This window comes from Cyrtonyx montezumae, unplaced genomic scaffold (assembly GCF_038088225.1).
Source record: "Cyrtonyx montezumae isolate F1298 unplaced genomic scaffold, pur_monq_1.0 scaffold_8, whole genome shotgun sequence".
In the NCBI taxonomy this organism is placed as follows: Eukaryota; Metazoa; Chordata; class Aves; order Galliformes; family Odontophoridae; genus Cyrtonyx; species Cyrtonyx montezumae.
This window is the reverse complement of record NW_027072089.1, coordinates 97,333,496-97,477,674: the sequence shown is the minus strand read 5'-3', so window position 1 is coordinate 97,477,674 and position 144,179 is coordinate 97,333,496. Positions and strand designations below refer to the sequence as shown.

The 144,179-nt window shown below is 39.3% G+C and overlaps 2 protein-coding genes across 2 annotated transcripts; one reads left to right on the top strand and one right to left on the bottom strand.

Annotated features, from left to right (window-relative positions):
* The first annotated feature begins 8,064 nt into the window (after positions 1–8,064).
* Positions 8,065–53,978, top strand: DPY19L1 (dpy-19 like C-mannosyltransferase 1). Its single transcript, XM_065751831.1, has 23 exons — positions 8,065–8,326; positions 8,892–8,960; positions 13,153–13,177; positions 14,507–14,594; positions 15,213–15,350; positions 19,473–19,593; positions 21,054–21,147; positions 27,430–27,487; positions 31,273–31,364; positions 33,330–33,429; positions 34,723–34,800; positions 36,924–37,010; positions 38,486–38,545; positions 39,754–39,834; positions 40,611–40,712; positions 41,440–41,511; positions 42,006–42,052; positions 43,664–43,688; positions 45,456–45,575; positions 50,450–50,624; positions 51,444–51,543; positions 51,975–52,100; positions 53,112–53,978. The coding sequence occupies exons 1-23, from the start codon at positions 8,065–8,067 to the stop codon at positions 53,266–53,268; spliced, it is 2,277 nt and encodes a 758-aa protein (XP_065607903.1). The 3' UTR covers positions 53,269–53,978.
* A 28,947-nt stretch (positions 53,979–82,925) lies between these two features.
* On the bottom strand, positions 82,926–143,284 carry NPSR1 (neuropeptide S receptor 1). Its single transcript, XM_065753574.1, has 10 exons — positions 143,138–143,284; positions 129,634–129,766; positions 101,232–101,335; positions 100,787–100,880; positions 97,691–97,693; positions 94,805–95,006; positions 86,842–86,918; positions 85,322–85,411; positions 83,143–83,323; positions 82,926–83,019 (listed from the first exon to the last, which is right to left on the bottom strand). The coding sequence occupies exons 1-10, from the start codon at positions 143,282–143,284 to the stop codon at positions 82,926–82,928; spliced, it is 1,125 nt and encodes a 374-aa protein (XP_065609646.1).
* Between the last annotated feature and the right edge of the window lie 895 nt (positions 143,285–144,179).

Sequence of the window (144,179 nt, the reverse complement as noted above, 5' to 3'; positions counted from 1 at the left end):
GGAAGGAAGGAAGGGAAAAAAGGAAGGAAGGGAAGGAAGGAAGGAAGGGAAGGAAGGGAAGGAAGGGAAGGAAGGAAGGAAGGAAGGAAGGAAGGAAGGAAGGAAGGAAGGAAGGAAGGAAGGAAGGGTGAAGGAAGGGTGGAAGGAAGGGTGGAAGGAAGGGTGGAAGGAAGGGTGGAAGGAAGGGTGGAAGGGTGGAAGGGTGGAAGGGTGGAAGGGTGGAAGGGTGGAAGGAAGGAAGGAAGGAAGGAAGGAAGGAAGGAAGGAAGGAAGGAAGGAAGGAGGAAGGAAGGAAGGAAGGAAGGAAGGAAGGAAGGAGGAAGGAAGGAAGGAAGGAAGGAAGGAAGGAAGGAAGGAAGGAAGGAAGGAAGGAAGGAAGGAAGGAAGGAAGGAAGGAAGGAAGGAAGGAAGGAAGGAAAGGAAGGAAGGAAGGAAAGGAAGGGAAGGAAGGGAAGGAAAGGAAGGAAAGGAAGGGAAGGAAGGGAAGGAAGGTAGGGCGGAAGGAAGGGCGGAAGGGCGGAAGGAAGGGCGGAAGGGCGGAAGGAAGGGCGGAAGGAAGGGCGGAAGGAAGGGCGGAAGGAAGGGCGGAAGGGCGGAGGAAGGGCGGAAGGAAGGGCGGAAGGGCGGAAGGAAGGAAGGAAGGAAGGAAGGGCGGAAGGAAGGGCGGAGGAAGGCGGAAGGAAGGGCGGAAGGAAGGAAGGGCGGAAGGAAGGGCGGAAGGAAGGAAGGAAATAGGAAGGAAGGAAGGAAGGGTGGAAGGAAGGAAGGAAGGGTGGAAGGAAGGGTGGAAGGAAGGAAGGGTGGAAGGAAGGAAGGGTGGAAGGAAGGAAGGAAGGGTGGAAGGAAGGAAGGAAGGGTGGAAGGAAGGAAGGAAGGGTGGAAGGAAGGAAGGGTGGAAGGAAGGAAGGGTGGAAGGAAGGAAGGAAGGAAGGAAGGAAGGAAGGAAGGAAGGAAGGAAGGAAGGAAGGAAGGAAGGAAGGGTGGAAGGGCAAAAGGAAGGGCGGAAGGGTGGAAGGAAGGGCGGAAGGAAGGGCAGAAGGGCGGAAGGGCGGAAGGAAGAAGGGCGGAAGGAAGGAAGGAAGGAAGGAAGGAAGGAAGGAAGGAAGGAAGGAAGGAAGGAAGGAAGGAAGGAAGGAAGGAAGGAAGGAAGGAAGGAAGGAAGAAGGAAGGAAGGAAGGAAGGAAGGAAGGAAGGAAGGAAGGAAGGAAGGAAGGAAGGAAGGAAGGAAGGAAGGAAGGAAGGAAGGAAGGAAGGAAGGAAGGAAGGAAGGAAGGAAGGAAGGAAGGAAGGAAGGAAGAAGGAAGGAAGGAAGGGAAGGAAGGAAAGGAAGGAAAGGAAGGAAGGAAGGAAGGAAAGGAAGGAAAGGAAGGAAGGAAGGTAGGGCGGAAGGAAGGGCGGAAGGGCGGAAGGAAGGGCGGAAGGAAGGCCGGAAGGAAGGGCGGAAGGAAGGGCGGAAGGGCGGAAGGGCGGAAGGGCGGAAGGGCGGAAGGAAGGGCGGAAGGAAGGAAGGATGGAAGGAAGGAAGGAAGGAAGGAAGGAAGGAAGAAGGAAGGAAGGAAGGAAGGAAGGAAGGAAGGAAGGAAGGAAGGAAGGAAGGAAGGAAGGAAGGAAGGAAGGAAGGAAGGAAGGAAGGAAGGAAGGAAGGAAGGAAGGAAGGAAGGAAGGAAGGAAGGAAGGAAGGAAGGAAGGAAGGAAGGAGGAAGGAAGGAAGGAAGGAAGGGCAAAAGGAAGGGCGGAAGGGTGGAAGGAAGGGCGGAAGGAAGGGCAGAAGGGCGGAAGGAAGGAAGGAAGGAAGGAAGGAAGGAAGGAAGGAAGGAAGGAAGGAAGGAAGGAAGGAAGGAAGGAAGGAAGGAAGGAAGGAAGGAAGGAAGGAAGGAAGGAAGGAAGGAAGGAAGGAAGGAAGGAAGGAAGGAAGGAAGGAAGGAAGGAAGGAAGGAAGGAAGGAAGGAAGGAAGGAAGGAAGGAAGGAAGGAAGGAAGGAAGGAAGGAAGGAAGGAAGGAAGGAAGGAAGGAAGGAAGGAAGGAAGAAGGAAGGAAGGAAGAAAAAGAAAGAAAGGAAGGAAGAAAAAGAAAGAAAGAAAAAGAAAGAAGAAAGAAAGAGAGAAAGAAAGAAAGAAAGAGAGAAAGAAAGAAAGAGAGTAAGAAAGAAGAGAGAAAGAGAGAAAGAAAGAGAGAAAGAGAGAAAGAGAGAAAGAAGAGAGAAAGAGAGAGAGAAAGAAAGAGAGAGAAAGAAAGAGAGAGAAAGAAAGAGAGAGAGGAAGAAAGAGAGAGAGGAAGAAAGAGAGAGAGGAAGAAAGAAAGAAAGAAAGAGAGAAAGAAAGAAAGAGTGAAAGAAAGAAAGAAAGAAAGAAAGAAAGAAAGAAAGAAAGAAAGAAAGAAAGAAAGAAAGAAAGAAAGAGAAAGAAGAAAGAAAGAAAGAAAGAAAGAAAGAAAGAAAGAAAGAAAGAAGAAAGAAAGAAAGAAAGAAAGAAAGAAAGAAAGAAAGAAAGAAAGAAAGAAAGAAAGAAAGAAAGAAAGAAAGAAAGAAAGAAAGAAAGAGAGAGAGAAAGAAAGAGAGAAGAAAAAAAGAAGCACAATGGCTGGTAAATCAGGTTAGGGTCACCTGGATCCAGCACTTCTGCTTTAATAGTGAATTCTATGGTCCTCAAATAACTTGCTCTATAATTTTCTCCAGCAAATAGATCGTAATGAGATGCAGTTGCTGTGGCTATGAATTGCTTCCTCTATGCCAAGTTAGCATGACTACTTACTGTGGCCAAATGCCATGCAGTGAGAACGTGGAGTGTACAGAAAGGGTTCTTCATTTGGAAAGCCGTAAGGAGATTAAGTCATGCAGAGGAGTTAAAAGTCTTCAGAATGGTTAAGTATTACAGACACATTCCAGGTCCTGGTTGGGAGGAGATGATCAAACTCTGTGTCATATGAAGGGGTGCTGGCAAGTCTCCCAACTTGGCTGTTTGGCAGAGCAAGTGCAAGGCTGTGCTGCTGTGATCGTTGTGTCTGCAGCAAGAAAGGAAGGGTAATTGGAGAGGTTCCCACTGCAGCTCAAATCTTCTTCCTGACATTCATAGTGTTACTTGTTCTTTTTTCTTTAATTAGTTGCAGAGGGGATCTTGGTTTTTGTTTATTATTATTATTATTGTTATAATTATTATTGTTTTAATTTCCCAAAAGCTACAAGGAAGCATTTAAGGTTGCATGAAAATAGTACTGGAAACCAAAAGCTGAAAAATCAGAAAAAGCCAAGCTGAGAATAACTGAATCACTAATGTTCTTCAGTGTTTTTCTGGCAGCAGGCAATTTAAGACTCACAATCATATCCGTAGAAACGAAGGAGGTGAATTTGGTGTTGAAGAAAGAAGGACCTTCAAGACTTCTCATTCTAAAAATGTGATTTCTGTTTCAGTGAGGCAAGCTGAGTAAATTGTTCTCACTTGTTTATAGTAGAAATGAGCTTTTGCTTGTATAAGAAGTTAGCCATAAAGTCATAGATGCTCCAGTTAAAAGCAGAACTGCAACTGTAAAGGTTAGAGAAGACAGTTAACAGAGATGAGTAAGCAGGGATCAGATTGCTAACTCATCAGGAGCCCATTTTTCTCTCTTCAGGGTACATGCAACACATGCTTAAGGCAGTTAGGCAGTTAAGAGAGGTATTTGTGTTCTGTAGAAAGAGAATTGGCCCCACATGTTGTTAAAGAGACCAAGGTACATGCTATGGCTGGTTTGCTACTGTGTTCTAGTCTTGTGTGTTCTTTTTTATAAATATATATATATTTCCCCTGATGGATTCCTCATGCACAAACCCTGAAGGCAGTCCTGCTTCTTTACCCTTGGGAGACTACCACCCTTTGATCTGGTTTTCACAAGAAGAGGTCTCAGTGATTTCTGTTCTCAGTGCTTTCCTTAAGTAGGAATTTGTCTATTCTGTGACTGAAGCTTAAGGCTTAGTAGCTGTCAGACATGGTCATATGCTTTAGAACTCAAAATGCTGTAACTGCCTGGATATTTATTTACCTGAGGCTTTGAGCTCCACATTGCTGTAGCTATGTCACCCTTGGTTCTCAAAATAGCCTGTTTAATGCTAGGTTGAGTATTTCTAACCAGGCAGCAGCCATACATTTGGTGGCTGAAGGACATACTTCACACATTACACTGTCACTGCATGCTAACCTCGGATTAAATAAAACGAGTGAAGGGAGGCTGAAGTGCCCTAACTTGCTACATTGCAGTCCTGCTATTACTAAGTATGATGCTGAATGTGTGAAAGTGTGGGGGCTTAATGAAAACTCCATAGAAGCAAAGCCTGTAGCTGGCAATGGCAGATTAACCTTGCCACAAAATCTGCACAATATGCTCTCACTGAAACAAAGAAGAGCAATACAAGAAACATTGCTATGAATATAAAAAAGAACTGTCAACTGGTGCTCTCATTCCTATCACCTTGGGAGGGAGAAAGAGTTAGCACTGACAGTAAACTGTAAAGTGAAGGTCTCACTTGAGACAAGAGGGAAAGCAAGATAACTGGTGGTGAGAAACAGTACAGAAGATGAGAGGGCATGGAGGAAAAGGAGGTACGGTATGGATTGTTTGGTGATAAAGGTGTGCACATTCAGCATCCTAAGGAATTAATACTGCCAGACAATATGTAGGAACTGCCAAGGCAGTGCTTTTTATTCGAGGACTAACTCTAAGTTATCTTTATTGGGAGTGCATCCAAAACATGATCCAACTTAACATCCTGAGGTTGCTGAAAAGTGTGATTTTGAAATCAGAAAGGTCAGTGCAGTGATCATTCATGGAAAGGTCAGGTAAACAAGAAAAGCTTAGCAGAAATACAAATGTGGTCCAGTATGTGCTTTGTTCTGGGATAGCAGAAACCGTGGAATGACATCTTGCAGATTTGGCTGTTCCTAGGCAAAAGACGTCAGGATAAGTTGATTAAGACAATGTCTTTCTCATGGCCAAGTACCGCCAAGAGTTAAGAGGAATCAGATTTACTTGGAGCTATCATTTTTCCACCTTTCTTGTTCTAAATAACATGTGCTAGCTTATCAGGATCACTCATATTTCTGTGATCTGCAGGATTAGGAATGATCTCCTTCATATGAAAAACGGTGCTAGAAATAAACAGTCCTCCTAGAAAATTATACAACTCTTGCAATGATATAAACCCAGTGTTTGTTTCATGTTACTGCTGTCTTTAAAAGCTTGAAGAAAGTGTCATTTTATTTTGAGAGGTGTACTGCAGCTCTTTTGAGGTAATGCAGAAGGTTTTGTTTTGCAATTCATAGTTGCTAGAAATGGACACCTCTACATTTAAGGAAGTAATGTTCTTTCTTGAGTTCTTATGATAACTTCGTAAATTGAGTTGTTTAGTTTAGTAGTAAGTGCCTTTGTAATCATGTTCTGTGGGTGGTATCTTTTGCTATAAATTGCCTGAAGAGTTTTAATAGCAGAAAACAGCCTGAAGGTAATCGATTTGCTGCAGGCTGGAGCAGGCCCAGTTAATCTTAATAGTCTTGCCATCCACAGCAATCATGTGAACCTTAACAATCTCAACCCTTCATGTTACTAAGAGCTCCTTGACTATATTGATTTTGGCAAAATTAAAAATAGGTTTCAGCAGATCATATCATATTAGTCTTTTTCTGTGCCAGTTAAATACAGAAATCCTCAACTATCTGAAGACTGTACATTTCAACCACTCAGCCAGCTCATCTGGTGACTAAATTTACGACAAAGCTGCATGACAGAAATCAGACATGAGCAGATTGTAGAACTCTTTTAGCCACTTCAAAAGGAGCTGGGAAAATAGTATGCAGTTTTCAAATGTTCACATAGTGCTCTTTTTACACTTTTATTTACATTTAGTATATAATGAGCAAAGATAAATGTTTACTGTAATCTGTACAGTAATCTGTTACAGAATGATAGAAGCATAGGCTATCCTTCTGAGTTGAAGGGACCCATGAGGATTACTGGGTCCACCTCCTGCTCCACACAGGACCACCCAAAATTCCAACCCTGCGTCTGAGAGTGTTGTCCAAGTGCTTCATGAACTCCTAACACCCAGCCTGACCTGTTTTTAAATTATCCCCACCCCCCCCCCCCAAATAAAAAAAAACACACACAAAAAAACCCTGTGAGTAAAACAATGATTTTTCCTAAGAAATGCACAGTCGTGAGTATCTATAGACACAGATGCCCTTTGTCAGTCCCACAGACACAGTTTTGGCTTTGCTTCTGTTTGTTTAGGTTTATTTATCTTACTCCAATGGTATCATCTTGCATCTTCACATCATTACATCATTCTTAGTACCACAAAGACCATGAGGGCCATTTTTCTCATATATCCACTACATTTGTAGCCAAATCTGGACCAAAATGACCTTCCTGTGCTAACAATCTGACTACATATTGATTAAATATGGTTCATGTTGTTATCTTAGTATGACATTTTGTGGTATAAGGCTGACACCTTGCATTTCACTAGACAGTATTTATAAGAAATAATTAGGAAAAGGACATGATCAGATAAAATTGAAGTTGTGTACATTTAGAATTTTCTTATGTCAGATGAATAGGGTGGAAATTCCAGGAAAAACAAAGAGAACAATTGGGTGGAAAGAAAATGCTGAGAAAGTTCAAACATCCTAACAATTCAGGAGCAAAGGCATGCACGTGAATACAGGGAAACAAATATGAAAAGGGACAAAGAAAATTGTGAGGAGGGAAATAAAGAGACTGTGAAGGAAGAAGTAGTAGGGTGAAAAAATAATGGGATTGAAAAGAGTGAGGGGACCCAACAGGAGAGGCTGCCGTAATGGAGGAATATACTTTGCTCTGTTTAAACAACAGTGTCAAAAAGCGCTAATTAAATTAGGATATCACTGTTGGATGAGTCACTCCGACCACTGTTGTGTGCTGAGCAGAAAAGCATAGGTAGGAGGAAAGGCAGCTTTGCTGTATATTCATTACCCTGAAGGAAATAGCAGTTCCGGTTGCTAGAATGGGAGCTGCATTAACTGCGGCTGTGATTTTCAGAGGAAAACTGCTTCAGAACATCATGAGGAAATCTTTTTCGGGCTGCCAGCCCCCATTAATGGCCGTTGCAGGCTTGCAACAGTTTTGTTTCTGAATAAAGACGTGATTGCCAGCCTTAAATTAGATCTCAAGTGCAGAGCAGCGCTGGATTCTCTGCATATTACTTCAGATCAGCGCCTCTCAATGCTTTTTTAACCTTTGAACCCAGAGCCATGTTCTGGTGGGAGCTAATGCTGCTTGGGGCCTTTCTTTGCTGGAGGGAGCCCTGCAGAGTTGCTCCGCTTGTGAGGAAGGAAACTGGGCTGTTGTCAGCTATCCAGCACGTGGCAGCGCAAAACCACTTTCAAAACTACGGATGGAGGGGAAGGAGGAGGTGCTGTGATACACAGCCAAGTCACCCTTCACCAGTTAAAAAGACAGCGATTTGAGAGTGGGGAGCGTTGCAGAGGGATCCCTCATTTTTATTTTATTTTTTTGTAGGGGGGTGGGAGGAGTATGCGAATTCGCTGAGGCGATGCCCACAAAAGCAAAACAGTTCAGCCGCGGGCAAGAAACAGGCAACTGGGAGAACCGCCGGAAGGCGGAACACCGAGACAACTAGGAAGCGGTAGCTCGCCCGCAGCAGGCGGCCCAACCGCGGCCAGCCCTTCAGGGCGAGGCGAGCGGGAAGCTCCGCACACCCGCCCCTTCCGACAGCAGTCTGCCCGAGGGCTGTACCGGCCGCGGGCAGGGCGGCGCGTGCGTGCGCGCGGGGCGGGGCGCGCGGAGTCGTTACCGCCCGCCATGGAGCGCCGCCCCCGCCCCCATGCGGCCAGCCGGGCGGAGCGGGAGCGGGAGCGGCGCGGCGGAGGAGCGGCCGGCCGCCCCCTCAGCCCGGAACGCGGAGCCCGCCGGCTGCGGCCCCGCCCCGCGGCCTCCAGGCCCTGCCCGGGGGTGGGAGAAGCTCCCGGCGGAGCGCCGCCCCCCTCGCCTCCCCTCTCCTCCGGCGCGGCTCCCGGCCCCGGCAGGGACTATGCGGAGATGGCCGTCCCGACCCGAGGCGGGAACAAAGAGTCGCCGCCGCTCAAGCCCGGGCAGCGGTCGCCGCGTTCCAGCCCCGGGAGCGGCCGCGGGGGCCCGGTGCGCTCCCCCGGCAGGCCGGTCCCCGGCGGGGCCCGCGCCGTGCGGCGGGCGGGCGGCGGGCGGCGGGGCGGTAGGGCGGGGCCGTCGGGCGGCGGGATGCGGGATGAGCCGGGCCCGGGGCCCCTCCGTCTGCTGCGCGCCTGCGGAGAGCGGCTGCGAGGTGAGGCGGGGCGGCGGGCCCTCCCGGAACGCTGCACGCTACCCCCGCCGGGGATCAGCCCTGGGGCCGGGGGCTCCGGCAGCCCCGCGCCTGTTCCCGCGGGCAGAGCCACGAGGGCTTCGGAGGGAATGGGGGCGAGGGGAGGGGAGGACCGCTCTGGGCTTCCGCGTGTGTAACTCCGTACGGCGGTCCCGCTGATCGCGCTGACGGGATGTGCCGACCGCGTCCGCGTTGCGTGCCTCTCTCTGTAGCGCTGGGTTGGAAGGATGGAGGGTGCAGTAAAAGTCTGACTTGTTTGAGCAAATCTGTCCGTCGCGCGGGTATGCCCAACTCCCCTTTTCACCAGTTATTCTGTGAAAGTTGCCTTAGGAATTGAAAACCCGGGTAGTCTCTCTGTGACGGTAACTCTTTGATGTACGCGCAGCCGCTCGCTCAGTGTATGAAATTCTTGCGGCAGTTCTGAAGTCTGGTCGAGATTGTTTGCGGCACGCTAGCTGCAAAGTTTGAGCAGATTCGCAGAGGCTGTTCTCGAGCGATGCTTAAAATACTTGGTTTCTTTTGACAGTATTTGTTGATGACAGAATGGACGCCATTGTAAGAGCTGACAGCAAGATATGGCTCACTTTCATTCTGGGTAAGTAGGAGCAGTAAGCTGGGGAGATGTGTTCCCTTTCTTTCTTCTTCTGCGGCTCTAGGTTGTATCAGAATATATTTAGAAGTGTGACTTAAAAGAATAACCTGGCTTACCATGAAAAAGGATCAGGAAAAAGCTTCCTTCATTTTTATTTTTTAAGTTGTTACAGCAGTTGATGTGATGTCAAGACATTTGCTCAAAAATAATTGGTCACAAGATATTTATAGGTCTCTCCTATGCAGTCATTAATTACAAGTTAAAAAAAAATAAAAACTGTTGATAGGTAATTAGTCAAACCAGCTTGTTTTGCAAGGATTATGGCTGGAAGAACCTAAAGCTGGCAGGGGATGTAAAGTCAAATGTTATATCTGGGAATATTTGGGAGTAAATGGCAAAATGGCTAATGGCCAAAATGTTGAAAAAAGCATCTAAAGTGCTTGCAAAATTATATTAAAAAGTGCATTCCTAATGTCAGCAAATGCTATTAATTGCTTATTTAACAGATGTGCAGTTATCTGTTCTCTAAAAGGTGTATTAAAAGACTGTTAAGGAATTCCAATGATGCTGGCAGTATTGATGACACTGCCAGTGGTCTTTGTTGCCAGAGGGAGTTTCTTCAGTTTGATGAATTACCTTGCAAAGTAATGGCAGAAAAGCAACACTTAGCGTACAAACTAATTGATGAATAAACTGTTCCTGAATTGCTTTGCTTGCTTCTGTTTATTCAGCATTTCCTAGATTAGCAGTTACTTATATGACACAGAAGCATTTAACAGATGGTCAGAAGTTGAGGAATGCTTTGATTGAAATTTGAGACTGGATTAGGTAGACAGCCTTATGATTTCTGGAGTTTGAACTTGGCTGTAAAACTCAGGTAGCCAGCTGAATGCTTCAGGGAGCTATTTGTTAATAGCTCCTTTTAATAAACTGGTAGTAGTGAATGAATTGTTAGTAGCAGTATGATATTTGCAGTCGTAAACACTGTAAATATACTAAGTAAGTATTTGAATATTTGTTGCTTTTTTTGTTTGACTTTAAGGTTCAGGTTTCGTGAAGAGAGGCTTCTGCAATTGGAGCTTGTGTTATAGTGTTATTTTTTTTCCTCTTAAGATTAACTCTGATGTAGATGCCATATTTAATTTGTCAGATTTTCAGGAATGTTCTTCTACAATGCTTTTGCCATACTTTTTTACTGGCTGTTGAATTGAGGCCTAATTCAGATTGCGTGGAATCTCAGAGTGGAACATCCTGAGGTGCAGAAGCAGTCCGTGCTTACATGTTTCTCATTGTTACCTGTTGTCTTGTATTCCTACCAAGTCCCTTTGGAAATCTGGAAAGCATTCATCTGTTTCACGTGTGTTTCATATCCTTTTGTATTACGGTGTCGTAGCATTTGTTGTTGTAAATGGATGTGTATATCCCAGCTTTTGAAGAGTGGCTTCTGAATACAGTATTTAGCCTGCAAACTGGGTTACATCTCTTATGTCATTCATATTGCTGTTCTTAGAACAGAAAACACAGGATACAGATAAACACAGAAGAGTGAACTATCAGATTTTACATAGCCGCAGTCTGTGAAAATCCAAACCTGTGCTTTGCATTTTACGGTTCTTGCAGATGCCGTTTTCTCTCCCTGTGTAACTTCAGGTGCACTGTAGTTTTATATGTCTTCATAATGTTTGGACTCTAGTTTCCCTTCCCTTCCTGGACATAAGCAGGATCAAAGGATGGTATTTTTAAGAGAGTTGATCTGTGTGCTTGCCATCAGAAATTAGCTGGTACATCTGGATGCCGTCTGTTGACAGGTGTATATTTGGACTGGTAATGCAAGTCTATGAATTATGTGTATTGTCTATTGAAATCTAAGTAACTACTTGAATTGCTGAGTGATTATAAAAGGTTTTCTTCTAATATTTACAAGAGAGTGATATTGGAAAGTTCCATAAAAATATTTGAGATTCTTAGAAAATAACTGTGAGTGAATGCATTTACACTTACTGGATTGATTTTTAAATAAAACATTTACAGGAGGGAAGAATAAGATTTGAGTTTGCTGTTTTCTCTGTGAAATAAGTGGATGTTTGTGTTTGAAATACCATTTACGCATTAATAAATAATTTATTTATAACCTGAAAATACTGTATATTTGGCATATTTGGAACTGTGTGAATTCTGAGGTCATGAACAGTACCAGCAGCTAATGTGCATCTATTGTACTCCTACTGCATATACTTAATTAACATGTAAGCTGTTTCAAAATTTATTTTTTTTTAAATTTATAGTTGTGTGAGAGTACATGTAAACTTATTTTGGCATCTGATTTTATTGGGGATCTTAAAAATGTTGCTGAGAAATAAAATAATGCTTTACTCTTCTGTCTGCAAATGTGATTCCTTGTAATAAGTAAAAGGAAGGGACTCTTCTGTTTATCTCTGCATAATAGTCTCAAAACATGCTTGTTTATCAAGTATGGTTTGCTGTGTTGCTCATATAGCTAGCTTGCTTACCTGTGATGCCATGTGTCTTCTGCCTTTCTGAAAAAGATAGCTTAGAACTTCTCCATGAGAACTAATGTAGATATTCTTAGTATAAAAAGTAACAGCTGCTAAAAGTTTACTAAGAGATTGTATTCCACTTATTGAGAACTGTACTGAGAAATCCTTTAGTTTTTGTTTTCCTAGGAAGTATATGTAAAAAAATAAGAATCTAAAAGTAAGCTTATGCTGTTCATTTTTTTAATGGATATGCAGACCTCTGAGAATACAACTTCAGTGACTAAAGTGGAGTTGAAACACTCTTTAAGGAAGTTTAGAAGTGATATTGTGTAACCTTAGCCAGTATGTGAAAATATGTAGCTTGAGGTAAATGTTTTCTTCTATGATTGTATAGCCAGGTAGTTAAAAATATTTTTTCCCCTTAACTTCAATTTTCAGTTCGTGAACATAACCTGTTGCATTGTCACATGCAGTGACAATAACAATTGCTGCCACTGATGGCAGCAGCAACAATTCCAGGCACTGCATTAGAGGAACAAGTTTCTTGGAAATGTATGCTGGGGCATGAAGTGTGTATTCAGTCTGCTCCTCTTTCCATATCAGTTTTGGTGTTTGCAGATGACTTTCTTTCCTGTTCCTCCTTCTTGCCAGAAACAAACCATAGCACATGTGTAGCATGCAGTCTGAACAAGTGTGCCTTCAGCAGCTCTCTAACTGTACTCTCTGTGAGCGTGGAGGTACTTTGTTGTAAGGTTCCCCTTTGTACGAGTGACCTGAGCTGTGCCTAGCCCTCTTGCCTGCTGTTGCAGGAGTGTGGAGATCAGCACCCTGGAGAGGGGCGCAGGATCAGCACCTCTCGTACCCTCTGCTCCACACAACACATGTAAACGGCAGAACCTTTTGCTAGCCACAGAGATGGCCTTGGGCTGAAGGCCTCCAGTGAACCTGACTTTTCTATGGCAGAGAGGCACTGCATACCTAGAGAGCAACTAAGGCACTTCAATCTAAGAGTGCCAGAGTACCACTTTCTTAATGTCTGTTGTTTATCCCTTGCTTGTCCTGGGTTTTCTTCTGCTGTGAGCTTTGGATACAGTGGGAATACTGCTCATGCAAAGTGGAGTGGTTTCTGATCTCTTTGGATCTTGCAATGCTCAGAACGCCTGACATGTTTGGTGTTTACCCACCACTTCATAACGATCTGTTGTTTCCATTGTTCCTCCAGATTACCTCCCTTGTTCTGCAGCTAAGTGACAACAATGCAGATAGTCTCAAAATGGTCAAATGGAATGCTATTACAGGCAGTCTGCCATTTTCAGCAGTTACAGCCTCAATTAGGCTTGTTTTGACATCTTAAAAATGTTCTAAGTATGTCATTGTATAACTTACCTATGCTTATAATTCACTTACGTTTCTTCACAGCTAAGATGAGTATATTAGATTCTGATGGCTCACCTTGAGTGTTGCGCAGTACAGGTGGGAGCTCTGCGTATTGCTGAATGTCATCAGCATAATTTCAGATTTTCAAAGAGCTGCCCATAAAAAATAATTCAGAAGTTCCTATTCTGCTGCTGCTGCTCTGAGGGCTGAGTACCTTCTGAGCGCCTCTGAAGTAGTACTGTAATTACCTTAAAGAACGTGATTTAACGTTCTGTGATTTAAATATTTGAGTAACTTGACACCTTTTGTTTCCTTTACAGCTGCTTTTGCAGGAGTCCTACATTGGTAAGATTATATTTACTGTTTGAGAGTAATGTGATACTTCAGAGTGTCATTTTGACTTATATTTAGACAAGCTATTTGGATAATTTATATTTAGATCTTTCCTCTCAAAACCAAGTTGTCACCTCTAAGATGAATAATTCTGTTTTTATGAAACTGATTTGAAAGGTTTCTTAAGCTTGTTCAGCTAAGCTTGAGCTTAAGCGGGTTTGTGAAGCCTGCTTTCCTGCTGTTAAATGATTAGGCTCATAGAATTACCTGAGTTGGAAGAGATTGACAGGAATCATAGCTTAGCTATGCAAATTCAGCAACTGCATTTTCTGTAGCAGACCTTTTTAATCTGAGTGGGTTTTGAAGGTCCAGGTAAATCCTTTCAACTTCTTCCTCCATTCTGCTTGTTTATATTGTGCTTTAATTTTTTAGCCTTGTGTTTTATTTTCTTTGACCTTTGTCAAGCCAGTGGTTTCTTTGTATGCAGAGAAATAGATTTTGAACTAATTTTTGTCCATGTAATTACTGTATTTCAGGTTCCATCCTAAGCCTCACCTTCTTCTTCTTTTTTTTTTTTAATATATATTTTAGACCTTAAACAGAATGACTTCTACAGTGATTTTCATCCAGCTGCATTTGCAGAGATAAAAAATAACAATATCTGCCACTATGTTTCTGTTTCCTAGCTCAAGAAGAGCTATTGATTTTTAGCAGCCTGTTTCTTGATAATTCCAATTCTAAAGGAGGATTGTGTGCATTGCTTTGCCTCTTTTTTTTTTTGTAACAATCCTTTCCAATGAGAAAGCTTCACTTGGACAAATTTTGTTTCCAGTTATTTGCATTTCTTCTATTTTTTAAATTTAATTTCATAGTTTCATCCTTACTGAAATAATATTGCTAATTTCTATATACAATCACAGATCTGAATAAAAAAAAATAGAAAAAATAGAAAAAATGAATGCTGCTTACATGTGCTTCATAGCAGTTTCACCAGGTTTTAGTCTGTACTTCTTTTTATTTGTCAGATACTTGAATTTTATTTACTAATATGTATTCTTGCCAATTTGAATAGCGTTGCATTTTTTATCTTTAAATGTCTACACTGATGTTGAAATGTATTTGAGTATTGTAACTAATTCCATAATAGCATTTGATGAATTGTCTATGGTTTCATATTTTTTTCCAGTTAAAGTTACCTGAATAGAGGGAGTATGTTGATATGATGTCTGAGTAAAATAGCAGTTTATAAGCAGACTTCAGGTTTGCAATAAATGTCTTCTTTGGTATGTATCACTTAATGCGGTTTCTAAAACTCTTCTTTTCCTTGTTTGTTTTTAACAGGTGGCACATAACAACTCTATTTGAAAATGACCGTCATTTTTCTCACCTGTCAACACTAGAAAGAGAAATGGCTTTTCGCACAGAAATGGTTAGATTATCTTTTAATAAAGATTAACTCACTGGAAAGCTTCTGTTCATAATCTGGTGACCGTGGGTTTTACAGCATTTCTTAATACATTCTGGATAACTAAAATATTTTTTTGTCTTGCAGTTAACACACATTACGTTTTCACATTTCTCTCAGCTGATCATTGTGAATTTTTCTCTTCACAGTTTGCTTAAAATATGATTTAAAAATATGATTCTAGGGAATCTAAAGTACAGAACTGCAAATGTCTTGTAGAATAGCTTTGATTATGTTCTTCCTATACTGCCTTCTTTAAAAGTCATTTTTAATTAATGTTTGCATATGTGTATTCCTTTTGGCAGCTTTTATTTATTTTGAGAACTATGAAATATTATGCTAGTGTATAGTTACCTAAACAAAGGAGAGATTCTGATATGTCACGAAACAAAATGAAAGGAAGCTTGTGTTGTTTCAGTAATGTTACTAGAAAGGATTTGGAAAATTGGGAAGTCTTCTTGAATCATTTTGTCCTGCTTCTTATAGTACAAAATTCCTTTTAAAACTGAAGTTTATATATGGTGATTTCTGAAGCAGAAGTGACCTCTCTAATCATAAATAATCATTCTGCTCCCCTTGTAGGGTCTTTATTATTCCTATTTCAAGATCATTATTGAAGCACCATCGTTTTGGAATGGACTATGTGCAATTATGAATGACAGACTAACTGAATATCCTTTAGTGATTAACACCTTACAAAGGTTCAATCTTTACCCAGAGGTAAGCTGTGTTTCAAAAATAAGATTTGAGAAATCTTGGTTTCTTTAGACTTGATTGTAAATTTGTAAGAAATGTTACCATGGAAAGTGCAGTTGTAAAGACACATTGGATAATGAAGTGTAGCTTGAATACCGTATTTCTGTTCCAAATTTAAAATGTGAAAGTTACTTTGTATGCTGTGGTCAATTTCCATTTATTTATTATTCTCAGACTTCGTGTACAGCAAATCAAACATGAATAATCTGAGCACCTGAGTATGTCATGCCCTACAGTTGCAATCCAGTTCTATGCTTCCAGCGTATTTTTCTTCTTAGCTCTACTAACTTTGTTCACTTCAGAAAATAGGGTATATGAAGTAAAACTGGTATGTGACAATGTCGGCATGGGTAAAGATACTGGAGATTATTTTGTCTTGCATTTCGTGTAGGACTATGAGCTTATGGTTAATCACAGTTTACTGTGACCTTAAATCCAAGAATGGTAATAATTTATTTTGTTGTGGAAGAAATTCCTCTTTAGAAGACGAACTGTGGTTCTTTTGTATGTGCTTCTTACCTGACTACATCAAGTTCTTGGTCTGTTTTTTTTTTTTGTTTGTTTTGTTTGGTTTGGTTTTGACTCTAAAAAGATGTCAGTAACTACAGAAGTGTTTGATTTTCTTCTCTTATGATCTTGTCTTTGTGTCTCGAACATTTTTCAAAGGGGAAACTCCTTTGTTTAATCTTCATTCGTGTAATTCTTTGTGTCAGGAACAACTTGTTTCTTGGAGAACCAGGGACTAGTAGTGGCTGTGATTGCCTGGTTACTGGCATTTATACTCATTCTGCTCTGTGAGAGCAGTGTTGCTTCCAGGAAATATATAAGAGTTCCTGACTAACATGTATTTATACAGCTGTCATTTAGCAGTTTCTTTTGCTTTTTATTTCCTTGCTTGGGAAGAAGTAAATGCTATCGACTAATGATTTTGGTATACTCTGATTGTCTTGTGGTTGGTTGGTTTGTTTTTTACTCCAGAGAGATTGCAATTCAGTTCTAGAAATGCAGTATTATGAATGTGTGCTGTATTTGAATAATATATTCTCTTTAGCTGAGAAAGATTTATTGACTTCAGCTACAATCTGACGTGGAAAAAAAACAAAGGTCTGATAAGTGAACTTACTCTTAACAGAATTCTCAGTATCGCCATGAAATATGGTATGCTGGATGCTGAAAGCAAAACAAGAGTAATGAAATACGATGGCTGACATTCTGTTAAAGCATTAAGTAGATTGCTGTGCAAAATATATAGGCTTGTCTGTTCATTTAGAGTTTTCTAGGGTCTTACTGCCTCCTTGAATTCGGTGATACATTGTGAATTCATTCATCTTTTCTGTGCCTGTGTGGAAAGCAGACAATGGTCTCCTCAGCTCCTTTTAGTCACTTAGTACTTGATATCTGGCTTCTGCATAAATATTTAATCATATCATAGAATCATAGAATGGTTAGATGGGATCTGTAAGCTCATCTAGTTCCAACCTTCCTGCTATAGGCAAGGACACCTCCCTCCAGACCAGTCTGTTCGAAGCTCCATTCAGCCTGGCCTTGAATGCATCCAGGGAGGAGGCATCCACAGCCTCTATGGGCAACCTGTTCCAGCATTTCCCAACCCATTTCTTATCTTTGTTTCTTGACTTTTCTTGTTTCTACATAACTGCATCTATACAGTTATGGATGGGAGCAGCTTGACATTTAAAGCCCATTCTCCAGATCTATCTAGTTTGACTTGTGATAGGTGGTAGGAAGGTGCTTGTGATTTTGTCTGTTGACAGTGAATTTTTTCCTCCTGACAGCCAGTATTCAGTTACGTTTCCTGTTTCATTTCCTGTTTAATTTGTAGGAGCTTTCTAGCTTTTCCAGTGCAATAGCTAGCATTAAGACTGAATTTTAATACTAGTAAAGGTTCTTCCAGTAGCTGTATAGTGAAAGATGAAAAGTGACAGAGAGATAATGTGTTTATTTCATGCTAATAGCTAGTTTGCTGTCTGGCTGTTTGGGACAGGACAGGAAGTATTTCTGTGTGTGGCGGTAATTATGAAAATTGGAGTTGGAAAAAACAAGTATTTCAAAGACCCACGTAGTTTGGGGTTAAGTGCTTGATCAAAGGGAACTGGTAAAAGGGATTGACTTCTCTATATGGTCTTTAATGGCAAAGGACTGGTCCATAGAAGCTCTCCTGGGTTTAGCAGGCAGTCTTTTATTTTCCAAGTTTTGCATTTACTGGCTTATCCAGTATAATACACTAGAAATTCTAAAAATGCCATTGTGTTCTAATTGACCTAGCAATTTTGTGCTACTGGCTTGCTTCCATTTTCATGCTCGTGTTTTAACTGTTTCATGTGAAGTAGCTTCTGGCAAAAATGTTTCTTCGTATGAAGCAATTAAAAGTCTTGGGGGTGGGGAGGCTGGGGTTGGGGAGTATTCATGTGTGATAACATCTGCTGCTGACATAAGCACTTGTGACATAAAAAGATTAAGCTGTAATTTTTTTTAAATTTTTTTATTTTTTGCAAGATTTGTTCAGCAAGAATACCTTATTTGCTTAGTGTAAAGTCAGCTTTGGGGCTGGTGATGCAAGTATGCTGGACAGATGTCTCTAGGCATTTATTTGCATTCTGTTGGCAGTGTACACTATCGCTTAGGTGTTAAGAAAAATGATTTGGAGTTGGTTCTCAGTCCTATTATTGGAGAATATATGGAGAAGGGATGAGTGTCTCATTTGTGTATGCACAATAAGCAGTGCCAGGACGTAAATGTACAGGAAGTCCCCAGGAATTCAGGATAGTGTACTTTGCTGTACACAGTGTTGAGACAAGGAAAATGGGTCTAGACAAAAAGGTGTAGGCATATTTTGAACGTACGAGGTTTACATTATGGGAATGTGAAGAGAGTAGGTAAAAACACTGAAAGGCCTGGGTCCTCCAGTAAATAAAGGATGCAGAACTGTTAGGTTGAGTCCAGAGGATGTCCCAGAAGATGATCAAAGAGCTGGAGCACCTCTCCTATGAAGAAAGGTTGGGAAGCTGGGCTTATTTAGCTTGGAAAAGAGAAGGATCCTAGGAGACCTTAGTGAAGCTTTCCAGCAGGAAAAGTGCTTACAAGCAGGAGGGGAATTGACATTTTACACAGTGCAGTCTGACATGGAAGTGCATGTGAAGCAAAGATGTGGAATTGAATTCCAACATGTGGAAAAAATGGACCCACTGACATTCATTGTTGCTTGATGAACATTAATGGAGACCAAACAGCAATGTGTGTAGAGTGGGCTTGCACAGCATACAGGTTCTTGTTCGTCATTGGTGAAAATGCGTAGCTAATGGTGGTGACTGTGCTGAAAAAGTGTTTTGTAGCTGAAAATTTGCTCTATCAATTAGTGTTATTGTGCTCTTTCAATCTGTTTTAGTTTCCATGGAAACAAGTAGGAGGCATTACTTTCAAAATGATGTACATGTATTTATTACCTATTGATAGCAGACTATAGCAGTGAGAACTGAAAGCAAAATAAAAACAACTGCCTTTCCTGCATCCACCTGCTGTTGGTTCAGCCCTGGCCAGTGGCAGGTCACTTTCACAGCTGACTGGACCTGGCTGTGGTCTGGTGTGGAGCAGCTACTCGACTGTGCTCACAGAGACCATCCTTGCAGCCTCCTGCTACCAAAACCTTGCCCCATAAGCCCAGTGCACACGCTGTCAGGGATCCAGGCATTATTCCCTGTATTTTCTTCTTGCCCTTCTTAAGGATGTAGCATATCAGTCTTATTAGATGCACAGGGAAAGAATAGGTGGAATCATACTCTGTGTGTGAGTTTTCTTTGACACAAGACTGGGACCAATAATTCTCCAGTGGTGAAATATCTTTTCAGTCTAGGGACCTTTGCATTATAACTTTCAGAGCAGCTTGACTGGAATGGCAACATTATTCATTTGTGAACTCTGTAAGTCTGTTATATCTGACAGAGTATCTTGGTAATTTTAACCAATGACTTTGCTGTGAGATGAGTCACAGTTTTTTTGTGTGTAAAATACTAGTGTTTTCTGTGTCTGGTGTTGAGTTTTCAGAAACTTCTAATCTTGTTTTCCACCTAGGTGGTCCTTGCCAGCTGGTACCGCATGTATACTGCTGTTATGGATTTCCTTGGTGTATCAACAAAGACGTGTTGGACTGTAAACAGAGGAAAAGATCTTACTCCTGTTGAAAGTTGTGAGGGTGAGCTGCATTTTGTTTTACTTTCTGCCTACAAGCATTTTGTTGTCGCTTCTAAGAACACCAGCAAATAGAAGGTGGGCTTTGCTTGTTAAATAGTTGCCCCTATCTAGGCTGAACTCCTATAGTGCACTTTAAATGTGCATAGCTGTAGTCTGAGCCTGCGTTACATTGTGCTATAAGATCTTTGTACAACTGGAGGCTCCCTAGATGCATTAAATTTCTTTAGCTACTCTAGAATCTGCAATTTATTCTAAGAAGAAAACTCACCCTCTGTATTTTCTTCCATAATTAGAATGTGAGGAGTAGAGGGGGAGGGGAAAAAGGTAACCACTAGGCTCCCTTTTGCACAATATTTTGTGTTGTTACCTAATATTCAGTGTAAGAATTTCAACCTTATATCTTGGATTTGATGCCAAAACTGTCACTTTCTAGCTTGCTTAAAAATTCTTTTTTGAACATTTAAATTATTGTCTTATAAACTACGCATTATGCAATGGGAGTACTTTGCTGATAAAAACAGATGAGACATTCTACAGTCAGTTTGTAAAGTTTCATTTTACCATTTCAAATGTCTTTTTGTGGTCACACGTATTTTTTTCTTTGCACAGAGCTATGCAAACTTTCTTCAGAGCTTGAATGATTTACTTACGTGTTTATTTGTTGTTTATTGCTTGTGAGAAAATTAAATTATCATTCCCAGTGTTTTTAAAACACAACAACAAAAACACAAAAAGCCACCAACAGACAACCAAATCCCAGCGCTATTGAGGCTAACCAAGTTTGGTGGGCATATCATCATCTTTTTCTTTGAGAACTATCGTGCTGTATTTTCAGCGATGTTGAATAAACATTTCTGTGTACCAGACTGAAGTTTTACGAGCTTCTCTGTAGTGAACAAAGCTTTTTAAGCTCTAATGGAGTAATGATCAGAACCAGGAGAGTTTAAAGAACTAATAAGAAAGAGAAGAAGAATAGTCATGTGAACAGAGAAGTGTTTGTGAATGAGTAAACTGAAAGATGTGCATTATTAGAACATCTCTTGGCAACTAATGAAAGAAAAAAAGCTAAGAGCATTGTGTGTGATACATTTAAAGATACTTTTATGCCTGAAGTGAGAGTGTAGGGAATGCAAACTAGATCTAAAAGCCTTTATAAAAAGTTAAAATATCTGTAGAGAATGTTGCTATGGTCATTCTTATCCCTACTATGCATTTCTTTTTTTTTTTTTTTGTAGGTAGTGCTTCCCTCCTGCCCAAATACTATGCCTCTTTTTTCCTTTCTAAATTTATCTTTTCATTCAGTCTTCCCTGTAATCTTGGTGACACTTTTTTTCTTATTTTTGTTTGGACCCTTTCTGTAAATATGTTAAGTTAGCATATGCAGCATTCTTTATTACAATGATTGTGTTTTGTTCTAAATGCGACATGACCATTCATGTATATTTGCTGTTTGTTTATTAGGGTGGGGAGACCCTGCTTCCTTTTATGTTGCTGTGATTTTTCTTTTGAATGGACTAATGATGTCACTGTTCTTCCTATATGGCACATACCTCAGGTAAGGCAGTTGAGACTGAGTTATTTAATTGATAACACCATTTTGTTTTAATAGTAAAACAAACAAACAAAAAAAAGATGCTACATTATTTTGAGGATTTGTTTGTTGGTACAGTAATAGTGTTTCTATTGCAATATATGTTATCACTAAAAGTTACAAGGACAAAGAAGATTGTTTATTAAAATCTCATATCTCAATCTCATACTGATGTTACAAAATCTTATAGGAGATTTCAGTGAAGTGGTATCATGTTGATACCACTGGATTGTGGATAAAACTAAATACTACAGAGTTTTTAAATAGATTTTTATATCATTTGATCTTAAAGTTATCAGGGTAACTCGTACTTTAAAAAAAGAAATTGAATGACACTGCAGTTTCAACCAAGACTGAAGTTTTTACAATGCTTTCTTCCATTAATACGGAATTTCGTTCAGTTTTAACATAATGAAAGGTGTAAAATATTTTGGAAGATAATGCATTATTTTGCAGGCATGCTTCCATTTTTCAATGAATTTCTGTTTTCAGTAGATGTCCTTAAATTTCAGGAAATGTAAAGTACTTTCATATATAAAACAGGCTCCATGTTCAGCAGAAAAATAGAAGCAGAAATATTTGTACCTCTATTTTCATTTGCCAATTTTGCAAAAATGCAAAAAACTGCTATGTTTTTCTCTTAAGAGATGTAATTGCTTTTCCTCTTTCCCTGGCTTCACTGCCTTGTGTTCTCTTGCTCTCACTGAAGCATGTGATGATAAAGAAGAGCACAGGGTGGGAGCTGAATGTGACAGTGGAAAGAGGAAGTTGCCTAGTGTAACTGTCAGGCATTTCTGGGGTAAAGCACATATGTTTATGTTCCCTAATGTGGAAAATAAATCTCATTTTTTGAGGAAGTAGTTAAACTGTGTATATTATTAACTTGTCATGTTTCTTTAAAGAAATATGTATGTAAAGCCTTGTTACATACATTAGTGTATTGTAAAGTCTGTAATATCTTAATTTCTCAATATTTTCCTTAGATAACTATTGAGTATCCTAAGCAGTTCAATTGTAAATATTAGTGATCTGCAATTTAGGTAGCCAAGATGACTAGAATATGAATTGGAGTACTTTCAACTTATAAGTCACTATCTAGCCAGGATTATGAAAAATAGCAAGTGATGCAGTTTCCTGAAGGTAGGATTTTGACTTTATTCCTTCTCAAGACATTTATAGTTGGATACCAGTTGGATGCCTGCTTAGATATTGCATGTGTTCAAAGGTTCCTCCAAGCCAAGGGTTGCCAGAATCCATAGTCTTCAGGGTGTGAAAAAGAAAGGAATTGAATCTGGAGCAATGCCATTCTACTATGGTAAAATAGGTCATCTTATGAATTAGTGTAGATCTCTCCCCTAAAGTGGATTTTTAATTTTTTTTTTTTTTGTGACTTCTGGAAGGCTTTCTCATAGTGCCTGGCCCACTCTGCAGTGGGAAGCCAATTCTCTATTATTGTCTGACTGGCCTTATATGATGGAGTGAAGACATTGATGAACAGAGCAAGGGCAGCTGATGTCATCTATATGGACTTGTGGAAGGCCTTTGACATGGTCCTGTACTATACTACATCCTTACCTCCAGACTGGAGTGATATGAGTTGGAAGGGTGGATTATTCAGTGGAAAAGGAATTGGTTGGAAGGTTGCAGACAGGGAGGTTGTTGTCAGTGGCTCTGTGTCCAGCTGGAGGCAGGTGATGAGTGGTATCCTACCCGGCATCTGTCTTGGGACTGGTACTCATTTTTATCAGTAACATAGATGATGAGATCAAGTGCACCCTCGGCAAGTTTGTGGATGACAATAGGCTGAGTGATGCAGTTAAGGTGTCAGAAGGAAGGGATATAAGAGATGTTCAGATTTGGGCACCTCCACACAGAAGGAATACTGAAGTGCTGTAGCAAGTCCAAAGAAGGGCAACAAGACTGGTGAAGAGCTTAGAGAATATTCCCTATGAGGAGCCACTGAAGGAACTGGGGCTATTTAGTCTGGGACAGAGGAGGCTGAGGGGAGACATTATTGCTTGCTTCAAGTACCTGAAAGGTAATGATAGTGAGAGTGGTGTTCGTCTCTTTTCACTGGTGACAGAACAAGGGAAAATGGCCTCAAGCTGTGGCAGGGGAGGTTTAGATTGGGTATTAGGAAAAACTTCTTTACAGAAAGAGTTGTTAAGCGCTGGTACAGGCTCCCTAGGGTGCTGGTTGAATCACCGTCCCTGAATGTATTTAAAAACCATCTGGATATTGTGCTCAGGGACATGATTTAGTAGTGGTGGGTTGTTAGAGTTAAGGTAGTATGGCCATGTTGAGGTTGGGCTGATGATCTTGAAAAGTCTTTTCCAACCTGAGCAATTCTATGATTCTGTGATGCCATCCAGAGGGACCTGGACAAACAGGAAAGGTGGGCCCATGTAAACCTAGTGAGGTTCAGTACCTTGCACTTGAGTCAGGGCAATTCCAGACACATATACAGACTGGGAGAAGAACTCCATGAGAGAAGTCCTCTGGAGAAGGATTTAAGGGTCCCAGTGGATGAAAGATTTAACATGAGCCAGCAGTGCGTGCTTGCTGCTTGGAAGGCCAACTGTATTCTGGGCTGCATCTAAAGAGTAGTGGCCAGCAGGGTGAGGGAGGTGATTGTCCCTCTCTACTCTGCCTTTGTGACACTCCACATGGAATTCTGTGCCCAAATCTGGGGCCCTCAACACAGAGAAGATGTGTAGGTTTTGGAACAGATCCAGAGGAGGGCCATGAAAATAATCAGAGGGCTGGAGCACCTCTCCTGTGAAGGCAGGCTGAGGGAGCTGGGCTTGTTCAACTTGAAGAAGAGAAGGTTCCTGGAAGACCTCACTATGACCTTCCAGGAATTTTAAACATGAGGGAAATAATTTTTTTTACATGAGTATATGGTGATAGTACAAGAGGGAATGGTTTTAAACTGAAGGAGGGGAGATTTAGATTAGGTGTTGGGTGAAATTTTTCACTCAGAGGAGGGTGGTGAGATGCAGAAACAGGCTGCCTAACAAGTTGTGGATATCCTGTCTCTAGAAGTGTTCAAGATTGGATGGGGTTCTGGGCTACCTGATCTAGGAGTTGGCAACATTGCCCATGGCACAGGGGATTTGAACTATATGTTTTTTGAGGTGCCTTCCAACCCAAGCTATTCTATGATTTCTGAATTTGTTAGCAACAGTCATCTCAAGCTTATATATTTTTGTAGCTATTTTTTTTCCCCATTTGTTCATGAAATGTATTATCTTCTTATTCCAGCCTTGATTTGCCTTTAGTCTACTTGTAACTGGTGATGGAAGATGATAGCATAGTGGAAGATTGCTTTCTTATCATTATTTTCTAGACTAGCTTGTGTTCTCACATCTATGCATGCTGTACTCCATTGTTCAAGGATTTCAGCTAGCAGAAATGTAGTTGCTTTTGTAGGAATATTTTTTTGTTTTAGGACTGTTTTTGGTGTTTAACTCCCTTAGCCAGTTTTTCCCCCAAGCTTAGAAGATGACCAGACACAGAATGTCTCAGTCCTAACACTCATGCTGTGGATGGCCAAGTTTAAGAAGGGAAGCCTTTAGAAGTAGCTGATGAGCTAGGTTAGCTGTAGTGTGAAACTGCAACTGCTGGTTAGTCAAAGTCACTTCATAATCCAGCTTGTAATTCAGGAGCATTCTCTTTAAGACAGTTGAAGAAATAGGCTGAAAACTTGTTCTAAGATTGTTGGGTTTTTTTGTTTTGTTTTTTTAATGGACAAATGAATGGTGTTTATATGATAAGCAGTTAATTCAATTGTAATACTCTCCCCCATTCCTTCTGCTCTTGTAGTTGAAGGACAGAATGTGTAAAATGATTGTGAAATGCTGCCTCTCAAGGAGCTACCAATAAATTATATGTATCTCCCTCTGAAAGAACTTTTTTGGTATTCTATTTCTCCCATGTTCATAAACAAGGTATTAGTGCAATTCCCTAATGACTTTATTTAAGCTTCAGCTAATGGGTATCTGGAAATCAAAGTTCTTTCAGTATTCCAAAACCAATTTGACTAGACAAAGAATTAACTGCTCAGGTCATGTGCAGAAAACAGAATAATCTAAAGTTATTAAATAATTAGTAGTTTTTAAACATGGGTGGATATAGCATTCAGTGAAGGGGCCTTGGTGAAATCTATTTTGTACTACAACAATCTTAGTGTGGTATGAGAATTTCAATGGGAAGAGCTATCATTTATATCTTTTTATATTGGCAGTAGGAAGGGTTAACTCTTTCATTATAGCGTTGCACTGTTATCAATCTTACTCTGTACAAAAAGTAACTCTGTGAAATAGGCAGCGTTTACTTTTTTTTTTTCTGGAAAAGATGCAAGGTGCATTTACCTATTCTGTGCTGCAGGTTATCTGATCTCATGTGGTAGAATAAGAGCCTGATAGCTCTAAAGCATTCATAATACAATAATGACCTTCTACTCTAGACTTCATGTGTGTCCAATCCACAGGCCTGCCTCATAAACTTTTAATGTTATTACGTGATTTTTAGCAATATTTTTTTCATATGTTTATTGAACATAGCTTGAACACAGACTGTATATATGACAGTGGAATACTGTTGTGGGGAGGAGTGAAGAGCAGCTATATGTATTTGATTAGTGTTACTGCTGTTAAGACAAGTAATAATTGTGTAGATGAACACATGGTAATTAGCTAATCCAGGCAAGCTAAAGGTGAGTTTACAGAACATCCATGATGTACTAACATTAATTCACTTTTTCTCAGCATACATAAATTCAACAAATTGTATATTTAATGACTGCTTTGTTTGGCATGAAAGTGATGTAAGCTGAATATTCTATGATAAAATCTAAAACAGGTGAAAGTGAAATTCAAAATGTTAGTATATATTAAAAAAAAAATGTTACTAATCAGAACATATATTTTATATGTGCTACTCCACTCAGTGTGGCCAAGGCAAGCTAAAAGGTTGGACACCCATGCTTTGATGTTATATCACGATATTAATCTCTGTGGAAAACTTGAAGGTTTTATTTTAGCAAACCTTTAGTTTTTCTTCTAAAACTAAAATTTATTTATTTAAATATTAGCCGTATTCATCTGATCATTGGTCTTAAGTGTTGTTGCTTTTGGTATTTGTAGAATTAAAGGTTAAGTTTTACGTGCAAGAGTGCACGTTTCCTGGAGATTGTTTTAGTACTCAGCTGGTATCTTTAATCCCACAACTCAATGATTCTTTTTGATCTGTGTATTAGTGATGGGTGAAGGATCTGAGAGGATGTAAGGATTTTGTTGGTTTTTTTTTTCTTAATCTTGAACTGCTGGCTGATATTTTTGTTGAGTGGCAAAAATAGTACTTTCCTTCCAATTCAGAGTAGAAGTGCAGGGTTTTTTTTTCATAAAAAAGGTTGCTTGGTTTTTATCACAGAACATTGGTAATAGGGTTTTATCTGTTTGATTGGATTTGTTATGTATTGCTACTTTCAAGTGAGAAAAACTAAGTACTATATTGGGTTTTAGTGCTGACTCCGTGATGCTCGTTATTCAACATGTAAACCTGATTTATTTAGAAAACTATAAAACATCTTTAAGTGCTTAAAAAGCTTCTACACATCAGTGTTACTGTACTTCGCGTAAGAATTTGGCTGTATCTTACACTGACCATTTTGTATTAATTCATTTTATGTATGTTTGTGACCACGCTTATCCTAGCAAGATCTCAAGTTCGGACCAATATTTGCAAGGATGTCCTGTGAGTGATTGTGTGTGCAAGTTCCAGAGTTTTCTGATCGATATCTTAGGGAAGAAATATTTCATCTATACTGCTTGGGATTGGAAATTAAATAAAAATTGCTCTGCACTTCTCAGAACCAAATTCTACATAGAGCAGATTAAGCACCAGAATACAAAGGCTGTAATTGGTAGGGCTCATTTTTATTACTGATGTAATGATCTAAACCAATGCTTGTGACAGGGCAGAATAGCAACTTCACAAATAATTTACACTAAAATTTGTCCTTTGCAGAAAAGAGTTGATGTATGAAGAGCTGTCTGCTCTGGAGTAAACACTAGCTGTCTAGCTAGTCTTTTAATATCTTTTGTGCAATGTAGCTTACTTTTCTGTGTTACCCAAAAGATTTTTGCTTTCCTCAGTTAGCTAAAAGTAAACGCTCCACATTTTTGAAGGAGCATCAGCTGTTAAGGAGTTCTCTTGTATTTATACTTCATGTTCTTTTTACAGTGGGAGCCGTCTAGGAGGCCTCATTACTGTGATGTGTTACTTTTTCAACCATGGAGAGGTAGGTCTGCCACCTTATTTTTCTTCTCTGTTTTTCAAGAGCAAGATTGATCTCATTTCCTTAAAGACAATTATGTTGCTGATCTAAAGGAGAGTGAATGTAAAAGGCTAATAGTAATGAGACATTACTGAATGTAAAATAGGTTACAGCTTGCATAATATATAGCTCTGTAATGTGTCACTTTAGATTTAAAAATGGAATAAAGTTTAGAAAGGAAGCACGAAGTGATTCTGAGATTCAAATCTTAGCAGCACAAGTCCAAGTTTCAGAACATCGTAATCTTTCTTCCCTGATCCAGTTGTAACTGAACTTAGATGTATCTTGTGTATAAGCCTCAGAAACAGTGGAATTATGTATTTTATCTGAAATTCATGAAGATACAAAGTACAAATAAACCCTTGAACTACTGCCATTCTTTTTAATGATAATTTGGAATTAATATTCTATCCTTTACTAGAAAATGCTCACAAGAGTATACATTGCTTTGCCACAATATGGTACAGTCTGCTCTGCTGTCCCACAGGAGACCTTGTTAGAGGGCTCATGTCTCTCTTTAGATGACAGAAAACACACATAAATCTTTTGTAATTATGTGTACTAATTTTAATGGTAATTGGCATGCAACTTTGCATTTATTTTAAATTTTTAATCACCTGTTTTACCCTATGAATTTAACATATTTGTGCAATATCTGAACAATGTGGAAATAATCAACTGGTGCTGATTCTGGTAATATCTTTGATAAAACAATATTTTAAAAATGTCTTTAAGGTTCTGGGAATCAAAGTAGAAGGGACATGATGGTATAAACATGCTGTAAGGTTTCATAAATTGTCTGTGTTTTTTGTCCTTTAGTAGTAAAGAATCTTTTTCTCATTTTTAGCATGAATCTATTAATAGCCATGTTCAGTCATTTTGTTTGTATGTCAAAGTTGTTCTCTCCTTGACATAGTTTCTTCTTCCATAATGATTATGTCGAAAACTATGTACTCAAAACAATTTTATCTCCTGATTAACCTTCATGTAAGGTATCAGAATAGTCCAACCCTTTCATTTTCCTCTCTTCAGATAGGAAGTCACAAGAGTTTTGGGGCCCATCTTGTTTAATATCTTTATTGATGACCTAGACGAGGAAATTGAGTGTACCCTCAGTAAGTTTGCAGATGACACAAAGCTGGGAGGATGTGTCAAACTGCCTGAGGGTAGGGAGGCCCTTCAGAGGGATTTGGATAGGCTGAACAGCTGGGCTGAGCAAAATGGGATGAGGTTCAATAAGACCAAGTGCCGGGTCCTGCACTTTGGCCACAATAACCCCATGCAATGCTATAGGCTTGGGGCAGAATGGCTTGAAGAATGTAGAGAGGAAAAGGACCTGGGGGTGTTGGTTGATGCTCGGCTCAACATGAGCCGGCAGTGTGCCCAGGTGGCTAAGAAGGCCAACAGCATCCTGGCCTGTATTAGAAATAGTGTAGCCAGCAGGAGCAGGGAGGTGATCATTCCCCTGTACTCAGCTCTGGTACGGCCGCACCTCGAGTACTGTGTTCAGTTTTGGGCCCCTCACTACAAGAAGGACATTGAGGCCCTGGAGCGTGTTCAGAGAAGGGCAACAAAACTGGTGAGGGGCCTGGAGCACAAGTCTTATGAGGAGCGGCTGAGGGAGCTGGGATTGTTTAGTCTGGAGAAGAGGAGGCTCAGAGGAGACCTTATTGCACTCTACCACTTCCTGAAGGGGGGTTGTGGCGAGGAGGGGGTAGGCCTCTTCTCCCTGATAAGTAATGACAGGACGAGAGGGAATGGCCACAAGTTGCGCCAGGGAAGATTTAGATTAGACCTCAGGAAGCATTTCTTTTCTGAAAGAGTGGTCAGGCACTGGAATGGCCTGCCTAGGGAGGTGGTTGAGGCACCATCCCTAGCGCTGTTCAAGAAGCGTTTAGATGAGGTGCTAAAGGACTTAATTTAGTAGTTGGGTAGAGATAGTGATAGGAGGATGGTTGGACTAGATGATCTTATAGGTCCTTTCCAACCTTATGAACTTATGAACTTATAAGGCTTCCTCTGCACCTCTTCTAGCTGACCTTTCTTGCAGTTTGTGAGCAGAACTCTTTTCAGCGGTCCTTTCAGGAGCATATATTAACATCCATCAAAGTATTCTTCCTTTTTCTGGGGGGAAGGGGAATTAAGCTTATGCTAATTCTCATTTGACTTTGCATATTTCTGCTTTTTGTTATACAGTCAGCTTTGTTTTGCATGCAACAGAAGATACGTAGAGGGACTTAGGCGTTTTCTGCATTGAAATTGCTCTATTTACTTCAGATTATATCTTGCTAGCTGATTGCAACAATGGAAAATTGTATTTCAGGCTATGGGAGAGCCTCCCTATCTCCTGTACATTGTGTTTATATGTTTCCTGGACACAGGTTCAGTGCTACCTGTCCTACACTGATAAATCACTATCTAAGGGAAATGGAATTAGACAAAGGAGAGTGGGTAATACTGTTGTGTAAGCTACGTTTGTGTAAGAAAACTACAGAAGTCTGTCAAAGCATGCTTATTAATTTTGCAAAGATTTTACTCGCTAAGTAGGATAAACACAATTCTCTCTGTTGCAACAGTAAATAAATACAATTTGAAGATATATATTGTTCAAACTATTTCTGGGTGAAAGCCTTCTATGTGCTCGCTATAGTGTTGTAATCAAAGATTTCTCTTACCTTTACTTTTAATTCCAAGATGTACAAGTGATTGTATTTCCTTTGTCTAGACTTAGAGTTGTTTTTTTTTTCCTTTTTTTTTTTTTTCTTTTACGACTGATTCCATTTACAGTATGATTTCCTGCTGGTAAACTGTGAGCTGCTTATGCATCTGAAAGAACACTGTAAAACTGAAATAAACTGAAGGATATTATTTAATCATATAAGAATATAAATTCAAAATGGAGTAAGAGTATAAAGCAATGTTCTTAACTGTGAAGTTACAGTTTATTTATTTTTTATGACCAGTGCCACGTGCATGTGTTTTCTGAATAGCTGAGTATAATGGCTCAGAATATCAGTGAGGAAGCTGAACTGTTTGCCACAAACTCAAAGAAATTAATGAAAAAGATATCCAGTTGATTTAAGTGTATTCTCTTTGACTTCAGTAGGCTAAAGTGTGAAGGAAGTTATTTAGAATAGCTCTGTAAGCTTTTGTTTGGTTTTACTAGACTATTCTGGACAGCAGATTTATAAAATTTTCTATCTTGATGCTGCTAGAAATGTAAAATGTTTGTAACCTAAGTAACTAGTGTGATGAAGAGTATGTTGTTTTTTCCTCCCCCCACTCTTATTGTCCCCCACATGTGGCAAGTGACAGCCTGTCCCTGCCTGTGGGAATGGTGTCGGTTACCTGTATGATTTGTTAAGTTTAACAGAAGCAGAAACGAGCAGAGGCTCTCCTGGCTTCTATCTTTCACACTTAATTTTGGAAAAGCATTAATCTGTCTTAAAGTTAAACAATGCATCATAGACCTCGGGTCTGAAAGCTGCATCCTTTCTCCTCTTTTGTGCTTCCTGTTTTGTTGGTTTTCTTTTCGTGGGGTGTTTTTTTGTTTGTTTGTTTTGTTTTTATTTGGTTTGTTTATTACGCTGTTAGTTTTTTGTTTTGTTTTTTGGCTTGTAAATAAAAGCTTGTGTGGTTTAGGTCTTGCTTTACTGAAGAATTTCTGCATTTCATTATGAAATACAGATGCACTGCTTTATGAAAATGCAGCACCAAACATTATCAGCTAACCCAGTTCTTATTTTTAGTGCACTCGTGTCATGTGGACTCCCCCTCTTCGTGAAAGTTTCTCATATCCATTCCTTGTGCTTCAGATGTTGCTTTTGACCTATATTCTCAGGTACCTCTCAATTTATTCTTAGCTTCTTACAGTGAGTTGAAAAATTGAATGTGTGAGGAAACATATTTAAATGCATTTATTTAGGTATCGTTATGCTGTAGGAATATCATTAACATAGAAACTTTCCTGTGGCTGTTGCGTTGCAGATGCTGCAGTGGTAGACCTGTAGCCATGTTACCATTTGTTAAAAGGAAAATTTTTCAACTTGAAGAGATGGTTAAAATAAATATCAGAATTACTATGTTGGCAAATACATGTCTGAAGTAAAAGAAAAAAAAATTTTTTTGGTTGATGTCACTTCTATCCCATGAAAAGCAAGCTGATACTCCATGAATTGGTTTTGTCCCTCTCGGAGAGTGGTATGTTGATTGCATTCAGAATAAGCTTATGCTATGAAACAGCAAGATACAGTAGCACCCATAAGCTATTATGTTCTTGCAATTCTTGTGTTTATTAGTTCAGCCTTCTAGCAATCTAGCAGTAATAATGTGGGGATGCTCCTGAGCTCATTAGCCCTGCTTTTCTGTGGTTGTTTCTGGCCTGCAATGTGTCTGCCTTTGGTTTGAAAAATCAGCATGGTTGTTAATACTAAGGGTTTTCCACTGGATTCTGTTGCATCACATTTGCAATGTATTTGTGTTTTAGCTGAATTTTATATATGTAACCCCAGATCTTTATTTGATCATACTGACTTGTAGATATTGATGATTAAACTAAAAATATATCACTCTCATCTGTTGCTAACGTGTTTTTTAGGTAAGGAAAAAGATAGATACTATTTAAAAAAATATAATGATGAATAAGTTGTAGAGTAATTGCTAGATTCTTTGTTTAAGGCTAAATAATCAGATGGAACAAAAAACCAACAAAATTAAATTAGGGTGATCCTGGTGTGTATGTTCTGTATCTATAACTGTGACAGTTCTGATTAGTTAGATGTGCTACTGCTTCAGTTGAAGAAGTATTGAAGCTTGTGTGCCTACCAGCAACCAACAAAGAAGTAAAATATTTAGTCTAGCCATTTCAAAAGGATGATACAACATTTTAAGTCAGAAGTTTCAGATTTTCAGTTAGAGATCCTACTTCAAGGACCAGTTCTATCTATGCTGGTCTTTTGACATAATGTAGGAACTATCTTTGAAACAGAATCTAGAACTTAAATTCTCCATTATTTGCCTTGCTTCTGTGATATGTTAGATTTGTGCTCAGCATGACTTCAAGGCTTTCTAGGAGAAACTGAAGAAAATTTTATAGAATTTGCTGACTACTGTAATCTATTGGGTTTGGGTTCTTTTCAGAAGAATGTTTATGATCTCCTAATCGCTTGGAGACCACTTTATGAATTTTGAATCATGACATGTTTCTGATGTGATCTCAAAGCTAGGATTAAGCAAAAAAAAAAAAAAAAAAAAACAACAAACAAACCTTTTCTAGCAGGAGATGGAAAATAGGCTATTTTCAGTCTAAGGTGAGTTTCTTGTATTTGTCGTTGCCCTGAAATCCTCTGCCAGATTCAGTGGCAAAAAGTTGCAGAGTGGAAATATGGAAGAAATGAGAGAGAACAAATTAAATAGAAGAATGAAATCACTGTCAGATACAGACTTTTATGAGAATAATTGTGATTCTGGCTGAAATAAAAAATACTTGTGACCTGACTGTAGTTGCTACAAAGTGGTGGGCTACTCCGAGTGATACAGGTTGGCTTACTGCATTATGTACTGCCAGGAAAAGATATGCTTGGAATAGAGTGATGGAATTGTTAAGAAACTTTAGAACTATTGTTTTTGTGAAGTTATGGAAAAATGATACTAATTTCACTTCAGGAATGTTACTTTTCATAGATATTGCTAGCTAACTTCCAAGGTAACTTTTGTTTTCATTCCATTCTCTGTTGGACTTTTCAATAACATGCAAATATCTGTGTAATTTAACTTACTGATACCTATTCTGTCTCTTTTTCCCAAGGATTCCGAATATTAATAAAGGAAGCTTGATTGCACTGTGTGTTTCTAATATCTTTTTCATGCTTCCCTGGCAGTTTGCTCAGTTTGTTCTTCTAACTCAGGTAAGACCATATTCACCTCTGCATGACCTTTTTGTTTACATCAAGCAAATTGGCTATTTTATATAGACAGCCACTGAGTTCACAATTATCCTGATGCTTTCATTTCAGACAGACTTTACTTTTGCTGTCAGGAAAGATTCACCCCATTTATCATACCAGGTTATTTCTACTCTTAAATTTAAAGTTGTTTCATTTAAAACACCCAGTCTTCTTTTTTTTTACCAGGACTAAACAAATTCCTTTTGCCTTCAAAGCAATTGTCAGCCTAGAATTGCTATGTTAGAACAAGTGCAGAACATAAGAAAACTTTGTATACTGAAATACAAAAAGAGAAAAGCTGTTAATCTTGCATTGCTTTGGGCTCTTCAGATTTTTTAGATAGAGCAAAATTTGCATGGCATCAGATATTTGGCATGATTTTGCATGGTTTCCTGTTTAATTATAACAAACCTAACAGTAGTGGAATAATTTTGCTGTATGAGAGCTCACACAATTGAGGTAACTTGAGCTAGTGCTGAAATGCAATAAATGCTAATGTGAGCGATAGCATACTGTTGTGCAGCACAGTTTCTTAATGTTTAAATTGACTGTAGAGTCACCTATTGATTAAAATCTGTCCGTGTCTCTATACTTTTTCACTTAACTGTCGCACTTGGTAGAGGTGTTGATTGATTTGAGTTAGTATTTTTGATCAATCAGTATATTCTGAGTATGCAGATTTTCCAACTGCTGATGATGAAGCCACTGAACTATCTAAAATATTATAAGAAATGCATTGTTGTACCCAGTTTTAGATACTGGTCTTGAAATTTGAAATTATAGTTTCAATTCATAATTTCATCAATTTTCCTTATGTTTTTAGCAAGCTACAAAGTCAGTGAATCTCATTTCTGTCAGTAGCAAATTGTGAATGTTCTCATGTTTTGCTGAAAATGTGGGGTTAGATAATGTTAATTAATGCTTATGTTTGTGTTTTTTTTAAATCTCTTTTCTAATGGGTGAAAAATGATGTGTTCAGTGCTGCATTGTGATGACTTAGATGTTTGTAAAGCTGAGTACTTACTACTTAAATGCTCAAGCATGTTTGATAACTGTTATTAAGAGCAGCAGAATTCGTGTTTCTTGAAAGAAACAGTTATAAAATGTTGACGTATTTATTTAGCAAAAAAATAGCAATAAAAGTTTGTGTGTGATTGTTTGAATATCTTTATGTATGAATGTGTACCTGCTAGCAACTTAACTGCTGCAGATTGTTTTAGCTAATTTTTTTTTTTTTTTTGCTTTTGATTCTAGATAGCTTCATTATTTGCTGTGTGTATTATGGGTTATATTGACTCCTGCAAATTACAGAAGATACTCTCTGTTCATATGGTAATTTTTTTTCCCAAACTTAAGTCCTGTCAAACTGTTTAAAGCTTCAAAAGACACTGTGTATGAAGTGTTTTCCTTAGTTCTAAGATGACTGAAAAGATGCAGGAGTGGAATAGAATAGTTAGTTGGAAGGGACCGTCAGAGGTCATCATGCCCAGCAGCCTGACCATTTAAAGGTTAATAAAAAGCTAAAGCACATTAACGAGCAGTTTCTAAATGCATCTTGAACACTGGCAGGCCCAGGGCATCAACCACCTGTTCTCCAGAGTTTGACCGTTCTTGTAGTAAAGAAATTATTCTTAAAAGTCCCTCTGGCTCTGTTGTTGGCTTTGTGCCATTCCCACCACAGAATCCTTGCACAGGAGGAGAGCTCGGCACCTCTCTCTGCTTCCCCTCTTCAGGGAGTTGAAGAGAGAATTGAGGTTGCCTCTCAGCCTCCTCTTCTCCAGGCTGGACAGGCCAACCCAAGTGTCCTCAGTTTCTCTCAGGACATCCCTTCCAGCCCTGTCATCAGCTGTGGTGCATCCTCTGGTATCTTTCAAGGACCTTAATGTCCTTATTATACTTTGGAGCCCAGGGCTGTATGCAGTATTCAAGCTGAGGCTGCACCAACACTTATTATAAGAGGAGAATTGCATTTTCTGACCAACTGGTTATGCTGTCTATAATATGCTCGAAATGCAGTTTGCCTTCTTGGCCACCAGGTACACTGCTGGCTGCTGCTGAGCCTGCTGGCACCAGTACCCCCAGGTCCCTCGCTGCACTGGCCACTTACGTCCCATCTGTACTTGTGAGGCGAAGCATTCCATCTCAAATGAGGAACCCAGCATTTTCTTTTGATGCACTTTGTGCTGTTGAAGGTTGCCCAATGTGCCAGTGTATTCAGATCCCTTTGCAAGGCCTCTCTTCCCTCAAGAGAGGAAACAGGAATGGATAGAGAGGCCTGGATTTAAATATTTTATCTAATTGTGTATATCACAGTGATAGAAATGTCAGTCTGCTTGATGCATTGGAATTTCAGAATTCCAAAAAAATTTTCAACCTAAAAGGTTTATAAAATATTTTCTGTTTCTGCTTATTCCATGAACTCTAAGAAATATGACTGGTAAATGAAAAGCAGTAATAAGTTCTCTACAGCTCAATTCCGATTAAACCTGGTACACTAAGTGCTTGCATGTTTCTAGTCATCCTTAAAAGGAACAAAGAAGCATCTTGCCTTAGTAATTTTTTTGAGCAGAAATGGGGTGAAATATCTGTGCCTTTGGCTTACATCAGTAAATGTATAATATTGGTGACAAATTGCCATAAAAAGCCTAAATTCAGGTAGATAAATATTTGTGTTATATTATAGAGAAAGCTTAAGGAGGCTGGGTAAACTGCTAGTCTTTCTTCATGGAGTTTATGATTCCACCTCTCCACCCCCTTAGTTTTTGTGGAAAATTCAAGTCTAACTGTGAAAAAATAAATGCAAAAGGCTACCTATTTTATTAAGAACTATGCTATTATTTCTTATTCGTGTGCATAGAAAGAAAAGGCAGAAATTGCTTGTTACTGTGGCTTTCTAAGTCTGCAAATTAATGCAGCTTGCTTTCTCTTAATAAGAAAGCACTGTAGGAGGTCAGCATAGTGCATAAAAGTTATATTTCAGCCTTGGCTTTCAACACGCTGTAGCTGTGCATATGATAAAATTTCATTGAATTTGATGATGATTATAGTTTAAACATATGCTTCTCAGTTTGGAAGAAAGAAAGCAACAAACTGGTTTATCCAGGACTCTGATAGAAAACAGGATAGTGAGAGATTCCTTTTTTTCTATTTATTGCATTATGTTAGGAATAACTTCAAAAATATAACTGATGTATCATGTAGGATGAGTTTGTCCTGTGATCAATATTTTTATCTATATGTGCTTTTAAATATAAATTATTATAATACTCTATACTTTTCTGTCTGTCACAGTTAAGTCATTATAATCAATGTTTTCAGAACAACTCTAAGCTGGTTATCAAACTTGCAGTTGTTGGATGGGATGTGTCTTTAAATATCAAGTTGTTTGATGCAAGGTAATTTCTATATAAAGCAATTATTTTCTATTTTAAATGTAATTGTTTTTATTCTTTCAGGTATCTCTTGTAGTGTGTTTTATTCTGATGTTTGGTAATTCAATGTTATTGACATCATATTACGCTGCATCTTTAGTAGTTATCTGGGTAAGTTAAGGACAACAAAGCATAAGACATGAGAATGTAATGCTGTACTGTTTTGTAAGCGTTGTTGTAAAATGTGAAACTATTGCATTACAAGATAGTAGAGAAATTTTTCAGGTGTCAAACAGATTTTAATAATATTTGTTGAATAAATAAATATTAACTAAAAAACTGCACTTTTTTAACACCAAAACCTCTTCATAAGGGAGATTGAGTTAGGACCCAGCTCTCTTCCTTATTTAGGTCAGGTTAAATTTCACAGAATATGTACTCTGGTTAACACAGTCATAATATTTGACCAAAATAATTTCAAAAAGAAAACGTGACCCAGAAGGAGTTTTGTTTTAAATGCTCTTCTGTCAGTTATGAAACTGCAAATACAGTACAAATGACTGTAATGTATATAACTGTGGCTTTAAGACTATTTGAAACTGCTGAGCCATGCCACCAAGTGTGAAATTATTCAGTGAAGGCTCATTGTGTTGATTCACTACTTTCATTTAGACTTGAAAAAGAAAAAAGAAACAACAACAACAAAAAATGCCCCTGACCTTTTTTAGTTTTGGTATGGTTTTTTTCTAAGGGAATTATGTACATAGGATAAAGGAGGTAAGACTGAATGAAACTTTCTGCTTTAGTGTGCTATGGAAAATCTCAATTTCTCAATCTTTTTGCTTCTCCTGGAATTTTGTAGCTCAGTGTTTGCCATTTAGTGGCAATTTCTCAGCTGTTCTAAGATGAAGCTACCTTCACTGTTGCTAGTTACTGTAATAAAATTTGGTTGTTGGAAACTTGTTCTAGTTGCTTGTAACAAATTTTGTAATTATATCCTGACAACAGTTACATTGAGTTTCTTGTCTACTTTCTGCCTAGGAAAAAAAAAAATGTTTATTGTTTGTCTGTTACTTTACTGCATGTAGTGGTCTCAATCTATGCTGCATATTGGTTGGATTTCTAAAAGCACTTAAGTAATTATATTTTTCTTAATTACATTGTTCATCAAGTCAGCTTAAACTGAGTTTTCTGTGTATTGTAAAATGAGAAACAGTGGGAAATAGGAACTACCAGTAATATTTTCCTGCTTATATTGTTGTCTTGTTTGAAAATTGTCTATTATTCTGACAGTAATTTGTTCACTCCTTCAGAAATCTCTTTACCATTGGCTTTGATTTAAGGAAACTTAGAACTGTGTAATACAGAATTTTAGTTAATGAAAGACTACTGTTCTTTTTACTAATGATGTATAAACTAGAGTAAAAGTTTTTATTTTGGTAAGTTTTGCCATTGCAGAGTGAAATCACAGTACTGTGTATTCATTCGTATTTCAGATTGTGTTGATTCTGTGGTCTGGTGTGTAGTTTTGTTTGTTTTGAATAAATAGCTGCATGTTAAAATAGACAGTAAAAAAAAATCAGGATACTGGAACATTTTGTTATTGCTGTATCTTAACTGGAGATACACTTTCATTTTACTCTTAGGGAATTCTTGAATTGAGCCCACGAATCTTTAAAAGGATCAGAAGTCAAGTATGTCTGTGGGTAAGAATTCCATACATTTTGAATTTCAGAAGAACTGTGCCTCATTATTTTCTTTTAGTGAAATTGAGTTTAGTTGCTAGCAGCTGAAAATCAAGAAATACAGATAAACTACTCTTTTTAAAGTAAGTTGTCCCTACTTCCAGAAATTGATTTTAAATTTCTTAAGAAAGAAAAGATGTGTACATTTATTTCACAAAATTGAAGCAACCTTCAAATGGCACATATAATTTTATATGCACATATAATTTTATGCTACCAACTTAAATCTGCAGTACCTAAGATCTAACATCAAGTGGTATATACATAATCACAGGAAAAAAGTATGGCCTTCTCCAAAATGTAACTCAATGAAATTGTTTTAGAAAGAATATGGTGATAACTATCAATAAATAATTAATGAAAAAATGAGATTTTAAAATTAGTTAGAATTCTGCATCTTGAAAGGCTGAGGCATATTTGGTAAAGCTAGTGAGTAGGATATTATTGTTACATTTTATTTTGTGCCCTTTATGTTAGCAATGCTAAGTTTATGAGAGAGAATTGTTATACTATGGAAGTAAAGGAGGAGGAAAAAAGACAACAACAATAAAACAAACAAAAAGCCCAAACAGAAGCAGTCAGGAAAAGATTAGGTACCTCACTGTTATTTATGTTCATGTGCAGCACTTAAACGTGATGATTGAATGCAACCGATGGTCACACAAATTCCTTGGTTACATTAGATTAAAGATCAGCTTGTATCTATTATACTGTCTCTGAAAACATCAGCTGTTTATCCCTGTCAGATACAAGATGCTGAGCCATATTTTCCTACTCACTTGAGACCATCTTAAAAGGATCTAAATGAAACTAAATGTCCTAGAATTTCTTTTTTTCTGTTACAGACATAAACATGATATAAAAATAGTGATTGTATATAATTCTTCTATATTTCTTTGAAGGTTTCTCTTGAGATTTATCTTGAAGAGGTACTATAAGGCAATTTCCTTCAAAGGACTGGATTAGCAGAGTACTAAAACCTGATAATAACAGAGAGGCTGTAGTAGGATATAAAAACAAAATTCTGATGTTCTCAAATCTGTGAAGTGTAATTGGTTAGAAAAAAATTGTACACTTGGTGATAACTTAGGAGAGTTTTTAACTAGTCAATAAATTTAATAAGCTTTCTTAAAGAGAAAGGCTTATTTAATTCTGAATGTCTTTTTAAGGTCCTTGAAGGATGTGCCTGGTTAGTTGGGACAGTCACCTTGAAATACCTAACTTCTTTAGCATTTGGAGTAGCTGATGATGTGAGTCTTTTTTCTCTTATCTGAGTATCTGATTGTGTCTTTCAAAAATGTACTGTTTTGATACTTACATTTAGTGTCCTAATGATACATTCTCTGACATTCTAAGATTTTTTTTTGCCTAAATGGAATAGGAATTGTATATTTAATCTTTTATTCATTATGAATGATGACTTTGAGGTGTTACGCCTTGTGGTGAAAAGACAGATGTCTTTATTGTTGAGTTCATAAGTACTATGTGTTTGTTTTTAAATATGACTTTATTGAGATCTGTTTATTTCAGTTATTTTCTATCTACATCTTTGTTTTATTTGCTCTATTTCTTAGTTCATTTTCCTATAAAACTAATGCTTAAGACAGTTCTGAAATGCTTTTAACGAGGACTCCTAATTGCACTTAAGTTCTATTATAAAATTCTGCTGTTTAAATCCTATCAGTGCTGATGCTGCATACTTAGGAGCTATCCACCTCTTGACCCTACATCTATCTAGAAACACGAGTATGTAAACTATACTCTTGTTGAACCTAGCTGCAGTGGTATCACCCTTTTTTTTCCACTTTTTGCTTTCTATTTTCTCCAATCTGTTACATTCAAATATATTATTTAATCGACTCAAGTGCATTCATAGAAATATTGTAAATGATTTAAACTTTTTTTTAAGTAAACTTATTTCTCATATACATTTAAATTACTCGGTTGCAGAAAACAGTCCTTTTTTTTTTTTTTTTTTTTTTTTTTTGCTTACTGCAGTTTCTTTTTCCCCTGTTTTTCCTACCAGGCTCATATAGGTAATATATTGAAAGCAAAATTTACTGGCTACAAGGATTTTGATACATTAATGTATACCTGTGCTGCAGAGTTTGACTTCATGGAAAAAGAGGTAATCTGATCAAATTAGATGATTATGGAGAAGGAAACTTATTTGTTTATTTCAATTCATAACTTAAAATGTCTGTGAGCCGTGACTCATTATAACTTTTCTTTTTCACGTTCCAAGTGGTCACTCATCAAGTCAGAGACATTTAATGAACTTCAGCTAAATTAAAATTGTTTTAGTTCTTTAACTGGAATAAAAATAAGAGTGTTGATTTCATGTCTAAGAAAAATTCTTCCTTTACTGAAAGAAGTATTTGTTCACAGATAAGTGAAAGGTCATGGTTCTGCAAATTTAAAATTTTTTGTGACTGAGAAAAAATGTTGAAAGCTACAAAGGGGTGGTGGATTTAGATTATGGATGAATGTCAAAGCTTCTTAATGTTCTGCTAGTAGTCTTTTCTAGTTCACCAGTGTCTTGATATGCACTCAGAACATTTATAGGTTATTCAGAGTATTCAAATTCTTTTGAGATACAACCTGCTTCTAGTCTTTGAGTAGCTTGACAAAGAAAGGGAAATAATAATTGATTGACTTTTGTATTAGGGCCTTTAGTGGGATTTCTGGGTGGAGTCGAAATTTGAGTTTCTTTAAGCTTGCTTTATTCTTGTTGTATGTTTAAATTTATGTTTCAAGGAAGAACTTTTTATATTATATCATATTTTCTTTAAAATGACAATCAGTGCAACCCTAGATGAATAGAAGGCAACTAATTCAGTTTATTTTCATTGTAGACTCCAGTACGATACATAAAGACTCTACTGCTACCAGTTGTTCTGGTGGTTCTTGTGGTAATCATCAAAAGAGTAAGTGGTTGACTTATAGAATCACATTTGCTTTGAATATAGTTTTTCATTAGTTTAAGGGATCACTCTGTTTTGACATAATAAAACAGAATTTGTCAAAAATATTTGAATGCTATTCAGAATTTCCTTTACATAGTTATTTATCAAAGTTCAGTCCTGAGTCAATGAATTGATGTTAAACATGGAAAAAAAAATTCTGTCACTTATAGATGAGGACTATAACTAAAGTTTACAATTGTTTTGGTAAATTTGATTAAGTATTGTTTGTGTGAAAGTAATTTACAGTTTACACAAGAACAGATGGGATAACTGCTGGCTGCCTGGCTAATTAAATGTCCTCAAAAATAATTTTTAGTTGAAGCATTGTAAGTTTTATTGTAGTATTGTCTGAAAATGAGATTACTAAGGTGTAATTTAATTTAGTAAATGTTGGAAATGCTTTCTAATGCTTTGGAAAATTTATTCATATTTTTGTTGGCTTTTGTTTTCTTCAGGCAGTTAAATATCTTAGGTGGACCTTTTCTCAGGCAGGACATGAAAGGTAAATATTGTGTACTTTTTCAATATAAAGCTGACCTGTCTGCTGGAAGTTTGTCTGATTTGATATATGCTAAGTAACTTAAAATTTTATGTTATCTGTCAAAAAGGACAAACATAGATTAGGTATTGCTCACTAACTGAATGGCTTGGATGTAGTATTTCTGATATTTTTACAGAATATCTAAGTTTAACTGCTGATCTTAGTTTTAGACATCCTAGTCTTTTCTACTTGCAAATATTCTATTTTGTACCAGCTCCTAAGCCAGTATTTACTTGTAGGAGAAAAGTTAATAGGCGTATAAATAGTAAATGCAAGCTGTTTCCTCCCCCTTGTTGTTATTTTTTTTCCAGGTTGTAAAGATATGTAAACTTCATTTTTAGGAAGGGATCCCAGCTGTATTAACTATATCTTCTGAATATCTGTATTACAAACTCTGTCTGTTACAGGCATTTGGCATCACTTGCACAAAAAGTGAATTTAGACAATGGAATATTGCCATTTCCCTAGCTGATGTATCTTCTTATTTGCTCTTCTCTTTCTATTAATTAATTAATTACTCAATCATTTCAGTCATCTCTGCTTTCCAGAGTCTTGATGGCTTTTATCAAAATTTCAACAGATTTCACCATTTTGTCTTCACAGATAAAAAGCAGTATATGTACTTTTCTCTGTATTCACATTTGGTTTTGACTTCTTCAGAAAGAAATAAGTAATCTTTATAGTACCTGAAAAAATGAGAATCTGACTTTTTTGACATCATTGCTTTACCTCTTTTACTAAGGTTTCATACTCCAAATAAGCTTTTCTAAATACAAAGTAATTCATAAATGTATTGAAAAAATAGCAATAAAATTGATTTTCAGATTTCCATATAGACATAGGATGGAGGATAGATAATGATTTGCAGTACATTTCAAAGCTTGTTATAAAGACAAAAGCCACGTACGTCATTCTGAAAGAATTTCCATAGACATTACAGCAAAGAGCACAATAATACTATTTGATAGAGCAAATTCTCTGCTACAGACCCCTATTTTTTTCAGAATAGTCACCACCACTAGCTACATTTTCACCAGAGATAAACAAGAGCCTGCATACCATACTAATAAAAATCTGCACCAGTGGAAGTGACCCACTGTCGCTGCTGCCGCTGCTGAAACATGCTACCCACCCCTCACTTAGCTCACATCCACTGTTCTGTCTCCGTAAACATTCAGCAACCATCAGTGAATGTCAGTGAGTGCAACTGTTCCTGGATGGAGGAATTGAGTGATGCACCTTTGTTTCATTTGCATTTCCATGTCAGATACATTTGATCAGAATGACCCTCTGCTGCAATCTGTCACACAGCAACAAGATATAATGGAATATTGGTGGGAAAGTTCAACCTCTACTGCCATACCACCAACATCCATCTCTGATGTCGTGGGCCAACAAAATAAAATAGGAGGCACTTCTTTCATAGCAGCCCTTGTAAATCTGTGCAGGAGCTGATACATGTTTACTAAATTAATTTGTTTAAAACCACTATAGATACCTATAAACTAAAAATGATTTCTGTATGATATAAACACATGATTTTTCTTTCTTTCTTTTTTTTTTAATATTCAGAGAGGAACGTTTTATCCAGGGTGAGGTAAGTTTGTTTTTTCCTACATAATTTTATTCATAAGTTAATATGAATACGCAACCAGTTACAAGCTGTATTCCAGTACTGATGCTGATGTATGGTTTAAGCTAGTTGTTTGTATCTTTTGTTTTGTTGTCTTAGCTTTTGTCCAGTAAGTCACCAAAAATAACTCTGAAATGTTGAACAAAAATATATCAAGAATGGGGCAACAGTGCAAGATATGGGGTCTTATGCTAGTTCAAAGTGGACAGGCATTGAAATTGTGCTGGGCATTCCACTTTCCCTATGTAGTCTGAGTAGCAGAATAGGTTCTATGCTATGATCCTTTGACTGATTAATATTTCCCCTTTTAAAATTATTTTTTTTAAGATACCTAGTAGAAAAAAAGTTTAGCCGTGGTACTTAATAAAATTACCAAAAGATTGCAGTTGAATGTCAGCATTCTAATGGATTTCTTTATTTTCAGTTAAGTCAGCAAGTACAGTGCAAAACTTTTAACAGCAGTTTACTGTGGTTTGTGCTGAGGGAATTGCATGCCATTCAAATACTATAATTAAATTAAAGCACTGATTGTAAAAATGCTTGTATGTATGCATTTTCCTCAATTGTGTTTTCTGAAGCAATTCCACAGGTAACGTAGAGTTAGTGCTGAGTGACACCTCTGCTTTTTAACTTTGAGAATACTAAAGTGAGTTGCCTGTAGTAGTATGAGTAGCAAAGATTGTATTTGCCTCCTCCTTTTCTTATTCAATTATTTTAGGCCTTAGAACAAAGTAGTAGCAGGGTCTCTTCACTTCTGTAAATAGACTACGTAAGAAATTTTACCTCTTTTTGCTTGATTATGTTGTGGTTTAACCCAGCAGGCTGCATAACAGCATGCAGCCTTTCTGCCACTCCCCACCTCCTAGTGGGATGAGAGAGAAAACAGGTGAGAAGAAGGATAGAACTCAGGTTGAGATAAAAGCTGCTTGATAAGACAGAAAAGGGAGAGAGAAATAATAGTAATGATTTTATATAAAAATATATTTCTTTATATATGTATCTGTTTCACAAAACTAATGATACACAAAGCAATTGTTTGCCACCTGTCGACCAATGCCCAGCCAATCCTCGAGCAGCAGCTGCCTCACTGGCCAACTTCCCTCAGCTTTACAGTTTTTTTGCATTATGTCATATGGTATGGAACATCCCTTTGGCCAGTTCAGGTCAGCTGTCCTGTTTCTGTCCCCCCAACTCCTTGTGCCTTCTCTTCCTCTGCTCCTAGCTGGCAGGACAGTACAAGAAGCTGAGAAACTGAGATGTCCTTGGCTCCATGCAGCACTGCTCAGCAACAACTAAAACATTGTGTTATCAACGTTTTTTTTTTCTCCTAAAGCAAAAACATAGCATCATGCCAGATACTATGAAGAAAATCACTTCTGTCCAAGCTGAAACCAGGATGCTAGGTTTCAGAATCTTCTGCATAGCCAGCCATTTCTACAATTCCTCTTATTTCTAATGTTTCTCTTTCCTACTACGTACCTCTACATGCTATACACACTTCAGAAAAATGTCCTCTTCACTGTCTGAATGTGAAGATTGTTACTTTCACCTTAACTCTTTTCCAGATAAACTTGTCATTTAAGCTATACTGAAGGTGAAGTTCTTGGTTTGAGACAAACCAGAAGTATGTAAATGCTTCTCTGTGGAGTTTATATATAACTATGTATACTATATGCATTTATATATATATATATATATATATATATATATATATAATTTTATTTTTTGCAGGTGATATACCATGCATTGCAGCTATTGGCATACGGTGTCCTAGCAATTCTAATCATGAGACTAAAATTATTTTTGACACCACATCTATGTGTTATGGCTTCTTTGGTGTGTTCAAAACAGGTAAGATCTTTATGCAGTCCTGTAGCTATCTCAGTACTTATGCTAGTACCTAAATATTTGTTCTAAAAGAAATTTCTATGAGTAATTGCTGATTCTGAGTATCACAGGTATACTAAATTGCCTGTCTGTCTGGAAATATGGTTACAGATGTTCTGTTCTCTCTCTCTCTTTCCAAGTAAATTTAAAGTCTTATTTTATACAACTTATCCAATTGCATTATTATACAAATTGCATTGTATTGAGCATGAACACAGAGAGGTACACTGATTTTATTCAAGCAGTGTTTTAATTAGTTTACACTATACTTCCATGACCCTTTTGAGCTCACAGCTTTGTGTGTATTAATGGTAAAAATGGAGTTTTACATGGTCTTGCATCTTGAAAACATTTTAGCCTTAAAAAATGTCATGTGCCTAACTCAGGTGTAACTTCGCTAGCCTAAAATACCTATGTCACAAAATGTTATTAGGCTTTTTTTAAGATACAAATTATTTAGAATTGGCTTTCAGTATTTCATCATCAGTGTTTTTGAGATGTGAGTTTGATTGAATCTTTATCTAAATATTTTCCTTAAAAGTTTTGCATTTGCAGCAACAGTTAAGTGATTCTTTGGGAAGCAATTGGGAAGTGGTTGAGCCCCAGATCTCATGGCTAATGATGTGAATTTTGACTGGAGCCCAGTGACTGGTGTTATACCTTAGTGTCAGTATTTGGTCTAGTCCTCTTCAACATCTTTATTAAATGTATGGATAATAAGACAGAATTTGCTGATGTTACAAAACTGGAAGGAGTGGCTGGTGTACCAGAGCTGCCATCTGAAGAGACCTCAACAGGCTGAAAGGATGGGCTGATGGGATGGGATGCAGCTTAACACAAGGTAGTGCAAACACTTGTACCTAAGAGAGAACCCCAGGCACCGGGGAGCTGACCAGCTGAGAAGCAGCTTGGCAGAAAAGGACTTGGGATTCTGGTAGATGCCAAGTTGAGCATGAGCCAGCAATGTGTCCTTGCTGCAAAGAAAGCTAGTGGTATCCTGGGCGGTATTAAGAAGAGCATTGCCAGCAGGTCAAGGGAAGTAATCTCCTGTACTTAGCATTCCTGAGGCCACAGAGGGCTGTTAAGATAATAAAGGAACTAGAATATCCATCTTCAAGGCAGGTCTGAGAGAGTTGGGACTGTTTAGCCTGGAGAAAGGAAGGCTGCAGGGAGAATCTTATCAGTAAGTACATGCATGTGTGTGTATATGGAGGGGTGCAGAGAGGTTGAAGCTGCTCTTTTCAGTGGTGCCCAGTGACATTACTGGAGGCAGTGGGCACAAACAGAAACACAGGAAGCTCATAACAGATACGCTTTTTCACTTGAAGGGTTGGAGTTACTCAGAAGTAGCCTAGATGTAGTCATCAGCAACGTGCTTTAGGTGGTCTTGATTATGCAGCTAGCTTGGATAGATAATCCTCAGAGGTCCCTTCCAACCTCAGTCATTTTCTTCTATGGACGTGTTATTCACGTCGTACAGTGAATCCCACATGAGAGAGTGAAAAGTGATGACTAATACTGAGCTGCACTTAATAAGAGGAGAGCAGATTAGGGAGATGAGAACTGTGGACGCTGAGAAATATTATGGATAAAATACAGATGAAAGGAATGGAGAAAAGTGTTTGACAGGGTGGGGAGACTAGCAGTGGCTGAGGAAGACAGTTATTATGCTAATAAGAAACTTGAAGCTGCTTTTTACAAGTCAGAAAAACAAAAAAGGAAAAATGTGTGTCACTTTCTTCTGAAGTGATTTCTAGATAACATCTACTATATAAATTAATTCAGTCCAAAATTAATTTGTTCTTAATTATTATAGCTTTATCTGTGTTTTCCTAGAAGAAAATTGATGGGCTCTTCTGCCTTGTTATTACTGAAAACTCTTACTCTGAAATTTCTAATCTGTGAAGTTTATTTGGTTTCAGTTCTCACTATTTAAGAGTCTGAGTAATTTGTGACCTACTGTATCAGGGGAGTTGGACTGGGATGATCTCCAAATGTCCCTTCGACCCCTACAATTGCATGATTCTGTAATGGCAGTACAGTAATTCATCCTGGATTGTAGATTTTTGTTTAGTGCTGTAATAAAGGTCATCATGCCAGTTAAGGAAATCTGCTGCTAGTAATCATTATATTTTGGGTCTTATGGGATGCCTTGCATCATCACCATGTAAATTTTGGAAGGACTCATTCAGAGTATTTCATCACAATTTTGTTTTCAAATTGTTTCAGTTATCTAGGATTTAGATTGTGCCATTGTCTTAAATCTAGTCTTTTAGCAGAAAGGGTAGTGTTTAAAAGCAGAGATGGGAGAGAACAAGAGTGCAAGGTGAGATATTCTACTTCCAACTGCAGTTTGGCCCTTAGTTGTTCTGATGTTGATTCCTACACCTGTACAGTGACACTAATATTCTCAGAAACCCAACAATCCAAGTGTTTCAGGACGCCATCCCTTTGGAACAGATAGGTCATGTCCAGTGATTTTGTTTTGTTTTTTTTCTTCTTTTCATCATCCTGAACTCATAGTTAGCTTGATAAAAAATAAGCGTTGAATTCTAGGAAAGGTAACTGCTGCAATTTATTCATAAGGAGGAAAGTAAATGACAGTCTACTGTTATGACAGGCCTGTGATCCTGACCCTGTCTTGAGCCTTAGAAGTCCATAACCATGTTCAGGAGTGCCCCCACTTTAGGTGAATAAGTTAACTAAAAATACCTCCACTGTATTGCTGTCTGTGAAGTTTGTTTTGCCTCTTCAGCATGTTCCCTACAGTTATGCTGATTGGTACCTGTAAAAGACAAACTAGATTCTTTCTGGTCTGTCTGATGTGCAGCTTCTTTAATGGGGAGCTGCTGGTAATCTTCCAGGTAATAATGTCTGTTCTAAGGATGAGAGAGAAACACAGACATCCTGGTTCCATGGGACTTTTGGGAATAAAGAAAAAGTCATTAGGAAAATACTAAATGGTTTTAATTGATTTTTTTTAACTTTTTTTCTCCCTGCCCTACTGGACATTGAGTATTAATAGTTTTTTGAGGTTGAAAAATCTGATTGTTTGTGCATTATTGTTTCAGAAGAATTACTGCAATAGAGGGAGATGAACAGGGGAAGATAGGACTTGTGACCAAATGATTAATGCCTGACATTTGTCATTGTATAAAGTTTTGATGAACAACAGTTGGTCTTTTCAGGTGCAAAAAATGTAAATTAAGCGAAGTTGATTTATCTCATTGTAATTGAGGTCAGCACTATTCTTCCCTTTAAAACACCATAAGAACATGGAAGTTTACCTGCAGAGATACATTAGTATCTCTTTGAGGCTAGAGATGCAATTAATTAACAAGATGTCTTTGAACATGTGCACAGTTAGCATGTAAAAACAAGCAAGAAATACTGGAAATAGTCTGTAAATGCAAGGAATTTTTTGTTTTATTCTTTCAGGCCATTGCATGAGCCTGTGTATTCTCCAGTATCTCAGTGTTGTGGCTTGTGGCACCTGATTGGCAATAAAAATGTTACTTTTACATGAATTTCCTCTCCTGTTCAGGGGAATTCTTTTATCAAAAGGGAAATTCTGAAAGCAAAGAAAAATTGTTGGAGAGGCTTGAAGACTTAACGTGTTTGTTTGGCACAAATAAAGAAAGAAAATGGCATCGTTATAAAAGAAACAGCACATGAGGAACAGCATCCTGTTTAAAAAAAATGCTGCTTGTAAATTGCATATATATCCAACCTTTCTGGGCTCTTTGTGCAAACAAAACAATTGTATGTTCAGATACTTCTAGCATTACTGAGTGTTTTACAAGAGCGTGGTAGGAATGCCATTTTCTTTGATTTGAAAAGCCATTCAGCATTGAATAAGATAGAACTTATCTTATTCTTGAGCTGAGATTTTTGAAACTGTTGGTGAAAGAGGATTTTTACTCATGTAGGATGACATATAAATTAATTCATTTTGCTTCATCCATCCAGACCTACACTACAGTGAGTTTTTTGGTATATTGTTTCCCTGGATAGTGCTTATCTTGCTGGAGTGCTTAGCAAGTATTTGAGGATGAGAGTAGTATACAGTACATTTTTGGAGAGGTGGCTTGGGAGATCAAAATCTAAACTAATTTGGTACTAATTTATAACAAAAGTAACTTATGAATTCCTTGGTATAGTCTAGTAATAAGCTTACTGTGAAACTTTATCATTTCATATTTTAGTAACAAAATGTGGGTAGAGGTACACAGAATGAAATATGTTTGTTTACTGAATGTTTGATGTTTTTGAAATCTGAAGTCTAAGAGTAGCTAAAAATAGCTTATATTTTCATGTCTGATTTAAGGTTTAGTTCAGATATGAATGAGTTGAAGTGTTCTTGCTCAAAATAAGCTTGAACATAAAGAATTTGGTACTACTGAACTACAATTTTACTTGTTTATGAGTATTTACTTAAGCCCTACAGTAAACAATCTGTAGGGAGGAATGCAAGGGCTAGACTTCTCAATTCAAGAAAGGAAAGAATGGGATAGAAGTTAACATTTGCTTGATGAACCCAAATTATGCTATTTTAGTTAAATTTGTCAGAAGTTTGTAACACTGGTTTTGCTTATAGATGCAAGTAGGAGATAGAATATTGTATGAATACAGTTAGCATTATTGAATTCTTCTTGCAGAATTTGGCATTTTGACTAGAGTTCAATAAACGTAAATACTCCTTGTGAAGTTTCACTGAAGTGTAGTGGAGAAGCAAAGCAATAGAAGATTAAGTTCTTTATAGATAAATAAAAGTGAGTTGTGTTACGTACATTATTGCTGAATTGTTCTCAATAAAATAATACATTCTTGTATTTCAGTTGTTTGGATGGCTCTTCTGTAAAATCCAGCCCAAAACCTTGGTGTTTGCTATTTTAGCACTAATGGCAATAGAAGGGTCAGCAAATCTTCAGACTCAGTGGAACATCATGGGGGAATTCAGCAATTTGCCACAGGAGGAACTTCTAGAGTGGATACAAGTCAATACTAGACAGGGTAAGCTATTTAATAATGTATGTTGTTTGCCACTTACTGTGAGATGTAGCCACAGAACTTAGTATGAATGTCAGCAGAGATATTGCTACTGCCCTTGGTTTTGCCCTGGGACAATCCAGAACCAGTGGCTTAGTCATATATGCTTTTCCTATAGAAGTTGTCTCAAATAGAGGAAAAAAGAAAACCCACAGAAAACTAGTTTTGTTAGACTCCAGCCTACTGATCTGGAGGTGCTAGCCATTGGTCTCGTGCTTCTACAAGAAAACTGTTTTTGCAAAGTCCAATTAAAGGAGGTTTTTGCTTACATGACTCTGGTTCTGTATGTGGGTCCTTGCTCGTTATTTTGCTAGAGGATAATTCAAAGTGTCTGTGTTGTGGTTGCTTCTGTTCTTTTATGAAAGAGAATAGAAGTGTCAGAAAACTATCTGGAAACAAAAAAATATAAAAGCAAGAAAACAACAATCCAAAGAAGTCTAACATTTTATTGCTCATTTAACAATGGAGTGAGAAGTGACAAAAAAAAAAAAGTCCAATATTCTCATAATTAATACATTCTACTACTAATCCGGGAAAATAAAATATATTACAACTCTGATTAGATGTTTAATTATCTTAAATACTTATATTGACATCAAGGTTTTAAAATTATAAAGAAAAAATGATTTTGTGCATATGCTGTAGGTGCTGTATAAGGTCTTTTAAAGGAGTACTCTTCTTTATGCTTTTCTATAGGATTGCTATTTTAGTAATTTGAAGAATAGTTCTCTGCTTTTACTGCTTGAATCTTGATTCAAACATGCTTTTCACTCTGTTTTACAGATGCAGTTTTTGCTGGAGCAATGCCTACAATGGCAAGTGTTAAACTGTCTGCACTTCGTCCTGTTGTAAACCATCCTCATTATGAAGATGCAGGATTACGGTAAATAATTAAGTTGAGGATCTTTTTTTTTCTTTAATTTTCCCTTTATTCTCTTAATGTCAGTAAGATGCAGTAGGAGTGGCATCATGTTACATAGTAAATTTTGTTTGTGTCTTTTTATCTTTCTTTTAATATCACATTGCATAAGCATCGCCCTTGACATTTTTACATTTTTTGCATTTGCTATTCAGAGTAACCACAGATTTGTTGCAAGGTTGTTTCCTGGTACAGTAAAATAAGAGGGCTCTATATATAGTTTTTAGAATCATTGCATTTTAGAAGAAATCACTGGATCAAAGCAAATTTCTTTTAATTAAGTGGGTTTTTTTAGCCTCATTGTAAAATATAAAGCGTTCCCGTGTAAAGTAATTTAGAAGGTATGTTTTCTTACTATATTGTTTGCTAAATTTTATGATATCCTCTTTTTGAAGGGCCAGAACTAAAATAGTGTATTCCATGTACAGTCGAAAACCTGCAAAAGAAGTGAAAAGAGAATTAATAAAATTAGGAGTGAATTACTACATTCTAGAAGAGTCGTTGTGCGTAAGCAGAAAGAAGTGAGTAATCTCTGCGTTTCTCACAGGAATTATACATCATCCAAATATGAGATTTGGATCAGGTAGTAGATTTGAAATGTTAATCTATGCATTATTAGAAATGTGTATAATACATTTTTCTCCAGCTTCTTCAGCTACTAAGAAGTATGATCAACTTTAGTAACTTCGTGGTCTTCCTGTATACCTGAAAAGCTGTTTTATGCATTTTTAAACTTCACAGTAAATTACAGCAGTTCACAAGGGAAATAAGTAATCATTCTGTGATGGCAAGAACAGATGCAAATGTATAATAAAAGCCCAGAATGATTACAAGGTGCAGAGCAGAAGACGGTTTGAGAACCAACGTCTCGACTGTTAGCAGTCACTGAAAATTTTGTCCTGTTTGGACTATAAGAAAAAGCTATGCTATTTTTCTTAATTTCTCTTTTTGAGCCTCTAAGACATAATTTAGATAACTTGAATTTCTTTGCTTTTAGAATAAACAAAATGAATATTTTATTTCTATGGTATTATCTTTGCCAAGGTTAGGAAACTTACAGCAATATTAACATGGAAAGATAACTCTACAAAGAATTTACTTTGGTTGTGTGCCTTAATAAAAAAGTAAGGATGTAATACTATTTTTAAGGTGCTTTTCCTAAAGATTTCTATTTAGTGAACTTTCTTTAGATATGTCAGGAATGTGAGAATCACCCTCCATTTTGTAGGAAGTTTCAAGGGGTCTCTGGTAATACATAGAACATAGTGGGAGTTCTTTCATCGTTTGTGCTGCTCCCTCTGAATTCATTGTTATTACGTAACTGCAAAAGCAACCAAATTTAATAAAATATGAGTATATTTATTGACTTTGTAATCTTAGAAGAATTTCTAGTGTAAACATGAACTTCAAATAGAAGGCACAAGCAAATATTCAAAGAAAGGTTTGTCAAATTGAAGTCAGGAAGTTTAAACGCTTCCCCCCCCCCCAGTGGCATTTCTTCATTTCTCTTTTCATGTTTAAATATTTTCTAGGCCTGGTTGCAGTATGCCTGAAATTTGGGATGTGGAAGATCCTGCTAATAGAGGCCGAACTCCTTTATGTACCCTGATGAGCAAGGATTCCAGGCCACATTTCATCACAGTATTTGAAAATAGCAATTACCGAGTCTTGAAGATTCCAAATGAGTAATATTTCAATGCAATGAAGCATCAGTGTTTCAATTTTTTAAAACTAGTTACTATTAAGAATTCTGAATAAGAAATACATTTTTACTAGACTTAAAATGGAAAAGTGTGTATTTTATTTTTTACCATTTTAAGTGAATTCTGATTATAGAAATATCTTAAACCTTGCAGTTTGGATTTCTATTTCAGGGTCAATCCCTTGAGATTTGCTATGCAAATGATTATATGTTTGCACATCTTATTTAACACTGATCCAAAAGGAGTTAAAAGTAGCTATTGAAAGTACCTTCATTCTCAAAACCAATGATATTGTGAAATGGGACTGTCAGAGTGTCTTAGCAAAGCAAGTTTTCTTAAAGCTTTGGTGCTAGCAGCTTAAGACAAAGGAATGGTGCTATAGCATCTGGCATCACATTTCTCATGTTCCTTTTGCTACCATTGCCCTTCTGGACGAGGTGGTACTTACTAGAAATTCTCTTAAAAGTCGCATAATTTCACTAGTCATGTCTGAGAGAAGTTATTTTTTTCTTTGAGAGAACAACACTGGTCATTTTGGATTACTTAATACATGTTTTAAGCTTGCTTTTGGAATGGAAAAGTTTGTAGGTGGACTTGAAACTTTATTCTTTATTTGCATGTTTCTGGAACCTTATTGATTATTAAAATGAAGACTAATAAGGGTAATATTTGCAGCAAGCAATAGTTTAGCTTTCTGGTGTACTCAGAATAAGCTGGCATAATACAAATGGAATTTTTTAAGGGAAAATACTTTATTCAGGAAAAAAAAATCTGTTTAATAGCCTTAGAAAGATACTAAAATAAATTCTTCACTGCCTTAACTATAGACCTTCAGCGCCTAACTTGATAAGAAATGACTTTCAAACTTTATGCTCTATTTTCTTCCCCCATTTATTAGATCCTGCCTGCGTTTTGTCATGAATATTAAAGAAAAATTGAATTTAACCCAACTGTAATATGAGTATAGTCAAACAGTTTTTCTGTCATCTTGGTGTCACACCAACATTATAGGTAATAAAGGACTTAAGAGAATTCACTTCCCAAGTTACCTAGTACAGCCTTCAGTTCTTTAACATAGAATTTCTGTATATTTATTGTCATGGGAAGTATCACAGTAATGGTGATTCTGCAATTTAAGTTTCATGTTTCTGTGTATCGTTCATTATTGTTTTCTTGTTTTTTTTTGTTCAGACATTGGTCTGATGACATGGCTGGTCTTTTACAGCCCTAATAGCATCTGGTGATATTAATGTGTATAAAAGGAATAATTAAATGGGAACCTATGAGCAAGTTGTAGTGTAACAGCTTATCAGTATTCTAAGACTTCTTATTTTTTTAAAATCTGTCTTATTGAAAGGGTGAGGGAAAATGGCTGAAAATACATTAGCTTTTTAACTTTTACAGTATAGATTTTGGAAAAATTTATATAAGGAAAATATAAAAAAAAAGGGGGGGCTTTTGGGAAGTTGATTTTTAAAATGTTAATTGAATTCAAGGAAGGAGAAAAAATATTTATATAAACATTGTGACTAGTGTTACAGCACAAAAAGGTACTGTATTTTTATGAAATCTACGCCAACTGTTGACGTGTACTTATATGTGGTTAAATAAAAATGAAAAAGATGGAAGTTGTTCTCATGTTTCTAATGGGTATTACATTTCTGTTCTTCTCTATTAAAATGAAGTTTAATGTCGTTACCACAGCAGATTTAATTGAAGCTGAATTCCAAACTAAGCAATACGTGGAAGTGTTTCAGGTAATTGGAACAGACTCATGAACCTCTTTCCAGCCTCCATGCTAATTGGAGTATCACTGCAGGTACATATGGAAAGACAGTGAGAAAATGTCACGTACTATGTAGACATGGTAAGCCTAGAAGACAGTTCAGAGTGGTGTTGTTTATCTAGATTTCTAAACTCAGGTAGTCAAAAGTGAGTTTCAAATACTGATAGACTGAAAAAACGTTTGAAAGGTGATGTTCAAAGATGTATTTTAGTAATAATACACCTTATTTGATGAGAAGGCTGGTTTCAGTGAGTGCATGACGATCCTGTTCTAGTAAGGCTTGTTTGTAAATTTTCAGCTTATGTTGAGGGACGTTGTGCTGACCTTTTCTTTGAACCAGTCTTAAACCCAAATATTATAAAATAAATATTTTTATCAAACATTAAGATGATAAAATCTAGGAATACATAAAAATAATAGGAAAAAGAGTAAAATATAATACACGATTGTGAGGAAGAAACATGAATTAATGAACTGGATCCATCATGTTATGAATTTCATTCTATCTCACTTCTTTTCTCTCAGTTCCAGGAGAAAGAATTTCAGTTCAAATAATTCTGCATTTTACACATGAGTGATCCTGTGTGGAGCCAGAAGATGGGACTCAGTCCTTGTAGGTCTGTTCCAACTTAAGATACATGCCATGATTACATGTTATGCTTATCACTGCAAATTGAACCAGAAAAGGGAAGTCTGAAATTTCTTAACTCTTACTGAAGTTTGCAAGATTGTGAGCAATAAATGTGTAAATCAAGTTCACTTTTTTAATGTGTGCTGATCTTCACATAATTTATGCACAGGACTGAAATAGTTCAGTACCTGAAAACAATCTCTCTGAGCTGAGTTCCTGGAGTATTTGATCATATAGATATATCTACTGGCATCTGAAATACTGCTAGCTTTGAATGTATGAAGTTCTTTGTGCAGTAGGCACAATTACAATCTGGTATCAATCTTATGCTAATTTTGGAAACTGTAACATCCAGTGGGGAGGCAAAATGAGGCACCCTAATGAAACAAAGATGTTGAGTCCTTTGGGGATGCCTTGAATGTCCTCACTCACGTCTACCATTAAAAAAAATGGTGTTGCTGTTTCTTTCTTTCTTTTCCCAGTTAAACAGTGAAGCTAAATCAGTCAGTATCTCTTGGATTGTTAGATTAAGTCAACAAGTTCTACAGCATAAGTCTCACCCCAAGATACTCCTTCAGCAAAAGCAAACAGCACTGTTGAAAGCAATTACAAATTCTTAATTACAACTTGGGACGTGTGTTTTCCAATTGCATTGTTGCATAGTTTTTATAAATGCTGTTATTTAAGTTGGAAAATGTGAAAGACTGCAGTGAAACAATATGCTGTATTTAAACCTTAAAGAATAAGTTGTTCCTGAGTCATCTCAGCAGCTGGACAAACAAAAGAATAGGATCTAATGCTAGTGCTTATTCATCTGAGAGTTATCAGTGTACCATGAAGTAAGTCGGATGACAGATGTGGCATGAAGGGAAGACTTAACAGTTAACATTTAAACATTATAAGCATTACAGAATGACTATTCTGTTAGCCTCAAACCAATTAAGATTGTAGACATATACATATGCAAAACTACTGAGAACTGGTAAGTTGTACGTTAATTGTATGGGCAGTGATAAGCAAATTCTCAGCTGCAGTTAAGTAACGAGCACTTCAAAGCAGTTTCAGCAGAGTTTTGTAGCAGGAAGATTCGAAGGGTTGGATGCTGTGCTGTAACCCAGGAATAACTTCTAGCCAGCTTGTGTGGAACAGAGTTTTTGTTCCATGATAATGGAAGGTTGTGATAGAGCATCAGAAGTTTTTGCAGAGTAAGGGCATTCAATTTTCCTCAACTTGCCGAAAACAATGCTAAATAGAGAAACTATACAAACATGGGCATTAACAAAAGTCAGCTAGCTGGTATGCTATCTCAAGAATGTAGATGACTAGTCTTACAGGCTCTTCAAACTTCAGGTTCTTCACCTTTTTCTCAGTGTGCATGAGGGGTATTGATTGCTCTATCACTTTTTCAGTTTATTTTGTAGCTTATGGTGACTCAAATATGTTGTTAAGCCATTCCTATTAATATGTATACAATCTATCTGTTCACCTCGTTTAAGACATGATAAATTCCAGTTTTCAGTATAGTTATTCAAGGAGGCATTAAGTTACTTAAAATGTCATAGCTAAAAGGGATGAACAAGCAGATATTTACTTAAATAACAAATACTGTTTCTTTCAAAACCTGAATTTCCCTGCTATTATGTGGAGTGGCAGAAAAGTAAGGTTAAACAGTACTACTGTTACCTTGAAAGAAGAACTTATATTTTCTGTGTAATTTTAGGGAAACCATTTGCTAGTTTCAGAACCTCCGCCTTCTCACACGTTGGCTTCTATTTCTTGATCTTGTGCTTCAATTCTCCTTTATAAGTGAAATTCTTACACTTTGTGAAATTGTCAGTTGTTAAAGTGGGCTCATCATGCAGTAGTTTGGCAATTTTAATGCTTCCTTTTAGAGCACGTAAAGAACATTTATGGCTTGCAGATCAAGAGGTATAGCTAGAAATCATACAGTGACTGAATAGTACTGGGTTTGTGTCTGGCTAATGATGCTGGCAGGAGAGCCAGCATTTTGGCAAGGATTGGTGACATCACAGAGATCATACTGAGGCCAGCCCAGACATTTAGGTGAGGTTTAGATTGACTTCCCTGGTCTCTGAATCAGGCGTTAACAGTTACCTCCCAGCCATGGCAGAAATGCTTGGGAAGTCATATCTTACAAAGTGTTTTCTTATTAGATGAAAATATGCTGATTGATTACTGTGTAAAATTTCTGCAAATGGACCAGGGTGATGCATTAGATTCACAAAAGCAAATCAAATATTCTACTAGTTTTATGCTTTTGTTTGCTCTGTTATTTTTATATATATAATATATATATATTTAATAATAAATATATATATTTAGGAATAAATATATATATTTAAGTTTTGTTGGTTATATACATTAGAAACATAATATATTTAATATACAACCCAAAAGAATTCCTCTACAGTCCATGCGGCCCCAGCCTGCCAAAAGGTTGGATGCCCATCACTTCCTGGATCTCATTTGAAGGTACTTCTGTGCCTTAAAGGTGACTGCTTCTGAGGAGCATACTGCTGTATTTTTGGTATTTGTCTGAAGGGAAGCAAGTCAGCTGAGTTAATTCTGGGGGTATTACCAAGCCAGTGCCCCACACTCTTACTTTCAGTGCTATTTCTGTAGTTAGAAACCTGACCAGTATAATCTTTTCATCATTGAGCAGCTGGTTGCTCAGCTTCTCTCACTGTGAGTTCCTATACTGTCCCTTGATCCAGGTTAGCAAATGTTATCTGCAAACAGTTTTGCTGTGGGTATCTCAGATGGAGTTCTGAAAAAAAATCCTAGTCCTTTTGAAACAATAGCTTTTAGTGTTGTTATTTCTCAATATATTTCCAATTTTTTTTTCCTTAGCAGAAGAAAGGTAGGAAAGACAGAAAACATTTCTAACACTTCAGAACAGGCTACCTCCTGTTTTTCCCTTAGCTGTTTTTTGTGATGGCACTTTAATAACTGCCTCACTTTTCTCTAGTTTTGATTATGGAAACGTGACTATATTTGGAGGAGCTGAGCTTCTTTCTATGAGCAGTTAGAGGTAATTTTAGAAGTAAGCTTGTGAGTTGTGTACAAACTTCTCATTAGTACACTCAACTTGAAACATGAGTTATATAAAATAAGAGGAGCAGACTCTTTTCCTTTGCTTTTATTTTTGTTGTTCTCAGTCCTCACTGGATTTAGCTGCAGTAATTATGCTACTGGCTGCTTCATACAGGGTCTCACAATGATTTGGCCATTTTTGTGTTTTTATGTGATTGAAGTGGATGACATTTTTTAAGCATTTTAAACTAACAAGGGTTACTGGTTGGATTTTTCTTTCATCCATTTGGATTTTGCCTGAAATAAAGGCAGGGTGTAAAGGTGCTGTTGAACTAGGAGCCTGCTACATGAGCTGCATTCCTTTGAATTCTCAATGTACAACTGAATTGATAATTAAATTTAGAAACTTGTCAAGCACTGATGGTTTGTTTTGTAAGGTTATCCTCACACCTGAGGAGGTGGTAAAGCAGTAGAGTTCCAATTGAAATAAATTGAAAAGCACGTTTGATGCTTCGAGGTGCAGCAGCATTGCCAAAAGGAAACATGGTTTCAATAAACCCAGACCTTGTTTGGAACATGGTTTTCTGTTTTCTGTGTGTGTTCTATTTCATCTGATTCTGTTTCACTCCTCTAATACTCGAAAATGTGATAAAACTGAATGGAATAGAACGTAGCAAAACTGAAGAGCTGAAATCTAGCTGAGTGTGTCTTCAAAAAACAGCTTGTTTTCTAAACCTTTGTCAAAATAGTTTGGCTTATGCAAATGATCTGGCTGATGGGAGCTGTCCATGTTAGCTGCTTTTCCTGCACCAGAGCAGTTTGTAGTCACTTTCTTCCTCACTCTGCAATTCATTCCTTAATTAGTTTAAATGATGCTAGACTTATTACAAGATTAATCCTGGAGTGCTCACATGCAGTAGGACCTTATAGGAAGAGTGAGACAGAAACCGTGTGTGTATTGTTTGTGTTTGTTTATATGCTAGGAATATATCTTTCTTCCACATGCAGCACATCTCAACCCATTTCTGTGTAACAGATGCTCATCGCCATAAATTATCACAGACACACTATGCTGCGCTGTAATGATGAGAACCAAAGTGAACATATTGCAGCTATGATCAAAGCATGTTGTCTTCTTTGTGGCCTTGAATCACAGCTAATAGCAGACTGCTTTATTTTTAGGCAGGACTAAGCAGGTTACTTCTCATCTAATTAGTAAGCCCAAAAGTGTGCTTTACTGAAGAATTCATTCAAGGTACTATGAATCAAAGTGGCATCTGTGTTCTATCAGAGTTCGAACAAGTGAACACATTTTCTGTGCTTTGCAACCTAAGGGGCCTTCAGACAAACGTTGTGTACTGGCACATGCTTGTGTATGTAACCAAATAAAGGTACATAGAAGGGTCACACTGGGGATCAAAGAGCCTCATGCCTCTTATAGCTGCTGCATTCAAAATATTCCATCTTATTTGATACTAATTTTATCAAAGACTATTTAGAATTAGGATGATTTTCAAGAACATACTGGGATTATTAGTCGTGGGCAACACAGAGAGAAAAATTGTAGCACAAAATTGATGAAGGACTGGCTTTTCAAAAGTAATGAATAATTCTATGTGCTGTCATTCTAAGATGTGCTGTCATGGCCCAACTTTGGAAAGAAGTATTTGTCCAGCCAGTTGCTCAGAATTGGCTACTTAAAACCAAACTTTAACCCCCCAAATCTTGTTTAACAGTGACAGAAAAACTCATGTCCTAGTAGCTTACTCCAGATCAAAAAAGAAAGACATCTGGTCCTCAATGGGTACCCTTTCCAGCTGCCCTTTTCTCACTTGTGCTTTGAATTTAGAATCAGAGTGCACTAATTGTTTTTTTGCTGCACTGTGAAGAATTGCATGTTCCTGCTTTGAGGCTCTTTTTTTTCTTTCCATGACTGATGTTAACAGCTAATTGTGACAAGTCACTGAAGTAGATACAGGAGGAATTTATTTTGCCATGCTAAGTAGTTCAGCTGACAAACTTCAGTGAAGAGCTGTGCTTAATGTACATGTAGCCTATGCAATCATCCCCCGTGGACTTGGAGATAACACGCCTGGGGGGTCTGCAGCCACGGTATTTGAGTCATTTGTGGTTGCCAGTTCTGTGTCATTGCTGTTTACCAACTTAGCTGTGTCACTTTTGTTCCAAATCACTTCAACCCTCCTAAGCAGTATACGTGCTGTTGTCAGTGTGGTGAGGCATAGGAGGATCTCAGTGCTCCCCTTGTGCAGTGTTTCACCCCTTTCTTATTTCCTTATTACCATCATGCTTCATCCAATACCTTTACGTGATCGGTAAAAATCCAGTCTGGGCAATTAAAGAGATTTCAATGCCATCTGTACAAAGCAAGCAACCATGATGGAAAGCTGCCCTCTCTGTGCTCCCCTATTTACATTTTATAAATAAATAACTACACTGGTTTACTTTTTGATGCTTCTGCCATGTTGTAAATGTCTAGTTTTTCTTTTGTAACTCGCTCCAGCAAATCTTTGACAAGCAAATACAGAAAGGACACAAGCAGGTTTTACTGAAAGCTTTGCTAATCATAGTAATTTTCTTTGATAAAATAATCAAAAAGTCACAAGGTACCTTCTGACATGCAGAATTGCACTGACCTGTTTTTGATGGGTCAAATTAAAGTCTGGAAGAATAAAGAATGAGGGAAGGAAGCAGTTTGGAAACAGCTCTTTTCTGACGTGCTTGAGGTTGTATGTGTATAGTCAGATGGAAGTGCTCCTTCAGCCATCACAGTGAATCTACAGTCTGAGCGAGCTGGATGAGTTCAGAAAGCCAATGCATTCACACCTAGAGGTGAAACGTGCCATCACTCTCCTTGGTTTCTGTTGTCCCGATACCCTTCTGTATTTTCTTCCTTCAAGTACAGTGTATCTGCAAGCCAGACTTCATTATTGCTAGCTGAGCTGATACCAAGAAGTGAGCAGACAGATAGACCATTTTAAGAAAAGGGGCAAAGGAGCAAAGCTCTTCTACTCTGTGTGTTATTTCCTCTCCCTTTGCATGGTCAATGGCATATGACCCTTATAGCAAATTATTCTGAATGTTATTTGTATTCTTTGAAGCATCCCCTGTAGAGGAATTTAATTGTTTTCTGATTGTCTCACAATTACATCTGTGAGAAAAGGATGGGCGAGCTCCCTGTAAGGTCCATCTGAAAAGCATACTCAGAACTGAGCAGGTCGGTCACTGCTGGCAAATGGCAGATGCTGGGGGTTGTCAACCAGGAGGCATGTTGTCTTGTGCTGCTCACATGCCAACACTGCTGCCATAAGGGTGAAAAACAAATTAAAAAAGGAGATAAAAGCAAAGATTTCTCCATGAGATGTATGCTGAGAAATTCACAAGTCCCATAATGAGCAAAAGGTGACAGAGACATAAAGAAGAGCTTATCTATGGACTCAGCTTCAGTTTGCCTTCTTGTAGTCAACCAGATTACATTTATAGTAGATATTGCTGCTGGGGAAACTGATGTTCAAATCTCACTCTGATGAGTGTAACTCTACATTTAAGGTTAGATCATGCCCTGCCTCAGCCACTGCTCCCTCCAGAACAAGGCTTTGACCTACCCAATATCTGCAGGCCCTGCTCAAGGAGTGGGTGCATCTCATTGTTTCAGAGCAGCTGCTGTACCTTATGGAACTGGAGCAGATTGCTGCAGCCCTTGAGCAACTAAAATCAGCACAGGTGGGATGAGTTGCTGTAGTGGCTGTCAGTGGCCTGATGTGTGGAGCAGCAGAAAAGTGGCTGAAGACAGGTCCCACAACAGTTGGCTCTCCCCAGGGCTTACTGAGGGTAAGTGGGGGGGCTGGGTGAGGAGCATGTAAAGGAGGCCTACAGACTGCTGTGGCAAACCACAGTTTTCTGTGCAGGATACAAGGCAAGAATTGAGCTGTAGGATTTTTTGTGTCTTACAGGATGCAAAGGTTATTTTCATGGTTATTTTCATGGAACCTCCATCCCTCCCACCAGAATATTGTGAGAGTTGGTTTCTGTGTGGAGTGACTGATGTGCCTTAATCTGAGCAGCAGATGCTTCTTTCTCTGCTTGAAATTTGGGAATGAAGGAAGATCTTTTGTAGCCACAGAGTATTTTGGTGAATCCATACAGACTGGCATTGGCAAATGTGAGTTTTTCAGACTGAAAACATGAAAAGCCTCAACTCCTTTCTTTCCCAGTACTTGGAGCTTAAACATTTCTTCATTGATGACAACACACTTTCCACTGTGACCCCACCAAAGCATCTTAAATTGATACTTTCAACCAGAAGTAGCTGTGGAAAGCTGAGGGCTGGGGAGATGCTGGCTTTGCTCTCCTCAGAAGAAATGTGAGGGAAACATTTGGCTTGCTCTTCATCAGAAAATGTTAGTGAATCCTTTTTTTTTTTCTTTATCTATGCTACAGCACTATCCCTAACTGTTCCTTGATTCTGTCCTGAGAGGAACAAGAAAAGGGGAGCGTAAAGACTCAACTAACTAACTTCTGTGTCTCAGAAACAGAAGATATTTCTGATTCAGATAGCACGATTTGAATTTTTCTTGTCTCAGTTTGTCCAAGGTTCCTACACAGAAACATTCCTCTGATGAGCCAGTCAGCTAGCAAAATCCAATGAAACTGTCAGGATGTTCTGCTGGGAGGTGATTTCACTGATCAGCACTTGTTGTCGGTCCTGCAAAGAGCTGTGGGCGTTTGAACTTCAGTCCAGAAGCAAATGAAGCTGTATTTAAAGGGACCTTGCTTCCCCTCTTTCCCTGTGTGGTCCCTGAATAGCTCCCTTCTGGCCTCCTTGGTGTCCCTCTGGTTCTCCAGATGGGGGAAATCAGTTTCCCAAGCAATGTTAGCAAATGAAAATAGCAATTGCTTCCCAATTTGTCACCACTTCCTGCAAATGCACCGTGATTTCAATAGCATTACTTCTGCAAAGCAGTAGCTGAGTACCCAGGTGGTGCTCTGCAATGTCAGCAGTCTCCCAGATGCTGCTCTGTAGGTCCAATTGGAACAAGATACAAAGAGTGTTTTACTGATGGCATAAACAGGAGGTGTGCAACCTGTCGTTGGTTTCTGTGCTTTTATTGGATATTTGGGAAATATAGAATGCAAGCTTACAAAATCAGTGATGTTCTTTAAACCTTTTGAATCAGACCCCCCTCTACAGGATCTAGTGCTTCATCTGTCAAGGAGAAGCTTGGTACAAAGATGGTGTCTGGGTGCATGCTAAGTTTGAGGACAACACTAAGTGGTAGAGAGGCCTTGCAGAGAGACCTTGACGAACGTGAGGGCTGGACAGTCACCAAGTGCATAAAAAAGTGCTAAAATTCTGCGCCTGGAGTAGCTCAGCCCAGGACACATACATAGACTTGGGGATAAGAGGCAAGAGAGCCTCCCCACAGGAAGGGATCTGGAGGTTCTGGCTGATAGCAAGTTGAATCTGAGCCAGCAGCATGCCATGGCAGCCCAAAGGGCCAATCACACCCAGGGGTGGTGCATCAGGCCCACACTGCTCCCTGAGAGAGGTTGGGAGTTGTCCCATTGTGCTCTGTGCTGTGTGGTCTCACCTTGAACTCTGTGTGTTCAAGGATGCAGAGGATGCAGCCTCACGAGGGGGTAAGGAAGATGATTTCATTGCCACACCTGAAACAAACCCACAGTGTGGCAGGGTGCTAAGTAAACGCTGAAGGCAGTGCATCTGAAAAATGTGGAGTGAGGGAGGTCTGTGGATGTATGCTGAACACTTAGGAGAAGACAAAATAATGAAAATTTATCAAGGCAGGCTATTTTGTGTAGTATATAAAATAAACATTTTTGTGATAGTCATTTATTACATTCGTATCACATTACATCTGCATCATATTACATCTGCATGCAGGAAGAAAGAGTAAATTAATTGGCACATGCAACCTTAATTTCAGCTTGTTCTAGATTTGGAAGGATTAAATTTGACACATTTGGGGCTTTTCCAGTTTCTATTCATACATATGATTGCATTCATATGCTGTGTTGTGTGTGCATCTGGGTAGTGTGTCACTTCCAGATGTTCTCCTGGCTCAAGATTTTCATCTGCGGTACCCTTATGCACTGAGACCCCTCAAGTATGTTTTACAAAGCAGATTATTTTGAAAAATACTGACAATTTTACAGGCTTCCTGGTTTATGGGTACAAAGCCAATGCCAGGGGTCTATAAGCAGCTCCATGTGCTGATGTTAGCTCCAAAAAATGCGAGTTCTTCCCCTCTACTGCCTTCTCTGTTGGTTAGGTGCTTGTGCAGCCACAGCAGGAGGAGGAGACAGAAGAAAGTGAGGTAGAGGGTGAACACAACGGTTCTTTCTGGTATCAGCACCTGCCTTTGCTGTTCTAAAGTGCAGTGCATACATACGAGTGAATGGTGAGAGCTGGAGGTGAGGGAAATGTGTATTGGACAACATCTTAGTAAGCCCAGTAAAAAGCCTGATGGATACCCTAACAAACCAGAGTGACACCCTAAAGCCTGATGTATTAGGTGATGATAATAAAAAACTGATGAGTATTTCATGACAGCTGTTCAAGTTTATATTCAGAGCTTTGGATTAAGAGAAGGGGGAGTGCCTACTGATTATGGTAAATGCTAAATACTGGGCAACACTTCTGCAGTCATCAGTTTTGAGTATGCGTGCAAAAAGCGAGGAGGAGATGTATAAAATGAGCTTGTTTTGTAGCATGAAGATATATGAGATAGACTGTGTATTGTCCTTGCTAGATTTTTTAAGCCCCCTTCCACTTTTTTCTTCTTAGATATGAAGAGATTAGCACAAGTGGAAATCCTTTATTTCCTTGTGTGATACCGAATGCTCAAATATTTTTAAATAGTGAGAACAAAGTTATGTGCTGCTAACAGTTAACACTAATGTCACTGAGATCCAGGAAGAGAAACGAAGTGGTTGAACCGTGCCAGATCCAAGAGAAGCAAAGCTCTCTTGAGTTTGCACACCTTCAAGAGAATGGGGGAGAATTTGTGATGAAATTGCTAGGGACTATGAACACAAGTCTTGTGACCCTAGTAGCTGGTTTTATTTGACAGGAAAAGCAAGTAGGTTTTGCCCAACTGTGGGTAGACTGCTAGCCCTGTCCTACAGGACAGGTTTTGGATCCAGACTACTGAGTACCATTATCCCTAGTCTGAAAAGCCTGTCTTCAGACAAAACAGTTTTAAATCAATGATTCAAGAGCTGCTGGCTTTTAGCAGTTGTGCTGGAAAAAAAAATAGGAAGAGCAGTCCGCATTGAGTATGTGGATCCATACCCTCCTGTTTTGCTGGAGGGGAACACTGGAGCGCGAAGGAGCTGCTCAAATTTTGTACATACAGTTTGCTTTGCTCCTAGAAACCCTGAAATACAGTGGTCTGATGGAGAGTGCAGGTAGATACCAAAACCAGTGTGCTGCCTGACAGGCCAACACAGCATCTGTGAATCCATTGGGAACATGGCTTCATGCAGCAAAAATCCAGAAACACTGAACTGACTGAATGCACAACCTTAGTCTCAATCAAAGGTTAGTCAGCTGTGACTCCAAGTGATTTGGGTTTCAGGAGAACGTTTGATGTGTTGCTATCTATATAAACTGCCTGCTATAGCTCTTAGAAATTATGCTCAACTTCTTGTGCTTTTTCATATTATCTATATCATATTTCCTCAGGAAACTTCAGAATCTCTGCTCTTTCCAGCATAGAAGTTCCTACTTCAAAGTACTGCTATTTGTATGCTGTATGACTAAATGAAATGCTAAAATATAAACCTGAATTGAATTCTGACTCTAAGCAGAAAGGTAAAGATAATGGAATATTGCATTTCCAAAAATAGTCAATTTTTGTTTCTTCTTTGGATTTGGGTTGATCTTAATTCTCTTTTCTCCCTGATTTTTAAATGCACAGAGTAAACTAACTGAAAGGAACTTTCTGCTGTCTGTAGATGTGACTAAGCAGCTCCTCCTGTATTCACTCTGCTGCACATACTGTTGAGCTTGTGTACCAACAGTGAGTCACTGCCTCAGCTGGAGGAATGCTGGTATACAAGCAAGACACAAAACAGGGGCTCTCTTTAGGAAAACAAAGAAAACAATTTCCACAGTGTTTTGAATGCAAAACTGGCATACCAACAGTTCTTACCCATAGTATAGAAAACCCACTCTTTTCTCCAATGCAGCTGAGGACAAAATGGTGAGCCTGAAGCCTGCAGCTCTGGAGTTCTCATTGATGTGATGCTGTTACCTGGGTACAAAGAAGGATGAGTTGGTGCAGGATTGAGCATATTTCAGTTCTGCAGTCTGGGAGTTAAAGATCATAGCTGACATAAAAGCAAAGGAGCAAAGCTTTAATCTCAGCTGCTCCAGTGGCAAAAGCCAGGTAACTGCAGCAACATTGCTCCTGAATATTCATGCAGTTATGCCTCTGAGTGTTGGTGAGTTTGAGATCCTTCTCTGTCAGATGAAAACACACCTTGTGTGTGTGGGCACAGCCATGCTTGCACCCCTAATGCAAGCTAGGGATGTTATGAAACAGTGTCAAGAAGTCATCTTGGAGCTCCCCAGTAAAACAAATGCAGTGTGAAGCCTTGAAGTGATGTAATTTAAGAGGGATTCAAAGTGTAGGCAAAGGTTATGTGCTTCTCTTTCAGTAGTACAGTAAAGGAGTATTAAAAAGAAGCAAATGAATAAAAAATGTGAGTGCCTGGATGAACAGAATGGCATTTTACAAAAGGACAAAGGATTGCTCTGAATAATATTTAAAGTTTAGTATTGCAAATTTCTTGAATTAATAACGACATTTTTAAAAGGTCAGAAATTGGTTCAGAAAGGTATCTAGTACTTAAAGCTAAGGGAATCCTTTTCCTTCAGCCACCTTTGCTGTGCCACCTGGGACCCACTGCCAGCTGATGTTTGGGCAGTGGGACCTGCCCTCTTGCCCTGTGCATTAAGGTGCACCAGCAACCTTTGGTGATGGCCTTTTTGGGATGGCCATTAGCAGAAATGACTGTCGGCTGCTCAGGCAAGATCAACAAGGATCTGGGGAAATCTATCACTGCCCCGAGAAAAGGTGAGGAAGAATATCTGCACATCTTGCATAAACTGTAGGCCAGGGCAAATGAGCTTGCCCTGGCTGGCAGAGGAGTTCTACAGGATTTTCTGTAGACATCTAAATGGTACCTTTTTCCTTCTGCCCTGCATGAAGCTCCTTTGTGAGGTGCTTTGAGTCACCCCCCCCCCCCCAACGATGCTGTTACATTCTGCTCAGCTAATTGCATGTTGTAGCTTCACACCAACTCTTCAACCACACCATCCTGAAGCAAATTCCCAAGTGAGTGTGGGAGGATGGGGACTGAGAGCTTGCAGTATGACCTTTGGTAGAATAGACTGTTGGCAGGATAAAGTGGTATTTTGAAGTTCTCTGAAGCAGAGCCATGCTGCCAATGGAGATACAACTACAGTGGGGCAGCACCTGGCTTGCTCTGAAGAATGCAAGAATGCCAGCAAGAAGGAGCACAACCTTCTCCAGAATGTACTTGTGGTTCTTACTCTTTGTCCTTGTCTTGCTGCCAAGAGCAAACAAGAAAGAAAAACAAAAAACAAAAAACAAAAAGAACTGATCACCATCGTCTGTATCAAACTGATACAAACGGAGTATGGAGTTCCCCTGCCTGTGAGCTGAGTGCTCATGGTGTGGAATCCTCTCCTCCGGAGCTCAGCTTCCTGGTAGTGAACTCTCCATTTCTCTTGGCCTGTTTCACTGGTTTATTGCATGTCATGGGACTGCTTTGAGTGGAATATTTGTTTGCTGCAATGACCTTGTGCTTCATGTTGTCTTTTTATCAATTTGTTATTTTTTAAGCAATTTTTTATGAGGTATGGTTACAGTAAGGGCTGAATAACCATTTTTCTGCTTTCAATGCCTATTAAGTATAGTTATAGAGACAATACAAACATCTGCTTCTCTAAAACTATTATACTCCTAAGGCCATTTTGTCACCAACATATTTTTGTTGATATGTTTGAAAAGTGGAGCAGGCATCATCTGCATGCTTGTCCTCAGGTGGCAAGTCCTCAGGGGTGGCAGGTGAGGTGCATTTGGTTAGCACTGGAGCAGGAGGCTGAGTGAACAGGAAGGCTTTTCCTGGACTAACCAGAAAATTAGATAAAATAGTGTTTACGGTCTAATTGCAATGGTTTTTGCAGTGTCAATTAACTGATAAGTTCACTGCTGATTTCCCCGGAATCTCCCAATCAGTTCATGAGCTGAGTGGAAGATTGCAGTTTTCCTTCTAGTAACTTTGCATACCCTCCCTTGGTTGATATTTCCAAGTAAAACTGAGTCATGTTAAAGGGCAGAAAAATATTATTTAGAAATTAGCTGTGGGTCAGAATCAAATTTTACCAGAAAATATGTAGATGGATGAAACCAATTGATGAGTTTGACCAGTTTTCTTCATCTTTTTCAGGTGAAATGACTTGAGTGTTTCCCTGGGTGCAAACCACATGTTGAGTTGAGTCCACTCTTCCATGGTAAAGAGGAATCAGTTAGTTCAAGATTACTGTGCAACCTGGTAAGACCAACATTTTACTGTAAAGGAGATGCCTTGCTCTTCTTCAGCTACTGAAGAGTGTGTAGTGGCGAGCATGCTAATAGCTGAACTTGAGACCACAAATCTTTCCAAAACCCAAATTCTCCATCCTCAGTGATAGTGAATTTGTTCTTCAGGACTGACAGCAGGAAATTCAGGTTAGGTGAATGCAGTAAACTCATCTCCTAATTTGGATGTCATATACACTGGTCCAGTAACAGATGTATGCTGTTCAAAGTGCGATAGCTAACTTTGGGGACAGTGTGAAGTGACATCGAGGATATTGCATATTTTGTGGAAAGAATGAAGCTGTTGAAACCAAAGGAACAAGGAATTGTGTAATTTTGTTTGTTTGTTCTCAAAACGGAGAGCTCAGCTTGTGATTTCAAATGCTATTGTTTTGTAGATGTAATGGCCCAAAGAGTTGTTAAGTGAGTTTATTGGAAACAGTTTGTTGTGACGGAGGATGAGAAAGAAATTAGATAAACTTTATTGTTCAGAGTTGAATGACATTTAGGAAATGCTGAATTAACCTTCAAAATGTCTCCAAATGTCTTGTTTGGGGAGGGGAGCAGGGAAAGACCAAAATACAAAGACAGAAAGACAAAGACTTTCAATCTGGTTAACACTGATGATGAATAAATGCATATAAACAAAATCCATTCAGCCCCCATGAATGCATTTCCTCAGTCAATGGTATGTCATCAAGTAATAATTAATTTCTACATATGTCTTACTGAACAAAAAATTCCAGGTAGCAATGTCTTTAGAGGGAGAAATATGAACTTAGCCTTGATGTAGCTGAACATAGAGAGGTTATAAAAACAAAAACACACTAAACTAAAAAACCTACTGTGGACTCTCACAGTATTATGCTCCTGTTTCAATAAAAGGAAAACAAGTCCAATTCTTTATTTTGGTTGATAGTACAACTTTGCCATTGATTTCTGGGTGCCACATTGACAATCCCACATGTAATGATGCATGTATTTCACCTTTCAGGGAGTGTTTCTTCCTTGGGCATGGCCTGAGCACACTGAAGTCCCAGCATTCCTGGCCAAGCTGTGGATAGACTTGTCTCTTGCTGCTAAAAGCAATGGTGTACCATATGCTGAGGTCATTCCAAGAGTTATCCTATTGCTGCTTGGCTCCAGGTGTTCTGGAATTTAGACAAAGACAGTTGTCAACTTGTTCCTGAAGCAGAACATCTCAATAAACACAATGGACCATGTTCCCCATGGGAGTCTGCTGAATATAGTGCCTTCAGGAGGGATTAACACCCACTAATCGTCCACTCAGGATGAACAAGTCTCAGGTGTTTGCCAAGAACCTCTGGCAGTTCTTTTTTCTTTTTTTTTTTCCTCTTCTTATTTTTTAATAAATAAATCCTTCCCAAAATTATGAAAGCAGATCCAAGCAATCATAGTGACTCAGCTGTGGAGCTATAAGCATTTCACGTTGCAGATTAAATTTGTGGTAGGTAATAACATTTTGCTGCACAGTGAAAATGAAAACTTACTCCTTCCGTATTTGCTGTATGCAAAGTGTGATATGCAAAGTTTTATATCACTCCAGAACAGTTTCTAGAAGAGGAACAAGAGGAAGAGACATCCTCAGATAATTTAAGAGACCATTCCTACCTGTGTCTTGCTTTACCAGTAGAGTGGTCTGGTCTGGGTATATCTGCAGGAAAAAAGAAGATAGATGCAAAAGAAGCAAGTGACAGGACATTCATTCACAGCTGTATGTGGCAGGGAATGGGATTTTGTTTCTTATCCAAACTGTGATATTTTTTGCCTGGAAATAAAGCAAACATCTTTATTTTTTAACTGAAACTCAACCAGAGAGACCATAACTGCAGCTGCTGCTTCTGTGAAGTAAAGCATTGAAGAGCTCACAAAACGTTTAAACTGATTAAGTGTTAGCACAGAGTACTGAATTCCAAATACCAATATGTTAATTACAATATTACATTTACCATGATTGCTTGCAAGTTTGATTGCCTTTGTAAATTGAATCTGGTGATCCTTCTTCTTTGGTTATGGGACAAAATGGATAGGAGAGTCTAGTCTGCTATGTATCTCTGTTTTATGTACCTTATTGATGTCCTTATAAGTCATCTGTCCCAGCAGTATGTAAATGTTATCACTCATCCAGATTCTGACTTTTTTTCCCAGGGATACAATGAAATGTCTGTGTGGATTCCTGGTTCATTTTGAAATCAAAGGCGGAATTGACAGCAAGAAAGCCAAAGCTCCTGCATAGCCTCAAAGCTTCTCCCTGCTACCCAGCTGTTGCTTTGTTAGCCCTTCTTTAAACATGACCTGTTTTTTTTACTGTGTTCTCCTAGGATGAGGTCAAGAGTCTGCTTTATCCCCGATGGAAGTACCATCTGCTGTTTTTCTTGTGCCACCACAACATGATCTAAAAGATACCTGGGCATTTTCCTCATTTTCACTAGATAAAAACAAAACAAAACAACAACAACAACAACAACAAAAAAACGAGAAAAACCCACAGTGCTTTGAGTTTGCTTCTACTCAAAAACAAGAACACAACAATCAGGTTTGGGGGCTTTTAGAAACTAGTAAGCTATTTTATCTTTGTTTCTCATACTACCCAATGCAGCTAACTATTGCTAGAAGAGATTATACAAAGCCATGCATAATATAACTTTGATTTTTAAGGATTTATAAATGTGGAAGGGCAGTTTATTTCTATTCATAGAATGTAAGAAAATCAACTTTGATTAAATGATATTGAAGATGAGCAATCCAGTATTTCTCATGGTGATTTCTTCTACTAGCTAAACGTTTTCCCTATTAGAATGTGATCCTTACGTCTGGTTTGATTCGTAGTTTTCAGCTTTATACTTCATGCCTTGCTCCACTAAATTTAATTTTTTTGGCACTTTGTTCTTCTGCCTGTGAAAGTTCTTAGATGTTGCCATTTGTAATCTTTTTCTAAGCCAAATAGATTGGTTCTGAGGATACTTACTGTAGCAGATTTTCTTCCATCCTCAGACTTTTTTTTACGTCTCTATGTTGAGAGACTACACAAGTTTTGTAAATGTGTTTTCAAAAAGGTATTATATCAACATCTGCTCTTGCCATTGCATATGGAAAGGTACTGAACAACTTTTTTTTCCTGATCTCATTTGAGCCTCCAGTCACTCTGAGAGCTCATGATATGTGGGCATGCATTATTATTCTCTCTAGTTCCTTTTAAGACTTAGGTTTTCCAGCTGCAGTGCCAATATCCCTAGACAAAGGGGGCATATTTACCCCTTGATGTATAGGCTGGTATTTGACTTTACTGAAAAACACTTTGTCCATATAGGACTAAGTTATGGAAATATGCTTCTCCTGATTTTGTGAAGATTCAGCTCTGTTCAGTATTTATTTGTTTGGCATTAGCATAATTTAGCAGAAGAGATTTCATTTATCTTTCCAAATGGATGATAAGCATACAGAATAATTTGACCACCATGAAATGTAGAAGGACAGTGAAATACAGCACTTCTATGTGCCCTTTTTGGCCTGTCTACAGGCTTCAGGCTACATAATTGGTGGCAAGGTGACTGCTGGTGAAGGGACTTCTGCTGAGGAGCAATTGCCTGGAGCCAGTCCAGTGTTTTCTCTCAGTCCCCTTGTTTCCTCCTGAGATGTCTGTCCCTTGTCTACCTAGCATGTGGAGTGGAGGACTGGGTGGAAAAGACTCGATGACTATCAAGATACCATGCTTCAGGTGAACGCACCTTACAATGAGGTGGTGGGAGGCTTCTGATGTGCCCTAAGGGATTCAAAAGTCTGCAACAGGGTGGCAGGAAAGAGCACTGTGTGAATGAGAAAGGTGCTTAATATGCCCAAATGTCATGCTAAGAGCTGTTGGTATCTGAAGTGTGCTGTAAAAAAACTTTCCTGGGAGTCACTCTCTTTGAGAAACATCTTTCCCCCCCGCCCCCCTCTCCTGTTCTGCAATGCATTAAATGAGTTAAAAGGCACTTTAGAACAGAAGTGCCACTTTTGCCTCTGCTTGCAGGTATGCCACCTAAAATACTATGAGCCATAGATCACTTTAATAGATAGCAGCAGAAGCTTCACATATCCATGTGATTCAAACTACAGAGGAAGCTAATGTAGTGATAAAGAACAGGAGGATTGCAGTCATGCATTTTGTGATTGAAAAGATTATGAACTGAATTCAACTGATCACATAAGGGATGTCAGTCAAATAGAACAATGGTAATATGTTTAAAGGGATTAATGAGTCTGCTCATGAATGTCCTGTAGCTTGATAATCACTTGTGCTTGAGTTAATTATCTGAGCTACATTTGCTTTGTGAAGCAGTGATGAGAGGTGGGTGGCATTCGTGTACGGTAGAAACACTGAAGTGAGATTGCTGTATCACTAATCTCTGAAAACAATGTCTTGGCAGGGGAATCACCTTCATTTTGCAGCTGGCCTTCTGCTTGTGCCTCTTGGACAACCAGCAAAGCAAAGCAGGCATGACAAGTCTTTCATCCAAAAGCCTTCACTTTGTTAAAATGATAGACATCAGCCTTGATTTGACTATGGCCTGAATATAAAGGTGGCACACATGCAGAGGAAGTGTCCAAGGATGCCGCAGGGTGTGGGATGCAGAGCTGTCTAGATCAGCTCTAAATCTAAAGCAGAGTGGTCAGGATACTGTGGCCTCTGTCTTCCTGCCTGTTCCCCTAATCCCATGAGAGCACAAGGCTGCCATAGAGATGGCAGTGCAATTGATGGGCTTGGATGTGAATTATTACTTGTGAGTATGTCTTTCCTGGGCTTTTCCCAGCCTGCTTACCTCTCTCCCCGGACTGGGGTGTGTACTGCAGCTACCCCACGGTGAAGGCAGTTCCCCTTGGTACAATGAGATAAAGCAGTGGTGAATCCCCAAATTCTTCATCAAGACACTGACACTGTGGAATACTCCAGACTTGCTTTTGAAAGTCAGAGGATTTTGGTCATGGTCTGAGACCAAGGTAGTGAATTTTACTAACTTTCTGTCTGTTAGGACCTTTGAAATAGATCTCATGGTGTTTATGCTGCTCAATCTCATTTAAGAGTAAGAAGGAACCAAAATCACTGGAAATCTTACCTTGACTAGGAAGGCTTACGCTTTCCCTTAGATTGCTTATATGAATATATAGGTCCTGTAGTTGTAACTTCAAGCATACTCAGTGACTCAGGAATTACATTATTTCACTGCTGAGACTATAATAATGCCAAGAGCTTTCAGGAAGTTGATGCAATAGTCTTGGAGTACCCTGTGCCCAGTAGTGTCACTGAGTATACCGTTTCCAGGTTGTTAGTATGTTATGATTTCCTGTCTGCAGAGTAATTTAAATCCCCTCAGTTTTCTCAGTGTCAGGACAAACTTTCAATAAATAGGAACGAATTGTGGTTCTAGGAAATATGTGTTACATTTTTCACTTCTCTCAATATTTAAGTGATACCTCTCAACATATTTCTTAGGTTCTCTCAAATGATTCTATGTCAGTGTGCACAATTTCCTCCGTGTTTTGCTTGGCTGACCTGAAAAATCTGTGACCTGATTTTTAAATGTCAGTTTGAATTGAGATGCCAGTTCAATTAGTTCAGTAATGAAATAGTAAGTGTAAACATGTTAAAGAGGTCTTATTTTCTTGAACAGAGCCCCATCAGCTTCAACTAGAAGCAGAAAAAGAATCTTCCTGACCCATGATGAGGCTGGGTTTATATACCAGTGATATTTACTTGTCACCCAACAGGCATCCTCTAACATGTGAACCAAAGTTCATATTGCTTTATCTAAGCAAATTAAAATGATTACATAACTTTCAAAATACAGAAACCTATTTGACTTCAGGCTTCTGCAAATATCCAGCTAGGTAGAGTACTGATCTTTTACAATCATTCTGGTAAAATTGTAACTACACCTGGTTTTGTATGGTTGCTCATAGCTCAGAATCAGAGAATCACAGAATTGTAGTGGTTGGAAGGGACCTCTAGAGATTATCGAGTCCAACCCCCTGCCAAAGCAGCTCCCTTGCCCAGGTCGCACAGGTAGGTGTCCAGGTGGGTCTTGAATATCTCCAGAGAAGGAGACTCCACCACCTCCCTGTGCAGCTGTGCCAGTGCTCTGTCATCCTCTCTGTAAATAAATTCCCATGCACATGTGTGCAGAACTTCCTGTGCATCAGTTTGTGGCCATTTCCCCTTATCCTATTGCCACACACTGCTGAGAGGAGTCCAGCCTCATATCTTTGCCTCCTGCTCCTGGGATGTTTATAAGATGTGGATCAGATCCCCTCTGAGTCTTCTTTTCTCAAGGCTGAACAGACCCAGATCTCTCAGCCTTTCCTCATAAGAGAGGTGTTCCTTGCCCTTTATCGTCTTCATAGCCCTTCACTTGACTCTTTCAAGGAGATTCTTGTCATTTTTGTACTGGGGAGCCCAGAACTGGACACAGTACTCCAGGTGTGGCCTCACCAGGTCAGAGTAGAGAATGGTTAACTTGTATATTCCTTGATGATAAAACATTGCTTCAACTGAAAATTATAAAACTGTGCCAAGACACAATAACTGACTCCTGGGTTAAACAATTTACGTGAATACTTTTTCTAATTTTTTTTTTTTTTTAGAATTCACACAGTTTTCTATCCTCAGTGAGAACTCCCAAAGTACATGAAAATCTTGTTGTGGAAGGGAGAAGAGGCTGAGAAAGAGGGGAGCAATCACAAAGGGATGAGAAAGCAAAGGCAGCCCCAGGAGTGGGATTGCTCCCTTGAATGGGGAGTCACAAGCTATGCCTGGGGCTTTCACTGCCTCGGGGCCATGGCCTTGCTAAGGTGCCTCCCTCTTCTCAGTCCAAGAGATGTTCTCTGCAGGGAAAAGCCTTTAAACTCAAAGTTACCTCAAAAACAGTAATTTCCTGCAGGAGATTATTTGACAATAAATATCCCCTGATGAGTCTACACCCTACCCCATGGGAATAACTACATTAACAGGCCATTAAACAAGTCAGGGGAATTGCCAAGTATTCCCAAAACGGTGACTGCATTTATCTTTTCTCTATGAATTATCCTACACTCATGCCATTTTATAAACACTGTAAAACAGAGTCATCTTTAAATTATTATTTTGGTGCCATATGAACACTGAGCATGTGTCTTTCACCTACCTGATGTCAGTACACATCAGTAATTCCCCTATCTAGGTTTTCAAAAAGTCTCTTGGAGTAATTCTTCTCTCCCAGATAAGGAGATTAAGCTACGGGCTCCAAATGGGATTTAGTGATATTTTCCCATTTCATCACTTTAAAATCTTTTCTCGCTCTATGGTAGCTTCATAATGTACCTTTTAGCTTTTAGCATGACCAAGGGAACCTGACTTCTCTTTAATTGTCTGTGTAATGCATTTAAGGGACCCAAATCCTTTCAGTCAAGGACACTTTGTTAATTTACAACTACATGATTTTTTTCCCTTTGGTAGTACGCTGTACAGCCCAGAAAGTACAGTTCTCCAGTCGTGTCACGCACAAACATATGCCACTTTGCATGCTCTTAATTGACTCTTTATAGAACCATGAGCACGTGTGAAGTTAGTAGAGTGGCAACGGAGCTGCTGGGTGCTGGGGAGCCAGGTATTCTGAAATCATCCAGCATGGCTGTGGGCTGCTGTGTGAAGTCAGTGTGAATCATAGTGTCTTGGGCAAAGAGAAAAAGGATTATGCTTCAAAAAGTAATGCTTGCATAACTATGCTATCATCACTTTGAGACTACCTGAAACTCTGAGCACCAGCAAAAATGTCAGCTGCTGCCTTGTACTTTTCTCAAACCTGTGATGTGAGCTGGGAGTATGTGTCTAGAAGTTTGTTCACTTTCCTAGTTCCACCAGTTTGAGTACAGAAGATACGAGGTCTCCAAATAAATGTCATCCACCGATAGTGTTCATACTAGATCTCCTCACATCGCCATTGCAAAGGCAGGGCCATTAACTTGGTGCAAAATTAGAGGAACCAAACCTCAATAAACAACCATAACACAAAATGAGATCTCTTACTCCAAAAATCTTGTTGCTGATCCATGCAATATTGCCAAGCAAGCTGATTTGTGTCTCTAAAATGTATTCAAATTTATTCACAGTAAGATTATTCCAGGGGGTGGCATTTGTTGCAATATTATCATGCATTTTAAGTAGCTCTCTCCTCGCTGTCCTTTCCCCATTCAACATTCTTGATGTGATAACTGGTGGTAAAAACACCCGTTTTCCACTTCTTATTTTACTAGGCAAAAAAAAAAGCCATAACCTCAGGCTTCTTTGTTCCATGTCTCTTCTTTCTCTTTATGTGGAATGTCCTCAATGAAGGCTCACAGTAATGCTAATGGAGCCTTAGATCTTCTAACAAATGCTTCAGCAGATACATATTGGATCATATTAGCCTCTGACCCTATGTTGTCAATGGCTAGGCATCATCTGACTTCTGAACACTCTCAGCACTTTCTCCTCCTCAGACATTTCCAGCTGATGAGCACCCAGTTTATAGCAGAATTTCTCGTAATTGAATTAACCAATTATTAGCTCACAGTATTGTGCGTTATGTCACATTTCTGTTTATCTAGTTCTGAAGGTTATTTAGCTCTTTACATGAGAAAACTCAGACTGTTGTTTTTTATTGAATTTATTAAAGCTGCTGAATTTTAGTTCATTTACATTTGTCTCACTTGAGTCTAAATTAATAGTTAAGCTTCTAATTACGTACCACTATAAGCAACTTGGTATGAGGAACCAGCAATACCTATTTGTAAATTCATCCCTGTGCTTGTATGTCTAACCCTCTACCCCATATTTTATGCATACTCAGAATGAGATGCCATCAAACATGACGAAAGATTATCTGATGAACCATTCAGCTATAATGCTTATCTAAATTGAATGCTGTGTAAAGTAAATTACAGTTTGCTAAAGAAAATGAAACACACGTTACCTGACAGTAAAAATTGCATCTACTCCCCAAATAAATCATTTTTCCGAAGGTTGATGAATAAATGGAAAACTCTGTAAACACCAAGCTCTTGGTTGGAAGGTAAAGTCAGATAGGTTCTACTGCAGTTTATTTTTGCCATGGAATTATTTCTCACTGGAAAAGAAGACGTTTAAACCAACAATATAGATGTATCCTTTTTGCTGTGCTTTCTGCAATTCCTTTTTTAGTTCTTCTGTTTTCATCAAGTGCTTCTGAAGAGTACATACAGTCCTCATGATGGGTAGGGTGAAGTGGCAGGTAGTGTCATGCCTTCAGGGTTCTCGTGTGAAACAAACCTGTACAAACAGCATAGGTAGAAATGACTGAAGTTACTCATAACTTGAGGCATCTTGCCAATAAGTGTCTTCCCTGTTGAGAGAATGCCAAGAGACTATTCTCAGGAATCTCTGGTTGGTGTTGCCCCAGAGAACTCTTCTTCCCAGAAATTCTCCGCTGAAATTGTGTTAAAAATGATCCTTTAGTGAGCCGTTTGTTCCTATGCTTTAAATAGAGGTTTTTGGTTTGAGAAAGAATTTTGCTGATTTCCTATTGTATAGCAACTGCTGAGTCATGGCCTGAGCCACTGATTGAGTACCTGGAGGAAAGACCCAGTCAGCCCTGGGAGCTCAGGTGAAGGCAGTTCACCTGAGCGACCAGAAGAGGGTGGAGCCAGGTTCGACCTCATTTAAGGGCTGAGTGCCACAGAAGGTGGTCTTTTGCAAGAGATTCCTCCTTTGTGGAATTCTTCCTGCATGCTTAGATCCTCAGAGATGGGTGAGCATTCTGTTTTCTTTTTGCTTTGTAACACTTTCCCATTGTGTTGGTCTTGTTGCTGTTTCACCTATGTCTAGCAGTGTCATGAAAATATGTGATCTTTACACAGCTGTAGAACCTTTTGGTATTTAAATGTAAGAGTTTTAACTAAATTAAATGCTAGTTTTGCTCGTACTTCTACTTATGTGACCTTCTAAATGTTCTCAATCCATATGGGTCTGATGCTAATAGTCATAGCACAATAAAGCCATATTTTGTAAACCCATTTATATGATGGTATTTATGGGCCTGACTTCTACTAAAATAATTCTTATTTAGAAATCTTGGTGGCTTATAGAACAGGGACTGTTTTTCTTGTGTGGAAGACAGATCATTCTATGTTGTTGCGCAAGATGTGTTGTTTTTTTTTCTGCAAAATATAGGTATAAAGAAAAAATGATAGGCGTATAGGAAACTCCCAAACCTCAGAGGCAGAAATTTGAGGTGGAGTTTTATTCTAGAAAGTAATCTCTTTCTTAAAGTAATCACTTTCTTAAAGAAATACACTGAGTAGCTGTAGTGTGAAGTACACTTTGCGCACCTACTCCTTCCCAAAGGTAACGTGTTTCAGAAAAATTAAGTTTGTCCATTTGCTTAACTGTAGGCATTTCAGAATCCACTGACTGGCATAAAATGGAGTGCTATGGCATTACACAAAAAAGCAGAAAAATGTTATCCCTACTGGGAACCCTGCAAAGCAAACGCTACCAAATGTTCTATATCTCCTATCCTGAAAGTAGGCAGGAATAGGAACAGGAGGTGCTTTTGCTCTCTTTTCCCAAGGGCATAAACTGTTGCAGAAGTGAGACTATGCCCTGTGCTCATGAGATGCATGTATGGTTGATTTAGTGAAAGAAGTGTAGGAGCCTTACATGTTCAGTTCCTTGAACTCTGCACAGAATGTGGCTCCATCAGCCACAGTGGCTATCGTTTTTCTTGACTAACCACATTGCCTACCATTTTTCTTGGCTGCTAACATCCATGCCTCTAAACTTTTGAACGGAAACATGCAGGAGGATGCAAAATGCCTCAGGGTAGGCTTTTACTTTGTTGTTCTTCCACAATTTCAGTGTGGAGTGTTGTGCTCTGTTGCTAGAATATACCCATCCAGTGGTTTGAGTCTTAAATTTTTGTCTTGTGTTAGTTTTTTTAAGAAAATAAAGATGTGAATGGAATTTAAGGACAAAAACAACGATATTAGGTAAAATTCCACTTCACACTTCTAGCAACAGATAGAAATTTGGACTGATAATTTAATTCTAAATTGCATCCGGAAATGAAAGTTGAATAGCTTTCTCATTCATATTTTCTTTACGCCTGTCCTATATTCATTTGCTTGGATTACATACTACTTTGATCCATGATCAAAGATGAATCTTATGATCCATACTAGTTTTTAGACTGTTTGATATGAATTGTCTGATGGTTGAGTATCTCATTTTCATGATTTGTGGGAATCCATGATGATAAAGGATTTTATAAACATAAGGTATTCTACATCCTAACAACCACACGTGTTGACGTTTATGGTTACTCTGGGCATGTCAGAAGGATCTTGAAGTGTTACAGATGATGCAAAACACAACTCCTCTCGTAGACAGCAATCCAACTAAGTGCCACCTTCTTGCGTTCCAGGCTCTGTCTCTTGGCACTTAGACCTTGACATTACCTTTTGTTACCTCTCCTGATTAGTCTGGGATCTTTCCTAACAATCATGTCACAATTAAATCAGCAGGTAAAGAACAGATTGTAGACATGAAATTAGAAGTCCCCCAAATAATTGCTTATGAGAGACAGGATTGTAAATGTGCTTTGTAGACAGAAAAGCATGTTTATATGCAGATGGCCAAAGAAGCAAAATCAGTTCTTTTTCATTTCTAAGTATAATGCACACTATCTTCCAACAACAAAAAAGGTGAGAACACAAAGTTAGCAAACTTTCTTGTGCTACACAGGGAGGAAACACAAGAAAAAGGAGAAAAAATATTTCTGGGTACACATGTGGAAGGGACTTGGGCACAACATATGTGAGTGTATTTAAAGAAAAATATTTAAAGAAAAAACTTCTTATGAAGAAGGGGATTATGAAGATTAAACCAAGCAGTCCACTTCTAGGAATGTTATGAGATGCCTACAAAAATGTTTTCTGATTCTTATAGACAATCTCTCCAAGGTAGTGGCTGTAAAGGGTGGTGTGGATTCATGGTTTTAATTAAACTGGTTTTAACACCAAAGTGTATATGCGACAGAACTTCATAATAATAAAAAGAAACCCTACTCATTTTCCTGAGAGCATAAAGCCGCATGATTTTATATATCCTTTGCTTAGGAAAAAAGACTTCCGTAACATAAGTAATTATATAAATTTTATTTAGTTCTTGTTTAGCAGGGAATAAACTCAGTGTGAAGGATCATCATTGTCATAAAAAACCTGTTAAAACAGACTCATGTAAGAATGCAAATTTTGCACACAGAGAAGCAGAAATATGCCATGCAGCTGGTTAGAGTGCATTATCATGCAAACAATTTAAGCTGACTTACAGTAAAATGAGCATTGACATTAATATCCTTCACCCAGTTGTTAAAACAACATTGAGAACATTTGTACTCAAACCAAAGAGTTTGAGAGAGAGAATGCCCAGCAGCTGAGGGTATTGTGCCAACAAGCTCTGCCTGATGGCCAGTGCTCTATGGACCCTACAGTGAATTTATAGGACTGGACCATCAACACACAGTTTTCTGAAAGTATAATTTGAGTTTTACAACTGAATTCATGCTTCACCATTGAGCTTCTCTGAAGAGGTATAGGGCTTCTACAATTTAGGTGACATAAAGTTACATAGGAGATGAGGGAGAAATACCTCTGTGTGGTGGCAAGGCTGATCTGCACTGCTGGAGTGCTGTGTATGGCAACTCACATGGTATAAATGCAGACTTTTGTCACAGGGATGTGAGCAGCAGAACAGGTGAGGAATGATAGAATTTGGAATGCGCTAGTGCACACCTTATTATACAGTTGCCCAGAAGAAAATTATCACCTGGATTTGTCATAGCAAATCAAGGTAGAGGAGCCAAGGTAGAACAGCAGGGAAATTCTTCAAGGGAATGGAAGGATGAACTACGCAGATGGTGTGTGTGTGTGGTAGGGATGGCAAGGTGGGGAGGGAGGCAGTCATCCATCCATCCAGTCTTCTCCTTTCTGTTAGGACACTGTCACTGGTTGCATGTGAAGCCAAGACATAACTACTAAGAGTGGCAGTTGTGTATTTTCCTTGAAAAAGTTCCTGTGTTTCTATTTAAAGCAGTGTACACTCCTGTAACTACTCTTAAACACTCTTCACCAGTTCTATGAGCTGCATGGCACTGGATGGCTTTGAGAGACTCTTGAACAGAGAGAAGGCTCTGACTAGACACTGCTTACATTTCTTCTTGCTGTTTGGAGTATAGATACATTACAGCTTGCTTGAAAACGAATGGCTAAAATGAGCCATCACAAAAGTAGCATGCAAGCTTATTTCTGGCAGCATGTGATAGCTGAAGGTGTGGTGCTGGTCCCAGATGTTCGTGCTGCTCATCAGCAGTGAGGCACAGGTGCAGTCCAGTGAATTTGTGCTTGCTGTCTGTCCTTTGGCAAAACCTCTTCTCAGTGTGGGTCCTGCTGTGGTTCTTAGGGCATTACCTGGGCTAGATGTATTCTGGTTTGGACAGGACCTGCATCTCCTGCCCTCCGTCACTCCGGTCCCGGAAAGTCCCCTCCAACCGTCTTGTTCTTCTCTCCCTAAGGAAAATAAGGAATGGTCAGGATTAAAATGGGTGAAAACAGGGAGTGAGTTCAGCACTTGTGCTTATGTGTTCCCTCTCCTCCTGGGGGATAGTCAGGGTGAGAGTAAAGGGACAGTACTCAAAGGGAGTACAGAGGTGGTTGCTGAAGAGGCAGTAGATGAGGGGATTGATGGCACTGTTCAAGGCTGGCAGGTTCTGAATGATCACAGATGCATAGAAGCGCTCTTTGGTCTCAGGAAGGATGTTGAAGTTGTCCAGGATATCAAACAGAAAGTAGGGGCTCCAGCAGAGAGCAAATGCTGCAGGAGAGACAGAAGAAGAGCTTGACTTTAGGTAGTAGAGATATTTAGGGAGTTAATCATATACACATAAATAGAGACTGTCATAACATGTAAGTATTTGCTCATGCAAGAAAAATTGCTCCCTATGCAGGGTATATTTAAGAGGATAGTTATTAGATTGTTTTTACTTGTCTTCATTTTTATTTTAATGCCCATAAAATAAATTGTGTGTTCCTTTAAGTGTTTAAAATGCTCCCTCTAGATGTATTGAGGTACTTTTGAACACTGCACACACATAAAGGGTAAATAGGTAGCCAGTTAGAGCATCATCACTTACAGAGAAGCGCTCTTTTAATGGTCCCCTGAGTGAGCAGCCAGTCTAAATGTGCATAGCACCAAAGTGCTGCTCTGTGACAGCCCTGCCTGTCACAGCCACCTATTAAGAAAAGGCTCTTAGGCACCCAGAAGCAAGAGATGACACTTTCACACTAAATTACAGTAGGCTGACATACCATTTTGCATGCTGGTTGGAGGTGCTGTGTAGGAAGGGAATGTAGGAAGACTCTCTGAATCCCCTACTGCTATTTGGGAAACAAGCTTGACAAAGTGAAGAGAGGCCTGCATCGTTTGTAGCTTTTGTTCAGAGGTGATAGAAAAAGAGGCCATAGGTTTTCCTTTTAGAGGCATAGGGGATAAATTTGTCTCATAAGTGCCTATGTCTTTTCACAAAGAGTGTTGAAAATGCTGGGGTGAGCAGTTCACTCAGTTATGGGCACCTGGACTACCTATGTGCTTCTTTGTGTGAAACTAGAATGATCCTGTGCTTGCCTTGTTTTACATTAAGTAGTGTTTCTCAGTTGGCATAGGGCTAGGTGTACAGTGAACGTGCAAGAAAGAGGTAAGATCTCCTGTTTTCTGGGGTAACCAACCTGGTTGCCTCAACACTCAGAAGTCAGAGTGTGGATTATAGCACTGGCTATGTAGCCTCTGCTATAGGTGGATTCAGAGATCTGTGGGTGTTATCTCTCACTGTGTGAGAAAGTGATGGCACATGCTGGGTGCCTGATATTATCAAGGTCCTCTTAAATATGGAGCACCTAGTTGAGCTCCTGCCATCTGGAGGCACTGTGGTTGTGACTTTCTCACACAATCATTCTCTGATGACCACCCAGAAAAGTTCAGATGCAGACAAGGTGCTCTTGGATTTCTGAAAGGTGTGAATCACAGCAGCATCTCTCATGTCTGAGGACACTACAGCTAACCAGTGAACTAAGCACCTCTAGTAGTAGCTATTATCACAGTATCAATCAATTTGAATTCTGTGTAGGATTGGGAAGAGGAGCAATCTCTCTTGCAGTACCCTGGGGAGTAAATAGCTTCTGATACATCCCTGTCTGTCTCCATCAGCTAATCACAAGTGCTGTGTGATGTGCCTTTATTTATTGAGATTAAATGTCAGCATCCTAATTCCATCAGGATAATGTCATCTCCCTGGGAGACAGAGGACACCTGCACTGAATCATCTGCATCCTGGTTGGATAAGGAGAGCCTGTTCAGACAATGTTCAAGACACCTTTGCAGACAATGTGCTTCTGACATCAAATTCAATTGCTCAGCATCCTTTGCCTCTTCTTTGTGTCCCTGCCCCCACACAGCAGTTTATGTACCACCTGTGTACACTAAACCTAGAAAACAATTCATTTGCCAGGTCTATTAGCAGACTGGATAAGGAGGAAGTTACCTCCTCCTTGGCTCCTTCTGGCAGTGTCACTCCTCTTACTCCCTTTATGTGCAGAAGAGGCTGTGTATATCACTGCATCTGAGGCATATGTTGGGTGCCTAAAATAGGATTCTGTCAGACATAGGAGGTCAGAGGACAGGGTCCAAAGGCAAGTCAGGGATCTAAGTAAAACTCCTTCTCTTAAGCACCTAATGCACTTTATTTGCTAGTGATGGAGATACCTAACTTCAGCATCTGCCCAAGCTGCCTGTTGTAGGGTTTTTTTTAATACTTACCAAGAACAATTACAATGCTGTATTTGATGGCTTTCACTTTTGCTCTGGATATGAACCCACGACTGGTGTAGCTAGCAGAGGTTTTGCCATCTGGGGACAGAAGAGTGAAACTACTGAAAGACCAAGGCTAGTGTATGCATTTCCTGAAATTCACATACTAGCAAGTCTCCTCACATTAGACACTCAAAACCCAAGCATTCCAAAATTAGAAGTGGAAATGTATGTATAGGGTATCTTGAAGCTTTGTGGCAGCTGCATAACCCTGAGCCTCCTCCCTTTGGCTTGTAGGCAGGAGGAACATTGCAGACATGCCCAACAATATCACTTTAGTAAAAACCATTGGCCATCATGGCTTAAAAAATGCACCTAGAATGTCATTAGGGGAGAAGTTTTCTGAAAGGAACTGGTATCTGCAGTTAAAAAAATAATAGGATATAACTTGGCAAAACAGACTACCTGTTCATCTAATTCAAAACCCAGTTTTCAAGTGAATTTTAAAGCTACATACTCCATTCCCTCACCTTGTTACTCTTGTTGGTACTTTAGATACAGACATGCATTTTGCTCTTCAGTTGGACTCAGTAATAAAGGAAGGAATGCTGTTAGAGTTTCTTTTCAGAAATGAAATGTGGCTTGAATTGAGAAGCAAATTCAGTCTCACACTAAGGCTGGCTGATCTCATTTCCTCTGAAGTCGTGCTAATGTCTCTGAGAACCAATCTCCATATTTCAATAGCAGTACCAGCATGATTGTAATAATATGCTTGATTTCATTATTAATGTCAATTTGCTGTTCATGTTACCATGTGAGTATAATTAGGTTCATCATAGTGAACACACAAGAAGGTCATTTTTATCAAAACATCTTTCAACTCTTGTAATTCAAGCTGAGGAATGGAATTTTAATGAATTTCAATGGAAAAAAACTGAGTGTATGTGACTTTTTGCACCTTTTAAGAAAACACATCCAGGCTGTGTAATCTGTGAGGAAAAATGTAAATAAAATTAATGAGAGCTTGTTGTCAGTGAAAAATCTATAGAGAAGCTTGAAAATAGTCCATACCTAATAGCACTGAAAATTACTTGGTTTATAGAGGAAAGTCTACCTCTTGAGTGGGAAGAATGACATTTTTTTTGCAAGGTTTCCGGTCTTGACAAAAATCCACATTTCCCAAGGGCATGTGAGAGCATTGCAAAGTTTTTATCTTAGTGACTACTAGAAAACAAACCACTCTAGATATGGACAAAATTCTTGGATTAAGAATTTTGAGTTCTAAAGTAAGGATTTTTACATTGTAATTCTTTTATTGTAGATGTACCTTCTTGAGAAATGATAGAGAACTTAATGTCAAAGGAAAGAAGGAAAACAGTGTAGAAGAGTTATGAATGAGCATCTGTAGAATACCCATTCCCACCACAGTGATGGGGTCCCAACTCAACACTGCATATCTGTGCATTCCCAGATTTGATGTGGCTCCCCAAATTTTAATCTTGTCTGGAAACACGTGTGCTGAGACTCACCAGTGCAGCTGGATATAATGACAGCCTGAGCTTTGCTCTTCATCCAGATGGTTCTAATCACTATTGAGTATATGACACTGCAGAAGGGAAAGAATCATTGACTCTGTAAGACATAGTAAATTTAACTGATGTCTCAGTTATTTGTGCTTTGTGAATTTATCTATCTGTGAATTTATCTATGTGTAAGGAGCTCATGGAGATGGTGGAACTTAATGAAAGTGATAGAAATAATAGAAATAGCAAATTAAATATGACTACCAAAATATTTCCAGGAGCAAATCCGAAGAGTTTTCACACTGGAGTTTATTGCCATTGTCCAGGCTTTGCAGATGTCATCTTGGAGGTTAGAAGGAATGATGGTTTCGCCAAGGTCTCTTAGGCAAGAGCTTGTTGGGTATTTTGAGCTGAGTCCAAAACTGTCTGATTATCAGCTCCAGGCAGGAGGCACCTCAGCCTGCACTGGGATGTGCTTGTTAGTGTTTTATGTGGGAGCTGCAAGGAGGGAACTTGCTCTGATATGGGGGAAGCAAGAGGAAGGAACTACTTTGGCTGTGTGTGTGGCTCTGTTTTGATTACTTTGGGTATATGAAGATGATGAATAAAATGGTAACCTGGGGAAGACAATGGGGGCACAACCCATGAGAACGTAGTGTACCTCAGTGCTCACTTTCAGCTCTTGAGGTCCCGGCAATGAAATCAAGGAGTACAGAAAGGTCATGTAGATAGGAAGAATTTGCTGACTTCAAACCAGATTTGGTGCAGCTTGCATACTTAGAAAGGAATATGCCTGTATCCTTGATGGGAAAGATGGAAAGTGCTTTAGTGCATAGCAATCATGGGCAGTTAGTGCCTTTGTCTAGGTGATAATGACTGTGGGATTATTTGACATAGAATAAGTGAAAATAATTCCTCTCAGGTTAAGAAATGTTTGCAGACATTCTGGGTGAGAGTGTTATGTTTGCAGCAGTTGAAAATAACAACACACAAGGCCTTCCTCTGTTTTCCCCAAAGAGTAGATAACAAACAGCTAAAATCAGTAAGCAAGACTATGCTTTTTGACTGGCGACTCTCCCTTTTGTCTGCAGAGGGAGATAAAAATAATATAAAAACATTTTAGCTAATGCATTTGAACTGACATGTTTTCCTAAAAATGAAGCATCTCAGTGGGAGTTGCTGCATGCCATTTGTAACACAGAGTTTTGGTGAGCCTGGGGCTGCCTAATCATTAATTGCCACAGACCTTAGAAGTGAGCCTGTGGAAAAAGATGCAGGTCTGGAAATTATTTTAGGGTGTTTTATAGAGACTAAAGATGAGTCCTGTTATCATGCAGCCTATTTCCCTTATTGGAAGGGACATTATTTTTTCCAGAGCTTTCAGACTGATATGTAAGCCTTTCCTATAGCACCCTCGGCTCCTAGCCAGGCTCGCAAAGGCAGTATTTGTGCACCCTGTTGGTATCTTTTCTGTACAGATTTGAGTTATCTGGTTCTCAGGCTGAGTATGTGAAAGCTGGAAATTCAACATGCTGACCAGATTGTGCAGCAGATCAGGACCATTCTCACCCAGCAAGGATTTTGCATGCCTCTTCCACAGATGCCAGCTTGCCTTTTTTAATCCCTTCAGAGATCCAGCATGGCTCCCAGCTGACTTAAACATTTTCCTTTTATCCCCTGGCTTTTCAAGAGTCTATTTATCAGCTGGTGCACTTGAGAGTTTGTGTACTTTGCTCTGACAAAGGTTGAAAATAATACATCATTTCTCCTTTGATTGTTCCAGTGAATCAGAATGTATTATAATGATAAATGTTGATATAATGAGAAAATTTCAACCAACTCCTCTAAGACCTCTTTCTATTTTATCTCCAGTCTGCTGTCTCTACCCCGACCTTCTATATTTGCAGTCAGAACAGTACCCCCTTTGATGCAGATCTATCTCTGCACCCAGAACACATCCAGAGTTGCTCAAGTATCAGGATAAAGGAACTTTGAGGACTGTTTCCATCCTTCCATCCAAGTACCACAGGGATTGAATCACACAGGCTCTTTACTTGCTTTCTGGTGACATCTTAAAAGATGGGAATAGATTCCCACTTGATGGTAAACAAAGTGGCAGATCAGCAGAGTAGAGAGAGACAAACAAAGCTGGTGTTCAGATGGATGGGAACTCCAGATGTTGTATTTCTTTGCCTGAACGTGCTTACTGTACTGGTCTTCTAACTCTGACTGTGATTCTTGGATGCCATGTAAATGTGTTGTAGCTGTAATGCATACCATCATAATGAAATATTATATGAGTTGTGGCTCATTATTTACAAGGAGGAGGCTAATGGAAAGGAAGGATGTAGTGGAAAATCTAGATGGAAAAATAATGGAAGTTTTTCTGAAAAGGAGCTGCTCAGCGTGTGAAAGCCACAGGATAGAATGGATATGCTGTTCACGTGAAAATGTAGTGCTTTTTTTTCCCCCTAGCCTCAATAAGATGCACATGTGTAGAAGGGTCAGGAAATTACAAGAACATAATTTAGTCTAGGGATGTAACTCAGCAAATTAAATTCATTGCACCTCCAAAAGCAATTTAGATTGATCCAGATTCTGAAGAATTAAGATGCACATTTGTTGTAGCGTGTTATTAGTTAATGACGTTGGTTAATTTGACTCTAGTAATTTTGGCAGTCTTCATCCTTGTGAATAAGTAACTTAAAGTAGTTCCTACATCACTTTTGTTTTGGAAAATAAAATGTCTTCTGGTAAAGCTAGGTATTGACAATAATATCCATAAGATGCCAACTCTTCAAAAACATGAGTTATTTTTTTGTTTTAAAATAAAAGATTGGATTATGTTAGCATCTCACCTGGGCTCAGTATTTACTAAAAAATGAGCTGTTACAATGGCAAAAGGTACACTGCAGCTCCTTGTTAATTGCTTGTATTTATCCTCCAGCATTGTCTATTGTTTCTCATACTGTATTTGTGCAAAGGGTGCAGCTGTACTATGTTTCATAGAAGCTGATTTACAGCATTGTTTATCCAAAGGAAAAAGTCTATGCAACTTCATCCAGACAAGCCATTATAGGCATACATAATGAGTAAGGCAGGTAGTAGAACATGCGTACGAGATCTAGAATTTCTTCCTTTGATATGAAAATTGCAGGCAAAAAGGATTGCCCTTTTTGAATCAAGCTCAAAGTAAGATCTTTGAGATTTTTATTAATACTGTTTTTTTTCCATTTTATTTAATTCCGATAAATACCTCACATTTCATCTACTCATCATTTCACAGTAGTGCTTTACTTTTAGTTTTATATTTTTCCTTTTATCTGATTCTGTTTTTTTTCCTTCTGACTATTTTTCTGCTGCTCGGCAGCAAGTGTTCTTTTTGGAATTCTGATTTTAAACAGTGGATGGACTGTTTCTGTTCTCTGTACCTCAAGAGGAACTTCTGGTTTTCTTTTTATAAAAAAAACCCTTGAGTTTAGAATTATGTTAAATGAATGTTTATGTATTGTATTAGGTTAAAACGGAGAAAGCATATCTGACAGTCACGAATAGCAGCTGAAAAGAACAAAACTTTATAAATTCCAAATTTCTGGATATCCAGATGACAGAACTCAATTATTGTATGGCACAGAGTAACAACACAGAACAGAAAACTATTAACTCTCATGTCTCCCAATCACAGGACCTGAGAGTCCAGGTGCAAATGCTTGCTGGAGGGAAGTCTACAATCTTGATCTAGCTCCTATTAACCTGTATTTGCAATGCCCCGAAGTATATTCACCTATCACAAGTATCATTCAGAGATTTCCTTTGCATTTCTCAGCACAGCTGAAATGGCTTTTCTTGTGGCTGTGGGCACCTGTTCTGGAAGAGATGGGAACAATTCAGGCAGATTCCCTAATTCATTTTTCTGTACTCTTTCATGTTTGGTAAGTGGATAATATCAGCTGCAGAGAAAGTGGTGTAGTGCAGCCCAAGTGAGAGGAAAGAGCAGGCCAAATCTTCAAGGTGCTGCAAGGAAGAATGGGATGCAGGATGCTTGGCTTTTCCTGACCAGCACAAAGAAAGAAGGGAGCTTTAAAAATAAAACAATAAATGTTCTTCCCTTTTCTCAGCTCTCAAAAATGACCAGCACTTAGGTTAAAAATCTAATCAGTGCTTTCATTCTTTCTGATATTGTCTTGGTTATTTGTATTACAATTAGGTTAAAAAAAAATCACCATTTGTGTGAAGTGGAGGTGGAAGAGCAACTCCCTAGTACTGGAATCTGTGTGGTTTTGCTCACAGATTGGTTCTTTTATGTATACATTAAAAAAAAAAAGGCAGATTATTTTCCAGTTTTGGTCTGGTTTCTGGAGGGTTTGCTCATCAACAGAAGAGCTTTCCAGGCTGACTGTAAAGGATGTCAGCTGATTTACACATCTCATGTGCTGCAGTGCTAGGAGCAATACATCTTGCCTGAGCAACTTGAAGACTGTGGTGGGAACATGTGAAATCAGCACTCTGAGTGCTGGAGGATGGATGACAGAAACTTACAGATGATAGTATGTGGACTGTAGCAACAGAAAACTTTGTAGCCAGAGAAGCAAATAAGGGTGGAACTAAGTTCTGCACAGGAAAAGTAAGATTTTAACCTTTGCATGAACTTTGGATGAACTGTGCCAGAAAAAGTGCTTTCCTAGGTTAAATGCTTTGCTCTGGATGTGAGGCTTCCTGCAGAAGCAGGTGGCAGAACTAATTAAGAGTTAACTCTGCCAGGCAGCATCCCACATTGCTTTGGGCACCCACCATGCAGTTACGTTGGAGTGCTTTGCAGGAGAAAATAAAGGAGCTGTGCAAGCAAAATGAGTTGTTGAAGAAGGTTAGTCTTAATGTGTGCTGCCTGCATTGTAAGGCTTAGCTTCCTTGGTGACCATGGTATATACCTCAGCTGCTGCTTTATTCATATTAATATTGTATTTCATATACAAATTTGCTTCATAAATTAATATGATAAGTCATCTTCTGAAAACTCAAGGAATAGTATCCATGTTGCACATTTATGTATTGTCTCCATTGTTATGTCATGGCCTTTTATTGGAACACCTGCACCTAAAATCCACTCAAATTAGAAACCACAGAATAACTAACTTCCTTGACCAAATCACAGAATCACGGAATTGTAGGGGCTGGAAAGGACCTCTAGAGGCTACTGAGTCCAATAACCCAGGTTGCACAGGTAGGCGTCCAGGTGGGTCTTGAACATCTCCAGAGAAGGAGACTCTACCACCTCTCTGGGCAGCCTGTGCCAGTGCTCTGTTAACCTCATTGTGAGCAAGCTCCCAGGCACATGTGTATAGAACTTCTTAGGCATCAGTTTGTGATTGTTTTCCTTCTTCCTATCACCACACACTGCTGAAAAGAGTCTGGCCTCATCCCTTTGCCTCCCACACCTTAGATATTTATAGACATGCATCAGATTTCATCTGATTCTTCTTTTCTCAAGGCTGAACAGACCCAGGTCTCTCAGCCCTTCCTCGTAAGAGGTGTTCCACTCCCTTTCTCATTTTTGTGGCCCTCTGCTGGACTCTCTTGAGGAGATCTGTCTTTTTTTTTTATTGGAGAGCCCAGAACTGGGCACAATACTCCAGATGAGGCCTCACCAGGGCAGAGCAGAGGGAGAGGATCACCTCCTTTATCTTTTTAATGCACCTCAGGATGCCACTGGCCTTCTTGGCCACCAGAGCACACTACTGGCTCATGGGAGGCCTGTCATCCATTAGGACACCCAGGTCCCTCACAACAGAGCTCCACTCCAGCAGGTCATCTCCCAATCTGTACTGGTGCATGTGATTATTCCTCCCTAGGTGTGAGACTCTACACTTGCTCTTGTTAAACCACATCTGGTTCCTTTCTGCCCAACTCTCTAGCCTGTCCAGGTGTTGCTGAACGGCAGCACAGCCTTCTGAGTGTCACCAATTCCCCCAGCTTTGTATCATCAGCAAACTTGCTGAGGGTGGACTCTATCCCCTCATCAAGGTCACTGATGAAGATGTTGAGTGGGACTGGAACCAGCACCAACCCTTGAGGAACACCAGTAAGTACAGGCCTCGGTTTTATAATTAATCTTTTAAGAATAGTGCACACCTGTTACAGATGGACATTGCATCTGTCCTCAACTCACCCTTCTGGAACAGCGTATCACCAGTCCTGAAGAACATACAAAGGCACTTGGGGGAGCATGTCCTTTGCAGGGAGATAAAATCCCTGCAGAAATTAATGGCCATTCCTGTTCCTCTTTATTTGCAAACTGCCTGTTTGTATGCAGTGGCCACATAAGGTAGGTTAGATTCAACCTCCTGGACTGCCAAGAAGTGTTAAAGAAATAGGTGTTGCACCTTGAGGCTGTGTCAACAGAGGCCTGGCAGATGTATCAGATGGGATGTTCCAACCTTCAACTGTATACTTGAGAATCCAAAACTTGAAAACATGGTATAAAAAATAGACAGACGTTTCCAAAGCATGTGTTATTTGTTCTCAGCATGTCCACTGATTTTGTTCTAATTGTCCTCTTTTTCTGTGATTGATTTTATTCTGATGAAAATAGAATCATAGAGTGGCTCAGGTTGGAAGGGACTTTAAACATCAAGCTCCAACTCCCCTGCCATGGGTATAGCTACCATCTAATAAATGGCTGTAAACTAGTAAATGGCCCTTAAGCATCCTTCCATGACACACTCACCTCCCTCCTCCCTGTGCCTTCCACCGCTTTGAACCTGTACAAAATTTGTCTTTCTGCTGAAGAGGAGGTGGGATTACCTGTGCTGAGGTACCCTGTGATGGGAAACTGGCCACGGTTTGAAGTTCCTGCCCTGGCATAAACTTTTCATGTGAAAGTCACTTAAGGTTAAAGCCACAGGAATTTTAGGATGTTTTATTCATCTCTCAGCTGTCAGGGCAATCTCATGAAATACTGGCTTCACTGCCTTTCCCTATCCCCTCCTGTCTTCATTGCATTCTTGCTTCTGGGGATTTACTGTAAGTCAAGTCACATAATTTTGACAGGGAGGAGGGGAAACATAATGTCAGGAAACTGGAGAAGAATTGCCATGTAGCTAGAATATTGTTGTCAAACCTATAAATATTCCATGCAAAAAGGAGTGGCTGATCTGTCATAGAAAGTGTGCGGACGTGTAGGTTTGAGTACAAAAGAGAGGTTTTACACACCTGTGTGATTGATAAGTTGACAGGATACAGGCTTCTTCCCAGAAACATTTAAGGTGCTGGAGTGAATTTCCTAATTGCTAATATTTGAAAAATTCAAAACAAATCTCCTCCAGAAACAATGGGCAGGCTTAGTGCTCTCTGAGATAATTTCTGTTGCACCATGATATTATTTTTGTCTATTTGTGTATGTTTATACTTTCTGCTGAGCTCATTTTAATAGGAGATTCTACTGCAGATCACCTTTGTGATTTCAGGCAAATCAATGTGAAATATTTGCAGTTCAAATTTTCTACTGCAGAATGGTGAGAATTTCATTTTTCTTGTATTTTAGAAGTGCTTGACAGTTTCAAACAATGGGGAATTTCTGACCCTGATGAAGAAGCACTTGTCAAATACTATGAAGCTTGAGAACACTTAGTATTACTTTTATAATAAAACATGAATTTAATAAAAGAATAGAAAATATGATAATTAAAGCTAAACATTCATATTGCATTTATAAAGATGTATTTAAAGCCTGAAGCTGCAGAGATAAGAGGACACACATAGAGATGAAGTCCCTGTTCAGAAATAATGTTCCCAACTATTACCACATGGAGAGCTGCAGGGCAAGTGCAGTGACCCATGTGCTACATGATATGAACTCAAGCCACAGCGAAGCAGGTGTGGAAATGATTCAGTAGTGAATGACTGAAATTAAAGCATTAAGCTGATTGTATGCTTGACAGCTTTCACCATGCAATTCCACTGTCAGGCTTACCTGATAATGATCAGAGGAATGAAGTACACCAGGAAAGCAACCACTGTCATGTAGGGGATCCAGTAGGAGTCATCTGGCCAGAGAGCCCAGCATTGCACTTCCCCATTGGAGAGCTGTCGTTTCCCAAAAATAATCAGAGTCGGTATCGAAAACAGGAAAGAGAGGCTCCAGGCCACTCCAATAAGAACTTTCGCCTGTCTTTCTGTTCAACAGATTCAAACAGATAGTGTTAGTGGAGGGTACAGTGGGATTGGCCCTTTGTGTCAGTACTGAGAGAGAGGTTGGGATGGTCTCCAACAAATAGGTGCTGAGAAAACTGCAGACAAGTGTGGGAGTATCGCCTGTCTCATAGTAAAAAGTCATTTTATGGTCTTGTATTTTAAGTGTTTAATTGAATCTGAAATGCTAGGGGAGTAGCATGGGTCAGAAAGGTAGAAACTTGAAACGTTTAAGACTTGTCTTGGGCATCAAGACAATTTCATGAAAGAGTGCAAGGGACAACAGACCTGCCTTGCTGTGCATTTGTACCTGGGTACAGCGATACAACAGTTTATCTCTTCCCATATCGAAAAGAAAAAGCCTTTGTGCTGCAGATAGCAGAGGAAGGTTGTGACCAAGAAGGCTTACTTAAAACATCACTGAGTTGGAGTGTACTGGAGTTGCTGGAGGGGAAAAATGACCTCCTTAGCTGTTTAACATTTTGATGTAATACAAAAGACTTAAGAAAAACTCATCAGTTCAGGGTTGAATCAAAACTGCACATTTATCTGCCTTTAACTGTGCCTGCAACTCCCCTGCATCCTGTGCTGCTCTTTGTGTTCCCAGAATGCTCAGCCATCTCCACCTCATCCCCTTCTGTCCTGTAGGACTGTCTGCAATAGCAAACCCAAAGCCCTTAGGACCTTTGACAAGTGGGATGGTGACCAGCTCTGGCTGAGAGCCTCCTGAAGATGCAACAGAGATCCTCTGCTCGTTCGTATCCGTGGAAGGGCCATTCAGACGACCATTGACCAACATTGGGCTTGTTTTTCCATTCTGGTCCAACACAACTGTCCCAGCTATCAACTCCTGGCTGGTCAGACAGATGTCTCCTTTGGTCACAGGCAGTCCATTGATAATAGGTGTAGCTGTCACTATATCTACAACTGGGTCCTCATTGTCATCGGGGAGAGGATAGCCACGACACAAAGTCATGTTTACATACTGGTTGACGGGAACTAGCTGAAACATCTGGAAAACATCTGCATGGGTATGGCCGAGGACACAATTTCCATTTATGTCTACAATGACATCACCTGGTGCAATTCTCCCATCTTGTGCAGCAGGTCCATCTTTTAACACATTCTTCACCTGGAGGAACTCATCAGGACACAGTGGGAAGCAACCTCAGCTCCAGCTGATGGGTACAAGCCCAATTATGCTGAGGGTGGGCAGCAAACTGTGAGACAGGGAATTCTAGGGTGGTCTAGTGCTCAAGTACTGAGCAGTTTTAATATCTGCAACAGCCAGCAGCAAGGAGATCCTTCCAGATGCCTGATGAAGAATGAGAGTACAAGAATGGGAGGAGTCCTAGCAAATTTGTGTTACTGCTTCCACCTGGCTTGGGGCCTCCTCAGCAGATAGGGAAAACTGGTAGGTAACTAAATGATACCATGTGGCACCTATGGTATTCTATAAAAATTAACTGGTTGGAGCAAACAGCCCTGGAGCTTTAGTTTTCACAAGTATATATCTTTTGACTGAAATCCACATAGCTCTAACTGAAAAGTGTGGGGAGTAGCAACTGATCTGTGTTATACTAGTGATCCTCAGCAGAAGTTATTTCTCCGGAGTCAGATTACCAGAGGAACAGATGGGGACGGATTTTTGATCTGATAAGATTTAGTGAGGAAGTGCTCTATTGCCCATCCTGCCTATGAAATACCTGGAGTGGCATGTGAAATAGAAAATCAGTTTAAATTATGGATATCAAGAAGTATGACTTCTTTCTTGAAGCTCAAAGAGCAATATGAAAGCATGTGGGAGAATCATTTTAAAAGTAATTTTATGCTTTATAAAACATCAGTTGCAAATATTCATTTATCCTGCTCATCTTTAAATGTTGCACACATTCAGCAAAATACAATTCTGCTAATCTAGGGCTTAGGGGGACTCTGATGGCAACCACATAAGTGAGAGGATTAGATTAAGTCTATAAATATTGCACTGTCAGAGGAGAACCATGATGTTTCCCAAAGCATAACAGAATAAACTTAGCAAAAGGAATATTAAGAATGTCACAAAATATTTCCTGATGGAAGGGCATTAGATTGTGAGCAAGCTACTTGAACGACATGCATGTGAGCCTCAATGGGACTTGTGTCTATTTCCCAGGTGGAAAGGTCACAGTTAGATACCATACCTTTTTTTTTGTACACCCTTAATTTGACGAGAAGTAGGCAGTCTGGGTTTGGTGATGGAGTTGTTTTATTTTTGTGTTTTATAAAATACTAGCTGCGATGTTCACTTATTTTTGTTTTTAAATGCTCCTTGTGTTCGATAAAACATGGCCTTTCTAATCTTAAGAGCTTTGCAGAGCAATGGTACCATCTGGGTAAATTTTTGTATCATTGGACTAATGTTTATTGGCTGCCTCATAAGCAGTTTATTTATTCACTGTAAATATTCTTAGTGCTGGCAAATAATATGACTAGGACTATGCAAGCCGTAAATGGAATCAAATAACATTTCAAATATTCTATATAATACTCTGTACAATATTCTATTTACCCCGTGTCAGTGTTTTCCTTTTGAAATTATATTCTTCTTTAAACTGAGAGTTTTCTATATTAGAATGTTCAAGACCAACATGCAGCATTAACAGGAATCTGTAGTTAGCTCTTGTACCGGCTGTTGTAATGGTCCTTTGCATAGAATTGAAGAATTGCAGAATAGCTTGGGTTGCAAGGGACCTTAAAGCCCACCCAGTCCCATCCCCTTGCCATGAGCAGGACTGCCACCCTCTAGTCAGGCTGCCCAGGGCCCCATCCAACCTGGCCTTGCACACCTCCAGAGATGGACACTCACAGCTCCTCTGGGCAGCCTGTGCCAGAGCCTCACAGCCCTCTGAGTAAATGATTTCAGCCTAAGTCTAACCTAGGTTTCCCTTCTATTAGTTATAACTGTTCACACTTGTCCTGCCACTAGCCAACCATGTAAGAAGTTGGTCCCCCTCCTGTTTATAAGCTCCCATAATGTGCTGGAGTGCTGCGATGAGGTTTCCCAGGGGTCTTTTCTTCTTCAGGCTGAACAAGCCCAGCTCCCTCAGTCTGTCTTTCAAGGAGAAGGAAGGAGAGTGACAATCACTGCCCTTGCCCTCCTGGCCACCCCTCTTTGGATGCAACCTCCATCCCTTTTGTTCCTCTCTCTCCATCCACACTGTGACAATGGCTTTGCATACCACTGCCTTCTCTTGGCCACATCTGGGGAGGAGGCATCTTCTGGTGGGAGTTTTGCTCCCTGATACTTTGAATGGCAATGCTGTGCAATCCTTCTTACAAGAAACTGCCATTTTTAATCTAGAGAGGACTGTTCAAGGATCTCAGTGATGTAAGGGCCCTCAGCATTTACATCCCAAAACCAGGAAAGGGACAGTTTCCATTTGCTTTTATTTTGTCTTTTATTTTAGCAGTTCTATTGGCTGCTGTTACTTGTTTTGCATGCTGTTCATATATATCTTTTCAAAATGATGGAATACTTATGCAATGTGTTCTGGTGTAACTTCTTGGTTTCTTCTCTTTGAGCTTCCATCTTCAAATATATTTTTTAATGAGTTGGTCAGTTGGTACCTCAGAGCAGAAGTACTTGGATTAAAAAGTATAGTTCTTCATCTTGCAATTTCTGTAGTCGGTTATGTATTTTCAAAGTGTGTATGGGTATTTCACTGTTCATATCTATCTTCTTAGAAGCCTTTAAGAATGCAGCTTCATTCAAATGTTTTTTAACATAACTCACAGCTAGAAATTAAATGTAATTTTTTTAAAGAAGTACAAATTGTTTGACATTTTCTAAAAAAAAAAAAAAAATTAAAAATTGACTTTTTTTCTTTCCAAAATAATGTTTTCAAGGCTACACGTGTTTGAAAAGGGTAAATAACTTTTTTTGTTTCTTGACTGAAGAGTTTGGGGGCATGAGCGTTTCACTCTGAAAAGAAACAACACTTGCTACTTGCCACTGATTGACTCCGAATAGTTTTCTGGGTCATCACCAATGACAAAGTTTTGTAAATAATTTAGTTCTTCTGCAAGACTCCTAAGAGTTGCACACAGGAAACCTCTGCCAGGAACAGCTAAGTGCACAAGGTTCATGTATACGTGTATGTATTCCAGGAAGTTTCTGTGATAAATATGCCTCCTTAGGCATTCTTTTCATTTTACCACTGCCTCCTTTTTCCCCACTGAACATACACATCTTGTTAGGTGATCTTGGCTCTATGAAGGACATCTGTCTGTGGTACCAGCCCCACTGGAAGCAGGTGATGCTCATCAAAGTGCCCATCATCATGAGCATGCCAGATCTTAGAAAAGCATCCTGAACCACTTGGGCTTCGGTAAATGTGATGAACGGAAACAGGGGTGCTTCTTCAGTCATCCCAGACTCATTATCCTTGTGTTATACAACTATAGCTCTGCCCCTAGTCAGACTGGAGGGGAATGGGCTGATGCACTGAACATCTTCTGCACGCTATAGGGCAGGTGAGAGGTGACATGCATTGCAATGAAGGAGGATGAAGACTGAGATATCCTGCACCCCACCAAGTGTAGGAAGAGTTTAATTGAGTCTGTGTCACACAAAAGAAAGCCCTCTTCCCATGAGAATAAAAAAAGTGTTGCATATAATTTGTTCTTTAAATGAGTAAATTTTCCATAGCAAATTTTCCATACAAAAAAAGAAAAGCACTTACAGAGGTTATTTTTTTTGTTGTTACCTCCTCTTTGCTAAGCCCAGGAGGTACTTTGTTTGTACTTTTATTGGGCCTGCATGGTTGCAGGTGGTTTGTGAACCCCAGGCTGGTGGGAGCTGCAGCACACACACTGCACACCCAAAAGCCCACTCATGAAAGCTTGGTAGCAATCCTCCCTGCTTTGCCAAAGCTCATCTGCATGCTGGGGGATGTTAGGCTGAACTTCGCACAAGCATTTGAAGCTTTCAGGCTTTAACATCTGCCAAAGGTGCAACGCTCCCTGGGCTGTGATGGACTCACAGCTTTTCAAGGCCAAAGAGGACCATTATTCTGATCCCTCAAATAGAGCAGGCTGTCAAAAGTCATCATTGGTCTGAAGTAAGAACCATATTTCTCTCTGATTCAAGTGTATCTTTCAGCCACCATCACTTTTGTAACTGATACCCTTCCCCCTCTGCTGCTACTGCTATTAATTCGCCCTGTGCAACATATATAACTTCAGGCTTTAAGCTGTGTAGGAAAGAAAGTGTGCTCTTTAAATTGTGTCACTAAGCACACAAGGTGTATTTGAGTGCTGCAAAAATGACAGATTGAAGGAATTTTAAGATAGAATCAATGTCCAAACTTAGTTGCTCTAGTTTTTGAAGTTCATATCAAACTGCCATATCAATTCTCAGTGCTGCACTCTATCCAAATTATTTTTTCATGTGAATATACAGGTAATAAAGCTGTTGGAGCTCCTAGAGTTGGTATAGCTGTAAGGGATACCTTTTGCCCATAATAATTTTCTCAAAATGCTGGAAGATAATGAAAACCTCTGAGCTTTTAAAATGTCATTTCATTCTTTGCTAACAGAATGCTTATGAAAACTTCTGAGGGCTAAGTGCAGTTTAATAAATCTGGAAATCACGGCTCCTTTGCCGTGTCCAGTGGGAATTAATAATTCATGGCAATGGGGTTAATAATTCTGAAACTTTTCTTAGCAAAATGAAGCTAGTAAATACTATCCATGGCAGTAGAAAGGTTGCAAATGCTCCTACCTCCTTGCATGAACTTCATGGGGTAAACTATGGCATGATACCGGTCTATGCTCAGTGATACGAGGACATAGGTCGAAGCATAGAGGAGGACCACCTGGAGCAGAAGATACACAAGAAAGCAGTTGAGACGTTTGCTGCAGAAATCAGTGCCAGCTAAAACACTGCTCTAGTATTATATGAAAACTTTTACTACTACTACAAAAAAGACGTAATAGTTAGACTTATGTTTTCACCCAGACCTTTTCCTGGTCTACAAAAAGTAAACGTAATATGTTTTAAATAAATGTGTTTAAATGTTAAATGACTACTTGTAGCATTTAGCACTTCCTATGGTAGCGAAACATCTGTGAGCCATATTATTAGGATGAGTTTGGGCATAGGTAGCAAAGCATCTGTGAGACATATTATTAGGACGAGTTTGGGCATAGAGTACGAGGTCCTGTACCTGCAAGTAGCGGACAACTCTGCAAACGATGTCAGGGGCCATGAAATCTCCTGTGTAGCGCCAGATGATGTCGGTCATTATGTTTATGAGTCCCGTGAACGAATCTGCAAAGGAAAGCCACCAAAACTACATGAAAAGAAGTGCAGTTATGGTGCAGAGGCAGGCTGAGCTCTTGGGATGTCTAGGGGAGCCCTTGCTGCTGGTAGCAGAGGATACTGAAGGAGCTGAAAAAGTCTCAAACAGTGCTGGATAGCTGGGGCTTTTTACATCTTGTTCTCTTAAAGTTTGTCCATTTGGAGAAACAAGGTGAGATGAACATGCATTTAAAGTACACCTGTGTACACCTTCAGGCCTCCCTACTGACATGTGGCGAGCCTGGTCCTTCAGCATGTCTGCACCTTCTCTTCCAACTCCTTGCCTTCTGCTAAGACCCCCAGGTTTTCCGCAAGGAGTGGATAAATTATAACCCTGGGGAAGAAGTAGGTGAGCGCTCAAGTGCATCTGTTCAAAAAAAACTGGGCTAATATCTGGTTTTCGTTGCATTCTGTTTCACTACAAAAAGAAATACGTATCCTTTGAAAGTACCTGGTGTGAAGTCCAGGCGCTGCTGAAGTTAACAGGAATTTTGTCAGGATTTTATTCACATAATTATGTAATAAGCAAACCCGCCCTGTCAGCTTGAAGTTAACCTACTTAGGCCTGGTCAGTCCTTGTATACCAAAATGAACACATCTCGGGCCATCTTTTATGTTTTGAGGAGGTATTCCAGTCTTCATTCTGCTACTTATTGAACAAATGAGTGCTCACAGCAATGCAAATTCTAGAAAGAGGCTGCAAAAGCTATTACTGCTCTTGTGCATGTGGGCAATGTTAATTCATGTACCTAAAAACAAAATATTATGAAAGCTCTTCCCTATAGGATAGGATAATTATTTTGAGTGCTGTACATGGATAAAAATGTCCATCAGTGTAGTGTTTTGCTGCTGGGAGTAGCACTTCATTGCTCTTCTTGCACAGGTTACTGCAAGGGAAGGGAGCAGGGTGGGAAAATATTTTGTGCATTTTCTGAGGGCATAGGCAAAACAGCCTCAATTTTATATATATATGTAAGAGCAGTGAGATAAAATGCTTCATTCATCAGAATGAATTTACCACCGTTTTACACATTTATGAATGAAAATACCACAATTTCCCACATTTAAAATTTGTTTGTAATATTTTCTGTGATAAAGCCTTTATAATAAACCCTCAGCAGAAAGTACTGTTTTGAAAACATGTGCTTTTGGGAAATAGACATCTGAACAATTTGAAAACTGTTTTTTTTCAAGCAGTAAATGATTGTAACCAGTGCTTTCATGCAAATAACTGTTGTTAGGGCAACATTAGTTTATTTAACTCCCTTTCACATTACAGACATTCCAGGTACTTCTAGGTGGAATTTGATGCTTTGGAAGCATAAAACTGTTTTGCTTCACTGGAAAAAAGGCATTTTGTTTTGTTTTGTTTTGTTTTCCTGTATCAGTAACCCTTTATCTCCTTTTTCATCAGTGTTTGGTTTAGAGCAGAAATGAATTTAGAGCAGAAATATTATTCAAGCTACAAGTATACCCAATGCTTCCCTACTTGTGTCTTTGTTTCATGGCAGTTGTTTCAGTATCTTTCAATTAACACTGGTTTGCGCTTTCCTCTCTGTAAGAGACTAATATTTTATACCATTGCCTCAAAGTTTGCTGATGAACATGTCCAAGCTAGTCCTGGGCAAAGGTTGTGAAATCCCTTGTCTATGGGACAAGCTGATGGGCATGTCCTGGGGCAACTTAAGCTGCAGCTCAGTGGTCGCTGAACACTCTTTTGTGGAACTCACCTCCAGGGGGAGATAACCATCTCAGGTGATACTTTTAATGGCGTAGTCAGCAGGATATCCTTCGTGAGAGTGTTGTCCTTCCAGATATAATTTGAACCCTTTTTCTGTGTGTGCCTCTTGGAGTTGTGAGGAGTGATATTTTTTCATTTAAATGTGTGTACCTCTCCAAGAAGATCACTCTGAATTCTGAATTTGATAACTTAAGTGCGAAATTTGAACCTTTTTCTGTGTGTACCTCCTGGAGTTGCGAGGAGCTATATTTTTGAAAACTTAGATGTGGGCACTTCTCCAGGAAGACTGCTCCAAATTCTGAAACTTTACTGTTTATGTGTATACCTCTTGAGGACTTGTGAGATAATACGTGCATGCCTCCTCAGGAAGATCTCTCTGCATTTGGTGTTTGATAAGCTTTTTCGTGTGTGCCTCTTGGGAAGTGAGGAACTGTGTACCTCTCCAAGAAGTTTCTTTACCTTAGAAAGTGTTGTTTTTAGCTTTTGTCTTTTTGTGTGCTCCTCTCAGCAAAAGGGAGGAGTGATTGGAACAGTATTTACCTTTGCTTGATAGGTGTGTTGTGCCTCCCTGGGTGGGGGTGAGGTGTTAGTTGTGCTTTTGAATACCTCCTCTCTCCCTCCGTGTAGACCTTTTGTGGGTATTGAGAAAATGTGTGACAGTGCCACAGTGAGTAGTGAAGATGTATTATTTGAACTTTTGGAGAAGCATGGTGCTAAGCCCTCGTTAACAGGAGTAGACTGGGCACAGCAGAACTGGTATAATGTGCAGAGTGTCTCTGACCATATTAGTGTTCTGCAAAAGAATGCTCGTACCCGAGTTGGAAAAGGGAAGGCATTTATTTGTGCGGTATTGGGCTCTGCTCTGGTTGCAGCTGTAGAATTCTGCGACCAGCAGCTTAAAGCAGAGAGCCAAGCTTTACAAGCATTGCATGAATCAGTTAAAGTAAGTCAGGAATTGATAAAAGCTCTGCAAAATCAAATTGTAAACCTAGAAGAGCAAGTAGAAAGAGATAAACGTAATTCTGATCTGTTGCAAATAGCTTTAAGGGAAGTGTTAACGAGTAAGGATGCCAGTGGTACTAGTGCACCTCAAGAGAAAACTTATCCAAGGGAGGAATTGCAAGGTATAAAGGCAAGTGTAGACAAGTGAGAAGCCTCCCCAGCTCAGTTGCGTCCTTTAATAAAAACTGAGTATTCATAATAATATAGTATATAATATAGTATATAGTATAATACTGTACTATATAATATATAATAATACTATATAATATAGTATATAGTATATATAATATAGTAATAGCAAGGATTTAGATCCTCAAATGAACATTAAAGAAATCCCTTTCTCTACTACTGAGCTAGCAAAATTGAAAAGAGATTTTGGCCGCTCTCCTAAGGAATCGGAAACAGAGTATGTATGGAGGGTCAGCTTCACTGGTGGAGATCAGATACTTTTAACTGAAAAAGAGGCTGAAGGTTATTGGGGACCAGGAGTATTTTTAACTACTGGTAACAATCATGTTCCTTGGTCCCTTACACAGAGAGTTGCCTATTGGGCAGGTGGTCTTAATCCCCTAGAAAGGGGAGACCCCCTTTCCATTACTGGAACTGTTGATCAACCAGTAGAGAATGTTCAGAAGGCTGCCTGTCTCCAAATGATGTATGACAGGAAGCTGCAGTTACACCATGAATCACCCTTGATGTTGTCCGTTGATCCTGAGAGAATGACCCCTCTAATCAGGGGGCTTCCAGAATCACTGAAACCCATAGGCATACAGTTGCAAGGGAAGATACAGGCTATGCCTCAGGGAGAAAGAACCCGGGCAATGTTAGGAGGAACTGCAACCTCTAATAATTTGCAGTCAGGATGCAAAGTATGGACATGGGGGGAGGTTGCCCAAGAGTTAATTAACTGTGGAAGAAAATATGGGCCGGTGGTTTCTTCCTCCAGTAAATTTGAGCCAAGAGGAGTAAGGCTTGCAGCAGCCAGACTTGTCCTCAGCCCAAAGATTAATGGGATTGAAAAGGTTTCATCCCAGATCCTAGTGCTCCTCCCATAGCACCAGAAGAACTACAGGAACCATCGGGAAACTAATTTCTTCATATCTCCCAAGTGAGCGGGGAGGTGAAGGATGGATGCATATTAGAAAGCTCACAATAAAAGGAAACGATCTATTAATTACTTGCATTGTTGAACCCAATTTAGTTCCAGTAACTTTTCTGGTGGATACAGGAGCACAAATTTCAGCTATCAAAAGGGAGGATGCTGACCGTGCGGGTGTAGCCCTATCCTGCAGGAAAATCTTTGTAGCTGATGCTATGGGAGGTGTACATTCACAAACCATGGCAACAGTGAGACTAAGGTTACCTGGGGAAGAACAGTCTCAGGATGTCCCCATGGTAGTGGGAACTCTTCCGCTTAATTTGTTAGGATTAGATGTCTTAAAAGGTAGAAGCTGGACTGATGACCAGGGAAGGAGCTGGGTATTTGGCACCCACATTCTAGACATTTGCTTGTTGCAAGTAGCACCTCAGCTTCCACCCTCCCACCTTACCTCTGTTAGACCTTACCCTTTACATTTAGGAGCACGTAGAGGTCCAGTTCTGGCAGAATTAAAAGAAGAAGGTATTGTGGTACCTACCCACTCCCCTTTTAACTCTCCAGTGTGGCTTGTAAGGAAACCAAATGGCAAATGGAGACTGACTATTGATTATCGTAGGCTTAATGCCAACACTGGACCACTTAATGCAGCAATACTCCAACATCGCATTGTTCTGGACTACCTGCTAGCTGAAAAAGGGGGTGTCTGTGGCAAATTAAATGATTCCATTTGTTGTCTAAAGGTTGATAATGGGAAAATTGTCAAGCAAATTGCTCACGGTATACGAAAAATAGCACATGTTCCTGTCCAAACTTGGAAAAGCCCAGACCTTGACCTCTTCTCCTGGCTCCCAGGTGACCCATGGGTAAATCGTATTTTATTCTATATATTGTGCGCTATTGCAACTCTTATGTTTGTTCCTTGTATAATACCATGTTTTATTCAACTAATACAACATGTGGTATCTTCTATGTACTTTACTTCCTTCTCTGCTAATGGAGAAGTGAAACATATCAGGGCGACAATTGTAACCGAGACTAAAAAAAACTTGTGTTACAATTATATGAACATTTTGATTCCCGACACCCCTCCCTCCTTTACCTTTCTGCTTCCTATCTTTTTCTCACCATCATGGATCACCAGTGTCCAATTTTTAAGCAACCTTTGAGTCAGGGGTGGTGTAAGAGACTAATATTTTATACCATTGCCTCAAAGTTTGCTGATGAACATGTCCAAACATGTCCAAGCTAGTCCTGGGCAAAGGTTGTGAAATCCCTTGTCTATGGGACAAGCTGATGGGCATGTCTTGGGGCAACTTAAGCTGCAGCTCAGTGGCCGCTGAACACTCTTTTGTGGAACTCATCTCCAGGGGGAGATAACCATCTCAGGCAATACCCGCCTGATGCCAAAGCAGGAGGGGTTAGTCACGTAGACTGGAGAAATCTGGGAGATAAATAGAGGGATCCTGCAACCACGAAGTTGGAGGTTTTTCTCTGGAGTGGCTTCCTCTTGGAGAAGCTTTCTCTTAGGAGAGACCTCCCGAGATAATCACTGCTTGCTGCTTCCTGGAGAGGCCTTCTTTTGGAGAGACCTCCTGAGTTGATCACTGTTCGCTGCTGCCCCTCCTGGGGTTGACCCCTCGCTGCTTCTCCTGCGCTGACCCGGTGCCGCTTCTCCAGGACAGCTGCTTGCTGCTCAGGGCTGCCCGTCGCTGCTGCTGTTCTCCCCGCTTCTGCCGCCCCTGCTCTTCTGCCTCGGAGCCACTTGCAACCGGACTGCCCCTAGGATCCTGGCTGGTGACTTTCCCCACGTTGTACAAACCCTTGCTTCTTTCCTATCTTTCCTATCGCTCGCCTTCCCTTCCCCATCACCCTTAACAGTGTCCGCCTTCCCCATCTCCCTGGTCAGTATTGGTAATAAACTGGTCGGACCAACATTTGAACCGTTGCTTCTTAATCTCACGCCAGGTATATACACAATCTAAGAACCTCGTCTCCCTCCTTTATATTGGAGCGTGACACTCTCCCAGTATTTCCCAACACAGTTTTTTCTCTTTTCTCTCTTCCTCTGCTCCAGAAGGTCCTTCTAAGCAGCATTTGCATGTTTTCTATTCTCACACCTGCTCAAGGGAACAGAAGATCCTGGTTTGAAGCCATATGTTAAACTTTGCTTGTTGATTAGATTAATGGGGGCAAAGGATGGTTTTAATACTCTGATGAGTATTACTGGCTTTAGGACTTCATTGAACAGATTGTAGGTACCTGTAGTTAAGGTTGCCTTTGAAGAAACCACAGAGTTTAAGTGCTTTAAAGTGAAATGTATCTTCTAGCAGTGGCTCAAACCCAGCACTTTCCCTTTCCTTGCTCCTGAATTATTGATTCATATTCTCTCTCTCCAGTAATAAAATATTCATTGGTTCAAAGTAATACACATCAATAGAGCTTCACCTCAGGGTATCCTCCAGCTTTGGACAATCTTAGCATCCTCAAAGCAGGCTTTAAATGGGGGGTTTGTCCCCCTGGGTAAGAGAAGGATGCAATGTCTGCCCTTCCACCCACCCACATCAGCAATCTCCAGGGGAAGGTAAGCAGAAAATAATGCCATCTTCTTATCTTAATCTTCACACCAGTATTTTGTCATCCCTTCCTGATGCCCTTGTGAAATTCCTTGGAGACAGGTGAAGAGTCAGATGCTGGCTGTTCATCCAAAAACTCCCTTCCAGCCTGTGCCTGTTTCAGCATTTTTGGTTTGTGTTCCAAACGCATTTTTAAACTGCAGTTGGTCTCCATTTCTCTGACTCATGCCATGGAGCCAAGTGAATGAGCCTTCACTGCAAATGGTGCTCGTCACAGAAATGCTCTCCACTTCATGTGCCTTGCAGCTGCCAGCCAGTGCTGAGACACCATGGGGGCAGTCACTCATGTAGTGCAATCCTGCTTAATGCATGGTGTGAATGCCAGCTCCATCTCCTTTGCTCTTGCTCCAGCTGCACCATAGCACCTGCCAGGATAGCTGTAGCCTTAGGTACTTTTAGTCAACTCAAAGCTCTCCCTCCCTTTAAAGCCCTTCGGTGAAGCTTTTGGGTGAGTGCAGAAATTTTTTATACAAGTTTTAAACTTTGCAGCTGTGCTGTGTTGGCAGCCAGGGCTCCTCACCCTCCTCCTCACCAATTTTTGGTTTGTGAGACTTTGGGAAGCACTAGACTGACACTCAGCAGAGTGTGTCCCTGGGCACAGCACAGCTCTATGTGTCAAAGCAGATAAAGACAAATTAGATTTCTCAATTCCCTTTCATTATGGAAACACTCTTCCACACAACAATGTAATTAATGTCTGCTGCACTATCATGTACTGGTCAATGTTTTTCCCTATCTTTTTTGTACAGCACAGTTTCACTGCCATACATCCGAGACATGTCACTGGAATATATTGTTGATATCTCATATGATAAAAGTTGATACTGAGAATCAGTTTAATTGATAGATATACCCTAAACCCTAGCATCCTGATTATTGCTAGTGTCTTCAGTTCTCCTCACTGAGCTGGGAGCTTGCATGATAAGTACCAGTGTTCTATCACTAATGTTTTATTTCCAGGCCAAATGACACCAACCTCTTTCCTGAAAACAGCACGAATCAACTTTTGTTCATAACTACATGCTAGCTTGTTATTGCCATTGATTTTTCAATACTTTTTTTACTAGTATGTATTCTGTGTGCTGCAGTTCTTTGCCTATATTGCTAGGGTTCATATAATTTTACTACAGGTTCATTTAATTCTTCAAAAGGAATAGTAGAAAAATCAATTAATTACTTACATTCATTTTCAATAGAAAATAATTAAAAAAATATCACCATGTGATAGCATGATCCAAAAGTGTGCTCACAAAATGATGCAGACGAAATGATTCTTGGTTAAGGAAAGGACAAAAGCAGTAACATGATGGGAACAGTAACAGTTTGCTTTTGAGAGAAAGTGGTGTTTCTAAAAATGCAATTTAAAAGAAAAAAATCCATGAGACTTCAATAATAAGAAAAAGTAGAGGGAAGCAGGGAGGAGGGGTGGATTTGCCTGGGATGCAGGGGGAGAAAAAATAAGTGGTGTGAGACTACATGAGCCAGGCAGCTCTGCAATCCCTCTGATCCTTCCTCCTCATCCCCACTGTGGTCACAACAAATTTTCCAGGGTACAACAAGTTCCTGCCCTTATGAATCTGACACTGTTTCAAAATCACACATGCAGCTTTTTTAAAACCACGGTTATTCAAAAGAGTGAGAAAAGGACTGAGAAGCAGCCTGTTGTTCTTTAAGGAGTCTGAACCACACTGAATATAGCACTGCAGCATCTGGATAATTTGGCAGGTGCTGAAAGCAGCTGTAAAAATCCTAAAAAAAAAAAAAAGAAGCAGTTCTTCCTCAAGTCTCCACTGTGCTATTAAAATCCCTTTGGACTTTTCAGGCTATAAGTGAGTGCAAGACCTTGACTCATTCTGTTTGAGTACAGGATCCACTTGATTCATGGAGTAATTGCATGAGCTGATGTGGTGGGCACTGCCTCATGGATCTGAGGGCTGGAAAAATGGGAAAAAGACAGCTTTGCCCTTGGAGGGACAAGTGTGAATCTGGGTTTGCTATTGCTGCAAGTGAGAAAGATTTTCATGGCAAAAACCTCCACTGAGATAGAAGTCCATTATGGAAAACAAATGGAGGTAATTAGTGATCTAGCATGGGAATACAGACATGTTACAACTGTCCCAGTTAATCTTTTTATAGAAATTCATTGACTTGATGGCATTGCCCAAGGGATGTATCTTGTGCAGACTTCAGGATATTTCTTTCATTATGACCAAAGAGGTTAAAACAAAATTCTGTGTTAGTGAGGCTGAGAAAAAAGCTCTCCATCATTTGATTATTAGTGCTGACGCTGACGTTCCCTTAAGTCATTTCCCCTAAAGATGCTGAAGGTTTTTCCTGTCGGAAGTGAGCAGATTGCTGATTAGCTGCCACGGGTTAAAAATCTCTGCATGTTATCTCAGCCCCATGTTGATCTTTTTTTCCCTCAATGAGAGCAGCCCTATTAAGCTGGATGTAGTGATGCATGGCTCTTTGACAAAGCTGGTAGCTAGGGTCTCTTACCTGCCTCTGTTTGTGTAATATACTGAGTATTCCCATTGTAAAGAGGGATGTTTGTCTTGTTTTGCTGACTGCACCAGACTGCATGAGGCAAGGCTTGTAAGGCAAGCTCTTCCTCAGGGCTGAGCATCAGCTCATGTTCTGGGAACATCACCATGTGTTCCCATCACATACCTGTCTGCCAAGAGCACCAGAAGCAGCACACCAAAGACAATACACCTGTAATATACCTAAAAATGCCATTTAGAATGTCCACATTTTAGCTCACATAAAAGCACAGTGCCAAAGATGAGGGTGGGAGCTGGGCACAGCCTTTTCTCCCAGTTTTGTGGCTGTTCATAGTTCCTCTCACAGCACTGCAGAACATCTGGGCACAGGACTAGAGTTGTGGTTGGGCAGTATTTTTTGTGGGCAACCAGCTGCAGTCCTGCCATGTGCACTGATGACACATTGTGCACTGCAGCTGTATGTTTTCTGCTTAAGTCCCGTGGAGCAGAACACAAACTGTAAGAAATGAAACAAAACCCACTTGAAAATCTTTAAGAGTGAACCTATTCAGTTCTCCTGTTACAGCTATGCAGGCTAATCTAAGTGACAGAAATAATGTTTTTCCCTTTCCCTTTCCCTTTCTCTTTCCCTTCCCTTCTCTTCTCTTTCTTCTTCTGGCTCATAGGAAGGGGGGGTGAACATTTTATATACTTACTGAATTTCTTATGTTTCTGTGCTTAGGTTCCCAATCCTTGAGGTAAGTCAAGCAAGACACTATCACGATGGACTCGGCAAGTCTCCAGCCCAGAGTTCTCCAGGTTTAATAATAAAGGGCTGAGATAACCTCATACTATGCAGCTCCAACCTCTAAAGATGCAGCACTTACCAGGGAGCCAGAGATCAGATCCCTGACAACTCAAATGCAATGTGCTGCAGTTGTGAGGGGCGTTGGGGCTTTGTGTAATTTGCCTTTATTAATAAATCTCTTCTTAAGCATTCCTCTCCATCCCCACACTACCCCACACTCACAGAGAGCTGTACAAAGCCAGCAGTGCTGCAGGGGGATTGTGTGGAGTAGGCACCTGCTAAAACTGGGGAGCAAACAGGAAGGAGGACTTGGTTTATAGAATGTGTTCAACCATGTCAGCATTGGTCATAGGGTCCCAGAAAACCCTGTTTCTCCCACGAGGGTGAAGAGCTGAATGGAGAATTGAGTGGAAGAGGATTGATGTGGGGAGATGAATTTGATGGCAGTTCTGAGTGTTATAGCAAGGTTGCCCTTCCCTTCTTGTGTTACTTGCACACAAGATAGTGTGGTCTATGAGGTCATGCTCTTTTATTCAATGGGAAGTTTTGCTACAAGGGAGAAATCTTTTGTGGAAATCTTTTGTTTTTGTGGAATATTTTGTTGAAACCCCTGCTCCACGCAGGGGTTTCAACAGTGGACAATGTTTCAGCAGCTGTATGCATAACAGATAAAGGCAAATACTGCAGATATCAACCATAAGTTTTCTGTTGCATCAAGTGCTTTAGAGGTGGCTGTAGGTTTTGTAATAGAAACCAAGCAACTCTAGGTATATGAACATAAGTTTTATGCATGCCTAAATACCTAAGACAAAGTTAAGCAAGAACAATGGTTCGATCAGTGTTATTTGGCTGCTGGGAAAATATATTTCAAATGCAACTCATTAATTTAACTCCCTTCTCTCCTTCAGGCAAAGCAGAACAGGTAGAAAGAATGAACGCAGCAGGAGAGAAAATTCCTGTCCATAGGAGGTTGGTCTCATTTAGTGTAAACGCAGCTCCTATAGATCAGCAAATACATGCCTTCTCAAAGGACAAAGAAATTGCACAGTCTGTAATTCATTGCTTTTCGATTTATTTAAAGTGATGCTTATGCCTTTAACATTTTTCAGAGAAATACACTTTGTAGGATATCAACTACTAAATAAGTCCATTTTAATTCTGTCCTTCCCCAGTGTTTTCTACGTAGATCCTATTGTTATTTCTTCTGGGTCCCTCTTATTGATCCTTTTTGTCAACACTTTATCGCAAGTATTTTAAGAACTGCTTATCCATATCGGTCACTATTACTATCACTGGACACCAGCATTTATAATCCTTTCCCACTCTTTCAGATATTGTTGATGTCGCTACTTCTGTCTAAGTTGATAGGTAAGAGTATAGTCTTCTTTTCTTCCTCAACATAAACGGTAAAACAGATTGCCATGGTGTTCAAGCAGTGATATTCCAAGCTGCAGCTCAATTTTTGTCAACTGTAGGCTTGCAATTACATAGCAGTAGGACAATATCCATTCTCATTTTCATACCTGCTTTGTCTCCCCTGGTATTTGCAGATAACACAAACAAAATATACTGCAAAGATTTGCTAGAGGATTGCCTTGTAAGATCACCACATGGGAAATGCAGCATGTGAAAATCCATGCTGAACTTCTTTCCATGAAATATATTGCAACGCCAGAACACACTGAAAACTATGAAACATCTGGATCTCTCCTAAAACTAGCCATAACAGATTTCTGAGCTTTTGATGTTGTTAGATCAAATAAGTCTCCATGATGCCACATGTGATATAGTACATATCAAGTGACGCCTTCAGACCTTAAAGCACATCCAGTTCGAACACCACTGCTATGGGCAGGGCTGCCACCCACTAGATGAGGCTGCCCAGGACCCCATCCAACCTGGGCTAAAATGCCTCCAGGGATGGGACACCCACAATTTCTCTGGGCAGCCTGTGCCATTGCTTTACCACCCTTCAAGTAAAAAAAAATTCTCCTACCATCTAACCTGTAGTATGCAGGTGGGACCTCATAAGCAGATGGACATGGTCATAATCATATGTTTCATGTGAGATCCAGAGCCCTTTAAAACCTTTGTAAACGTTTGGTACATAGCTATGCAATGAATTTGAAGGAAGTAACTCTCTGGAAAAAAAAGCAACAAACTTTAATGCTTGTGATTGTGAGTAGCAAGAATCAGCAGGTGAGAAAGCATGAAGCATGAAAATGCTGGGTGTTTTTTGTGCAGCTCTTTGTAAAGATAGAGAAAAGTCTGTCTAAAGACAGACTCAGAATAATAGATATCACTGCTTTAGTGTGCAAGGAGGGAATAGTAAAAATTCCTACTTTCTTAACGTAGCCTTATGCTCCATGTCCTTTTTAGTGCATGTAAAGGTTCTTTTCAGCATAATTTTTTTAGATTGCAGTTAGAAATGCTGCTGTAGAGATGCTGGACTAAAAGGTGTTAATAATATATTTGTACATCTGATGGCAAAAGTTGAAAGCCATGTCTGCTAACGAGATCTAATGAGAACCTAAATGACGATTCTGAGGAAAACATACTCATTAGAGCCACACTGCTGGCATCACTGTGAAATGCACCCTGTGCTCTGCAGTCCTCTCTCTTAATGTCTACAGCTGGCATATAAAGAAGTCAGGTAGAAAAATCTGCACTATATCTTTCTTCAGCAACAGAAACCAAACCTTCATGTAGAGTAACTGCAAAATTAGCATCTCCTCTGTCAGGTGACAATCATGCTTGTTCTGCAGGGAATCAAATAGGAATCAAATAGGAATCTGTATAATTTAGAGGCAACCTTTCCCAGGCAATTCCACTTTCTTCCTTAATGCCGAAATGTAGGACCCAAAGGACTACACACCTTGGCTATGAGCCCCTTTTATTACTAACAAAAACAAATGCAGCACATCTGTCATTAGGATTTGAATGTCTGAAACAGGCTGAAGGTAGGAAAACCATAATCAGTCCTTCAGGACCACAGAACAATTTTGTAGCTGTCAAAACCAGAATTAAGCCTTCCGATAAACCAACAGAAATTGACACAGCAAAAGCAGTTTGCTGCCAATGTAAAAAATACATTGTTCAGTCTGCTGGCAGATGAGTGCATCTATAAAGCATATGCAGAACTACCAATGGGACATTTGAAAGACTGTCAAAATATAAGCCATCCTAATGTCTCATTTTGCCCTGGGGACCCAAAGAAAACCACAAGCCCATCTCTTGCCCTTCATGTTTCCTTGTGCCACACTGAATGCAACTGGAATACAAAAAACAGCCCTCCTTCTTGTACTCTGTTTTGTCCAAAAAGTGAGTGGTTTTGAAGAATGTCATTTATGAAAAGATACATTAAGCAGGACCAACATATTGCTACACAGACTTACTGATGCTACTGGTCCTTTTTCTCAGTCTTGTAACTGATTGAATGCCCCTGAGATGTGCTCAGACATTAGCTGAAACAGAATTTAAGTTTCCCTCCACTGTCAAGAGCCTTTGGATGAGAAGTGATTTGCTGTTTGAGCGCTAGGCCCACCAGCAGCCAGGTTGAGTTCACAATCTCAGCCCATAGTGATGACCCCCTAGCATACTAAAAACATAAAGGTAATAGTCTTTTCTAAATGGAAAAGAATATCCAGAAAGTTGGGTTCTCCCTGCAGGTAATTAGTGAGAGTGACGAGCATGGAGTGTAAACCAGCAACTCAATGAAAAAACAAAATCAATTTACTTGTGCATTTTCCACATCTTCTTTGTGGCATTCTGGAAAAGTTCCACTGAAATTTGAATGATTTCTGAAATAGTGATTATAATTAGAACTTTCATATTTATTTACAACTCACACAAGAAATATAACAGTGGGAAAAGGTGATGAATCACTGTGGCTTTCTCTGAAGCAAAGACTGGTCAAACAAAGAGAAAAGTGAACATTTTTAGGCACCTTCTAAGAATAAAAAGGTAATATAAGCAACAGTCTGTATAAATTCAGCCAATGAATTTATGAAGTCACTATCTTTTTGAAAATATTTTCTGCAAAGTATAAAAAGTGTTGTGAATCTATTGTCTGCCAAAAGTGATATTAACTTGACAAAGAACTTATTTGAGATTGCATTGGTTTACTAATGAGTAAGCGTTTAAGAATTTGGAAATATGACTGCAAACAGACAATGCTATCTTGCAAGAGCAGGCAGTCCATTTGTGACATTTCAGGATGATTAAGTTAGTCCTGAGCAAGAGTGAAATAATATGTTTTTAACATTATATGCACATAATGAGGTCCAATAAAAGAACTCATAAACATTTCCTTTTTCAGATCCTTTCACGTTTACAGTGACATTATAAGCAAATAAGAGTACAGAGTTATTTATTAGCATACCTTCAAGGGGTGTAGTTTTAGAAGCACTGCTTTGGTGTGAGGTTTTTCTTCTTTTATTTATTTTTTGATGGATCCTGTTGAATCGATTTTTTCCAGTCTATTTGTATTAGCTGTGTAGATTGTTCACAGAAATGCAATTGCGTATTGTAATTTCACTTTGATCACAGTCATTTTCTCCCTTGTGTTATCTAAGCAGTCTTCTAAGAAATACAGCAGTAATGGTATGCAGCGATGGATATTGAACTGCTTGCAAATCACTCAGGCAGCTCATAAAAACATTATTAAAAGGCAAATGCCCTTTGTGCTCCTAACTTCTAAACTACGCAAGCTGAAGTGCTTTAATACATCTAACGCATTGTAATATATTGAGATGTGCTCTGCTGGAGTCAGCACCATGGCTTTCCAGTGACAGCATGTCTTCACCAGCCAGTCACCAGGTTGATCTGATTCTCACTCCAGTTCACAGTCAGATGTCTGAGCATGGTTTGCTCAGGAGTCTGGTGACAGGTAGGTCTGGGCACATCACTTTTATTTTGGGATGTGTTAAAGAGCTATTTTCCCATCTCCTGAAGTTATCATTTGCTCAGCAGTGTCCACGAACACAGTGTTCAGGCCTTGTATGAGTTCACTCCTTTACCTGAAGAACTCGGAGTGCATCTGAGCACACATATTCTCCCCAGATCAGACCCTGTGCAGGTGGCCTGTAGCTTTCCCCATGTAAAGGAGAGCAACAATAATTGCCATAGCTTGTATCAGTTGAATGAGCATTGCCAAACATCATAGCATGCTGGGGACTCATTCCATCTACCATGGCTTCAGTGTAGTTGTTTCCTTTTGTGTGCTTGTAGGGAATGAGAAAGCTTCTTCTTGTTGTCTGAAGGACTTCATGTTTCTTTCCTTAAAGATCCTGCTTGCTGGGCATATGGTGCTTCTTCAGAATATGAAGTTTGCATCATTTTTCAGGCTGATGTTGATACCCAAGGGGGCTGTCAAAGCTTGTGTGAAAGAGCTAAGCTCATTTCTTAAATGATACAGCTTTCCAAAGCAAGCAGTTTTTTATCTGGAAGGTCACAGCTTTGAAGGAAAGGATGCTGGAAATTTCAGTAACAACCCTGGAGTATTTACTCCAGGGAGAAGTCTGATTTTAAACGCATTAAATGATAAAGCCATCAATTAGCCTGAAACTCTGTGTGGGCTCATGTCCTACCTTGATGAAGTCACCTCTACCTCTTAGAAAAATTGAGCATTAATTTCATCTTTTTTTCTATCTTTCCCACTTCTGTTGCAAGCTAAGAAAAAGCATTATACTGTTTATAGGGTGCAGGTTTTGTAGCCTAAGAAATCTTTCCAAGATTTGCAGTTGTAAAGGATGTAGAATATGGTGAAGATCTAAGACAACAGGGTCTAATCTTGCTAGTATCAAATTGTCAACATTTTATTGATTTTTTCTTTCATTTAGCCTCAAGAGCTTCATCCCAAATAATAATTTCTCTATTTACATATGATTTCTCCTTACTGGAAAATCATTTTTTTTTCCTTTTGGTGTTTTAGTGGAAAGCACTTTACCTTTTGTAATGAGTAAATTGTACGTGCTGTTAGAGATGGTATGCACTTAGAGTAAACTAGCTCCTGAGCACAATACATGCTTTTAATGCTGCTGTTGACAGAAAATCCATACTTGAAGTAGCATGCTCTTACACTGCACCCTAGACACAGTGCAGAACACTTTCATGTTGAATACTGTCAAACACCTACGTACTCCAAGGCCTCAGAAGATGACTGGTTACACTGTCCCACCCACTCCACATCCAGATCCCTGGTACCGAAGGTGCTACATATTCACACAACTCAAAATTTCTGTTCTAACAGGATTTCACTGCAGAGCAGATAAAGACAAAACAAAACAACAACAACAAATAAAACCCCCCAAAAAGCGCTTTGGGAAATATCTCTGTAAAAGGTGCCAAGTTTTAAACAAACAATTTTTGTTTATTTAGTGCTTTGAAAGAAAATGGGTATTTGGGAGGTACCTGATGAAAACCATGTGTGTGATGAGGGGATGCTATTCCAGTTTACTTGCCAAACTACTAGTGCTGGCATACCCATGCGGGGAGACCTAGAGGCACTCTACACAGAGCCAGAATGCAAAGGTGAAAGACTCACTATTGTTCTGTTCATTTTAGAAACTTCTGTGTTTGAGTGGGGTTTTTGTAGCATAATACTATGAGAGGACCCTTCAGGGGAACTAGTTTGATGTGCAACTGATGCAGTTAGTTCTTAAGTATTAATATTAGATTAGATATTTTGCTTTCCTAAGGTTTCAGGTGGTTAGTTTTCTTTGCCGTGTTGCCTGTGGTGCATTAAAATTTCATGAGAACCTCTGACATAGCGCAATGAGATTTGTCACTAAAAATGCTTTGATAAAAGGAAAAAAACACATTTGATGTACTGAGTTTTAGTACTGCAGAGCTGTAAAAATTCATCAGAAGATCAGCAGAGTCTGAAAATGCATGTGCTGAATATGAGTGTATCAGTGCTGCTGTACAGAATTGATAGGTCCTAGGCAGTCAGTGCTGTGAGGCTTACTTCAAATGGGCAATGTCAACTTGCAAGCCCAGTCTTTTAAATGTGTCAGACTTGTGGTCTGCCCATGTGTACTTCTGCCAGGGAAATCCACAAACTCAAATTTAAATTGATTGTGAAAGGTGGAAGAGGGGAGAGGGTATACTCCTTTTAGTAAGAGACACCAAAGTATCGTATTTTCAAGGTTATGTACAAAGCTGGCCTCAGAATTTGTGATGCTCTTTAGATTCCAGGCTAGGGCTGAAAGAAAGATTCTTTTGTTTTTCATGTTTTAGGAGAGACCTGCAGCTGATTTCCATGAGTAAAGGTCTATGGCCTTGCACTTCATTACATACTGAGCAGTGACATTTAAATAACAGAGAATGACCCCTTGATTTTTAAGTAGTTAAGATGTTCCACAAAACAAAAAAGACTGGGCAGGAACTGACATTTCTTTTATTGAATTTGACTTAGCTGAAATCACTGGAGAGGCAATTTCTTAAGGAACAGTACAAAACAATAATATTTAAGACACTGTAGCATGTCCTGTGGGCTTAGCAGTAAAATAGGAGTAACTCCACAATACATTAGAAAAACAGTGTTTATTTGGTCACTATCTCTGTAGCACAGGAAAACCATTTTCTAGGATCTCCATCTCACACACAGCACCAGTTCCTGTTTTTCTTTCTGTCTGTGTAAGCTAGAATGTAGAAATTGATAGAAATCAGTCCCCTCTGTTCAAGACGAGAACATAACCTTTCATAAAACAATACAATCTTAAAATTTAGAAACGTAGTATTTGTCTCCTTAATTAAGGTCATATTAAAAACCCAGAGGATAATAATCTGTCCTAGCACATCCAGTGAATGGCTTCTGATTTTTGCTTTTAACATTATTTCCTAATTCGTTAATGGAAATTAATTCACAAATGGCTTCATAAAAATACTTTCACACAATTGCAATATAATGATTTTTTTTAAGGAAATATTTATACCTCTGTTTTTGTCACATTAGTTCAGGTTCATAAAAACTACAAGACAATTCCAGTGTGCTGATCCTCTGGTAGTACCCCATTCTGGTCTTTAGTTATGATTGGATAATAGTTTGTCCATTGTTCTCTTTTGCTGATTTACAATGAAAGTACAAACATACTCCAATGAAAACTTTTATCCGTTCATTATCAGTAACGTCCTCAACTATGAAATCAAGTGTTAACCATTCACTTCTGCTTTTTAATGCTGTTGGCCTTGTTTCTTAAGAAGCAGCAAGAAGTCTGATGTGGAAGTGAAAAGCGTGGGGGTTTGTCCAGGTGTAATTTCCATCCAGCTCTGAACATCCCTCTTCTTGTTAAGCAGATCTTTGTCCTTTTCTTTCTCTAGCTACCTCCTGCCTATTTAAGCCCTCATAGTGAAAAAGTCAAGTAGGTGTGCAGAAATACATGACCTACCTGCAGGTTTGTTTTGCATTTCAACATCTGTACTATGAACCTCAGTAAAACACTGTAAAGTTAGTGGGTGTTTTTCCTTTTGATGTGTATTAATGTGTGCAGAAACAGACTGAGTTGCTAATTACATTACTAGATGATGTACTTGATGATCTCTAGAGGTCCTTTCCAACCCCCACAATTCTGTGAATCTTTGAATGCATCCTTAAGTAATTTCATGCCGTTCTTACTGCTAGTGCACCAGGGCATGGCAGCTACTTACTGTATCTATCTATCTGCATAGGTTCTATTCTGAGGTTAGTCGTGCTGCTACAGTGTTACTGCACAGGTTCAGAATAACATTTAACATTTAAGATACACTATTTTTTTTTTCTAGATTCCTTTTGAATAAATTGTCTTTTGGTAAGAGGCCAGAAAAGTTTGGAGAAATTCCAGGTGGCTATTTAGAAATATAGATTGGCTGAAAATGATGTGTTTTCCATCAGATCACATGTTGATATGCATTACCATGCATTAAAAAAAAAAAAAAAAAAGATGAAAATACTTTTTATAGAAAGCTATATATTTGCTGATGGGGTTTGATTCAGAGCCTTTGGAGGCCTTATTCTTGCCGTGGAGGATTAGTTTCTTAGTTGTCAGAGAGGAACATTAATCTTGACATATTTGATGATGTATGAATGTCAGAGGGATTTATATAGTCAACTTCAAGGGTCTAAATTAGGAACTGAATCCTTCTGTACAGCCTGAGAAACTCAAAGGCAGTTCAGAGAGCTTTCCTCTATTGGCTAAGAATGGATCATAGCAAAAGCAACTTCCTATCTTACCTACCTACAGTCAGGTGCCTAAAATAGATGGCATGAATAATCTCTAATATGAAAATCAGCATTAAAGAAGGCAGTAATGAAAGTTAATCCAGTTATCTCTATGATAGTTACAGCCCATTGTGTTTTTCAGGACTAAAGTTGAACCTCATGCTTTCCTTCAGCCCAGGTCTGCTATATGTAAAAAGAAGCTAAGAGATCATTTTCTTTCTGTTCTTCCTCCTGATAATGTTGTCTTACAAAGCTAAAGATGTGATGTCCCAGTAAAAGTAACTGTCAGGTGAAGGTCACAGATTAAACTCTTTGTCTCATAGGCTGCAAGTATGTGTTGTCACCAAAATACTACGCTGCCTGATATAAGAATGTATCTGGAGATATTTGGAAAAGTCACATTTTACTGGACTAAATAGAAAAGCTTCTAAGATCAGAAATTGGTTGCTCTTCTTGATAACTCTTTCAAATACTGTGTGGTTGCCCTAGCAAACACACCCAGCCCACTTTTTGCTCTGCAGCCCTCAGAAGTGCTGCAGTTAGCCAGGCGAACCTTTATGATCTCCCGGCAATCCTACTGTATCAGCAGAGCTGTGATGGCACAGCAATTTAGATGCATAGTGCAGGTCTCTGCAGAGGGCTAGAGAAATGTTGATGGTGAAAGGGAAAAAATGCCATTCGCAAAAGCTGGGTAACAGGAAATGCTTTCATTTTAGTCACACAAGCACATAGTCAGGAACAGCATTTGTATGCAAGGTTCTGAATAAATGACAGCTCATTTAAAAGTAATATAAACAGTAAATGTGGCTCTCCTACGTGGAGATCTGTAGGTGGGAAGTGGAATCAAGTTTCAGCATTGTGTATCTGTCGAAATGAGACGACGGTGCTTTTGAATAAAGATAGGGCATGTGAGGTTCATTCATCATTTTTTTAATCCTTTCAGAAATGACTTATTGCCCAGGCAAAACAAAGAAAGTGACCAGTTCCACCACAGATTAAACATGTATGATCTGAGGTGAATTTGGGGAAATTGGATTCTCACCAGGTGTTCCAGCAATTTTATCTTTTCTGTTGTGGCAGTATCCAAGGGCCCAAGCCTTTGGGTTGATATTTAAAGGTGATACTAGGTGACTTAGAAAGAGAAGTCTGGTGCCTGCTTGTGATTTAAACACATATATACCAAGCAATCGTTGCTGTGTATGGCACTGAATATCTACAGGCATACTGGTGTCTGTTTTTCTCTGTGCTTTAGAGGCAGGGAGATTTGTGGACTAAAGACTATTAAGTAGGAAAAGTTTATTTATGGAAAGGCTTAAATTCTTTATAAAGGCATCCCAGCCTCTACTGAAGATGTGTTATGGCTTCATAATGTAGAAATCTAAAGGTTGAGAGCACTGTAACACTCTCTGGATTCAGAGTGTTACAGTGACTGATATGCAGATGAAACAAAAGACACATTTTCACTGACCCATTCTCAGGATTCCAGGCAGTTCTGTGTGAGATGAAAAAAGCCATATTGATATACTTAATCCTGGGTACAGTTTATATCAGTGGGCACTGTGAAAATCCCATTCTGAGCACCTGTGGGTGACATGAACTATCTCCCACCAGAACAATTTAGTACAGGATATAGATACTGTACATAGAGCATATGGGAAAGAAATGGCTTTGTTCATGGATCATCCTTGTCTGCAGGGCACTATGCCTCATACTTCCTAGGCTGCAGTGTGTTTTTTTCTACCTGTAATGGACCTGAGGACCACTGCTCAGACACAATAGCCTGAAAAATGCTGGTTTAAGGATGCCGGCTTAGTGGGCTGTGATTGCATTAATTACAAACCATGAATCATGGACATTTTGTTCCTGCATTTATAAAGATTAAAGTAGGCTGTATAAATAACAATCATTACAGAGTTTTTAAGTGGATGACCATTCTTGCTTCCAGTAGCAAATTTGGAGAGCTCGTTATCTTTATACTTCCACTAATGGGAGGGACATTTCTTTCTACTGTTAGAGATACAACACTTCAGTTATTTTTGCTTCTCTGCCAGCGTTCTTCTTTCCTGCTGCAATGGGCTACAACAGATGGTGTAATAGCAAATGGGCATATTGTTTCCAGCCCTGAACTACCCAGCAAGCCTTTAAGGAGGTATCTGAAAAAGCAATCAGTGAGCATTAGGCAAAATTTAGAGTCTACAAGTTTGTGTCTAGGGTGGTTAAAAACACTTTGTATTTCATTTGGGATTGGAAACCAAAGCTGAATTATTTTTCAGCAAATCTACAGCACAGTTATACACTCTCAGGGAAAATTCAGCCACCCTGAAGGTTTACTAGACAGTCTACTTTTTGGGGTACCATATTCTAGACCAAAACTGTGGCTACTATGTCAAGATCAGCTCCATCACTGTTTCTTTATCTTTCCCTGCATGCTTAATTGCCCATGTATGCAGAAGGCAAATGCAATCCAGCTGTCTTGCACATCAGAATTACTGTCAGTTCTCCATGACTACAGTCAGTCCACCAAGATTAACATCAGTTCTCCAAGGGCACCTTTTCTCCTACAGACCCAGTCTTGTGGGAGTACAACTTTACCTTTTGAGGGAGAAAAAAATTACCTTTTCATTCTGCATCAAAGACAGTTTCTTTTATTTTACATCTGCAAGAAAGTTGTGTAACTAGATTGTTCATTTGCATTTCTCTATATTTCATTGTTTTTGACTAGATTAGCACCACAAATTTTAAGGATGACAAGTTCTCTCCGTCAGACCTCTAGCCTCACAATTTCACCTTTGAGACATGGAACCATCTTTATTTTCCTTGACCATTTTCCTTTTGCTGTATGACCAAACACTGTGGAATGGAGGTCCGTATCCCCTCTAAGAGATGATGTTCCTCCACACAGAGCTACTTTCTGTCTCTCAGTTTCGGTGTTGAAGATCATTCTTGGTTCCCTTGCACGACTTCTAGATATAGTCCGCTTTTTACCTCATCTAAATCAGATTTGAAGGCATCAGAATAGATATTTGAAGACATCAGAAATGTTCCTGGCTGTCCATGCAACAACTGATAGTATAGTAAAACTAGAATTGTGTAGCATCAGTGCCCAAGAGATTTATTATTATCTAGGGCACTGTGACTTATCTTAGATGTGAGTAAGAGTTCAAAGGAGAATTTTGGTTTTTATAAGGTGACATTAAGTTGCCAGGAATGGCAATGGATATCAAATCTGGTTTGCCATGTGCTACTATGAGGTAATGCAGACAGTGACATCACCACATTTATCTTATCCTGACTTATGTCTCAGACTTGGGGAGTTACACTAAGTAATTCCCTTGTAGCTTTCCACTTACTGAATTAGACTTCTTGGCAGCATCAGGATGGAAAATGATTGCTTCCTCTCCAGGCATCTAATGCAACCATGCAGTGAATTTTCTTATTCACATTCAGTCCAGAAAAGTCAACATAGTTCCACAGAATGCACTCAGTAAATAATATTAATATTGCTGTTCTTATTCCCTGAGACCATTTTTGCTCTTGGTTAATTGATTCTCATTTATTCTGTGAATACAAAATGAACAGTTTTGTTAAACCTCATAGTTACTCATATCTGCAGAGAAAAGCTTGGTATAATCTATTTCTTTCCCTGTTTTTCAAGACGCGCATAGATGATTTGCAGAGTCATTGGATTTCAAACTAGGTGTCTGATAAACAATCTGCTTCTGAAATGCTGGAATTTAGCTGCCTTTGCATACTCCAGCAAATTTCAGTATCTGTGACAGAGGCAATATTTACAAATGCTGCTCTTCCTTCTTAATTTTGACATACACTTTTCAGTAGTCACAAGAACATGAAGCGTAGAGCACAGACACTCCATTACCAGAAAGTGTTTCATTACCATATGTTAATTATATTTTCAAGAAGCCTTAGGAAATAACGAACATAAAAAATGCAACCATCTTCCTTTCAATTTTATTAGTGAACTGTGCAGTATAACTGTAACTTCTCCCAGGTTTTATTTACTGTAGGTAGGATTCTTAACATAAGAAAAAACAACACACAGAAAAAAAAATGCCTCTCCCTTTTCCTCGGGCATTTTTCCACAAAAAATAAGCAGCAAATAAAGGTGTGAAAAGAAGAGAAAGCCAAGGATTTCTGGGGATTGCTGGAATAAACTCTACTCGGTTCAGCTTTCTACATTATGTTTCTGTGTCTTGGGCAGTAAATCAGTGGCAAGCACCAGCCAAGACTTGGCAAAGTAAGTTTTCCAGGAGCTATAGCTAGGAACTGGATTGGCTCTTTGACTGCCAACAGTCTACCTTCAATAAGGTGACTTACTGAATTGGAAGCTAATCGACTCTGTGCAATTAACTTCCAATGCTCATTATCACTTTGATATTTAAGGTACTTGTAAAACTGATGAATTTGTACTTATGATTTCTCTGAAGTGAGGAAATATTACAAGTCCAATTCTCCAGATGAAAAGCTAGATGAGAATTATCTGTTAATATTACTCTACATGTTAATTTTGATAATGGTTTTATTATATTAAGTTTTTTGTATAGATCACAGACTAACAAGTCATCTTCATTCCTCCAAGTCAATGTGACAAGGAAAAAAATAGTGAAGGACATTTGCAGCCCACTAAAGCAGGCAGTTACATAGTTGTTTGGGTGTAGTTTTATTACCCAAAGCCTCCTAAGGAGATCACATTTGAAGATACTAGGGCATTTCTTTGGAGTTCTTTGTCTTCAAATGGAAGGGCCCAAGAATGCTTCCTGGCTGAAGACTTGCCTGTGAACAAATGTTTCCAGCTTAATAAAGGAGACTGGGAGATGACACTATTGTTTCCTGTGAAGGCAAAATATAAACTGGTGTATCCCTGTGTCATTCACCTGCTGATTTAAATTTGCAAGGCCTGGAAGATAGGAACAATGAAGTTCCTGCTGAGATCTCCAAAGCCAGGTGCTGACTCCAAAAGAGCAGGCTTGAACTCTCTTGACTATAAGAGCAAGTACAAGCGTATGTAATTGGAAGTACTGTTGTCATTAAACTGGCCACCACAACCTTGGATGACCCATCACTACTGAAGATCAACACCAAACACCAAGACATCGCTGGATCAAGGAGTGGTGAACCTCTTTGTTTTGCTATATTTGTTTATCTCTATGCCTGTCTCTCTTTCCCCATTTTCTATATTGTCTCATTATCTTCTTTCATTCTTTTACTCTTTGTAGTAGACATTGCCTGATATTGTCTTACCTTTTACCCTCGAGTGGAATATTAGCTGTTGTTAAGAAAGCACTCAATAAATTGATATGTGTATTATTCCTCTGAGTCTTGGATGGCTCAACCACAGTAGCAAGCCCTAATAACTAGGTGAGGTGCAACTTAGGAGACAGAAAAAGATTCACGTCCCTTGAAGCCCACTGTGTGGAATGAGACACTCAAATGCCTGAGATATCAAGAGAAAAAAATGTATGCTCATGTCAGGTTCTTTTACATTTTGGGAATCGGGTTAAGCTGGCCTTTCTTTGGTAGAGCAGGGTAAAGTGTCTGAATGGATAGAAATATTTTCTGAGTGCAAACATATTTCACTTGAAATTTTCCAGCATGATCACAGTGTCTGTGAACTTACCAGTCTGTCAAACCCCACTCTTTGTTCTTGTATCACTGGGGGAATTCAGTCAGAGGCAAAAAATTTTAAAGACTTAGGCTCTGCAAGGTATGTGAAATGGCATCAGATAGAGGGAGATATGAGAGGTTTCCTGCCAGTGGAGATAGCTAGGCCATAAGTATAAGTTGTGTTAAAGAAGAAATCTATTCGGGAAAAAGTGTTTAGAAATACCCTCCCCACAGGGTAATCTTCAAAGTTTACACTTTCTGAGAAACTAAATTGCCTTGGAGATAGAAATCTGTAGGAAACCTACCTTTAGTTTAAATCTTCACAGAAGAGCTTGTTTCTAAGAAAAACTTTGGGGGAAAAAAAAAAAAGCATATGCTCAAAAGCAGACTGAGCGCTAGACAAACAGTAATATTATTCTCTGTTAAATTAGCTGATGAGTGATTAGTACTATTGTTCAACTCAGCTGTTAACTCTTAGCTGATTTCCTAGTGCTTAATTCCTACTTAATTTCAAAGCAATTTATGCATGAGCTGAGAGTTAAACATAGGCATAAATGCAGTATTGATGCAATCATTCTACAGGCATGTACTTAATAAGAAATACTCTCTGAATCCAGGCTTTGTCAAGATCATTATGTACCTACAGATTCCTGCATCCTCCAGTACCATGTTGAATTAGGGTGTAGTGAGGGATATGTACGAGTCTTATCTGTGAATGTGCCGAGTGAGAGAGACCATTGATTTTTAGTCGTGTTGAAAGAAACCTCAACCAGTTTGTTACATCTCTTCTCCATCTGGCTTGGCAATGAGTCAAGAACAACAGTGCTCATTTCTTATTCATGTATTATGCAAAATTTGCTTTGAAAACCTTGTCTATTGTAACACAAAAACTATATTTTTCATTTCATATTAGTACTATGTTAGGGGAAGATGTGAGGATGCTACTCAACTGATAAACCACATGTCTATAGAAAAGAAATAGAAAAAATTTGCTTAGAAATGCCTGCACTGATAAAACTGTATTCATTATTCTTCCATCTTGCTTGTTGGCAGAAATAATTAATATTTTAAGAATTCAAAAATTGATGGAAGTAGTAAGATTGAGTAAGCAGAAACTGACTGTCAGGAGATTAGGCTTTAGTTAGTAGGATTTAAATATGCCTGGCATATCAAAGCAATGTGACAAGTCAGTGTTTTCATAATGCTCTGTGTCTACCTCATAACTTGTTGTGAAAGGCTGCTGACTGTTGCCAGCTTGCTTTGTTCTTCTTATTATTTTTGAAGATAAGGAAGTGAAATGATTCAATTTCAGGAAGTAAGTCATTTCTTTGTGCCAAAATACAGACAGGAACTCTTGGTGAGGGAAGATAAATTAGAGATCTGACTCCTGCATCACAAGAAAGAAATCAACATTGTTTGAAAGGAGCCTTGATGTTCAAAGTGGTGTTAACTTTTCTAACATCGCAGATGTGGGTGTCAGGTGAGTTTTCTATGTGAATTTTGTAATGTGAAATGGAACAGACTGCTGAACAGAGGCACTGTTAAGGTCTGATTTTCAAAGCTGGGGATAATTTTAGGAAAGAGTAGATCAGAAGTGCTAACAATTTGACATATAGACCTTAGTCAGTATGGCAATGGTGTAGAACATCGTGTTGCCCGCGACTAGTGGGATATGTCTCCTTTTTGTCACTGATTATTGCAGCTTCTTCAAAACTGTGTTTGCTGTCCCTTCTCCTCCCATCATGTAGACTGTGTCCAAATCACCAGCAAACAGTTCTCCATCCAACTCTACTTTAATCCAGTAAAATAGCCTTTCCTATGTGTCCAGAAATGGCAGAACTCCTACCCAGCACAGTACCAACAGTAGCTTCCTTCTGGCATATCTCACAAGGACCAGTTGTCTCTGAATTAGTCCTAGCCAATATTATCCTAGTAGTGCTTATAATCATTTGACCTGGACATCTGTGTCCTTAAGCTGATTCTTCATCTGCTGCAGAAAATGCACATGTTTTCTAACTAGAACAAGGCCCTTTACTGTTTAATTGATCTCTTCATATTAGGAGCCATCTTCTATTACCATGTTGACCTGTGCATTTCCTCTGACAGTGAGTCCTACATTTGTATAATCTGTGTGATGGGGCCATTTTCCACCCACCTTCCTTCCAAAGTCCTTCTCACAACAGTTGTCCCCAGTACTATTCCCTGATGCCATCAGGCAGAAAGTGGACTGTGACTACCTGAAGCATCATGTACTTTTCTGCTCTTGTCCCATGTTACTGCTCTGCTGCCTATATTTGACCATCTTCTGCATATTAATCTGGGGTTGTGAGCTCTTTGAGTAGAGGCTGGCTTGAAACTCCTATGGATACATGTGATCTCAGACTGAAGTTTTCAAAGTGTGCTGTGAGACCATATCAGCATATCTGATGGAAAATACCTCTGGCACACAAAGAAAGTGACATTAAAGTCACAACCAAGATAAGAAATGAAGCCTTTTATTACAGATGACTCACAGGCAAATGCAAAACCCAGCCATCAGTTCTTCAGAAGAAGACCCACTGCAAATCTTCACCTCCTTATCTTGCAATAATTCTTACATCACATGTAGTCATGGGCCACTCTCCCCACATAACTGCATACCTTGGTGCAATTGTTTCAGGTATGGGTTTATCTTCAATAGGACAAGGCCATGGGCAGATCAGATTGAGATCATAAGCAGGAGTTGATTTATTTGCAAAGTATACATGCGAAAAGTTGGGGACTATGTTCTTTTGATTTTCCATTTTAAACAGATACAATAGACATCGAAGGAGGACTCAAAATTGCTGGGAAAACGTATTAAACATTTGTTTAGTAGAAAATTTGTGTAATTCCTACTGTTTCTTACAAAAAAAAAAAAAAGCAACAGAAAAAGAATAAATGCATCCTATATACACAAGCAATACAACACAGCAGTCTTGTAAGCAGGGATTAGTAGCAAGACATTGTGATATAAACTGTACACTTTTTCTCTTGGGAAACTTTTTAAAACTCCATAAATTCAGGCAGTTTAAGGCCACAAAGAGAAACAAAGTACTGACTATGCTCTTGTTTCTATTCCTTATTGTTGTGACATTTTACAAGCCAGGTTTCTGTACATTCTCCCACATAATTCTCATTCTCACACAAAAAATTACTAAATAATTTACATCCTTATATCTTCCTTACTTGTTTAAACCAGACCACAGGAAGCTATTTTCACTCTTCAGTGCAAGCACATAATTGATGGAGCAACACTGTAATGAAGTTCTTTAGAAAGATTTTTAGCAGAAAAACACTAGAGATTCATCTTGAACTATTTTAATCTGAACAGTTCTATAACAACAGCTGGGGATATAACTTCTGGGAAATGTGGATGCTAATTCAGACTGGGAGATAAGATTCAGTGAAAACAAAGAGTTGCAGCTGCTGCAACTGACACAGACACTACTACAACTAGCAACATCTTTTGAGATCAAAGGCAGACAGAGCCCCAAGAAAAGCACCCATCCATCTGTCTTATGACAAGTTGAAGCTGCACGTTGGGTGGGAACTGAATTCTTCACCATTCAACTTGCATTTTCTTATTTATGAGAAAACTTCTTGCCATTTTCATACAGATTCCTGTAAAGCTTAAATTCCCCTTTCCCTCCCAAACACTACCTGTGATTGCCAACTGTGTAACAAAGAAGGTCATTCGAGTTTTCCGCTTCCTTCGCCATGTAGAGAAGAGCACGATGGCATTTCCAGCAATAGTGACAATGAAGAGGATCCAAAGAGTCACCAGCTGCTCTGTCTGCATTGGAAAGGCAAAAAAAAAAAAAAAATCATATAGGTAACTGTGTGGATAATGACTTGGGTTAAGCCAATCAGTTAACGTAGGACAAATGAGATGAGAATGCAAAAAGCAGTGCAATGTGAGTTTTGGCAATTGAAATTTAATTATTTAGACTAAAAGGTATTCTCGTTCTTTCAGAAAATACCTCACATGCATCATCACCAGTGGTGTCCTTTCCAGCTTGATTTGCAGTGCCTGTATGTTATTTCTGCATTCACAAAACCACTAGCAGTGCCTGTGTCCAGCACTGGACACTAAAATGAGAGACAGCCATCAGCTTTCTCTTGTTGCTCCAACAAGCTGTGAAATAACCAACTGCCACACTTTGTAAGGAATATTGATAGACGCACTTCTTTGGAGAAATGGGGGAAACAAATACTCCTCTCCTTCCCAGCCCCATTGAGTATGGGTCATCCACAAGTCCTGTGAAATTCAGACATCCACTCCATGATCTACAAGTGTACCAGGATTGAAAAAAAAGCATGACCCACTGTACGGAAAAGTAAAATTGCACAGCACGCAATACGTGATGACAAAACGTCCCCTAGTGGCAGTGTGTACAAAGAAAAGAAAAATAAGAAAAGCACTCCGGAAGCATCATGATCCTCTGACTGTAAGAATAACAGCATACGTATGTGCATTTATTTGTGAGTGCACACACAATTTTCTCCCTCCCTTTTGGCCTAGTGAAACTTGTCTGGTCTTCTCTCAGGGCAGGTTAGTTACTTTTCTGTGGCTTCTCTATAGATTTCTCCTAGCCATGTGGGACTGCAAAATTCAGTTTCTTCACATCAGCCAACCAGCTCTGATGCCTGAGAAGCACTGAGTCTGCAGAGCATGAGGTCAGCTTGGAGAAAATATTCAGCATTTCTATAAACTTCTTAGAAAACCTAGCTTGCATAGTGCATGTATGACAAGGAGAAAAACGATTCTTCTGCTCTTCTGCAGAGACAAGCAGAACAGACAGCATTTTTCACAGCAGCATGCTGAAGGGCATAGGACAGAGAAACACAAAAGTGCAGAATTAAAAAGTGCTGAAGTATCCAACAGGGATAATATACATGTTGTTATTACAGCCAAGAGGAGAAAAAAAAATACAGATGGCTCAGCAGAATCGATAGCCAGCATCCATAGTTCCTTTTTGACCAAGGAGTCATCATCAGCCAGCTCTGCTCATGTCAGGTAGTGATGGTACTCCATGACCTATGTGGCCATGCAGGAGGGGCAAGACCCACTTGCTGTATGAGCAATTCCAGGCTGTTCTCCATGCCTGAGCCCAGGGATTAGTTTAAGCACACAATGAATGCTGTGTTTAGATGGTTTCATTTTTCCCAGCACGATAACTTTTGTTAGTTTAATCTGCCATTTGGGTCACCTCGTCTAACTTTAAAGCTCTAAAGAGAGGCAGCTACTCTAAACGGTCTTTGTAGTGTAGATAATGGTAATATCTCAGACATGAGTCACCATTCATCTCACCCACCCTGGGATGGCTGTCTCTGCTGATTACATAATCACCTATACAAGGCAACCAGTGTGACCTGGATACTTCACTTTTAGACAAAAAAACAAAAACAACAAACAAGCAAACAAACAACAAACAAACATTTTTTTAGATCTAAGAATTTCTTGGTCAAATTCCCTTTATAGAATTTGGCAGAGACAAGGTGAAACTATGCTTATGGGGACACTTTGTTTTGTATAGAGATTGGAAGGAGGCATCTTTTTGGAAGATAAATAAAGCAGGGAAAAAAAAAGGTACGATTTCATTTCACATTTGTCCTTGAAATCAACTGGTTCTTTTAAGGAATTGACTAGTCTTTTCCATTTCAGAAAAAAATCTTTCATATGTTAAAAAAATAAAGGACAAGACTTGCTTTTCTCTGGTGCAAAACTGAGAGAGCACCTTTTAAAAAGAAATTCTGCATTCCTGTATTGTAATGATAAGACTAACAACAGAACAAGGCTCTGACACAAATCTTTTTGCAATTTCTACATAAGAAAAACCTCAGTGTCAGCCAAGCCGGTGTTAGAGGGGGGCTTCCTTCCCCACATAGGGGTAAGCACATGAAGTGAGTCCTCTGACGAAGTTAAAATGAATGCTTTAAGCTCTACATAAATGCACAATTAAACCAAACTGCAGAAATGATCTAAGAGATGCAAAAGCTGAGTAAGGGGAGCTAAGTTTGAAAGACCATAGACGATGGCATATAGACAAGGATTTTATTCATTTATTTGTGGTAGCTGCTATTCAGAGAGAAGAGAAAAAGATCTCATTCTTGAGGATTAAGGAGCTACAATAATAGGCAGCTTAAATCACTGCAGCCTCCATCGGTCTGAATTAGCTTGCAGAATGAAAACTTCTGGAGGTATTAATGTGATGCTCACCGTGATAAAGGCTTTCAAGGAAGCTACGACTGGAATTCAAAATGTTCCTGATGAACTGGAAACATGCACTTGAAAAAACAGGATTCCACTGAATAAAGGAGCAGCTCGGGGCTCAAAGGTGCAGTAGGTGTAATGATATCAGGCTGGTTGAGCCTTCAAAACATCACCCCCAACACATAGCAGATGTAGGTTCCCTGCAAGTAGAACACTACCACTATGGCCAGGCACTGTGTGCCCTGGCAGCCTAAAGAGCCAACCGTACCCAGGAGTGGTGCATCAGGCCCACACTGCCAGCCCAGTGAGGGAAGGGGTTGTCCTGCTGTGCTCTGCACTGTGCAGCCTCACCTCCAGCACTGGGCGCTGGTTTGGGCACTGCAATCTAAGGAGTGCTACAAAGACAGGGAAGGGTCTAGAGGGCAAGGAGCATGAGGACAGAGTGCTCCCAGACATATGGTTTGAATTTTGGGTAGTCCTCTGTGGAGTCAGGAGTTGGTCTTGATCCTATGATTCCCCTCTAACTTGGGATATTCTGTAATTCTACAGTGAAAACAACCACAACTACCATGAGACCAACACATGTTGCATGTCTCTGCTCTACTGAACCCATCTGCTATACCATGTCCTCTCTGGGACACCACACTTCAAGAGTGGCATAGGGTAAGGAGTTAACAGCAGTTTAGAGGACATAGGTGGGCAAAAAGAGTAAATTATTTAAATTGCTCAATCTAGCAAACATCAGACTCCAGGAATAGATGAGCATATATCTGAAGACATGAAAAGGTTGTAGATAAAAAGAAAAGGAATAATATCTTCTGCTGATCCATCACATATTGACCCAAAATCAATGACCCAAAATTATAGCATAAAATTCAGGATGGCTATTTAAAAAATTTGTCTTATGTATATACCTATATAGATTGATTGAGTCAATGAAATCTTCATTTATGAAAATAAGTCTAAGATCTGAGATATAGCTGATTGATACCTGAACTTCACTTCAGCTGCATTGTCTAGAATTCTGTTTTATACATCACACTGAGGTTGCTTAAAAATGGATGTGTTTCATTTCGTGTTATGTTCATCAAGCAGAAATCCTCTTTTTGTTACAACCTTCAGCAAGGTGATTTTCAAGAAGAAAAGAGCACCACTGTTTAATAAAACCTTCCACAGACACCTATATAAAAAAATAATAACATCTCTTGAATCCTTGTGCAGAAGCTTTCATCAAGGGCAGTTTTTGCAATGTGTATACTAACTACATTACATAAGAAAACCATGAGGCAGACTAGTGCCATGCAGCAGTTCTTTTAGATCAGAAAAATTAAAAGTGCTAGTGACCTAATTAAGGTTGCAGAACAAATCAAAGTCAAGAGGATTTCCTTGGCTTCACTATTGCCATTGTTTATGCTGCTATTCCACAAGACTGCTGTTTGAAGCATGGAAGTGCTTGACATCTGGAGCACTTATTCATGTTTTACTAATTTGCTTTAAGATTAAATCCAGCTTTAGCCAATGAAGTAAGTCTCTTCATGGATGAAATGTAAGTGAGGAAACCTGTCTGAAAAGCACATACACTTTTCTTTGCTTGTTATTTTGTTTCTCTAACAAAATTTCTGAATTCACAGGCTGCAATAAGTCTAGCATGAGGTGTACTGTGCTTAATATTTGAAACAAAGTTTGTCTCTGTAAGCCCTGTGTAACATTCGCTCTTGGCTCATATAACATCCAAGGCAGAAAGGATCCTTATGGATTCTAGGCATTTGTTCTATTATGATGTGATTCATATTTATCTTGCATCAATGACAAAGTCCACCCTTGCATTCTTCTTTCAAGTTGTCGTTCCGTATCTCTGAGTTACTGTAGTGTGAGGAGTAGGAATGGAAAAAATTTAATACCTTTCCTAACGTGACTGGCTGGTGTCTTAGCATAGGGTTAGGAGGCTTATAGTGAATTCAAGTCATCATCGGCCTGCTGCTTTCCTGCTTCATGCCCTTGGTCTGTTGAGTGATGAAGACACTACTATCCTACTATCACGTGTTGGTAGTGACATAGGTCTTCAATCAGCTTTTGATTATGTTCTGGGAATATGTGAATTGTATGACTGCTTGCATTTCATTCATTTAAAAAATGATATTAGAGTTGTAACCTATTGCAGCAATTGAGATGTAATCACAGAATAAAGTAAGCAATTTCATGAGGAAGTTCCTCTTAACATGTAAAAAGAACACATATATTTGCTTGCTAAATTGGGAAACTGGCATTGTGAAGAGCATTTTCACCACTAGTAAATTGCATTGCACTATTCCAAAGGAAGATTTAATGAAAAAAATAATAATAAAAGAGAGAGAGAGAGAGATTTTTCTCATCTCCTGAAATAACACTTTAACAGCAGAGCATGTAAGCAAATGGAGGATCCCAGGCTTTGGATTATTTTGACTGTTACAGAAGGCATAGAGTCTTGAAATCTGTTACTTTAGCTGACTCCATCTAGGGTGGATGAAGGGAAGGGTTAGTTTTTCTAAGGCAGTCACCATGCAACTTTACTGATTCAAGCTGGGGATTTATAGTCAGTTCACTTATGTTGGACTGCAATATTTAAAGAAATAATAATACAACACAACTGGAACAGTTTACTTAAGAAGCTGCATTAGAGAAGGATCAGGCTGAGTATTAGGAAAAGGTTCTTTCCCAGAGTGTGTTTGGGCATTGGAGCAGGTTCTCCAAGGCAGTTGTCACAGCCCCAAGCTACCAGAGTTCAAGGGGCATTTGAAAAATGTTCTCAAACATAGGGTTTGAATTTTAAGTGGTTCTGTATGGAGCCAGGAGTTGGACTCAATGATCCTTCTGGTGCCTTCCAATTCAGGATATTCCATGAGTCTATAGGAGTTCACAAGAAAAGGACAAGAAGCACCACATGGAAGTTGCAATACAGGATATTTTGATTATATATTAGGAAAAAGAAATCACTATGAGCATAGTCAAACACTGGAACTGGAGTTCAGAGAAGATGTGGGACCACTGCCTTTGAAGATGTTCAGAACTTGATTGGGCACTGTCCTGAGCAGTATGGTATGTTTTGAGCTTGCTTTTGAGTTGGCAGCCCAAGTATACTTCAGTCACCCTGCACCTAGATGGTACACACATAAGCATGCCTAATACTTATAATACCTTTTTATCTTAAAGAATATACTTCAAGTGTACTTTTTGCAGATATATATTCATAGAATCATAGAATCACCAAGGTTGGAAAAGACCTACGAGATCATCCAGCTCAACCATTTACCTATCACTAATAGTTCTCTCTAAGCCATGTCCCTCAACACATCTAAATGCTCCTTAACACCTCCAAGGTTGGTGACATCACCACCTCCCTGGGCAGCCTATTCCAGCACCTGACCAGATGACCTGACCTGATTCAGATGAGATCTTTGCAAAATATATATACTATTTATTGTACCATAGAAACAAAAACAACTCAGATCTCTTTGGGAACTGCTATTTACATCACCCTGCAAATCAGGTGTAAATGCTGGTGGGAATGACACAAACACATCAATCTTAATTAATATAAAAAGTCACGGGTGGTGTTTAGCTAAAGCATGTGCAGAAGTTTGAGATGAAATATTTCTGCCAGGGTGTGACAAGGTTAAACAACAAGCTGTCAGAAGTAAAGTGCAATCAAAATGAAACATTTATGTTTATTGTGATTACACAATATAAGGGCTCCCCATTCTTGAATGCATTTGAGACCAGGTAGGACTGGGTCTCGGGCACATTGATCTAGTGGGTGGCAACCTTGCTCATGGCAGGCAATTGGAACTAAATGATCTTCATGGTCCTTTCCAATCAAAGCCACTCTATGATTCTCTAATTCTCTGATTTAATGTATAAAAAAGAACAAACTTGGTTATAGGAAACATCTGCTTATCTTCCCATGTTGAAACTTCATCCACAATTTGGATTGAGAAAAGAACCACAGAAATCTGTTTGATGATAAACCATAGGTGCATTATATATATTTTAACAGTAGATAGCAGGTCTCACTGTCAGAGGACAAAATAAAAGGCACCAATAATTTTACCAAGAGAGAGATAACAGTGCTTTTTAGAAGTAAGACTCATACAATGTGTGTTAAACATTCAAATGTGAAAGTTTAGATGATTAACAAAAAACTACCTACTACTTCTCCAGAAATGTCAAAAAGAAGAAGAAAAAAAATGAATATTTTAGGGAGGAGAAAAGCCACAAAAAACGGTTGGATCGTTCTTGATTCATTTTAAGATGAACTGTGTCTCGTAAGAAAGAAACAGAAGAAATAAATGGAAAGATCGCTGAAATGTTATGGCCTTTTTGTCACAACTAGCAGAAATTGTTGTACTGGCCATTCGTGCAATAAAAGTATGCTTTGAAATAATGTTTTCCACCTAGCTAGGCAAAAATGAGAAGTTATTATACAACACTCACAATATACTCCTTAAAGATTGTGGAATGCAATTTGACTGACATCAGAAAACTCTTAAGAAAACTGGCATGAAGGTAACAAAGACTGAGGAAAGAATTATTTCAAATCTAAGTTTTATATTTTTTTCTTTAAAGGTTCTTCCACTGCAATTTAATTTGATAGGAAGGCAACAAAGTCCTCTAGGAGTTGATTTTTTTGGTAACTTGGCCTGGAATTGAGCCTGATTCACACTGCATGAATACTAGCTCAGCCTCAGGTCTCTCTTGAACTACAGATTTTCCATCTAAGCCCTGGGGTTAGAACACAGCTCTGACTGCTATGGACCTTGACTATTAATTAAGCAGTTTCTCTTCAAACACCAATATCCCCAAGCAAGCTTAACAAAGAAAGCATCTCACACCTCTCTGAGTCAAGCACAAGCTTTGAATTCAGCAGATGCATTTGTCATGCTCTATAGTTTTCCCATCTCCTGCACAGTATCTGCTTTACTGGGATGATTTCTCACAGGATGGCTGTGTTAGCCTTCCAGCACATGGCTGTGGGTTATTATTGAATGTATTGTTGTATGAGGCCTTCACCACACGTCAGAGATTCTGACAAGAGTCACTTCTCCGTGCATCTTTATTCCTGAAAGAAGGGCATGGCTGGAAGGGGACCTAAGATCTTTTTCTGTTCTGCCAAACTTGGGAAGCAGTTTTGCATGAATTTGTATCTGAATGGTATGGCACTTTTAGTCTGTGAATGCTAATATGTTCTAGAGAGAAAAATCTACAATATTTTCTACATTTTAGGTGCAAGGATAACTATTCACTAAATCGGAATACTTTATCATAGCAAGGAATAATTGTGTTACTAAGATTATTTTCACTTCTTTTTGAAATACAGCCAAACTCCACTGATCATTTTTTGTGAATCCACAGTTTTTAAAAATATATTTCTTGGCTCTCACTTTACCATCTCGGCTGAGACAGGGTCACCGGAGTGGGCAACATCTAATGCATGCAAAAAGGGCTTTCTACACTCCAAGATCTGCTAAACAAAACGTCCTTAGCCTAACCCCAAATACTCTGTACATGAGACTAGGGTAGAAGGGGAAGATTTTAAGTCAATAACAAATGGTAACAGTTCAGTTTTAGTAGCAGACTGTTCACATTCACCATTTTGTTGTGTTTTGGTAAATGGATAATAAACTGGGACATTGCTATTCAGATAGTGACCAATTGAGACATATAGAACAGATAGTGATAGGACAATGGCAAATGCTTTTAAACTAAAGGAAGGGAGATTTAGATTAGATGTCATGGGGAAGTTTTTCATGGAGAGGGGGGTGAAGCATCAGAATGAGTTGCCCAGAAAAGTTGTGTATGTCCCTTTTCTGAAGGTGCTCAAGGCCAGATTGGATGGGGATGTGGGCAATCTGATCTAGTACTTGATCTAGCAGTTGGTAACCCTGCCTGCAGCAGGAGGGCTGGAACTCTCTGATCCTTGAGGTCCCTTCCAACTCGTCATTCCATGATTCTACTGAGTTATTTCAGGGATTTTTTGAACAAATGTGTCATAGAAGCTTAAAAGAAAGGAGTTAAACAGATTTCCCTAATTTTGATGTCATCAAGAATGATATGTTTTTCGTTACGTATCTATTTTCCTAGAATAATTTCAACAGGAAGAGATAATATTAGGTCACTCAATAGCCCATCCATAATTGTATGGTTTTGATAGCCCTATTAAAAACTGTGAAATTGTTCCTTCTTAATCACAGAAAAGAATAAGATGATTAAATGTGCCTAATCTGTGAAATTAAAACAGTTCACAGACCAGAGACATTCTAAGCCTATTTATATAGGTGATGCAGACAGACACAAACACTATCTGTGGGTCACGTGGACCACAGAGTCAGAGGTGTGAGGGATGCTGGTGTAAAACTGTTTGAATTGGTCGGCTCACAGCTACTCCACGCTGGGCTGTTACTGAGCCAGCTCCCTGCTGTGCTGCATTTAAGCTAGCAGATGAAGCCAGCCCACCCAAGAACACTGCAGCTTTGTTTCACAAGGTGAGCAGCTATTGCCTCCTCAGCGTGGCAGCTCTGCTCTAGCAGCGCTCCTTACAGCATATTGCAGTGCCTGCATTCAGGAGTTCTTGACACTGCATTTGTGTAGACTTAATTCTCCTCTCAATCCACTGAAAGATAGTGAAGTCACTTATGAATTATTTGGCTTGCTCATTTTCCTAAAATGTCTGATTACATTTGCAGAGATTACTCCAGAAATTTGACAGCACCCATTAATATTTTTCTGTTATGTATTCAGGGATGGGACGCTCTGTGCAGTCTGCTTGAAAATCTGAATGAGCAATAGTAACAGCAAATGCCTTCCAGGAGATAAAGAGACTCTTGAATTTGGCTGAAATGATTGCTGAAATGATAGGGACACAGATACCAGATACTGACTTAAACAGGTTCTGAGAACACCTGGGGACAAACCCTTGTTGCCTGATATTTCTGCAAAACTTGTCTGAACAAACCTGCTCTCCTTGCACTGATTTTCAGTGCTTTGATGGAAGTGATGGGTCCTGGCATTTGTAATTAAGATTATACTCCATGGATGAGAAGCACGTGGTCTTGTATTTGTGCTTACACTAGCATGGCTCTACAGTCCTGTTTAATATCTGAACTAGCTGGGCTACAACATGCAGGTATTGGCAATGCTATGGTGTCAGGGGAGGATAGCCACAGGCAGACAGTTCTTCTGGGAAAAAAACCCAACAACTGGGAATCTTAACTATTCATGATGAATCATTTGTAGTGGATTTAATGTGCACATTATTTTTCCTAACTATACTTATCTTTCACTGCCACTGCTGAGATGCTGCTGCACAGCAAAGGAACTAGGGTTCTTGGGGCTGGAAGAAGGAAGACATCAATGTATTGTCCTGTGATTGAGGTTTTCACCTTGCAGCATGGGACAAGGATTCCCAAAAATCCTTGGGGGAAAGCAACAAAACCGTGTGCCACTGCAGAGATGAAGGCTCAGATTTATACATCAGAAAACAAAATGAGAAAGTGCAACCTGATGGTGGAAGGCAGGAGATAGATGGCGATGGGAACACCACGTACCACTCCTGCTAAAGAAGGTATGATGGCTGGGACTTTTCAGTATTTGAGTGCTCTTACGTTTACTCTATTGCATCAAAATAGAGCATCCCATTGTCCAACAGTTATCTCATATATAAGAACTGGGAACTACTGGAATCTTTCTAAGCATCGAAGCTGCTGCAGCTGTGCAAAAAGAGGTGCTTCTTTAACCTTTGCAAAGATTTCAGCCTTGTTGGCCACAGGAACTCCTTACTCAGCTGGGAGAACCTATTCTGAGATTTTGGCTTCTCCCCATGCTCTCTAGGAAGGCTTCTGGATGGCACCTTATGTCTCAGGTCCCCATGAGTCAGTTAGGCAGAGCTGAGGGACTCTGAAAGTAGAGAAAAGCCACAGGCATTCTGATAATCTTTGTCTTCTACAGCTCACTGTATTTGGCAAAGGGCAGTTGACACTCACAGAGTCTTCTTACACAGAGTCTTCATTTAAGAGTCTTCTTAAATGCATGTGGGGGGAGATTGTAAAGGGATGTAATAAGCTCTCCATTGGCTGGGGAGGTTGGAGCTGTGATTAATACCAATTTGCACATCTGTTATGAATCTGATGCCAGAACAGCCAACAGAATTCCCTGCATTTGTGGTTCCAGATGGTGAGTTACCTGCCTCATGAAAAGGCCTCAGGCAGAGATGTGGGCTGCGCTTTCAGCAATACTTTGCCATGTAGAGGTTGGAACTAGAAAATCTTTAATGTCTCCTTCAATGCAAGCCATTCTGTGATCAGAGAACCTGCAGGTAGGGATGAGCTGCTGTCTTTGCCATGGAAAGTTCTGTCTCATCTCATAAACTCCATGACACACCTGGACCTGCCCAAAGGATGTGAGAACAGCTTTGAGCCCATTACACATGGCAGCAGCCTTACAGCACACCTGGGGGTAAAGGCTCATCAAGCAGCTGGTGAGGCAGCTATCGAAATGACTAACAGAAAGGAAGAGCATGTTCCACCAAGTGGATGAAATGCTTCTTTTCCCAGACAAAAATAAATAAATAAATAAATGTAGGTAAAAAAAAGAAATCTAATTGAACTGGCAAAATGTTTTTTTTTTTAATCTGAAGCAGCATGGGATTTAGCTATTATGTTCTAAAGAGGAATTGAATGAAATTCAAATGGTTCTGAAAGGGGAGCAGGGAAGCATTCACAATGTAGCCCATAATAGGGCTTTTTTGGTGTTGAAATGCTCTGAGTAGCATTATTTTACTTTTGTCACATCACCATCGTGATATAACCCAGATATTACCAGTGGGTGGGTACAGGCAGTCCTTCTGAAGCATGGGAGGAAAAGCAGAATACAGTGTTCTCCTTTCATCCCATAGTTTGAGCAGTGTTTGAGACATCTACAGAGCTGCCAGCTGATAAAATTCTTAAAAAGACATTTGCGCAGGAACTGTTCCAGGTACTGCATGAGCATCACTCCCTGGTCACATTTATCAGTTTAGATCATATTTTCCTACTACATCTCTTAAGGTAGATAACAGACCTCTGTATTTCCCAAAGAAAAATAGGTGTGCTTGCTTGCTTTGTGTTGAATGTACAGTCAGTTGGCAATCCCTCCTCGAGCCACAGGCACAGCCCATGTCCAAACTGAGGCTTCTGCCTCATGTCCACACAGGGGTCAGCCTGCACATGTGTGGTGGCCATTGGTCAATCTTTACAGTCAGGAACAGACTACAGCATGTTTGAAAATACCAATAAATGGCCAAAGCCCATTTGTAGCTGCATTTTGAGCACCATGGTCAAACGATATGGGTTTTTAATCTACTCAGCCTGTTTCAAACTGACCTTTTATTTCTCTAGCTGCCAAACCATAGCGTCGTGAAGAGGAAGGAGATGCTGGGCACCTTGCTGGAAGGGACAAGGACATGGCCACGACACAGAATGTGGATGGCACAGCACAGGCAGCCCCATCAGCAGGTATCAGCAGCACCTTCCACACATGAGCTCTCATGGAGAGCTGAAATGGTTGGCAGAGAGCCCTGCCTCACATAGTAGATGTCAGCAGGTGCATTTTCCTCCTTCCCTGCAGCAGCAACACCAGCTGTCACTTGTCTCCCGAGTCAAAATATTTCCATGCCTATCAGCAGTCAGTAATTGATGTGAAATCAGTGAACCTCCTTGCAAAGTTCATCTCATATTTGCCGAAGCTAGACATCAGGCAGCAGAGTGCAAGTCTAATGAGAAGCTCTCAGCTAATAGAATCAAGTTTCCTTCAGCAATGGACGAGCACGCATGACTATCCATGGTATCCTAATTATTGTAATTTACTCAATCTGCCCTATTAAGAAGCATTTTTCTGCCTGGGGACTTTCTAATCATGGAATTAATTTGTCACTTTTACCATTATAAAATACTGCTCCCATGACATTGTTCAGATTTACAGCCTTAAGTGTGGAGAGAAGAGAGGAGATAAGAAGAAAATTGTAAAAAAAGGTTTTGCTCCTCACTTCTGCTGCTTTCTCAAGAGCCTTTTAAGAGTCTAACACGGAGAGAAAGGGAAAAAATAAAGAGTATTGTGTTATCTCTATCTTTCCATATGGAAGTGATCTGTTTGGTTCTGAGCTCCACAGGGAAGGCGGTGTACTTCTTGTAGTAACTGCTTTTTAGTAACTTGAGCACAACTTGTTCAGTGCATCACTACAGCAACGTAACACATGGCATGCAGCATGAAACTGAGCAATGACAACAGACACGGAAAGCTGAAGCAAAGATGTAACTCAGCACCTCTTTCATCTGTTCACTACAATCACATATTGCAAGGGTGATGTTTATTCTGGGAGATGAATGAATATACTTCTCACGTCATTCAGCAGCATTCACTCCTGAGTCATTTGTCTGCTACACTCTAACAGTGATGCTGCATCCTCCTCTCAGGTTTAAAAGAAAACCTAGCCAGTTAACTAATTAGAGCTAATCCCTGTTGTTTTTCACACACACACACACACACACACACACACACACACAAAACCCTCTTGCTTGTGTGCAGTGTTTGTTGCAGCTGTGAAATAAATTCCGTGTGTCAAGGTGATGGCTAATAAGAAATTACACAAAAGATGTGTTAAACTACTACACACTTTTGATTAAAGATGCATGTATCTCTACAATGCCGCTTTATAAAAACATTACCACCCCCTCTTGTAAAGGGGATACAATTTATAGGATCTGCAAGTCTGAACTCTAAAACCTGCAACTCTTCCAGTACATGCCTCACATATACTGTCGGTTGTCTTTGCAGGGCAAATGCCACCTAAATCTGGGATAAAGCATCAATAATCCCAGCTGCCTGCCTGCAGAGGTGCTGAGACGCACCGAGGTTGTGAGAAAAGTAATGCACTGGCTGTACCTTAAAGGAGTAGTAAAAGGATTTCCACTCCTCTTCCTCCAGCACTTCGGTGTAAGTCACGGTCTCGGTGCAGGTGACAAGGGTGACATCCAGCCAGCCAGTGCCAGCTGGGGAGCTGCTGCTGGCTGCTGTGGGGCCAACCTCCATGGCCAGGCTCTGCTCCAGCTAGCTGTCTGGGCGCTTGTTTTCCTAGGAGTTAATGCAGCCAAACCTCTCCTGTAAAAGCACAGCAGCAAAACCAGCTTCTCACTGCTCCACCACTGGCTACCAGAGGCATCAGGCTTCAGTGCAGCTGAGTGATAAGAAAAAAAGCAAAGTGAAGGAAAGAAAAAAAAACAAAAAACAACAAGCTAGCATCGGTCCCTTTGTGCTCTCCTTCAGCACAACTCTAACAACAGCCATTCACATGCTCTTTCAGCAGCAAGACCAGTAGTTGGTAAGAAGTCAGCACACGTGGAGCCATCCATGTGCATTTCAGACTGCCAGGCATCCACAGCTGCCACAGCTGTAAAAGCATAGACCTGGAGAGCAAGCATGTATTTAGCACATCCAGAACTTGTGCAGCCTCATAGGCTGCTGCGCATCATGACAAGTACACTCCTAAGCAGAACTTAATCTGTTCTCACAGCCATGTCCTGCCAATCCAATTTCTCAGTTTCCCATTACCTGCAGGGCTGGAGTCTGTGGAGGCTGGAGAGACCTCTGAGTGTCACAGTGATGTTCAGATCTTGGCCTGGACCATCCAGAGGAAGGTTCTGGTTCTGGCCCATATAGATAACTGGTACCCTTCATGATGAGAAAGAACCAGTGCTAATCCATACACACCAGTGATAGATATTTAAACAACTGAAAATCATGCGTCCATTGGAGTATGCTCAGATAAATCATGTTTCAGAGCAACCATACTGAGCTGCAATCAACAGGGAAAATAGTAATTAATACACTGTCCAAAAGAAAGGAGGAATTCTCTTTGAAGTCCATCCTGAATGATTGCTCAGGTTGGCTCAGAAACTCTTCTCTGAGGCATTCAGGCAGCAACCAA

Excerpts from the sequence above, each read along its gene's own strand:
- DPY19L1 (XM_065751831.1), top strand. The coding sequence starts at position 8,065 with ATGGCCGTCCCGACCCGAGGCGGGAACAAAGAGTCGCCGCCGCTCAAG. Across the intron at positions 21,148-27,429 it reads CTATATGGCACATACCTCAG|TGGGAGCCGTCTAGGAGGCC; the intron begins GTAAGGCAGTTG and ends TTCTTTTTACAG. Across the intron at positions 40,713-41,439 it reads TTGACTTCATGGAAAAAGAG|ACTCCAGTACGATACATAAA; the intron begins GTAATCTGATCA and ends TTTTCATTGTAG.
- NPSR1 (XM_065753574.1), bottom strand. The coding sequence starts at position 143,284 with ATGGAGGTTGGCCCCACAGCAGCCAGCAGCAGCTCCCCAGCTGGCACT. Across the intron at positions 101,336-129,633 it reads TACACAGTTGGCAATCACAG|ATTCGTTCACGGGACTCATA; the intron begins GTAGTGTTTGGG and ends TTTCCTTTGCAG. Across the intron at positions 85,412-86,841 it reads CATTATATCCAGCTGCACTG|ATGGCAAAACCTCTGCTAGC; the intron begins GTGAGTCTCAGC and ends TTCTGTCCCCAG.